This window comes from Mytilus trossulus, chromosome 11, assembly GCF_036588685.1.
Source record: "Mytilus trossulus isolate FHL-02 chromosome 11, PNRI_Mtr1.1.1.hap1, whole genome shotgun sequence".
In the NCBI taxonomy this organism is placed as follows: domain Eukaryota; kingdom Metazoa; phylum Mollusca; class Bivalvia; order Mytilida; family Mytilidae; genus Mytilus; species Mytilus trossulus.
In genome coordinates this window covers 51,945,679-52,089,857 of record NC_086383.1, presented here as the reverse complement: position 1 = coordinate 52,089,857, position 144,179 = coordinate 51,945,679, and the positions used below count along the sequence as shown (strand labels likewise).

The 144,179-nt window shown below is 33.8% G+C and overlaps 2 protein-coding genes across 2 annotated transcripts; both read right to left on the bottom strand.

Annotated features, from left to right (window-relative positions):
* Positions 1 to 53,100: 53,100 nt before the first annotated feature.
* LOC134691298 (uncharacterized) lies at positions 53,101 to 102,020 on the bottom strand. Its single transcript, XM_063551752.1, has 11 exons — positions 101,953 to 102,020; positions 97,610 to 97,631; positions 89,741 to 89,959; positions 78,101 to 78,640; positions 77,437 to 77,543; positions 63,522 to 63,975; positions 61,691 to 62,466; positions 60,519 to 60,555; positions 59,438 to 59,705; positions 58,259 to 58,286; positions 53,101 to 56,348 (listed from the first exon to the last, which is right to left on the bottom strand). Exons 1-9 carry the CDS (start codon positions 101,986 to 101,988, stop codon positions 59,485 to 59,487), a joined length of 2,412 nt encoding a protein of 803 aa, XP_063407822.1. The 5' UTR covers positions 101,989 to 102,020; the 3' UTR covers positions 53,101 to 56,348; positions 58,259 to 58,286; positions 59,438 to 59,484.
* Positions 102,021 to 112,328: 10,308 nt separating this feature from the next.
* On the bottom strand, positions 112,329 to 124,620 carry LOC134690151 (putative ankyrin repeat protein RF_0922). The gene is made up of 8 exons (XM_063550127.1): positions 124,605 to 124,620; positions 123,995 to 124,017; positions 122,158 to 122,238; positions 115,564 to 115,662; positions 115,128 to 115,226; positions 114,685 to 114,783; positions 113,725 to 113,832; positions 112,329 to 112,391 (listed from the first exon to the last, which is right to left on the bottom strand). The coding sequence occupies exons 1-8, from the start codon at positions 124,618 to 124,620 to the stop codon at positions 112,329 to 112,331; spliced, it is 588 nt and encodes a 195-aa protein (XP_063406197.1).
* Between the last annotated feature and the right edge of the window lie 19,559 nt (positions 124,621 to 144,179).

The following is a 144,179-nucleotide window of genomic DNA, read 5'->3' as shown; positions in this document are numbered from 1 at the left end:
GATACAGAATTTACTCAAAATTGTCCAAAATCTGCTCTTCGGGTCTAGGCAGAAACGAACTTCTCTATTACTTTGTCAATATTCACACTGAAATCCCGATGAATATGCAGTAATGCAAGCGATGATAACCTGTCGTTGTTCATTGTTGATCGAACATTCATTTTTGATTTCAACAGACGTAGTACACTGATAGATTTCAACGGTAACACTCGCGAGATGTTATAAACCAGCGTTCGTGTTCGCCAACGAGAGACCTCCCAATGGAATTCGCCAAAATTACATACCAATTCAGTTTCGTATGTCTCAGACAATGTTGAGATTTGTTCGTTTGTTATATTTTCTACAACACGAAGAAGCAGATACGGCACAAAGAATTAAGCGATTTTCTGATAATACCAGACGCGACTTCACTCTCCAGTTCCATTATCATATGGTCTATAAACGCAAAATATAATGAGACTTTCCAATACTGTTTTGGCGTGTTTGCGGGGTGATTGGCTCTGGTAGTCTGTCGAACACATCGCCGTGGCATATTTTCAACGATATCGAAGGGTTCTGATAAATCTAATGCCGATTGGTACATCTCATTCCAAACAGATAAACCGTACTCTGTAAAATGTGCTCCGAAACTACATGTCTTAAGCTGGGGTCACACATTCACGATTTTTACTACCGTCCTCGACAGGACCATTCCCGATTTAGATTTATCAAAAGTCTGATCAAGATCCTGTGAATCGTGGATGGAAATTCAAACTTAAATCAAAATTTGTAAAAAAAAAAATTGATCACGACAACAATCAGGTAGTGTTCAGGAAGCAACGATACTCAACCGTTTCTAAGCGAATTAGTCCCGATTATCCCGTTCTGAATCCGCTTCTAACCCGATTTGTATTTTTTCGCCAGGTAAAATTCGACCGAGTATGTCACGACCTCGTCCCGACTCTACCGAACGTAATCCGACAGAGATCAGACAGTGACCAGACAGTGAACCGACGATGACGGAAGATATCCGTTAGAAAACTTTCGGCATATTCGGGATGATCAGGTACTGTCGGAACGTAATCCTATCACGGCCCGCTCTATCGCATTGCAAACGGCTTTGTCTGGTCTCAGTCGTATTGTATTCTGGAATTGTCGGTAACTCTGACGTGGGTATCATTGATTTATTTCGTATTAATAACGGGACGGTTTCGGAACGGTTTCGGCAAAAAACGGTTCGCAATCGACAAGATCTGGATGCAATCTGGACTCAATCGGCAGAAAAACAATTATGAAAAATTACTCCAGATCATAGCCGTTCCACAAGACATCGTCCAGAATACACAAGACATTGTTCGGAATTCGATCCGATACTATAAGTTATATGGTTCGCTACTGACCCCCTACGGATCCATAGAGGGTTAGTAAAATCCATAGGGGGTGAGGCCGGAGGCCGAGTCCCCTATGAATTGTATTCACCCTCTATGGATCCGTAGGGGTCAGTAGTTAACCGTATAACGAATTTATCGGACGCTGGACTTTTCTGCGGCGTTTTGTTGAAAAATAAACAACGAAACGCAACACCATTAATAGATGACGTCGCCATTAACGCGTCATAAACCCCCTATGAAACCTACTAACCCCCTACGGTCTCATAGGGGGTCACCACGTGACGGCGTTTAACCAATCACAACGTGATAATTCATCTATGGTCCGATAAAGCAGAATCTGTCACGACATAGCCACGATTGTAATCCGACTACACAAAATCGGCTGACTTGTCCCTAATGTTACGGGACGCACCTAACTGTCGGGGTGCTTTGCCGAAATATTCGGACGCTTCCCGACCCGTAAGAATCTGTTACGAACTAAAACGACTGCGTTCAGTCAATGATAGGACATTCCAGATAATTGAGGATACTAATCCGACTTTTACACTTTTCGTGTCGTATTGCTGTCTGATCTCAAACGGGAGCAATAATCGGCAATGTGTGAACCCCGCATTAGACTGAGTATAACAAATTCAAATCTTGTAAAAGATACAAGTTACTGTCCGATTTTGTCATGATCTCTTTTCTTCTATTTTGAAACCAAATGCCGTTATTTAATAACATTTCATCAATTAAAAAAGTGACAACATATGTGTTTCCTTAAACATTTAATTTATAAATTTTTATTTTGCAATTTTTTTTTGCATGCCGAATCGATGTGCACGCAACTGCGTGTTAGCGTATAGGGAGCTACGCGCAATTTACGTGTACACAGGGTAATCGTGTCTATTTCTATTTTATAAATAGGTTCGTTACCAGTTTGATATCTGTAGTAGACTGTATTTTATAGGTTTTACAGTAATTGTGTATATTTTTATATTTAGTTTATTGTGTTATATTTTGTATATTATATGACTTATATTGGGTATAGTATACTAATTACAGATTGTAATTAGTTGATTAGTCTATATATATGCTTTGTTCATTTTATTTACGTATTTGACAGTTGGACTTATTGACATACGACATTTTCTACTGGTTTGGGTAACTTTTGTTTGACTGTAGTTTACTTCAAAGGTTTTCTTTTTATGCTTCGGTGGACCGCACACTTTCTTTATTTCTATTGGTCATTATATTTTGGCGCTTTATTTCTTTTGTTCTTTTATGCTGGTCATCACTTTTCTATATACTGGTGGACATATTGAGACGTGCTTGAAGAAATTCTAAGTTTTGAACCTATATTCATTTTTAGTTTTCTCTATATTCTATATTCAGGTCAGTTATATTTCTCTACTACTAATTACACGTTAATAGTCCAGATATTTATTATTTTACCTAGAATGACTTTTTAGAATGAAAAGGCCGATATGTTAATGTTGAATGCGAGATGAATGCTTTAAAACGATATAAAATAGATAAAATACAGTAAAGTAGTATTTGTTTTCTTAAATTGTTTAAGAGACGTTATTTTCATATTTTCATAAATAAAGTACTTTTAACTTATTTGGTAAATTATTAATCTAATACACATTGTATGAGAATTCGAGTGTTCCGGAATGAATGTGTTAAATACTTTTAAAGGTAAAGATAGAAACATAATAATAGTTACGTGTATTGATTGATTATTTTATCTAAGAGTACAAATCGTAAACAGGTGGTTTATTACAGTAAAACATGGATTACAATTTGTTTATTTGTTATACAGGTATATTTTATGTAATCCTGGGATGATGTAAATCAATTTCAATAGATATAAATCAGGAGGCCTTTGCACCTCATGCGAGGTAAGCTAAGTGTTATTTTTGTAATGTTCGTATTTTTGTTTGTTGCTATTTTATGCTCACGGCATTCATACAGCATGCAGCTATTGCTTTTAGTTTTCTTAATTTGCTTTGGTAAAGTTTGTGTTTATAACCGCTTTAGTTATTTTTCGTATATTTGACTTGTTTATTTAATACGAGTCGTTAAGTGCATTTGTACTAGACTTTGTCAGTTACATTCAACAATATAATCATATTGTTGTAAATACATGCAGAACAGTTTTATTTATATTTCTGATAGTAAAACATTTGTTTATCATATTACATGGATAGAAACCTATGTACTAGATTATTATTTGATGAACGGTCAGAGTCTTACTATTGTATTTATTTTTTAGGGTACTTTTTATATATATCTGTTATTATCCTGAAAACTAGTCCAGAAATAAAAGGAACCATCTTAAAGAAAGTATTGTGTTTATTAAGCCCTAGAAAGTGCTACTACATAATTTGGCGCCCACAAAGAGTTATTTCTGTGACAACGTTGATATATCTACGATTGGAATTCTTGGATTGAAGATACCGTACGGAGGAAATTGTTCGAACGCACCCGACCTAGTTATTGGCCACGTCCGGTTCATATGAACGAAGAAAAGGTAAACAGAAATCGACATATGATTGGAATTCTGAAACAACTTTTCTTGATTTATACTGATATTGTAAGTTGAATTATGTTGATATGAATTTAATTTGTGTATATAATATTACATTACATAACCGCAAGAATAATTTGCGATAATGGTGTACTGAAACGAGAATTTGAGAGCAAATTGGTGTTGTGAAAAAAAATATTGTGGTATATATTTATGCATTGAAAGTTGTATAGTACATAGACAGAAAACTTATGCATTGAATGTTTAGTGGTTGGTGCTTACAGTGAGACATATTTTGTGAACTTAGGTTGATTGAACATAGGATATTTTTTTCTTAGATAGACTTTATAGATTTTCTTTCTTTCTTTCTCTTTGATACTTGACCTACCCCCCCCCCCCCCCCCCCTAAAAAAGTAAACAAGGTCAAGGTCAACCGGAAGTACATGTAGTGACATTGTATATTGATTGTTTACATTGATTGAAAATATTTGGACACTTTTATTGTGTTTTGTGAAACATTGTCATTTAAAACCGGACTTTATTAATTGACACTTACACGCATACACTTTGATTTTGGATAATTGATCCTGATTTTTTTTTCTCTGTTAGGTAGATACACATAGGACTTAGTGATTTTTTTTTCAATTTTTTTTTCTCTCTCATATTCACACACTGATGATAGGTACATGCGTTTACTTTATGGTTTATTGCATACATGTGTGAAATGTTATGTGACTTATAGTACTTAGTTTAGTTATATACATGTAGTATCATATATTGTGTTTATCATTTGTGTTTATTGGTGTTATATGTGATTTGTACTCTAAAAAAAAATAATATTTAAACTTATTTAATTAGGAACATTTAAATTTACGTAAACATTTACAGAGTAGTAGTGTTATACCGTATGTAAGGTGCATTTGCATGAAATCCTATATATAACAGTTACCTGCTAATACACACATTCCAACCTTTCCTTATTGCATGTAAACCTACCCGTGACATACTTACTTTGAATTTTCAGGCTACTTTGATCTTTCAGTGTTGCTATACTTTGAGTTAGTTCTTTGATAGTTTGGGTATTTAGTTAGGTACTTGAGTTGACACTAGTAGACATTGACTTAGTGACTTTACACGATTGATACTGAGTTGAGATATTATTGTCCCTGATTTAGAGATGTGAGCATAAAAGTTTCACATTTCTGGCCAACCCTTGTACAGGAAGTGTACATTGCTGATTATTTACATTGTAATTTGGTGAGTGTACATTGTATTGCATTTGATTTGTACTTTGATCTTTTTTTTTGTGTACTGCATATTTTGATTTTACATTCATTACTACTACACACATTACTGTAATCAGGTAAGTTGTATACACACATACTTACATCATGGCTGAAGGAGAAGAAAAGGTTATTATTCATCAACCGAAGAGTCCGTCGTTTGAGGTAGATCCTGATATTAAGAAGATGATGGATGCATTTGCAAAGATGGGAGTTCAACCCAAGGCAGATACTCCAGAGGAACTTACCGATTGGATGATGGGATTTTTGAAGATGAAAGGAAAGATAAAAGATGAACCAGAGGCCAAGATTGAGTTACAACTACCACCTATACCATCAAAACCAGAAGATAAAGTCACCAAGACAATTATTAACCATCCACCAAAGATAGCATGGTTTTCCGAAACTGAAACCAAAGCTGGAGACGTAACGTTTGAGGTATGGAGACATGAGGTGAGAGTCCTTATGAGACAGAACTACGACAAAGACGCTGTACTCAACACTGTAAGACGATCTTTACGTGGAGAAGCTGGAATGGTCGCCATGAGACTTGATTTAGATGCTTCAGTTCAAGAGATACTACAGAAACTAGACAGTGTGTATGGCAGTGTGGAAAAGAAGGAAGAATTATTGGCGGAATTTTACAGCGCACGTCAAGGAACGGATGAGAGCGTTACTACCTGGAGTTGTCGACTAGAGAGTATACTTTGGAAATCAAAGGAAAGAGGATTAGTACAAACCAAGGACATTGATGAGATGCTACGATCTATGCTTTGGACTGGACTTAGGACATCTTTAAAAGACATATCCGGCCACAAGTATGATACCATCAAGACGTTTGATGCACTTAGGGTAGCCATACGCCAGATAGAGGGAGATCATTTAATGAGGGAGTCATCACATTCATCCAAACCACACACCAGCAAGGCAGCAACTGATGTTAAAGAGGCACCATCAGAAATTGAAGAACTCAAAGGAATGATACATCAACTGGTAAATAGGATGGACACTTATGAGACAAACAAACAGACACCTCCATGGCAACAACAACAACAAAGGCAACAACAAGAATGGCAACAACAACAACCACCTTGGCAGCAACAACAACAAACATGGAATGGTCAACAACAACAACAGAAAGGTAGAGGACAACAGAACAACAACAACAACACAAGACAACAATCACAAAGGAACACCAGAGATAATTTTGAGTGCTGGAGATGTGGACAATTTGGACACAGGAAGGCAAACTGCAACGTGAGATTGGACCACAGTAAAAAGGATTTAAACTGGCAGCAACCTATGAAAGGGGGACGTCCATAGGTATAGTAAGACAACAAGTTCCCAGAAGCAACAGAGTTAAGACACCACCAGGACTTTTTGGAACACCAACCGAAACACAGATTTTTATTAATGGAAAGGAAACTTCAACACTTTTGGACACTGGATCAACCGTTTCAACAATAAGCAACAGTTTCTTTCGGGAACACATAGCAACACCTTTGAAGAACTTAGAGACATTACTGGACATTGAATGCGCTGATGGTCAGCAGCTACCATACCTTGGATATACAGAAGTTGAATTGGGAATACCTGGACATAAGGAAACACACTCTTGCATACTATTGGTAGTACCAGACAGCAGATACAACCAAGGAGTACCACTTTTGCTTGGAACCAACGCACTTACAGCCATCATGGATAAATTTGAACAAGAACTTGGACAAAGATTTTTACAGAACAGTTGTCTCACTACATCATGGTACCTTACATTCCGTTGTATTTTACTGCGTGAACAAGAACTTTTGAGAAACAACAACAGATTAGGAATTATAAAGAGCGCAGAAGTCAAGAACATTACTGTAGCACCTAACTCATGCGTCTCATTGACAGGATTTTTGGATAAGGAGATACCATACTATCGTACAACAGCTATGACGCACTCTACTGCATTGGTAAAAGACTTCAAGGATTTCGATATTGAGCCAGGACTTGTCAATTATCAACACAAACAGAATGGACCAATGACCATCAAGATATACAATGTAACAACAAGAACCATCAACATTCCACCAAGAGCTATCATCTGTGAACTTCAACCTGTATCACTTGAGTATCAACATGATCAACCATCAGAGAAAGAGGTAGTTAACATCAAGGATCAGATAGAGTTTACCAAGAGCAACCTAACAGATGAGCAGTATGACCAAGGATATCAACTGGTAACTTCATATTTGGACTTATTTTCCAAGAAAGATGATGATGTTGGCCATACAGATATTGTTCAGCACCGCATAGATCTGATTGACGACAAACCCTTTAAACAGAGATATAGGAGTATACCACCTTCAGCCTATGACGAAGTTAGAGCTCACCTTCGACAGTTACTTGATGCTGGGATCATTAGACCTTCACGCAGTCCGTTTGCATCCAACGTAGTCTTGGTGAGGAAGAAGGACAACAACCTGAGACTGTGCGTTGATTATCGTCAACTGAACAACATCAGCAAAAAAGATAGCTACAGTCTTCCAAGAATAGAGGAGCTTCTTGATTGTCTTGGTGGGAGTACGTTTTTTAGTACCATGGACATGAAGTCTGGATATTATCAGGTAGGTATATACGAACCACACAAGGAACGCACAGCATTCACCGTTGGACCATTAGGCTTCTACGAGTATAACAGGATGCCGTTTGGACTTACCAACAGTCCAGCCACCTATCAAAGACTGATGGAGAACTGTTTAGCAGAGTATCACCTTAGGATCTGCTGTGTATTCATAGATGACATCATTGTATTTGGCAAGACATATGAGGAACATCTACACAACCTAGAGCTAGTATTGGAGCGGATACGTCAAGCACATCTGAAGTTGGCACCGAAGAAGTGTTCATTCTTCAAGAGGAAGGTAAAGTTTGTCGGCCACATCGATCTGAATCTGGAGTAGAGATCGATCCAGCAAAGACCGACAAAGTCACCACATGGCCAACTCCTACTACACCAGAGGATGTAAGACGATTTCTGGGATTTGTTGGGTATTATCGCCGCTTTATACGGAACTTTAGCCAGATCAGCAGACCTTTAACAGATCTCATGCCCACACCTACTGGGAAAAAGAAAGGCAAAGGTAAACCAAAACCACAGAAAGATTGGCATTGGGGAGATGATGAAGATAGAGCATTTACCATCTTGAAACAACATCTAACTCCTATTCTAGGATATGCAGACAGCACCCTTCCGTATGAGCTACATACTGATGCTTCAGGAACCGGTTTAGGGGCAGTCCTTTACCAGGAACAGCATGGACAGAAAAGGGTTATCAGCTATGCCAGCAGGGGACTCACCAAGTCAGAGAAGAGCTACCCGCCACACAAGCTAGAATTTCTTGCCTTGAAGTGGGCCGTAGTGGACAAGTTCAGGGACTACTTGTATGGAACCAGATTTTCCGTCCTTACTGACAACAACCCGATGACGTACGTACTAACTACAGCCAAGCTAGATGCCACGGGACATCGATGGTTAGCTGGTTTAGCAGCATTTAATTTCACCATACAGTATCGTCCAGGAAAGAACAACGGAGACGCTGATGCCTTGAGTCGATTACCCATCACCATGGAGTCTGTGAAGACTATATGCCAGTCAGCAAGCTTAGCACCGTATGTTGAATGTCTGGCAATGACATCTGATGTTATTGCAGGGGAGGACATATCAACTGGAACAGCAACATCTGATATCATTGATTGGAAGCAAGTACAGAGTCAGGATGTTATGGTGAAAAACTGGATAGATATGGTGAAGAAAGAACAAAAACCAGCAAAAGGGGATAGCATACTGAAGCGACAGTACCACCATCTCAAGATCATCGAGGGAATACTATATCGTCAAGTGGAGACCGATGATGGTATTAAACAACAACTGGTTTTGCCGGCACCACATATCAGTACCGTACTACAGGCCTTACACACAGACATGGGTCACCCAGGAAAGGACAGGACTTTGTCACTACTGAGAGACCGGTTTTACTGGCCTGGTATGGCCAAGGATGTGGAAGATTTTATTGTACACTGTGGACGATGCACCAGAAGGAAGGTATTACCCAACCATAGAGCACCACTAGTTAGCATCGAGACTACTTCACCTCTGCAACTTGTATGTATGGATTACCTGACACTGGAGCCATCTAAAGGAGGACTGCAACACATCCTTGTGATCACTGATCATTTCACCAGATTCGCTCAAGCTATTCCAACCAGAAACCAGACGGCAAGAACAACAGCCGAGGCATTCTTGAACCACTACATTGTTCATTACGGGATATCTGAGAGGATACACACAGATCAGGGAGCGAATTTCGAGTCAAAAGTCATAAAGGAACTCTGTAACTTGACAGGAATGAAGAAGACTCGCACCACTAGCTACCATCCGCAGGGTAATGGTATGTGCGAGAGGTTTAACCGCACACTACTTGGAATGCTAGGAACATTAGAACCACAGCAAAAGAGGAACTGGAAAGCCTACGTTGGACCACTCGTCCATGCGTACAACTGCATCAGGCATGATTCCACCGGCTATTCGCCATACTATTTGATGTTCGGCCGCAACCCAAGACTACCAGTGGACATTGCATTTGGTTTGAGGAAAGATGCAACAGGATCCAACTACATCAAGGACCTGAAACAGAGACTAGACCACGCCTACACAGTTGCTTCGGAAGCCTCCAAGAACTCTCAACTTAGACAGAAGGAAGGTTATGACACCAAAGTCCGTGGAGCTACAATACAGAAAGGCGACCGTGTTCTAGTCAAGATAGTTGCATTTGGAGAAGGAAAACATAAGCTAGCAGACAAGTGGGAGCATGACCCTTACATCGTACTTGCTCAGCCTAATGCGGATATACCAGTGTTTACTGTACAGAAGGAAAATGGTGAGGGGAGGAAAAGAAACCTACATAGGAATCTCTTACTACCCATCGGATATCTGACAGACACTGAACCACCAGTACAGAGAGAAAAACCCGTACCGAAACCAAGATTGAAGAAGAAACAAACCACACCTGTCACATCTACTAGACCGGAGAGCCAAGGGGTACATTCGGATGAATCATCTGATGAGGAGCCACTTGAGCTTGTGATAGTGGAGCATGATGCTAGCAGTGACACTGCCATCACTGAGGAACAGCACGATGGCTCTACTGTAACCGAAACAACAGAGGATTCTGATTCTGACGGGGACGCCCATTCCCAGGAAGCTACAGATACGGAAGCAGAAGGGACAGAAACAGAGTCTGTTATTAGAAGCGCTTCGACAGTCAGTAGTGAAGAAAGTCAGCAGGAGGATAGTCCTGATGAAGCTTCTACAGCATCTTCACCTGAACCAGTTAGGCGGTCTACTAGAGAGAGACATCAACCAGCCTGGATGAGATCTGGAAAATTCGACTTATCCAAGTCAGTTGGTACACCAGTTAGTGACAGCGAGTGGTGCAAGAAGGTCCAGTTTATTACATCGTTGGCTGGAACACATCTTTTCCGGGATTTGCAGTCGGAAGCAGCCAAGACCATACTCGACATTGTCAAGACACCGTCAGCCGAGAAATGACGAGACGTCATTTGACAGCTGGGGGGAGTATGTGGTAGACTGTATTTTATAGGTTTTATAGTTATTGTGTATATTTTTATATTTAGTTTATTGTGTTATATTTTGTATATTATATGACTTATATTGGGTATAGTATACTAATTACAGATTGTAATTAGTTGATTAGTCTATATATATGCTTTGTTCATTTTATTTACGTATTTGACAGTTGGACTTATTGACATACGACATTTTCTACTGGTTTGGGTAACTTTGGTTTGACTGTAGTTTACTTCAAAGGTTTTCTTTTTATGCTTCGGTGGACCGCACACTTTCTTTATTTCTATTGGTCATTATATTTTGGCGCTTCATTTCTTTTGTTCTTTTATGCTGGTCATCACTTTTCTATATACTGGTGGACATATTGATACGTGCTTGAAGAAATTCTAAGTTTTGAACCTATATTCATTTTTAGTTTTCTCTATATTCTATATTCAGGTCAGTTATATTTCTCTACTACTAATTACACGTTAATAGTCCAGATATTTATTATTTTACCTAGAATGACTGTTTAGAATGAAAAGGCCGATGTGTAAATGTTGAATGCGAGATGAATGCTTTAAAACGATATAAAATAGATAAAGTACAGTAAAGTAGTATTTGTTTTCTTAAAGGAGCACTAGCTACGATATATAAAAAAAAATAAAGTATGATTTTTTTTAGATTAATCATTAATCAAATTGGAATAATCAAATAATAATTTGCTTTTAGTAATCAATTTTATTTAATTTTGTTGAAATATGCGATTAAACATAATTTTTGACTGTTTCGCTTGCAAGTGAAAACGTCATCATCATTCTAACCGGTATTCATGTGAACTTCAATTTAACCCCCTAGCTAGAGACTGACAACGCATGCATTGTACGTGAACTGGTTATTTAAAGAAATAAATGTCAACAATGAAAGTGAAACTACGGTAAATTATTTGATTACTTATTCGATCCACATAAATCATTCTTATGCGGTTAAAAACAATGAGAAACATGTATTTTTAATTTATAAATTCAAATCAAACAAACCTATAAAAATCCAATTGCACGTGCTGGTTTAACCTATTCATATCTTTATTTGTGTTTACATCGCTTATATGGTCATCTGAGGTCAAATCGATAGTTAATTAGATGGCATCTGGATTTAAATACACACGAAACGAACATACATATCACCTACCCCATGCTCTGTAAACTGTTTATTTCAAACTTTTGATAGATTGGATAAATGTTTTATATTGTTATAAATAAAATATTAGAATTTGAGTCAAATTGGTGACCATGAATTTGACAGCTAGTGCCCCTTTAAATTGTTTAAGAGACGTTATTTTCATATTTTCATAAATAAAGTACTTTTAACTTATTTGGTAAATTATTAATCTAATACACATTGTATGAGAATTCGAGTGTTCCGGAATGAATGTGTTAAATACTTTTAAAGGTAAAGATAGAAACATAATAATAGTTACGTGTATTGATTGATTATTTTATCTAAGAGTACAAATCGTAAACAGGTGGTTTATTACAGTAAAACATGGATTACAATTTGTTTATTTGTTATACAGGTATATTTTATGTAATCCTGGGATGATGTAAATCAATTTCCATAGATATAAATCAGGAGGCCTTTGCACCTCATGCGAGGTAAGCTAAGTGTTATTTTTGTAATGTTCGTATTTTTGTTTGTTGCTATTTTATGCTTACGGCATTCATACAGCATGCAGCTATTGCTTTTAGTTTTCTTAATTTGCTTTGGTAAAGTTTGTGTTAACCGCTTTAGTTATTTTTCGTATATTTGACTTGTTTATTTAATACGAGTCGTTAAGTTCATTTGTACTAGACTTTGTCAGTTACGCTCAACAATATAAGCATATTGTTGTAAATACATGCAGAACAGTTTTATTTATATTTCTGATAGTAAAACATTTGTTTATCATATTACATGGATAGAAACCTATGTACTAGATTATTATTTGATGAACGGTCAGAGTCTTACTATTGTATTTATTTTTTATGGTACTTTTTATATATATCTGTTATTATCCTGAAAACTAGTCCAGAAATAAAAGGAACCATCTTAAAGAAAGTATTGTGTTTATTAAGCCCTAGAAAGTGCTACTACATATCGGGTCCAAAATGTTCTATTTAAAAGTATGTGTCGAATAATTCATCAAATAAGTTATACCCATCAAATTATGTCAATGAACTAAAATATATACAACTGCTCTTGCTTTAACAGTTCTAGTATACATTAATCATAGTTTATACAAATGATACAAATTTGTACAAATACCAATGTGTTCTTGGTCAAACTTGTCATAATGGTACAATTTAGAACCCTACAAGCTACGACTTGTTCTTTATAACACTTGAAGTAATAATATCTTATATAAGAGACAACGATCTCAAATATCCTATCTCTAATAATCACCTACGTATCATGGCCATCGTCACCGTAGACATCAGAAGAACGACAAAGAGCAGGAAATCGTCACCTGCTTATTATATACCCCAATGGTAGCCGTACCATTCTTGAAGGAGATGTGTGGAAAAACGTCAATCAGACAACAATCCAATAACACAAATACCCAATAGACATCTAGTGGATAACACACAACGTACGAGTAAAAGGAGATGTGAGATAAACGTCAATGAGACAACAATCCAACCACACAAATCACCAATTGATATCTAGCGGACAGCATACAACGTACGAGTAAAAGGAGGCGTGGGATATACGTCAATAAGACAACAATTCAACGATACAAATAACCAATAGACATCTAGTGGACAACACACAACGCACTAGTAATAGTAGGTGTGGGATATACGTCAGTGAGACAACAATCCAACAATACAAATAACTAATAGACATGTGGTGGACAACACACCACGTACGAATTAAAGGAGATGTGGGATAAACGTCAATGAGACAACAATCCAACAATACAAATAACTAATAGACATGTAGGGGAAAAGACACAACGTACGAGTTAAAGGGATACACGTCAGTGATACAACAATCTTACAACACAAATAACCGATAGATGCCTATAGTGGAAATCACACAACTTAAGAGTAAAAGGAGATGTGGGATAAACGTCAATGAGACAACATCCAACAACACAAATAACCAAAAGACATCTTGTGGACAACACACTACGTACGAGTAAAAGGAGGCGTGGGATAAACGTCAATGAAACAACAATCAAACAACACAAATAACAAATAGACATCTAGTGGACAACATACAACGTACGAGTAAAAGGAGATGTGGGATAAATGTCAAAGGGACAGCAATCCAACAACACAAATAACCAATAGACGTCCAGTGGACAACACACAACGTACGAGTAAAAGGAGGTGTGGGATAAACGTCAATGAGACAACAATCCAACAACACAAATAACCAATAGACATCTAGTGGACAACACGCAAAGTACAAATAAAAGGAGATATGGGATTTACGTCAATGAGACAACAACCGAACAACACAAGTAACCAAGGAACGTCTAGTGGACAACACACAACGTACGAGTAAAAGGAGGTGTGGGATAAACGTCAATGAGACAACAATCCAACAACACAAATAACCAATTGACATCTAGTTGACAACACGCAACGTACAAATAAAAGGAGATATGGGATTTACGTCAATGAGACAACAACCGAACAACACAAGTAACCAAGGAACGTCTAGTGGACAACACACAACGTACGAGTAAAAGAGGTGTGGGATATACGTCAATGAGACAACAACCGAACAACACAAGTAACCAAGGAACGTCTAGTGGACAACACACAACGTACGAGTAAAAGGAAGTGTGGGATATACGTCAATGAGACAACAATCCAACAACACAAATAACCAATAGACATCTAGTGGACAACACATAACGTACAAGTAAAAGGAGGTGTGGGATATACGTCAATGAGACAACAATCCACAACACAAATAACCAATAGACATCTAGTGGACAACTCACAACGCACTAGTAATAGTAGGTGTGGGATATACGTCAGTGAGACAACAACCGAACAACACAAGTAACCAAGGAACGTCTAGTGGACAACACACAACGTACGAGTAAAAGGAGGTGTGGGATATACGTCAATGAGACAACAACCGAACAACACAAGTAACCAAGGAACGTCTAGTGGACAACACACAACGTACGGGTAAAAGGAGGTGTGGGATATACGTCAATGAGACAACAACCGAACAACACAAGTAACCAATGGATGTCATGGACAACACTAAACGTACGAATAAAAGGAGGTGTGAGATATACGTCAATGAGAAAACAGCCGAACAACACAAATAACCAATGGACGTCTAGTGGACAATACTAAACGTACGAATAAAAGGAGGTGTGGAATATACGTCAGTGACACAACAATCCAACAACACAAACAAGCAATAGACATCTAGTGGACAACACACAATGTACGGGTAAAAGGAGGTGGGATATATGTCAATTAGACAACAACCGAACAACACAAGTAACTAATAGAAATCTAGTGGACAACACCCAACGTACGAGTAAAATGAGATGTGGGATAAACGTCACTGAGACAACAATCCAACAACACAAATAACCAATAGACACCTAGTGGGCAACATACAGTGTCTAGCAATCCTCCTGTTAGTGGGCCACATACAGTATCTAGCAATCCTCCTGTTAGTGGGCAACCTACGGTGTCTAGCAATCCGTATGTTAGTGGGCGACATACGGTTTCTAGCAATTATCCTGTTAGTGGGCAACATACAGTGTCTAGCAATCCTCCTGTTAGTGGGCAACATATATTGTCTAGCAATCCTCCTGTTAGTGGGCATAGTACAATGTTTATCAATCCTCCGGTTAGTTTGCAATGAACAGTGTTAAGCATTTCTCCTGTTAGTTGGCAACATACGATGTCTAGCAATCCTCCTGTTAGTGGGCATAGTACAGTGTTTAGCATTCCTCCTGTTAGTGGGCATAGCACAGTGTTTAACATTTATCCTGTTAGTGAGCAACATACAGTGTTTAGCATTCCTCCTTGAGTGGGCACCGTACAGTGTCTAGCATTTATCTTGTTAGCGAGCAACGTTTAGTGTTTAGCAATCATCCCTGGCCACAGACACAGTGTTTAGCCTTCATCCCTGGTCACAGACACAGTGTTCTCGTCTTAAATCTGCATGAAATGTTTGTCAATGGACGTTATAAGAAATCAATCAATCAATCAACAGAGGACGGGAAATTTAACAATATGTCAAGCTCTATGCCGTACATTCTCAAAATCGGATTCAATTAAATTATTTTAAAACTAACAGCTCTTTAGACGATATTTGTTAGTATCACGGGAATTAGAAGATTATGTCAATAGCTTATAAAAAAGAAGATTTGGTATGATTGCCAATGAGACAACTCTTCACAAGAGACCAAATGACACAGATATTAACAGCTTTAGGTCACCGTACCGCCTTCAACAATGAACAAAACTCATACCGCATAGTCAGCCATAAAAGGCCCCAAAATAACGAATGTAAAATAATTCAAACTAGAAAACTAACGGCCTAATTGATGTACAAAAAAAATGAACGAAAAACAAATATGTAAGACAGCAACAAACGACGACCACTGAATTACAGGCTCCTGACTTGGGACAGGCACATACATACAGAATGTGGCGGGGTTAAACATGTTAGCAGGATCCCAACCCTCCGCTTAACCTGGGACAGTGGTGTAACAGTACAACATAAGAACGAACTATAAAAATCAGTTGAAAAACTCATCAGATGCTTAGCCTTTTTTAAATGAGCGTCGTTGCAAAAATAACTTTATTTTTATAAGCGAAGAGAATACGCCAACGAGAAGCACCCAAACAACGTTCAATGAAAAGGCATTTAATCTGTCCAAGAAAGATATATGTCAAACAAAAACATAAGTCAACCAAAAACATCTGTCAAACAAAAATATCTGTCAAAAAATGACTTCTGTTCAAAAAAGACTTCTGCTTAATAAAGATATATGTTCAACAAGAATAGCTGTCCAACAAAATAATATAGTCTGTCCATGCAACAATAATATGTCCAACAAAGACACGTACACCAAAAAAATATAGTCTGTCCATGCAACAACGATATGTCCAACAAAGACACGTACACCAAAATAATATAGTCTGTCCATGCAACAACGATATGTCCAACAAAGACACGTACAACAAAATAATATAGTCTGTCCATGCAGCAATAATATGTCCAACAAAGACACGTACACCAAAATAATATAGTCTGTCCATGCAACAATAATATGTCCAACAAAGACACGTACAACAAAATAATATAGTCTGTCCATGCAGCAATAATATGTCCAACAAAGACACGTACACCAAAATAATATAGTCTGTCCATGCAACAAAGATATTTCCAACAAGGACATCTGACCAACAAAGACATCTGTCCAACAAAGACATCTTTTCACCAGTGACATCTGACCAACAAAAGAATCTTTCCAAAAAAGACATCTGTTCAGCAAAAACATCGGCCCAACAAAGATATCTGTCATACAAATACATCTGTCCAACAAATACATCTGACTAACAAAAACTGAGACATCTGTCTGATAAAGAAATATAGTCTGTCTAACAAAGATATGTCTAACAAGAGAATCTTTCTAACAAAGACATCTGACCAACAAAATAATTTTCCAACAAATACATCGGACTAACAAAGACGTCTGTCCACCAGAGACATCTGTCCAACAAAGACATCTGACCAACAAAAGAATCTTTCCAACAAATACATCTGACTAACAAAAACTGAGACATCTGTCCACCAAAGACATGTCCAACAAAGACATGTCCACCAAAACATTTTTACCAACACAGACAAATATCTAATATGACCAACAAAGACAGCTGTTCAATTGGGTAGGTCCATCAAAGACGACATCTGTTCAACAAAATTCTTTTTCTACCAAAGACGTCTGTCTGTCTTACAAAAATATCTAGTCTGTCCAACAATGACATCTCTTCAACAAAGATATCTGTCTTACAAAGGCAGCTGACCAACAACAACTTGTAAATCGTAGGAGGAGTTAGCCGGACAAACCATATACTCTATGTGGGACGGACGTACGGGGTTATTGATAAGATAGTTATTAAGGTCTTTCCTTTTACTAAAGGGAAAGACCTTACTGTATTTCTTCTGATTATTATTATTATTATTAGGTCTTTCCACTTTTCGTGGAAAGACCTATTGTTTTTCTTCTTTTTTTTTTTTTTCTTCTGCCGTCTGAGATGCTTTCTTGTTTTACAACATATCGAATGGATGTTTGGCCAATGATGTTGTTCAGTAATGGAGGTTTCAAAACTCACCCTGTGTGACCGAACACTAATTCTTATAGGAGTTATCTCCCTGCGTCCCCTTTTTCTTATTATCGCTATATCTCAAAAACCGTATAAGATTTTTACAAACTGTTTTCACCAAATTGTTCGTCTACTCTTCAGAATGATTTGTTTTACTTGACTGGGGTGATCAGAAAACATCTTATGGGAGTTATTTCCCTTTGAAAATTTAAAATAAACGATATGTTGGGTTAATTCATACAGTATAAGTTGTAGAGGCCTACAGTCTTTTGATATGTAGTCCTTGGTCCATATAAAGGAAATTGAGGTCAAGGTCAAAGGTCAAGGTCATGTTATAAATTTTGAATTATGCTTGTTATCGTTATTCAAAAGAAACTGTAACAGTTGATGATATGATATATGTTTGAAAAATAACTGTTTACAATAAGGCGCAACTTCAACTTATTCAGTCGAAGTGTTTTGATTAACCCTTATAGGAGTTTTCTCCCCTTATGTATTTGAAATCGTTATTTCTCAACAACCATACAAGTGATTGACCTCGGACCTTCTTATTTGAGTTCACTGACCCATGACCAATTGAGGCCAAGGTCAAAGGTCAAGGTCATGTTATAAATTTTGAATTTTGCTTGTTATCGTTATTCATAAGAAACTGTAACAGTTAATGATACGATGTGTTTGCCTAATTACTGTTTACAACAAGGGGCAACTTCAACCCATTTAAGTCGAATTGTTTTGGTCAAAACTTTTAGGAGTTTTCTCCCCTTTTGTTTTTGAAATCGATATTTCTCTACAACCATACAAGTGATTGACCTGGGGTCTTTTGATTTGAGATCACTGACTAAATAACCTTGAAATTGAGTTCAAGGTCAAAGGTCAACTTGACGTTCTAGATTTCGACCTTTGCTTTAAATTTGTTTTTGTTCATTATAAAACAATTAAATCTTCCGTATATACCTATTAATCTTATTTTTCTATATCAGTTGAGGTACCAAATTACATAAACAAGTTTTCGTATTTTCATTCTAATTATCGAGGTGGAAAGACCTTCAATTGTTCTCTGAAGAATTGGTTTTTAATTAGGTCTTTCCACTTTTCCGTGGAAAGACCTATTGGTTTTCTTCTGATTATTATTATTATTTTTTTTCTTCCGCCAACTTTTTGTTCCTTCGCAATTTTTTTGTTTCGCAAGATGTCGCTTAGATATATGGTATATGATATGGAGCAATTAATACGCTTTTGAAACTTACACCGTGTAACCAAAATCTTTTCAATGTAAGAGTTATCTCCCCGAACACTGTTTTTCTTGTGATCGCTTAATATTTGCAACCGTATAAGAAACCGACAAATTTATTTTACCAAATTGCTCGTTATATCCTCAGGATGATTTGATTTATTTTGACCGAAGCTTTCCGGAGACTCCATATGAGAGTTATTTCCCCTTTTATATTTGATATAAGTGATATGCATTTTTAACTGGAAAACCATAAGTGTTAGAGGCCTAGGGTCTTTTGTTTTGAGGTCCTTGGTCCAAAAAATTGAAAATGAGGTGAAGGTCAAAGGTCAAGGTCATGATAAAAATTTTGATTTTGGCTTGTTATCTCTTATTTTCAGAAATAATATAAGATATTGACAAAATATTTTCTTAAAATTGTTAGTTACGACATGTAGTAACACATACATTTTAGTCGAAAGGGTACGTAGACATTTGACGTGAGCTTTCCCCCTTTTTATATCTAATATCATATGTATGGTAATATAACTCATAAACAATATAAAGTAGAGGACTAAAGTCTTTTGATTTGAGGTCCTTGGTTGATGACCTTGAAATTGAGCTCAAGGTCATTGGCAAAATTAACGTTCTAGATTTTGACCTTTGCTTTTACCTCATATGTATACATGATAAAGACATGGGACTTTTTGCAATAGGTTGCAAGCAATGTGACTTTGTAAAAGCCAACCGGAAGTGACCTTTTGTTTACCGGAAGTAGCTATTTTTTGTTCTAAATAAATGTAAAAGTATATAGAACCATATATTTTTGGAATCAGTGTCAATTAAACAATCAAACTATACCGGAAATTACGTCGTTTGAACCGGAAGTTAACAATTATCTCCCTTATCTATATCTTTTTCCATAGAAACCATACATTTTTGGAATCAACGTTCAATAAGCTGTCATTTGACGGTTCAATTGACATTTAAAACCAATTTTTTAATATTTTCATATAAAAAAAGATCCTTACTGGTGGAAAGACCATCAATGGTTCTCTGAACAATTGGTTTTTAATTATTATTATTATTATTATTCCTTTTGTTCCCCCAAACTTTGACGAAGTTAGCCTCCGTAACCGTAAGACTTGTCGCTTTCATGTTCACACTTTGTATCGGTGTCATGAATACCTATCCGGAACTCACCCTGTGAGTCGAAATATTTTGTCGGTTCGGAGTAATCCCTCCGAAACCCAAAAACCTTGTTATCATTCAAACTCCATAACCATAATAGGTAGAAAAAAAACAAAGGGTGGAATTTGTTCAGGAACAGACCCCGGTTCTTCGTTACATTTGAATCGAAAAGATTCAACGACTCATTGATAGGGTTATGCCCCTATGAAAATTAACCGGTGTCGGTTGGCCACCAAAACTCAGAAACCGTAAGTCGTAGACACCTAGGATCTTCACCAATCATCATCAATTCATGTATCTTTGAAAAAAACCTCAAGGTCAAATTTGTATTTTGACCTTGACCTTTGACCTAACACCTTGTTATGGGATAATCTCAGAAACCATTATACTTACAGAAGTTTTAAATAGTGGAAAATGTTTGGGTCATTACGGCGCAACTTTGTTACATTTTGACCAAAGAGATTTGACCTTTTAATAAGGGGCATAACCCCTGTTTTAGGTTTCTGAAAAGACATAATAAGCTTTTACTATATAACCAAAGGTCCTAGACCCATAGGGTCTTCAGCAATGACATTGGGGACTAATGACCTTGAAAAAGGCCAAAAGGTCAAAGGTCAAGGTCATGTCCCAGATAGCGAATTTAGTGTTTTTAACCTCATATAATGGATTTTTAGTGTGTTTTCAAGCTTTGTACGGTTGACCTTGACCTTTTCAATACATTCTACGTCTATTAGAACATGTATTTTACATTATAAAAGGAAAGACCTCTCAATTGTTCAAGAACAATTGACAGTTTAATTTATATATATATTAGTTTCCTATTGATCTTACAAGTAAATATTCTAGTTCAATACATAAAAGATTTGAAACGAAGGTCAATACCCAGCCTATATAACATAGAAAATTTAATATTTTAAGAAATTACAAGTGTGGACACAGATGAGTGTGGATAGTATGTTTGGATGTTTGACAGTGTCTTATGACAAAATGAGTTCTATGTCTTTCCTATATGGTGTTATTAACTGTGTTGCACGATGACAACCAATCTGAGCATTAGGAGTTTTATTTATTATTTTTTTTTTATGTTCAAGACGGGCATGGTGGAGACAGTAATTACATTAATTACCAAATGATTATGATAGAATATGTTCTACATCTTTGATTTTGGATACATTTTGTAGCTAGGAGAGCAACACATAATAGGTTCATTTTTTCATGTGTTTTTTTCTAAATGGGAGATGATATCTAGTTTTGAGAACATGATATAAGGAATCTGTAATTCAGTGGTTGTCGTTTGTTTATGTGTTACATATTAGTTTTTTGTTTATTTTTTTAATAAAAATAAGGCCGTCAGTTTTCTCGTTTGAATTGTTTTACAATGTCATTTCGGGGCCTTTTATAGCTGATTATGCGGTATTGGCTTTGCTCATTGTTTATGGCCGTACGGTGACATGTAGTTGTTAATTTCTGTGTCGATTTGGTCTCTTGTGGAGAATTGTCTCATTGGCAATCATACCACCTCTTTTTTATATGTATTTGCTTACTATTGGTATGGTTCTATTTATATTACTTTGTGGTGGATCGTCAGTATCATTAGTTAAAATGTATTGTTTAAATGTCAAATTGTTCCTCAGATTAGAATACATTTATTGGTTTTTAGTAATGACAATGCCCGAGATGATGCTTGAGGATAGATTATCTAGGAAATAAACTTCTGTGCTGATTTATATCAATTCTTTGATTATATCTCCTCCAAAGCTGGTCGAAGCACAGAAAATGTTGACCAATATGAAAATGATTTCACCAAAAGAACTTTTGTGAGCATGCTTCAAAGACTCATAACTGCTCCAAAAGTAATCTGATAGAATTTCAAGCATGCTAAGCCAATATTTTCAACATCTACTAATTAGTCTTAATATGTCTAAATATCTAAAAAGTCATAGTATTCAAAAGGTAATGCAAAATTATTCCTTTTCATTATTTTGTTTGTTATATGGATACAAATATAAGTGATACATGTACCAATACAATATTTGTTGTGGTATGAAAGTGTAGTAATTAACATTAACTGTAACAATGTTAATTCACACAAATTAAGAAATAAACAAATGAATGGACCAGATGCTCCGCAGAGCGCAGCTTTATACGACTGCAGAGGTCGAACCCTGAACGGTTGGGGCTAGTATGGACACAACATTTAAGCTGGATACAGCTCTGAATTTGGATTGTGATTAAATAGATGACACAGCTTAGGTTTCTGACACAGAATGAATGTGGTCTAATGAACTTAAAATTTGATTTTGCTTTTTGTTTTGGAGCAATTCACTATGCTGTTGAATATTAATCCTTTCAAACAAAAAATATTTGTAGAAATTTTCTTTTTAATTTCTGAAATGAGAAAAATTGACACCCCCCCCCCCCCTATTTTTTTCACCTTCCCCTTTCCCTTATTCAAAAATGATCTCAATTCAAATTTCTAATGGACTTTGCAACAATAACTACTCATTTAAATACATCATAAAATATTAAAACATATAACGTCATACAGTCTTGGGGTCTTTTATAGCTGACTATGCGGTATGGGCTTTGATCATTGTTGAAGGCCGTACGTTGACCTATAGTTGTTAATGTCTGTGTCATTTTGATCTTTTGTGGATAGTTGTCTCATTGGCAATCATACCACATCTTCCTTTTTATATTGGTTAAAATTAATATTAATTAATAGTAACTTCTAAAGAAATAAATGGGGAATGTGTTCAAAAGGACAAAGATGATGCCCCGCTAGCATATATAACGTTATAAAGGGACATTAATCAAGAACTGTAAAAGTGAAGCTGCCAAAAATTAAACTTAAACTGAGTTTAGAGATAATAAGCATTATATACACATTTCATTAAATTTAGTGGTGACAAATTTAAGTTCAGAAATCAGAAACTATTTTTTTTTTCAATTTTTCCAATTGTAAAAGGGCATACCCCTAGAATGATAATCAAAGTGCTTGTAATCACTGAATGGTTATTAATGACTGCTTTAATTTATCAGTTGGTAGTGAAGTGAATATTGCATTGTATATAGTATATAGCATTGATTTAAGTTGATTCAACTACTATTCTGAACAAAGAAAGATAACTCCAATTTTCAAAGAAGATTTCATAAAGCATTGGTTTTAGGTAATTCAACAACCATTCTGGAAAAAGAAAGATAACTCCAATTTAGTGTCTTGAATCTATAAAATTGTTTGTTTTTGGCCCTTAATTCTTAGACTGTTTGCCCCATAACCCACAAAATATATCCCAACCTTCTTCTTATGGTATTAAACATTGTGGTACAATTTCAGAACAATTGAAATACTTATTCACAACTTTTTGTACTGACACTAGATTAAGGCTTGTTTTGGGCACCTGTGTACCCCTTATTCCTAAACCTTTGGGACCATAACCCCCAAAATCAATCCCAAGCTTCCTTTTGTGGTAATAAACATTGTGTTATAATTTTATTGGTTTCTATTTACTTATACTAAAGTTATTATCCGGAAACCATCCGTCTTTCGGACAGGATACCAATTTACGACCGCAAAAATTTTGTGGTTGTATAAAAATGTTGAACATGTACAATGAAATATAGTTTTAGAAATCGATTAGACTAGATAGGCCTTATAATTATTTTTTTACATATTAGAAGGACCATTTACACTCAGGGCCGAGTCATCAGCAGGCAGTACAGATGTATTAAAACAACCTAGCATCATATTGATAGTAGCGGGAGTAGCATTGTCGGGTGAATTTGTTCTCTCTTTTTCTTATAAAATATTTTGTTCAAATCAAAATAGAATGCTTTTATCTCCCTTATACTTACATTGTACATAGAGGTGATACAACTTTGACAAATCCTTGTCCTTGAGAGTTGTCTGTCAAATCTTAATTTCACAAAGAATGAATTGCATAACAATGAACTGAGCTCAAAGGAAAGTACTTTAATAATACACCAAGACAAAGAGCTAAATCCAGTGATATATTTTGTACTACAGGTCCTTCATGAACATCCATCCACCAAAACCATGTCTCAATAACGTGCCATACTACGTGGTTGGATTCAGAAGTCCTGAAAAAGACATGTTTTTTTTTTATTATCGTATTTTAAGTATATATGCACAGGTTAAAAATTTCATGTGGCATAATCATTCAGTATCTAGCAACTATCAATTTGCTTCATGCACATATTGATATAGGTTGAGTGCCCCTCTGTTGGAAATAAGAACAGACCTCCACCTTATTTTAGTCAACTGACGAAGAAAAATTCAAAACTATAAAATGTTATCTAAGACTTGTCAGTGTCTATTTACCACTGCCACTGAATAAGATTCCATATCTACAACCAGTGAAAATCAAATGTCCCTCTTATAGACTAGCATTGAAATCTCAGTTTTCTAAAATGGTAGCTAGGTGGAACCTAGAACTAAAAAAATCGAAACAATATATCTTAAATATTTCAAATGATCTCAAATGCATGTACATTTAATGATATTAATTCTCCAAAATTCTCACTATGTTTTTCCTTTTTTGGTTGTCTGTTGGAGACTGTATATTGACCTCTATGTAGCCTTTTCAACTTATAAAAGGGGGGATACATTTCCATAGAATAAAACTTCCATTTATTTTGAATAAATAATAAATATTGAAGTCTATCTCAGGCATCTAGGAACAGGCTCAACATTATTTCTATACATGTATCAATATATACCAAAATGTGGACGGTGTCTTCAACCTATACCAATATTTGATAAAAATATATCCAACCTATGCCTACAAACAAAATACAATAGGTGTTGTTATAACAATTATTAATTAATAAAAGGTGAAATACAGTCAGTATATTTAAGCATTAAATATTACTCTTTAAAAATGCAAGAAAATATACAAATATAACATACTTCAACAGAAACTTCTTTTTTTTTATCAAATTAATTTTGCAATATAAAATTTAAAATAAAATAAAAAAAAAAAGATTTTTTGATTGATTTAAATGCAGCAACTTTCCAGTTGGACAGTGCACTATTTATTTACTTTGTTTTACGGGTAGTTTAGAAAAGTCAAGTCTGTTTTTATTCATTATATATTGCGTTGTGAGCTTTTATTTGTCCAAGTTTGGTACAAATCCAGGATAGTATAAGAAAGTAATTAAAATTCTAAAAACTTTAACAATAGAGTGAATGTATTGTATCCTGGCAGAAAAACTAAGTCCTTTTATAAGTAAAATACGGAAAAAATGGATTTTTTGTTTTACAAAATTTACTTCTGGATACGTATCTAATGATCATAAACAAGCTTCTGTCCAAGTTTGGTATAAATCCAGGATAGTGGAAGAAAGTTATTCAATTTTTTAAAACTTTTACACAGAGCAAATGTAGTGTTTCCTGGCAGAAAAACTTAGTCCTTTTGTAAGCAAAATACGGAAAAAATTGATTTTTTGTTTTACAAAATTTACTTCTGGGGCCGTGTCAATGAAATTATCCTATTTTAGGAGACTTTCGTTAACCTGACTAAGGACTAAGACGTGCCCTAAGACCATCCTAAGACATGTCCTAGTCCTAGGACAGTTTCGTTGACACGGCCCCTGGATACTATCTTATGATCATAAACAAGCTTCTGTCCAAGTTTGGTAGAAATCCAGAATAGTTTAAGAAAGTTATTATTAAAATTTCAAAAACTTTAACCATCGCTATGTCTCGTTTTTTTACTAAAGGATAACAACATGACACTAGTTGCTTGTGCAGATGCAGCATCGGTTCATATCTTATAGTCTGACTTTTGAGGCAATCATATTAGTGAAATTTGTCTTATTCTCTGAATGTGTTGGAATTAATAGTGAACATTTAAAATAGATATTTTACATGAGTCAGTATCTATGAAATTCATGAGTTTCAATAGAGGTGTATGCCATTGTATTTGAAGGAATCTATTTTACATAAAATTGAATATGTTTATCATATATTTCTATATAATTCATGAAATGACACTCATAGATTTTCAATATGATTAGATGGTCATTTTCCTTAACCCCTTCCCATTCAGACATTTCAGACCTTTACTTATCGAAAAGACACTATCGAAGTTTAAATGAATACTGCATTCGCATCAATGGTCATACACATGTCATACACATGTCATGTTAGGCTCAAATGAAATATAATTAGTCAAATATTTCAGAAAATTAAGTTTGGAGATAATTCGTCATCACGTGGTTTATTTCCAAAAGTCACGTGACTGTTGGCGAAAAAGTGAAAAAATACGAAATCCTTGGGCAAAAAGTCATGCAGAGACATATTGGTGCGCTAATAGGGTCAGGTTTTGGTGGAAACACAATGCCTCGAGTCTGTTGAAGCCATAAACGTTATCATAGTGGAATAAATAGACGCATAATGTGCTATAGGCCTTGAAATATAGATGTCCGTAACATTCAAAATAACTGATTTTAGACACCATTATTGTCCGATTTCAAACTTGGACCCTAGTTATTGGTCTAATTCGTTTTCAATCAATCAGCAACTTAAACTCTGTTCTTACAAGTGAAAATTAATTGAATTACCAATGCTAGCTTGATCTGGGACACCCTTGACCGAGCTAGATGGAGCCAAGGGGGTAAAAAAGGGGGGGGGGCAATTTGGCACACACATTCTTTGAAAAAAAATTCTTAGGTTTTCTTTTTGAAATTGAAAGTAAAGTTAAGTTAAGTTACATTTAATATAGGAAATAGTTTTTCCAACTCCGGCAGTGAGATTCGAACCCTCACTCTTAGCGGCTTGGGATAGATCATCGTTCCCCTGCGCCACTGGCATTGTAATGAAATTATTGAAATTTAAGTACTTAAGTCTACTACTACGGAAGAAATTCAAAAAAAATAAATAATATAAAGATTCTCACCCAGTTTGTTTTCCTTTTGGAATTATGTGTTCAGATGAAAATTTTTGTTGCCAAATGCATGATTTTTACGCAAATCTAGGAGGAATCCACTCTTTACAATGTCATTTTTTCATTGAAATATACATGTTCCATTATTCAAACAAAAGTGTTTTCAACTTTATCATACCCCAACACTTACGAAACTATGTTTTGTTACATCTATTTCAACTTTGGAATTTTTTTTTTAGAATATTTAAGTGGTTTTTGTCTCTTTTCTCATAATATCTCTAAGAAATGACTTCGAATTTTTAGCGCATTTCATTTGTGAGTGCGCTTCTACTCTAAAAATAACATTTGCAACTAGTGTACAAGTTAGAACTATTAGTTTAATACTATTCTTCCAAAACTCACTGCACAGTTATTGAGAAAAGTCATAACTCCTCTTAAAAGAGCAGTTTTCTTTGCCCTTCTTTTTGAGAATTTTCCTCAAAATTCGAAGAAAAATAAATGGTTTTTACAGAAGAATTACACATCAGTAAGAGGCGACTTATTTATTAACTAATAACGATAGAGGTTTGCTGCACATTAAATCGCATTGCTGGTTATCTGATGATTAATTTGAGCCCTTAACCACATCTGTACGTCAACAAATGGCTATGGAACCAGTCTAAATGCCCCAAAAAAATATTGAAATTGGCTTCACCGGTAAGCTGTACCGGTGTGAATGGGAAGGGGTTAAATAAAAAATCATAAAATCCTTTTTTCCTCCAATTATTTCATTATACTAAATTTAAACATATTCCTTTATGAAATAGAGATCCTCAACACACACAATTACCTACATTTTCACTAGTACTTGTGAAAGAAATTGTATATTGAGTAAACATCAACGCTAGGTTTAAACTGGTTGTAGATTGATTAGCCCCTAATTCATTTATGTTTTTATAACACTTAATCTGTAACAAATTATTCAACCTATGCCAACATTTTTTCACACAATTTTATACCTAAATTTCAAAATGTTGGCATAGGTTGAATGAACCATGTGGACGGTTCAGTGGACAAACCTACATTATATATTCTACTTCAACGACTTTAATTAGTGGAGGATATCAAATTAAAAAGTCGCAATGGTTAAATACTCCAATGGAAGTCTTTCTTGCTAAAATATTATGTGTAGAATGTGATATACATTTGTACCATTTTTGGGTCTATATACTGTCCTTAATATTTAGGTCATTTTGACACAGCAAAATTAAAAAAAAAATGTAAAACTATGATCTGGAAATTGAGTTCTTTTTCGCACTAAACTGAACTTTAAATGCAAAAGACCCCTAAATGGCTAACAGATATTGCTATAGAGAATAGTCCATGAATATACATGTTATTAAAGAATTCATGAAATTTACACCGATTCAGTCAGTTGAATGGACTAGAATGAGATAAGTTATATAGACATAAATTTTAAGGTTTTTTCCAACAGCTGTGGTGTAAATTAAATCAGTTGTATTTTATGGTTGACATATTTATGTATAATACATATAATATACATTTGTACATGTATGTAGATCATTGGCTTTTCAACGCATTGATATTTTTCAATACCGATTATCTATTTCTTGTTCTATTGTTGGTATTTTTCAGCTTCCTAAAAACAGCTTCCACAACATGAACGCAAGCTTGTCCTCACACATTTTGACGTGGACATATGTGGCCTCTTCTCATCGGTTATTGTGCTATAAAGAATGCATTCTGGCGTCACAATTTCATTTGAAAAGGCATGCAAAGTACAAATTCAAATGACATACGAAAAGATATGATCTGACCATATACATGTACATGTACATGTATGAGGGTAGCAATGGGGTACCTTATTGAATTATTCTTGCCAAATGAAGATAACGGTAATTTTTAGACATGACGATAAAATGTACACTTTTTTCAGACGATAAAAAAATCAGCTGAATTTGACAAATCACGCTATTTGTTTTCCAAAAATAACAGTAATGATAATTATTTGAAACATCTGTCAAATCACCTTTAGGATATTTTGACTAATCACAGTGAGTTAAATTTAAACTAATTTGAAGTTAACGGTAGCCGAGAATGACTGTTTGACGCCTAACACTAAAGGGCATTACCACCCTCATGTATGTACATGTTATCAGCTTTTCTTCATATAAGCCAGTGAGCCTCAATGAATTTAATGGCGAGTGAGTGTAGCTAATGAGCTAATGTGAATCAAATTGTGTCCTCAGTGGGGGATATATTAAGGGATCTATAAGAAGAAAACCTGATTATCTGTTAATCATTCTATCTCACACACATGTATAGGTTATCAGCTTACCTACACATGAATATCATAAAATATTTGCGAGTGAACTGCAATGAACATTTTTAGCAAGTGAGCACAGCTAATGAGCTAAAATGAATCAAACTGTGTGCTCAGTCAGAGTTGGTGATATTTTAAGGTATCTTTACCAAGAAAACCTGCAAATCTCAGTGGCGGATCCAGAACTTTTCATAAAGGGGTGGGGGTTCTGACTGACCAGATGGTTGCCCACTCCCGTCATTGTTCAATGATTTCCTACGTGTATATAATCAACTTTATATCCCCCACCCCCTTGGTCTGTCTATGCATCTGTTTATCGTCCTGCGAAATAGTACTAATACTGTTTTTTTCCCTAGCTCCCTTACTTGGCCCTAGACAGTTGCTTATCTGTTATCTTTCTATCACTGGCATTTTTAGACTAGAGATTTCATGCGTTCAAACCTGACATAAAAACACATGTTCTATTGACCCTTTCGGAGTCCGGGGTGTGTCTTTTTTTGAATTTCTCAATCTGGATGTCGGGATTTGATATTTTTTAAATTTGGGAATTCAGGATTTTATGTTTTTTAAGTCAGGATTTCGTGATCAGGACAACTCCGATCCCACTCTTAATAATGACTTATTTAGAATTACCTTCTAATTCTATATAAAAATTCGCAACTCAGAACAGGAAAATTGACACTATGTCTGATTTACTTCGACTACTGAATAGCTGATGTGCAAAGCTAAAAACGGACATATACATAACATAAAATAGTGATTGAAAGATTGATTGCACTTTAAATGTATAATTCAGACACGTGTTACATGAAGAGCCGGTTTGTTTACAAATAATTAGGTCACGTGAAGGCGCACTGACGTCACAATTTGCACTGATCTTGCAATACACTACAGTTCACTCATACAGAACCCATTATCATGCAAACATGTAACGTGAATGTGATTGGTTATCAAATAATACAGAATTAATGCATGTACAGTTTTAGAAGAAATTAGTTCATCAAATAGATTTTGACACGAATAGGTCGGGTTGACATTTCTGTCATCGGGGATAATATTGAGATAAATGGGATTAAACTGACCGTCAAAAATTTCTAGAGAAGCACATCTCGAGAACCTTATAATTAATAAGCCATACTTACCAAAATTACTCTATATTAATAAACCCTATGCAAGTGAAATTTCACAATTAAAACGATAAATAATTTTGATGATGGCGATGAAGCTGGTTAAAATGGCGCTAAAAATATTCTTACTACTACTGCTTTACGTAATAAAATTTGTTTAAAACTAAATTTGACTAAAGTTCAGCATAAATAAAAGTGAATATGCAGAAGCATGACAATATATTACTGATTAAGTGTGTATATATTTTTGTAAACGAAGTTGCCTGTATACTTCACTATATATATATGTTGCGTACAAGATGTAATTTTGTACAAATTATAATTTGTACAGGGGTTTTGTACAAGTTATAAGTTTTTTGACACATACCTTTTTGCACCAGATGATTAAAGTGTTATCTTCTAAAATGTGTCCGCTTAGTGTCTTAAATTCCAATTTATATACTTCAACCTAACATTAAGTGTTATTCTCCTTATCCTTTGACTGGAAATAAGGACACCTAAATGGTTTAAATTCTAATTTTAGTTTTTTCCTTATACCAAAATCAAATTCATTAAATCTAATAATGTTTTTGTGTCAATGCTCAGTATTAGACTGTATCATGTAGTTGTGAAAATATGACAGAAACATGTAAAACAAACGACTGTCTGCTTGTATCATCCATTTGTGTTAATACGTTCGTTAAACACTGATAACTTGTACAAAAATTCTGTACAAATTATAATTTGTACAAACTTACATCTTGTACACAACATATACATAATGATTACATTTGAGCGCAAGGAGATCTCTATTTGCGGATCGGTTTATTAACCCCTTTGAACCCAGGGTCAAAGTTCAAGATGTTAACATATTACTTGAAACGGAAAATTTAAGCGTTGCTTTTACCATTGAGGCCATCTATTTTTATTGCGGGGTTTAACATATATTTTAAATCGGAATAAAAGAAAAAATTGGAATGTAAGCAGCATCAAAACAGAAAATAAATGAACAATTGATTATTTTCAGCAATACGTACATACATTGGATTGAGGGTCTATGTATACACATTATTTGCAAAACTCTCCTTTTTCCTGTGAAGCGTGTGCTTTACATCGAGGCTTGATATGCTTTACATCGACGCCACAGTACTTCAACCAATAAGGGAATGTTTATTTGGGGCATTCGACCTATTTTTACTCAGATTTTGGCACATTTTAATCGAAATTATAGAAAAATGGAATATATAAAATAGAAAAATATGAATACTTGTAGCTAAGGTTGATTTGGATGGGGGTTCTGTGTATTCACATTATTTGTACAACTCTCCTTACTGATGCAATATTTTGGAATTTCCGTGAACTAAATGGTTCGCGAAAATTAATATTTTATATATAGTATAGTAAATACTCATGATACAATTCACTTATTTTGCTTATTTGCTTCATTGGTTTGCTGTGCCAATGACGGGCGAACTTGATCTATATAACGTGCATGCCCAATTGAAGAAAGAGCGGGCACATCAACGTTACTTCAACCGTTCAACGTCATGGTAAAACGTTGAATCAACATTGAATTATAGGTTGAAAATAAGGATCATTTCAACGTTGAAAATGAAAGGTCATTTCAACGTTGAAAATACAACGTTGCATCAACGGTTAGATATATCAACGTTCATTCAACGTTGAACATTCAAAGTTGATACGACGCTGAGAATGTTGAAAATTAATTTCTCTAATTTTTGTGCTATTTTTACATTTCTTGATTGGCGTGAGAAAAGTATTTCTTCTCACTAGTGAAATGCAAATGATTGGTCGAAATTTAATTATGACCGCAAAATTTTTTGGTTTCTTCTAAATTTTCCTAGTGTGACGGCATGAAAAAAGGCGACCATGCCTAATGACGTCACATAAAGAACACAACTCTCTGAAAATCTTTAAAAAGAAATGATAAAATCATTTGAGAAACCGATTCGGACACTTTAACTCGTGTTATACAATATTTTTCCACTCTCAACAGTTAAATTCTAATTATTTAAAGTTCGAGTCAATTGGGTAGACTAACAAGCAGTACACTGTAACGCTTCTGGCGTAAGTTAGTCAGCTCTTTCATGTGAAAATAATACACTTTTTTTCTGGATGCTCCTCACACTTATTAAGAAAAAAAGAAGATTGAAAGACATTTTCTAAAATATTGATTTTGAACATCATGATTAGGATGAATGGATAGTTGGTTGTTTAACATCAAGTGGCAAGTCAAATGCATATTCAGGACAAACTTGATGAGGGCAGACATGCTGAGCAGGAATTTTAATGTACTAGCTCACAATAACAGTTCACACATGTCACCCAGACAGATTATTCTGACTCGAGGCTAACCAGTCTTTGCTCTTACTTCTAAATGCTGCATGTTTGGCGGAGAAGCTGCAAATACCAAATCTAAAGTCTTTGGTTTGACCTTACCTGCCATACAATTATTAAGTCAATATGAGTCATTAAAAAACAAGATAAAGAGAGTTTACTTATTTTGAGCACCTTCAATCTGTGAAATGTCCTCATCCTGCCTCTTTCTTTTTTCTTTCCTCCCACCCCTACTTGCCTTTCAGGGACATATTTCAGGTACCTAGACATGTCACTCTTCATCACAGTTTCTGTTGCTTCAGCTGACTCAGGATGGGACTCTGACACACAATCTGTTTGTAATAAAAACATAGCAACAGTTAAGACACTCTTCATCACAGTTTATGTTGCGTCAGCTGACTCAGGATAGGACTCTGACACACAATCTGTTTGTAATAAAAACATAGCAACAGTTAAAACACTCTTCATCACAGTTTCTGTTGCGTCAACTGACTCAGGATGGCACTCTGACACACAATCTATTTGTAAAAAAAATATAGCAACAGTTAAAACACTCTTCATCACAGTTTCTGTTGCTTCAGCTGACTCAGGATGGGACTCTGAAACACAATCTATTTGTAAAAAAACATAGCAACAGCTAAAACACTCTTCATCACAGTTTCTGTTGCTTCAGCTGACTCAGGATGGGACTCTGAAACACAATCTATTTGTAAAAAAACATAGCAACAGCTAAAACACTCTTCATCACAGTTTCTGTTGCTTCAGCTGACTCAGGATGGGACTCTGAAACACAATCTATTTGTAAAAAAACAAAGCAACAGCTAAAACACTCTTCATCACAGTTTCTGTTGCTTCAGCTGACTCAGGATGGCACTCTGAAACACAATCTATTTGTAAAAAAACATAGCAACAGCTAAAACACTCTTCATCACAGTTTCTGTTGCTTCAGCTGACTCAGGATGGGACTCTGAAACACAATCTATTTGTAAAAAAACCATAGCAACAGCTAAAACACTCTTCATCACAGTTTCTGTTGCGTCAGCTGACTCAGGATGGGACTCTGCCACACAATCTGTTTGTAATAAAAACATAGCAATAGTTAAAACACTCTTCATCACAGTTTCTGTTGCGTCAGCTGACTCAGGATGGGACTCTGACACACAATCTGTTTGTAATAAAAACAAAGCAACAGCTAAAACACTCTTCATCACAGTTTCTGTTGCTTCAGCTGACTCAGGATGGGACTCTGAAACACAATCTATTTGTAAAAAAACATAGCAACAGCTAAAACACTCTTCATCCCAGTTTCTGTTGCTTCAGCTGACTCAGGATGGGACTCTGAAACACAATCTATTTGTAAAAAAACCATAGCAACAGCTAAAACACTCTTCATCACAGTTTCTGTTGCTTCAGCTGACTCAGGATAGGACTCTGACACACAATCTGTTTGTAATAACAAAATAGCAACAGTTAAAACACTCTTCATCACAGTTTCTGTTGCTTCAGCTGACTCAGGATGGCACTCTGACACACAATCTGTTTGTAATAAGAATATAGCAACAGTTAAAAACTCTTCATCACAGTTTCTGTTGCTTCAGCTGACTCAGGATGGCACTCTGACACACAATCTGTTTGTAATAAAAACATAGCAACAGTTTAAACACTCTTCATCACAGTTTCTGTTGCGTCAGCTGACTCAGGATGGCACTCTGACACACAATCTGTTTGTAATAAAAACATAGCAACAGTTTAAACACTCTTCATCACAGTTTCTATTGCTTCAGCTGACTCAGGATGGGACTCTGACACACAATATGTTTGTAATAAAAACAAAGCAACAGTTAAAACACTCTTCATCACAGTATCTGTTGCTTCACCTGACTCAGGATGGGACTCTGACACACAATCAGCTGTTTGTAATAAAACATAGCAACAGTTAAGACACTCTTCATCACAGTTTCTGTTGCTTCAGCTGACTCAGGATAGGACTCTGACACACAATCTGTTTGTAATAAAAACATAGCAACAGTTTAAACACTCTTCATCACAGTTTCTGTTGCTTCAGCTGACTCAGGGTGGGACTCTGACACACAATCTATTTGTAATAAAACATAGCAACAGTTTAAACACTCTTCATCACAGTTTCTGTTGCTTCAGCTGACTCAGGGTGGGACTCTGACACACAATCTATTTGTAATAAAAACATAGCAACAGTCAAAACACTCTTCATCACAGTTTCTGTTGCTTCAGCTGACTCAGGGTGGGACTCTGACACACAATCTGTTTGTAATAAAAACATAGCAACAGTTTAAACACTCTTCATCACAGTTTCTATTGCTTCAGCTGACTCAGGATGGGACTCTGACACACAATATGTTTGTAATAAAAACAAAGCAACAGTTAAAACACTCTTCATCACAGTATCTGTTGCTTCACCTGACTCAGGATGGGACTCTGACACACAATCAGCTGTTTGTAATAAAACATAGCAACAGTTAAGACACTCTTCATCACAGTTTCTGTTGCTTCAGCTGACTCCGGATAGGACTCTGACACACAATCTGTTTGTAATAAAACATAGCAACAGTTAAAACACTCTTCATCACAGTTTCTGTTGCGTCAGCTGACTCAGGATGGGACTCTGACACACAATCTGTTTGTAATAAAAACATAGCAACAGTTTAAACACTCTTCATCACAGTTTCTATTGCTTCAGCTGACTCAGGATGGGACTCTGACACACAATATGTTTGTAATAAAAACAAAGCAACAGTTAAAACACTCTTCATCACAGTATCTGTTGCTTCACCTGACTCAGGATGGGACTCTGACACACAATCAGCTGTTTGTAATAAAACATAGCAACAGTTAAGACACTCTTCATCACAGTTTCTGTTGCTTCAGCTGACTCCGGATAGGACTCTGACACACAATCTGTTTGTAATAAAACATAGCAACAGTTAAAACACTCTTCATCACAGTTTCTGTTGCTTCAGCTGACTCAGGGTGGGACTCTGACACACAATCTATTTGTAATAAAAACATAGCAACAGTCAAAACACTCTTCATCACAGTTTCTGTTGCTTCAGCTGACTCAGGGTGGGACTCTGACACACAATCTGTTTGTAATAAAAACATAGCAACAGTTTAAACACTCTTCATCACAGTTTCTATTGCTTCAGCTGACTCAGGATGGGACTCTGACACACAATATGTTTGTAATAAAAACAAAGCAACAGTTAAAACACTCTTCATCACAGTATCTGTTGCTTCACCTGACTCAGGATGGGACTCTGACACACAATCAGCTGTTTGTAATAAAACATAGCAACAGTTAAGACACTCTTCATCACAGTTTCTGTTGCTTCAGCTGACTCCGGATAGGACTCTGACACACAATCTGTTTGTAATAAAACATAGCAACAGTTAAAACACTCTTCATCACAGTTTCTGTTGCGTCAGCTGACTCAGGATGGGACTCTGACACACAATCTGTTTGTAATAAAACCATAGCAACAGTTTAAACACTCTTCATCACAGTTTCTATTGCTTCAGCTGACTCAGGATGGGACTCTGACACACAATATGTTTGTAATAAAAACAAAGCAACAGTTAAAACACTCTTCATCACAGTATCTGTTGCTTCACCTGACTCAGGATGGGACTCTGACACACAATCAGCTGTTTGTAATAAAACATAGCAACAGTTAAGACACTCTTCATCACAGTTTCTGTTGCTTCAGCTGACTCCGGATAGGACTCTGACACACAATCTGTTTGTAATAAAACATAGCAACAGTTAAAACACTCTTCATCACAGTTTTTGTTGCGTCAGCTGACTCAGGATGGGACTCTGACACACAATCTGTTTGTAATAAAAACATACCAATAGTTAAAACACTCTGCATCACAGTTTCTGTTGCGTCAACTGACTCAGGATGGGACTCTGACACACAATCTGTTTGTAATAAAAACATAGCAACAGTTTAAACACTCTTCATCACAGTTTTTGTTGCGTCAGCTGACTCAGGATGGGACTCTGACACACAATCTGTTTGTAATAAAAACATAGCAACAGTTAAAACACTCTTCATCACAGTTTCTGTTGCTTCAGCTGACTCAGGGTGGGACTCTGACACACAATCTGTTTGTAATAAAAACATAGCAACAGTCAAAACACTCTTCATCACAGTATCTGTTGCTTCAGCTGACTCAGGATGGGAATCTGACACACAATCTGTTTGTAATAAAAACATAGCAACAGTTAAAACACTCTTCATCACAGTTTCTGTTGCGTCAGCTGACTCAGGATGGGACTCTGACACACAATCTGTTTGTAATAAAAACATACCAATAGTTAAAACACTCTTCATCACAGTTTATGTTGCGTCAACTGACTCAGGATGGCAGCTCTGACACACAATCTGTTTTAATAAAAACATAGCAACAGTTAAGACACTCTTCATCACAGTTTTTGTTGCGTCAGCTGACTCAGGATGGCACTCTGACACACAATCTGTTTTAATAAAAACATAGCGACAGTTAAAACACTCTTCATCACAGTTTTTGTTGCGTCAGCTGACTCAGGATGGGACTCTGACACACAATCTGTTTGTAATAACAAAATAGCAACAGTTAAAACACTCTTCATCACAGTTTCTGTTGCGTCAGCTGACTCAGGATGGGACTCTGACACACAATCTGTTTGTAATAAAAACATAGCAATAGTTAAAACACTCTTCATCACAGTTTCTGTTGCGTCAGCTGACTCAGGATGGGACTCTGACACACAATCTGTTTGTAATAAAAACAAAGCAACAGTTAAAACACTCTTCATCACAGTTTTTGTTGCGTCAGCTGACTCAGGATGGCACTCTGACACACAATCTGTTTTAATAAAAACATAGCAACAGTTAAAACACTCTTCATCACAGTTTTTGTTGCGTCAGCTGACTCAGGATGGGACTCTGACACACAATCTGTTTGTAATAACAAAATAGCAACAGTTAAAACACTCTTCATCACAGTTTCTGTTGCGTCAGCTGACTCAGGATGGGACTCTGACACACAATCTGTTTGTAATAAAAACATAGCAATAGTTAAAACACTCTTCATCACAGTTTCTGTTGCGTCAGCTGACTCAGGATGGGACTCTGACACACAATCTGTTTGTAATAAAAACAAAGCAACAGTTAAAACACTCTTCATCACAGTTTCTGTTGCTTCAGCTGACTCAGGATGGGACTCTGACACACAATCTGTTTGTAATAACAACATAGCAACAGTTAAAACACTCTTCATCACAGTTTCTGTTGCGTCAGCTGACTCAGGATGGGACTCTGACACACAATCTGTTTGTAATAAAAACAAAGCAACAGTTAAAACACTCTTCATCACAGTTTTTGTTGCGTCAGCTGACTCAGGATGGCACTCTGACACACAATCTGTTTTAATAAAAACATAGCAACAGTTAAAACACTCTTCATCACAGTTTTTGTTGCGTCAGCTGACTCAGGATGGGACTCTGACACACAATCTGTTTGTAATAACAAAATAGCAACAGTTAAAACACTCTTCATCACAGTTTCTGTTGCGTCAGCTGACTCAGGATGGGACTCTGACACACAATCTGTTTGTAATAAAAACATAGCAATAGTTAAAACACTCTTCATCACAGTTTCTGTTGCGTCAGCTGACTCAGGATGGGACTCTGACACACAATCTGTTTGTAATAAAAACAAAGCAACAGTTAAAACACTCTTCATCACAGTTTCTGTTGCTTCAGCTGACTCAGGATGGGACTCTGACACACAATCTGTTTGTAATAACAACATAGCAACAGTTAAAACACTCTTCATCACAGTTTCTGTTGCTTCAGCTGACTCAGGGTGGGACTCTGACACACAATCTGTTTGTAATAACAACATAGCAACAGTTAAAACACTCTTCATCACAGTTTCTGTTGCTTCAGCTGACTCAGGATGGGACTCTTGACACACAATCTGTTTGTAATAAAAACATAGCAACAGTTAAAACACTCTTCATCACAGTTTCTGTTGCGTCAGCTGACTCAGGATGGGACTCTGACACACAATATGTTTGTAATAAAAACATAGCAACAGTTAAAACACTCTTCATCACAGTTTTTGTTGCGTCAGCTGACTCAGGATGGGACTCTGACACACAATCTATTTGTAATAAAAACATAGCAACAGTTAAAACATTCTTCATCACAGTTTCTGTTGCTTCAGCTGACTCAGGATGGCACTCTGACACACAATCTGTTTTAATAAAAACATAGCAATAGTTAAAACACTCTTCATCACAGTTTCTGTTGCTTCAGCTGACCCAGGATGGCACTCTGACACACAATCTGTTTTAATAAAAACATAGCAATAGTTAAAACACTCTTCATCACAGTTTCTGTTGCTTCAGCTGACTCAGGGTGGGACTCTGACACACAATCTGTTTTAATAAAAACATAGCAATAGTTTAAACACTCTTCATCACAGCTTCTGTTGCGTCAGCTGACTCACGATGAGACTCTGACACACAATCTGTTTGTAATAAAAACATAGCAACAGTTAAAACACTCTTCATCACAGTTTCTGTTGCGTCAGCTGACTCAGGATGGGACTCTGACACACAATCTGTTTGTGATAAAAACATAGCAACAGTTTAAACACTCTTCATTACAGTTTCTGTTGCTTCAGCTGACTCAGGATGGGACTCTGACACACAATCTGTTTGTAATAAAAACATAGCAACAGTTTAAACACTCTTCATCACAGTTTCTGTTGCTTCAGCTGACTCAGGATGGGACTCTGACACACAATCTGTTTGTAATAAAAACATAGCAACAGTTAAAACACTCTTCATCACAGTTTCTGTTGCTTCAGCTGACTCAGGATGGGACTCTGAAACACAATCTATTTGTAATAAAAACATAACAACAGTTTAAACACTCTTCATCACAGTTTCTGTTGCTTCAGCTGACTCAGGATGGGACTCTGACACACAATCTGTTTTAATAAAAACATAGCAATAGTTAAAACACTCTTCATCACAGTTGCTGTTGCGTCAGCTGACTCATGATGAGACTCTGACACCCAATCTGTTTGTAATAAAAACATAGCAACAGTTTAAACACTCTTCATCACAGTTTCTGTTGCTTCAGCTGACTCAGGATGGGACTCTGACACACAATCTGTTTGTAATAAAAACATAGCAACAGTTAAAACACTCTTCATCACAGTTTCTGTTGCTTCAGCTGACTCAGGGTGGGACTCTGACACACAATCTGTTTGTAATAAAAACATAGCAATAGTTAAAACACTCTTCATCACAGTTTATGTTGCGTCAACTGACTGAGGGTGGCACTCTGACACACAATCTGTTTGTAATAAAAACATAGCAACAGTTAAAACACTCTTCATCACAGTTTCTGTTGCTTCAGCTGACTCAGGGTGGGACTCTGACACACAATCTGTTTGTAATAAAAAGGATAGCAACAGTTAAAACACTCTTCATCACAGTTTCTGTTGCGTCAGCTGACTCAGGATGGGACTCTGACACACAATCTGTTTGTAATAAAAACATAGCAACAGTTTAAACACTCTTCATCACAGTTTTTGTTGCGTCAGCTGACTCAGGATGGCACTCTGACACACAATCTGTTTGTAATAAAAACATAGCAATAGTTAAAACACTCTTCATCACAGTTTCTGTTGCGTCAGCTGACTCAGGATGGCACTCTGACACACAATCTGTTTGTAATAAAAACATAGCAACAGTTTAAACACTCTTCATCACAGTTTCTGTTGCTTCAGCTGACTCAGGATGGGACTCTGAGACACAATCTATTTGTAATAAAAACATAGCAACAGTTTAAACACTCTTCATCACAGTTTCTGTTGCTTCAGCTGACTCAGGATGGGACTCTGACACACAATCTGTTTGTAATAAAAACATAGCAACAGTTTAAACACTCTTCATCACAGTTTCTGTTGCTTCAGCTGACTCAGGATGGGACTCTGACACATAATCTGTTTGTAATAAAAACATAGCAATAGTTAAAACACTCTTCATCACAGTTTATGTTGCGTCAACTGACTGAGGGTGGCACTCTGACACACAATCTGTTTGTAATAAAAACATAGCAACAGTTAAAAACTCTTCATCACAGTTTCTGTTGCGTCAGCTGACTCAGGATGAGACTCTGACACACAATATGTTTGTAATAAAAACATACCAATAGTTAAAACACTCTTCATCACAGTTTCTGTTGCTTCAGCTGACTCAGGATGAGACTCTGACACACAATCTGTTTGTAATAAAAACATAGCAACAGTTGAAACACAGAAAGCCAAAAAAAAATCATTTCTTATAAAAGGTTCATACAGCTACTCTGAGGATAATGAATAAGTCAAAAGTAGTCTTGGAGCTGATTAGGATGGACAGGGTTTCAAATTTGTTTTCCAGTGACTTGTGCAAGTTACTTGCTAATGTAGAATTTAAAATATTGCAACTTTCCAAGAATTATTTTGGACCCTGAAAAAAAATATATGCATCTAAATAGACATGTTACGAAAAGGTATATACTCGACGCTGAGGTTGACAAATCAGACTTTAAATGTTGGGTGTCGTATCAAAATACAAAAGTGATTTAAAAATTTAAATCACCTGTGTGTCAATCATATCTCGTGTTTTAACTGCACATGTCCGAGTATATTTATTTCTTATAACAAACGTCCTTTCGAAAACTTATCTTAGATAGTCTCTTTATAAATACTCCTTATGGAACAAGAATTTAATAATGTTTATTCCGTGAAGAATGAAGAATCATTAAGAGAACGACCATTAAACTTCAAATGAAAGTGGGGGTATATTTTTGCAAATAAAAAAAATCGAGAAAAAATTTGATTAAAAACGTCGAAAAACTCAAAAAAAGTGTTTCGGTCTTGGGGATCCTCCCTCTTTTGTTTTCATCAGTTAATTTGAGTGTTGGATGCCTAACCAATGGAAAATATTTCATGCATATTCAGGACGACCCCCCCCCCCCTTTTGAATTTAAATGAAGTGAATTGGTTGCTCCCTACTATTTCTACGTTTTCATATTTTGAAAATCTGACATATGAGAGAATATAGGAGAATGGATATAAAATCCCAGAAAAAAAGGAGTGATGGATGGGAAAAAAAAAATCCAGCGCATTTCTTCGAAATTAAAGAAATTTACTATTTTTCAATTGTTTCGAACTCAGTAGTGACGGACATTTAATTAAAGGTGTGTTTACCCATGGTCAGAACTTTTGGACGGGTGGTATTCAATGCAGAACCAACTCAAACAATATTACGAAATTCAACTGGCGAAAGGCTGGGCGTGCAAGCGAACAGGAGAAGAGGGTATCCGCTCGCCCCACTCGCCCCACTCGCCCTTGTAATTGTTGGAAATTATTTAATAAATAATAATCTGTTAAATACTTATAGGGACTCTATGTCAAATGTAACCCGCTTTTTGCATGTTGCACATCCTCGACAAATACACGAAGGAGTGACATAAAATACCAGAAGCGTAAGCGGTAATTGACAGCAATTGTCGTGCCGTAAGGCTCCGTGTCTTGTCTGTAAACGCCGTTTATAGACAAGACACGGAGCCTCGGGCACAAATTTGCCCAAAATACCGGCATTGCATATGTATGCAGTATTTTGTGGACATTAAGAATCGTATCAGTTTCCTAGCACAGCATGATGATGCTCAACATATTAATTTACTGATGTTTTTTTAATCGGCAAGGTTTGACATTAGATTACCCCAGGATTTTTCCATTTTATGTCAAATAAATATACCGCGCTTCGTTCCCCGTCCAGTATTCTTCTTTTATGCCATAAACTTGGAGCTAAGTGTATTTACAGTGAGGGAAATAAGAAAGTCGGCCAGTAGAGCTCTCTCCGCACTTTATACAAAGTTCATTTCATGTGGCGGAATGGACTATGACACATTTACAAAACTATATGAAAGCCTTGTACAGCCTGTTTTATTATATGGAGCGAGTATTTGGGGCATATCAGAACACAAACAATTAGAAACTGTTCAAAACAAAGCATGCCGATACTACCTAGGTGCTTTTAAGAACTCTTCAAACCTAGCTATACGTTGAGACATGGGATGGACTACGGTAAAAACTAAACAAAATATAGAAGTTTTGAGGCTGTATTTTAAAGTTACAAATTTAGATGGAAATAGGCTAGTAAAAAAGATACATGAATCGAGTAAATCAAACAGCGCTCGTGGAATTCCCGTGTACTGAAATTTATTGAAAAAAGTGACTTAAGTTCTTTGATAAACGCTCAAAATATGACAATCCGACAAAAAGTTAATATTGTAAAGGACAAGTTAAACACTATGGATGCTGAGAATTGGCTACGCGATGTGCATAACGATCGAAACTGTGAAAATGGAAATAAACTTAGGACGTTCAGACAGTATAAAAGTAATCTTCAGCCAAGTAGTTATGTGAAATCCGTCAAGTTTAGAGACTATCGTAGAACTTTATCAAACTTTCGTTGTGGTTTATTACCACTCGCTATTGAAACAGGACGTTACACCAAGCCAGTTACACCTTTAAATGAAAGAATTTGTCAGTTTTGTGATGGAAATACGATTGAAACTGAACAACATTTTTTAATGAACTGTAATTTTTATTCGGACTTGAGAGAGGAACTTTTAACTTTTAAATTCACCCTTTTTATCAAACTATGTTTTTATAATCTTGAGTGTAGAAGAGAAATTTAATTATATTATGAGCTGTGATGAAATTCAATTTTTGTTAGCTAAAACATTGCATTTGATGTTTAAGAGGAGAAAGATGAATTTATAACTTTTAAAGAACTTAAATTTTTAATTATTATTTATTTGCATATTATTAAAGATTTTTAAATCAATTCTACCCTTTTTGTACTTTTTAGTTAACAATTGTTGATCTACGAAGTAATAATTGTTTTGTATTTTTAAATTTTACTTTTGAAAAATGTATTAAATTGTGTATGCATTTAATGTGCATGAGGTAAAAGAGTCTCATATGTCTTTTAAGGCAGGAATATAATATATTTTTATGCTGTTTTTATCTGATGTATAATATATTATGTATAATGTTAGATTGTGACACTGTAATAAACTAATTACTTACTTACTTACTTACTGTATAGAACAAGAGAAGAAAAATATAATGTAAGCAATAATCTTGCAATTTCCGTTCGTGGTTTACACAGGATCTCCTTTGTTGTCCCTTCATTGATAAATTTGACTAAAGGTATTTGAACAAGTCCATGGGATGAGCCAGTGGTGCAATTCAAACCCACTTGTATGAGGATCTGTTTGGATTTACAGAATAAAGAATAATGAGCAAAAAGGACAGAATACATGGCAAATGAAATTAAAAAAAAAAGACAAAAATAGACAAAAATGATAAAGAATAGAGAATAATAGGCAAATGGGTTGTTTCTTACATGATTCCGTGACAGCTCCACATGCATTAGGAACACGTGTGTTGTTGATCTCGTCCAGACACTTTTATCTGCGTTAGGAACACATTGTGTTACCGCATGAGTTGTTTGTCTCATCGATGACAGCGCCATCTGTTTTAAGAACTTAGCATTTTAGCCTTTTAAACAACAGTCAATGACTGATTGAAAGTTAATCTCGAAAATGCAAGAATCAAGGATTTGAGAATCAAATGTATGATGCTGACCGTTACATATTATACATACAAGTAAGAGTTTGGCGAAAGTTAGTAAGACAGTAACCACGCACCAAGCAAACTCAGACATCTAGAGGTCATTAACGTACGATCTTCATCACTGCTCCTGAAACTAACGAACATAGGATCTGCCGAATATCAAATCGATTTATCACTTCTATTATTACATTGTATGTTCATTCAGTTTGCCATGATTTATTACTGATGTTTATTAACCCTAAGCTTATGTTACAAAGGATCAGTTTAATTTTCAAGTTGTAGAACGCTACTAAACTTAGTTTACAAGGAATTTTCCAATATTCAAGAAGACATCCTCCCCGAAATCTAGTTCGACCTTGGGTTTATAGAATAGCGAATCATAGGCAAAAAGAACAGAATACATGGCAAATAAAATTAAAAAAAAAAAGACAAAAATAGAGAATAATAGGCAACTAGGTTGTTTCTCACATGATTCGGTGACAGCTCCACATTTATTAGGAGCACATGTGTTGTTGATCATGTCCATGACACTATTATCTGCTTTAGGAACACACCGTGTTACCGCATGATTTGTTTGTCTCATCGATGACAGCGCCATCTGTTTTAAGAACACAATGGAGCTGTCATGGATGAGAGAAATAACCCATGCAATAACACGATGTGTTCTTTTTGCAGATAGCTATGTCATAGACAGAACGGGGTCCATTTGTAATGTTTTGTATTAATAAGACAACATCGTGTTACTGCATGAGCTGTTTGTCTCATCCATGACAGATCCATTGTGTTCTCATCATTTAACTGCATAGTTGTCTGTTTCAGGAACCAATGACGCTACTTCTGTATCAGGAACACCATTGAGCTATCATGGATGAGACAAACAACTCGAGTAGTAACACGATGAGTTCTTAATGCAGATGGCGATGTCATGAATCCGAACGCAGTTTTAAGTTTTTTCCCGTACAGTAACACGATGTGTTCCTAATGCAGAGGGCGTTGTCATGGATACGAACGAAATGCAGTTGTTATGTTTTTCCCATGCAGTAATACAATGTGTTCCGAAAACAGAGTTATCAATCATGGACGAGACAAACAACCCGTGCAGTAACACGATGTGTTCCGTTCCTAATGCAGATGACTCTGTCGTGGATTCCTGAGATAAACAACCGATAAAGTTTAAACTAAGAAATGTTAACTTGAAAGTGAGCAATGAAAACTTCTAACTGACAATGTCCAGGTGAAAGTAAGAAATATCACAACGTAAAAGAGAAATGTAAAAACAGATTGTTCTAACATGTATTTCGTAAAATTTAAAAAAGAAATCTTGTGCATACATATACATGTGTGTACTTCGAATCTAGAAAGAAACACATTTTCGCATTTTACCCTTTTAAACAACAGTCAATGACTGATTGAAAGTTAATCTTGCTAAATGTAAGAATCAATGATTTTAGAATTAAAATACGATGTTGACCGTTACATATAATACATACAAGTAAGAGTTTGGTGAAAGTTAATAATTTAAGACAGCAACCACGCGACCAAACAAACTCAGACATCTAGAGGTCAACGTACGATCTTCATCACTGCTCCTGAAACTAACGAACATCTGCCAAATATGAAATATGTTTATCACTTCTATTATAATGTTTATATAGTTTGCCATGATTTATTACTGATGTTTATTAACCCTAAGCTTAGGTTACAAAGGATCAGTTCAATTTTCAAGTTGTAAACTGCTACTAAACTTAGTTTACAAGGAATTTTCCAATATTGAAGAAGACATCCTCCCCGAGATCTAGTTTGTCCTTGGAGAAGAAAAATATCTAAACTTCCAAACCTAAATAACATAGCTCTATCCAATGTTTACAATTTCTTTTTCCACATATGGTTGACCTAAAATCCCAGATGATCGCTATTTCAATTACTTGTTTCGTGTGTCATCGGCCTTATATTCAAAATGTTTACTTTTCTTGAACATAATTTTTACATACTAGATGTACCAATACTTAAGACGCTTATAACTTTGGAACATAGATATTTTAGCTAGTTTAATTTTGCATAGAATTTTCTCAAAATCCAAGATGGTTAACCATCTGCAACCCATATGATGAAGACTTAATCTGTCGATCCGTTTTATTGACGTATGGAGATGGCATGTCAGTAACTGCAATTAGTCTTTTGTTAATTCATGTTGATCATTGTAATTTTGCTTAGTTTCTTCAGTTACCTTTTTTAACATCGGACTCGGACTTCTTTAAAACTGAATTTTACTGTGCGTATTGCTGTGCATTTGTTTTATTCCACATTGGATAAAAGTAAAGAGAAGGGTTAAGATCTCACAAAACATGTTTAAAACCGCCACATTTTTGTGCCTGTCCCAAGTCAGGAACCTGTAGACTTTGTTAGTCTTGTGTTTTTTGTTTTTTTTTGTTTATTTGTATGTTTCGGAGTTTAGTGTAGCGTCCATTTTGCTGAACTAGTATACATTATTATTTAAGGGTCAGCTGAAGCCCGCCTCTGGGTGAAAGATTTTTTCGCTGTGTTAAAGAACCATTGTTCGCCTTGGGCTATTTTTTGCTCTTTGGTCTGGTTGTTCTCTTTTTGACATAATTCCCGTTACAAATCTCAATTCTACACCTAGCTCACACATGACAATCTAGAGATCAAAATATGGACTTAAAACAAAAGACACAACTATATAGAAATTAGACCAATCTAGAAATCAAAATACGGACTTTAAACATTAGACACAACTATATAGAAATTAAATCAATCTAGAGATCAAAATACAGACTTAAAACATAAGACACAACTTTATAGAAATAAGTTTAATCTTAAGAGGTCAAAATATGAATTTAAAACATTAGACACAAATACACAGAAATTAGACCAATCTTGATTTCAAAATACGGAATTAATACAAAAGACACAACTACAAAGAAATTAGACCAATCTTGAGATCAAAATGCGGACTTAAAACATTAGCCACAACTATATAGAAATTAAACCAATCTAACGAGATCAAAATACGGACTTACAACATTAACCACAACTATATAGAAAATAAACCAATCTAACGAGATCAAAATACGGACTTAAAACATTAACAACAACTATATAGAAATTAAACCAATCTAGAAATCAAAATACGGACTTAAAACATTAGACACAACTATATAGAAATTAAACCAATCTAGAGATCAAAATATGGACTTAAAACATTAGACCAACTACATAGAAATTAGACCAATCTAGAGATCAAAATACAGATTAAAACATTAGACACAACTACACAGAAATTTAACCAATATAGAATTCAAAATATGGACTTAAAACATTAGACACAACTATATAGAAATTAAACCAATCTAGACATCAGAATACGGACTTAAAACATTAGACACAACTACAAAAACTTTAGACATATCTAGTGATCAAAAATTTAATATGGACTTAAAACATTTGACATAGCTACAAAGAATTTAGACCATTCTAGAAATCAAAATATGGACCTGAAACATTAGACACTTCTACACAGAAATTAGTTTAATCTAAAGAGATCAAAATATGAACTTAAAACATTAGACACAACTACACAGAAATTAGACCAATCTTCAGATCAGAATACGGACCTTAAACATTAGACTCAACTATAAAGAAATTAGACCAATCTTGAGATCAAATAACCGAGTTGAAATATTAGACACAACTACACAGAAATTAAACCAATCTAGAGATAAAAATATGGACTTAAAACATTAGACACAACTACACAGAAATTAGACCAATCTAGAGATAAAAATACGGACTTAAAACATTAGACACAACTACACAGAAATTAGTTTAATCTAAAGAGATCAAAATGTGGACCTTAAACATCAGACACAACTACACACAAACCAAACCAATCTAGAATACGGACTGAAAAACTAAACACTACTACACAGAAATTAGACCAATCTATAGAGATCAAAATATGAAATTAAATCATTAGACATAACTACACAGAAATTAGACCAATTTTGATATCAAAATATGGACTTGAAACATTTAAAACAACTACACAGAAATGAGACCAATCATGAGATCAAAATATAGCATGAAACATTAGACACAACTACACAGAAAATAAACTAATGTAGAAATCAGATACGGACTAAAACGTTAGACACTACTACACAGAAATTATACCAATCTATAGAGATCATAATAAGGACTAAAACGCTAGACACTAGACATAAACCAAACTAATCTAAAAAATTAAAAAAACCGGACGTTAAACATTTGGCAGAGTTCTCTTCAATATGTGGAGTATTTCATTGCCTCGAGTCTTGAATTAATTATATATCATTTGATTATGCTTCAAAAAGAGGAGTTTCAATAGTAATAACAGTTTATAGTGGTACATCATCATGTGTGTACTTTCAGGTCCCACATAACATATACGTTTCTAGTTGACATACTGATAATACGAGGTATTAAGGATTGATGAAGTTGACCTTCATTCGGTAAGCTGATATCAACAAAACGTTCCATGAAATAAGTACGTTGTTATATATGTATAAAACATTTGACTGAAAAGTAGATCTAGGGTATATGTCACTGATCGGAAGATTGATTTGTGTTTGCTTAATGTCCAGTGGCAAATAGTTCATCCAGGATGAAGGGCAAGACATACTAATACTATAGGTAGGTGCTGCAAGGTACATGTAGATCGACTAAGATAAAGAGCGGGAAATTTAGACTGCCACTGAAAAATGACGGGAATGTTTGAAACAGACAAAATGTTTCATTGTAACAGGTCGTAATAGACCCGTCAGACAGTTTATTATACCTGAATGAGACAGCAACTCAACAAAACAGAGAATTAACAGACAGATATTCTGTTTTAGAAAAACGGTGTTGATCTTTGGCGTATATCTGTATTAAGGTAAGTTACTATTTAAAAAAAAACTAAACTGAATATTAAATTATGAAGTCAATTATCATATAAAGAGGCAACTGATGATTTGTTCCATGTGATTTTTTGTAGATTTTTCCTGCTTATTTTTGTTTTTTTACACTTTTATCTACATCTACAATAGTTTTCCTAAAAATGGTAAATGATCATCAGTTATGTGCAATCATTGACTTCCGTGAGGAGATGCCGGACTATTTCAACCTTGTTGACATATAAATAGGTCTTTACTTTCTTTTTATAGTCATCATCATACCGACCATACTGACAGTGCGAGGGCTGAAAAGCCAGTCAAGGTCGTTAAACACTTCCATATATATTTATAGTCATCTGCAAACAAAATCCCAAAACTACTGGAAAAAAATATCATTCAAGGCATAAAGTCCAAACCTATGAGCTGAATGAATATTAAAGCTACGTTGACTTATTTGTACATCTAGTCTTGCCGATTATTTTAACTTTTTTTTCAGATTCTAGCCAAAATAAAATCATCCTTTAAAAGCAATCTCTCTTATAATGATGACTGAAGTTTCGCGTTAACCAACGAATAGATCTTCTCCTGCTGATAATATTTTTACACTTTTGCTCTATCTGATAGTTACCACAAAAATACGAAAAATAGATAAAAATTGTCATTCAGGGGCAAAATGAAGTCGACAACCGATTTTAGTCTTTTGACTTTTTGATAGATGTTGTCCTGTTGCTCATTCTTGTTTCTTGCACTTGTTCTAATACAGTTTTCAAAAGTACACGTGTGCATGCAAATCTGTCAAAAATGGTAAAAAGGTATTAAAGGAAAATAAGTGGTCTGACAGCTTTTGTCTCCTAGACTGCAGTACATCCAGGTAGATCTGAGATTTTCTTACCATCTCTGCAGCAGTTAGATTTTTATCTATAACTGTTTGCTAGGTAATAGACAACAATCCTGTTAACACATAAAGAGACGGGTTAAGGGGGAGCAGGCTCCCTTATAGAGCTACATATATGGCTAACGCATAGACGTTTTGCATGTCCCATCAATACGTTGGCCCCTTTCAAAATCGTGCATCAGCATCTGAATGTAATCCTGATCCCCTGGTGCCATGAACTCCTTTAAACAAGTGGTGGAACTGGCTGCTCCACAAGTGACATGAACTTTTTTTACCTGTGGAGGAAATACTGATCCAAAAGTGACACGAACTCGATAAATCCAGTATAGGAACGAGCTGCTCTACAAGGAACATGGACGCCATTAAACTAAACTTGTAGAGAAACTAACTGCTTCGCTTGAAACACGAACTCCCTTAAACCCGTAGAAGGACATGCTGCTTCAATTGGGATATGCACTCTCTTAAACCTGTGTAGGAACTAGCTGTTCCAAAAGTGACATGAACTCCCTGAAATCAGAGGATGAACTAGCCATTCCACTAATGACATGAACTCTGAAAGGAGGAACTAGCTGTCCCACAAGTGACATGAACTCCTTAAATCCATTGGACGAACTAACTGTTCCACTACTGACATGTTTTCTCTAAAATCATTATTAATAAAATGCTTCGCTGAGCGCAGCCTGATACGAGAGGAGAGACAATGAAGTTAGGGCAAATTTGGACACAAAATGCAAGCTTTAGAGGCCAGCTGCAGGACGCCTCCGGCTGCGGCAGTTTATGGCTACATTGAAGACCCATTGGTGGCCGTCGGCTTTTGTTTGCTCTATGGTCGGATTGTTGTCGCTTTGATACATTCCCCATTTCCTTTCTCAATTTTATTGATACTGTCTGAATTTGGATTGTGATCAAATTTTTGACATAATATCGGTTTCTGAAACAAAATAAATGTGGCCAAGGATCTTACAAATCTATTGCGCAATACTGTGCAATTGAAGGTTTCTTTTTTCTTTTTGAAACTTTTTAAACATTGGAAATTTGAAAAATAAAAAAATTTGAACCCCTTAAAAAATTGGAACCCTCCAAACTTTTTGTATCCCTCCTTGGCGCAATTACCCCCAAACTCAATCCCAGTCTTTCTTGTATAGTATGGAACCTTGTAGTACAATTTCAGAGAGATCATTCACTTAAACACAAGTTATCTACTGGAAACTAGAAAATGCTTGTTTTTGGCCCTTTTTGGCTCCTTATTCCTGCATGTTTTGGGCAATTACCCCAAACTCAATCCCAGACTTCCCTTAGTGATATGGAACCTTATGGTACAATGCCAAAGAGATCCATACACTCAAACACAAGCAAGTGTCCGGAAACTACAAAAATGCTTGTATTTGGCCCCCTTTTTGGCCCTTAATTCCTAAACTGTTGGCACATAACCCCCCAAAAAAAATCCCAACCTCCTACTTGTGGTTTTAAACCTTGTGGAACAATTTTAGAGCGATCAAAATACTTATACACAAGTTATTATCCTGAAACTAGAAAAATGTTTGTTTTGGACCTCTTTTAGGCTCTGGAAACCAAATGTGTCTTCGGACGACGACGCAGACGACGACATCATACCGTTTTACGATAAAAAAAAAAAAAAATTGCGGTCGTATACAAAGCAATCTCTTTGTTAATGACAGTTGAAGTTTCATATTAAATAAGCTAGTAGATCTTCTCCTGCTGATAATGTTTTTTACAATTTTATTCCATCTCTTATGCTACATCTATGGTTAAAACATAAATTTTTTATACTTCCCACTTCAAATATTGCCTAGTTTGGGGACCCAGACCCTTTGAAAATCCTCGATCCGCATCTTGAAGTAAACTTTTCTGTAATATCAACTCAGACAAAGTATAACAAGCGGGTTTCGACTATTTAAATGATAGTTACTTATTTTTTTTCATTTCATAAAAAAGTATCCTTTATAGTTACTTAATTCATAAAACGAAAAGTTTAGGCTGAATTTTTTTTTTTTTTTTAAATACTAATTTTTTGAAGCGTAATTTATTACCTTTTATGCATTTAAAAAAAAATCTCATGGCAAACTTATTTTGTATTTTACCAACAGTCATAACCATTCTTTTCATTGGGTTCGTGTTGCTAAATCTTCAATTTTCTGTGTTGTATTTGAAGATTGTGGTTTTCATTTTGTTTGTTTTACTTTTGTATTGTTTTTGTTGACTCGAATTTTTCAGCTGGACTAAGTACTATGTAAACCAACAACAGAAGAACATGTTTTTATTTTAATGACACAATTAGTCAGAAATGAGATGATTATAAATATGTGAGCAATCTACAACAATGATGGAATTAACAAATAAAATGAAATCAGAGGAGAAACAAGAGATTGGAAACATGCTGCTCCATCATTACTTGAACACCCTGAAATAAGAGGGGGAATTAGCTGCTCCACCGGGACATGAACTCCCTAAATCAGAGGAGTAACTAGCTGCTCCACAAGTGATACTATTTCTCTAAATTCAGAGGAGAAATTAGCTGCTTTACCAGGATATGATCTCTAAAAAATCAGACATGTAATTATATTCTCATCAATTAATATCAACTCACTTAAATCAGAGGAGTAACTAACTGCTCCACAAGTGCTATGATCTTCCTAAAATCAGAGCAGGAATTAGCTTCTCCACAAGTGACATGATCTCCCTTAAATCAGAGGAGTAACTAGCTGCTCCACAAGTGATATGATCTTCCTAAAATCAGAGCAGGAACTAGCTTCTCCACAAGTAAAATGAACTCCCTAAAATCAGAAAGTAACTTACTACTCCACAAGTGATATGAACTCCCTAAAATCAGAAGAGTAACTAGATGCTCGACAAGAGACATGGATTCCCAAATAATCAGAGGAGTAAATAGCTGCTCCACCAGCACCTGAACTCCCTAAAATCAGAGGAGTAACTAGCTGCTCCACAAGTGATATGATCTTTCTAAAATCAGAGGAGTAACTAGCTGTTCCACAAGTGATATTATCTCTCTAAATTCAGAGGAGAAACTAGATGCTCTACCAGGATATGATCTCCTTAAAATGAGATATGTAATTATATTCTCCGCAATTGATATCAACTCCCTTAAATCAGAGGAGTAACTAGCTGCTCAACATGTGATATGATCTTCCTAAAATCAGAGCAGGAACTAGCTTCTCCACAAGTGACATGATTTCCCTTAAACCAGAGGTGGAACTAGCTGCTCCAAAAGTAAAATGAACTCCCTAAAATCAGAGAAGTAGATTGCTGCTCCACAAGTGATATGAACTCCCTAAAATTAGAATAGTAAATAGTTGCTTGACAAGTGACATGGATTCCCAAAAAATCAGAGGAGTAACTAGCTGCTCCACAAGTGATATGATCTCCTTAAAATCAGAGGAGTATTTAGTTATTCCACAAGTGACATGGATTCTCTAAGATCAGAGAAGTAACTAGCTGCTCCACAAGTGACATGGACTCCCAAAAATCAGAGGAGTAACTAGCTGCTCCACAAGTGAGGTCATGTCACTGAAATCAGAGGAGTAACTAGCTGCTCTACAAGTGATATGAACTCCCTAAATTACGAGAAATAACTAGCTCTTCCACAAGTGACATGGACTCCGTAAGTGCATAGGAGATACCAGCTGCCTCACTCTTAACATGTACTCCCTCAAGACAGCAGATGAACAAGCTGTCCCACTTTTGACATAAACACTACTAAACTTGTGGAGAAACTAGCTGCTTCTCTATGGACAAGAACTTTTTAAATCAAAAGAGAAACTTGCTCCTCCTCTAGTGACATAAACTCCCTAAAACAAGTTGAGGAACTAGCTGCACCACTAGCAGTATGCACTCCCTTAAACCTGTGGATGAACTAGCCAATCACATATTGACATGTACTCCCTTAACCCAGTTGAAGAACTAGCTGCTCCACAAGTGACATGACCTCCATTAAATCAAAGGAGTAACTAGCTGCTCAACTTGTGACAGAAAATCTGTTAACCCTGTGGAGGAACAAGCTGCTGCACTAAGGACATGCACAGTTTTAAATCAAGAGGAAGTAGCTGCTGCAATTCTCTTTAACCAGTGGACGAACTATCTGCTCTACTTGTGACAGGAAATCCGTTAAACATGTGGAGGAACTAGCTGCTTCACTAGTGACATAAACTACCCAAAACCTTTGGAGGAATTATCTGCTTCACTAGTGCATGAACTTCCTAAAACCATTTGCGGAACCAGCTGCTCCATAAGTGACGTGAACTGAATACTAAAATTGGACCGAAAAAGTTCATACGCATTATGATCTTTTTCAAATTCAGAGGTTGACAGGTATGGAACTCTCTAAAACCAGTAGAGAAACTAGATGCTCCATTAGGAACAGGAACTTCATTAAACCTGTGAAGGAACCAGCTGCTCCACTAGTGATATGAACTCCCTAAATCTGTGGAGGAACTATCGGCTTAGTTTTGACATAAAATCCATTAAACCTGCAGAGAAACTAACTGCTTCACTTGTGACATAAACTCCCTAAGATCCGAGGAGAAACTAGATATTCCACTAATGAAATGAATTCCCTAAAATTAGAAGATAAACTAGCTTTTTAACTTCTCAACATGTGACATGAACTCCAAAAAACTAATGGACGAACTAGCAGTTCCATAAGTTATATGAACTCCCTTTTTCCTGTGTCAGAAGTAACTGTTCCACAAGTAATATGAACTCCATTAAGCCTGTGGATGAACAGCTCTATAGGTGACATGAACTCATATAAACCTGTGGAGAAACTTGGGCTCACCTGGATTTACATGCTACACTATTGTTATATGAATTCTCTATGTACAGTCTTGTTAACAATGTTATGTTTCTTTTATTATTTTTGATATTTGTATGAACTAGGGGAGCTAATGAGCCTGCGTCGCTATCCTGAATTTATAATGCTACACTACTGTTATGTAAATTTGCTATGTACTTTCTTAACATGCTTAATAACCATGTTTTGTTTCTTGATTTCGTGCTGATGAATGTTAACATTATTTACATTAAGACCCCATCAAAAACGATAACAATTGTTCCCTGAAACAACACACAAACATGCAACGGTATGACATACATCAATATTAAATCATATTGACTGAATAGTTTAAGTACTATTTCTTCTTCTGAAAAGGATTCATTTTTTTCATTAATGTCTTTAACTTTCCTTGTTTCTCCTCTTCAACCTTTTCTTGTGGAATATATTTCTTCACTCCTTTACTTTTGATGATCTCCTCCAAACACTTAGTACCTCTCCCAACATTTACCAAAGCATTAACGAGAACACCTATGGTTGGCCTGACTCCCTGCTCTCTCCATTCATATAAAATGTCTTTACATTGTGCCACTAAATTCCGATCATTATTATACTGTATAATATCTAATGATGTTATTGGTAATTCTAATTCTATACCCAGTTGGAAGGATACAACTCCTATTACTTGTGCCAGTTCATCTAGTATTTCATCAGTTGGAATCAAATCCATGTATTCCTCGCTGATATCTGTAAATAAATAACAATAAAAAGACATAAATCTTTAGTTATTATGACATCTGAGTCTTCAAAATCATCTAGAAAAAAAACCATCATATCAACAAAAAATGAAATAGAAATTTATAATTGACTCTCAACGGTGAACCGAGCAATTAAATTCAGTTTTTAAAAGGAACATGACAATATTAGATAGGTCATCAAAATGATTAAATGGATACATTATAATATTTTTAACTATACAGCTCAGTTTGTAAAGGGTTCTGCGGAACTCCTTGTGTCGCCTTCGAATAACCCCTGCTTTAAGTGTAAATGTTTCAATTTATCAACAAAATACAGAATTTAAAAAAAAAACTAAATTTCTGTTAACGTTTTTTCTTAAACTTTAAGATTATCTTTTGTCCAAGTTTTGTAACAATGCATAAAGGTGTACAAACATATTGTATATATTATGTCGAAAAAATAATCAAATCATTGAAATGTTAACCCCAAAAAACTAAATCATCTTTCTTTAAAAGATAAAAGAAATATAGTTTCAAAATTCGCTGTATATATCATCTCTTAAATTAAAAGTGACTTCACCGAAAATCAAACTTTGCCTGTATTTTATGGTAATAAATACTGTATACAAGTTTCATTACTTTTTTTAAGGCAAACTTAGTAAAGGAACAGGGGAAAAAGATTAGCAATGTTTCCATTTTTATAAGATTATAACTCTATAATGTGAAGTTAAAGAGTGAAAACTAATTTCTGTACGAATAAAAGTCCCTTTCCAAATAGGTGGTGAACATACCAAATTTGTTTAGTATGTTGCTCTGGATAATATCTGGTAATTTACATTATGTTCTAAATGTATACCGAACATTTGCGATATAAGAAAATATCAAATACAAATAATTTACAGGGTTACCATGAGTATGTATACCTGATTATGTAAGGTTCGTGTTGCTCATCCTAATGTGTTCTGTGTTGTGGTTTGTGTTTAGTGTGTCTGTTCATAATTTTTTCGTTTTTGCCATGGTTTTCGACTTTTTTAATATCTCATCAGTGGCTGTCAACTCTCGTTTTAGGACTAAAATGTTTTGATTACAATATACAGAAAACCAAGTGATCCATCTAATATCACTACGCCAACCAATCCAAACAATTTGTTTTTGTACAAAACTAGGAATTTTAGTAACCAGGTATATAACAAGCCGACCTCACTACTTGTTTCTTGTCACGAAATTGTTGTTTATGTGTATGTATGTACTTTTATGCCTCATGTGAAACATTTATTGAAATGCAAGGTCTTAAAGCACCTGACCCATGCTAGACTATATCTAACAGCCCGAATGTTGACTAGTTACAGATAGAGACATTTGATATCTTGGAGCACTATCATTTGTTATTAATCAATCAATGAATATATGTAGTAACCAAGGTAACATAGGGAGGTATTGTATAGCACGACAAAAAATCATTATAAAAAATTAAGAATGGAATGGCTCTTCAAAGTCGTGACAAACTCCCACACCTAGCTTGCGCCGTACCCTTAAAACAAGGTCAAATCCACCCCACACATAACTCAGAAAAACATTAATGAACAAAGACTAAAAAAGCACACATGAATAACACAGACTGGAGGTTCCTGACTGGCGAATGCATGCTAAGGGGTTAAATATGTTCTGTTAGATCCCAACCCCTGCCTGACCTCTGTTCAATATGGGAAAAAAAGACACATGCAAAAAACAAATAGCATATATAGTGATTTCATTTCTGATATATACGATACAGTTTAAGACATCACTGCAAGTACACAACGGTTAGGGCATATGTATTATCCTAAATAAGACATCTATTTTCATTTTCAATGTAGTAGTATATAAATTGCCGTCACAGACAATTATGAACAAATAAACAGATATTAAAGTACTACATACCGTACTCTCCTTTTTTTATTCTTTTAACCTACAAAATTTTATAAAAATCGAATTACATTTTTTTAAAATAATTCCCCTTCAATTTGTCACATTTGAATGTGTTTAATTTTGAGCAACTGATCTTAAAAATATTCCAAACAAAGGGAAGTAATTCTACACTGGTCGTTCAAATTACATATCTCATATCTTTGAAAGAAATGACAATGATTATGTTTGATACCCATATGTGATTCAATCAAAAGCATGTTGCTGTCACATTAAAGCAACTGTCAAAGAGAGACAACATGAGAGGTGTAAAACATGCGTGTGACCTTTACATGTTAATGTCTGTGTCATTTTGGTCTCTTGTGGAGAGAAGTCTAATTGACAATTACACCACATCTTTTTTTTTATATGTAATGTTTTAAAAGAGACGGAGATTGAGTTAAGATGAAACTGAGGGCTCTAAAGATCCTGCATCGTTCACCTGCAATTTCAACAATGTGCATGTTTTAGTTAAATTCATCATTACCGTTAAAATTAAATAATAGAAAGAAAATGTTTGCACTATCAAGGTTCAGCTTTCACAATGCTATAACAGATATACTTCTTGCACTATCAAGGTTCAGCTTTCACAATGCTATAACAGATATACTTCTTGCACTATCAAGGTTCAGCTTTCACAATGCTATAACAGATATACTACTTGCACTATCAAGGTTCAGCTTTCACAAAGCTATAACAGATATACTTTTTGCACTCTTTACGAACATAATCCATGTCTATGATTTGTTAAAGAATTGTGTGGTCCATAAATTTCTTTTAAATATAATATACAACTGAGGTCTTCAAAAAAAATAAAACGGTCAACATATTGTTTGATTTTAGAACAGTCAGTCAGAACGAAGTTCTTTATCGTAAAATGTTAATTTGTTATGCTAGACAGCAACTATTTCATTTTCGGGGGAGGGTCTTTTGGTTGTTTTCTATTTAGATATTTGACAGTATCAATCAAAATATGTTTTTCAAAATTTAACAGTATAAGGTATAATAGAATCTTAATTACAAATAATTTTCATCTGCTTGACCAGAAGATGTTTCGACAAATTGGGTATCAGGATATTTTTTTAGAAAAGAAAAACGTATCCCCCAGGGCTGACATTTAACTGATTGTTCCCTAAGTGCATCAGAATAGTTTACCTGACAAAGGTAATGAGTCGATACATCCATATCTGTTAAAGCTTTTGCTAGGTTGCGGAATCTTCCTGAGTTTTTTCCCGCCAGTTGACTAGTATTCTATACTTAACAATATCAATCCAACGATAATCAGTCACGAGTTTCTCCCATTCCTTCAAAGTCATACCAAGATGTATGGCCAACTTTTGTATTGTGGATTCGTCACAACCTGATGAGAATCGTTGAAGCTCAACATCACTTGGAATTTGATTCAAAGCATCATCTCCTAAACCTATAATTATACAAACTTTCATAGTATAGTGAATTGTGTCCTTTAAAGTATATGTGTTTGGATCAACAGATGAAAATGCATTTACTACATATATTGTTGAGTTTGGTAAAAAAAACTAAAAGGGAGGCATTCGAAATCAATAGGACATTTAATTTGCATTATAAGTGGAAGAGAAACTGCCATAAAAATGGCAAAACTTAGGAGAATACAAAGACACACAACACCCTTCAAAACAGTATGCATAACAAAAAGAGAACGTGTTCATGGAACACAGATGATGCCCCAGATGCATATACAATTATAAAGCAGCATAACCTGAGAACGGTAAAAGTGATGCCAACTAAAGTAGAACTTGGTCTGTGATGAATGGAAATACACATAGTGTATCAGTTTTATAACATTCAGATGAGGCAACCAAATTAGAGACGGAAAACAAACCAATTGTGGACATATATCATGTATATACAGGGGGACAAGGGTTATTGGAACATAACTGTGTTGAACAGTGACAAAGATATTCAACAAATACCAATCCAACTATTTAGAAACTGACACAGATGTTTATATTGGATGAAACTTTTAAATAGATTGCCATTATAATTGCAAATACATATATTGAAAAAGTATGTACAGAAATACAACATATGACAAAGGATTAAAATAGCTAACATGGTCTTAAAACTTTATTACACAGTTACCTTTACACAATGCCTTTGTCAAACGATTAACACATTATCGCCTTTGGATTTTGATTGACAAACACACCATGCTAATTATCTACCTGTTACAGATTTTACCAAATAAAAATATTACCTTGACAGTTCTGTTCACACTGTTCTTGTTCTTTTTCCTGTGAAAAGAATTATATACAAATGAATAACAAGAGGCTGTCACAACGACAGCAAACCGGATTTATTTACATTTATTTGTGTCCTGGCAATATCACAAGAACCATAACTGATGAACGGTGAAAGTGAAAATCGTCAATATAAAATTTGACCTCCCTTTTGTCATCAGTATCAACATATTAAAATTTGAAAGAGCTTAGGTTGAATGGTTCATGAGTAAATGCAACAACATGAATGGAAACGCCATTTTTCAATCTTTCAAGAACCATAACTCCTGAACGGTAAAAGTCAAAATCGTCATTCTTGAACTTGACCTCCATTTTGTCATCAGTAACAACATATTAAAATTTGAAAAGCTTTGGTTGAACAGTTCACGAGTAAATACACAGACACAACTGGAAACGCCATTTTTCAATAACCAAGAACCATAACTCCTGAAGGGTCATGGTCAACATCGTCATTCTTGAACTTGACCTCCATTTTGTCATCAGTAACAACATATTAAAATTTGGGAAGCTTTGGTTGAACAGTTCATGCGTAAATGCACGGACACGACTGGAAACACCATTTTTCAATCTTTCAAGAACCATAACTCCTTAACGGTAAAATTCAAAATCGTCATTCTTCAACTTGACCTTCATTTTGTTGTCAGTAACAACATATTAAAATTTTAAAAGCTTTGGATGAACGGTTCATGAGTAAATGCACGGACAACATTTGGTTGCCGCCCGCCCGCCCGCCGTACATCCCCAAATCAATAACCGACATTTTTGTCACAAAAATCCGGTTAATAAAAATCAAACAGGACCAAAACAGAATAGCCAATAACCATATATTATGAACGCATGTGTTTCTATATTACACAGACATTTGATGATGCACCGATTTTTTGTTTCTCATTCATGTAATAATTATAACATAAACTTGATTGTTGACTACTCGGTGATTTGACGGGAAATTTAGATTTAAAAATAACACTACTCTTTTTTTTTTTTTTTTTTGTAATAATTCTGCTAACTTCATAAGAAACTGATTTAAAAACTCATTTCTCAATTTTCTATCTTGCTGTTATTTTCCTTAGAAAGTATTAACTAGTAATAATACCATATAATACACCTAATACCAATGAATGTATACCTTATCTTGATTCCAAACAGCGAAGTGTCCTGCTCTGTGTGTTTGTTTATGTTCGTCACAAACCCATTCGTTGGTCTGCAAAGCTTCTTTTTCACTGATGAGGCATTTCAGATTTGAACATGAATATTCAATATGGAAAGGTGATTGTTGGCTGTGTTTGACATTGATTGTGGACTGATAGAAATCTGATATTCTCTCCATTGTTGTAACCAAACATTCCTTAACTCCAGTAGCTATATCTGGTACTATCAATCCAGCGGCGGTTTTATGGACTATGTAAAGAAGAATTTTGTTGCCTTCAACACATACTAAAATATCATGTGCCTTGTCAAAGGAGACTACAATAAATCCGGAAAAGAGGAGTTTCCTCCCTTCATACTGCTTCAAAGTCCACATGCTCAAACATGCACTAATTAGACGATTGGGCAAAGCTGGTGGTATGACAGTTCCTTTAAAAACAAAGGCTAGACATATTGCTTTCTCTGGTGTACATTCTCTGTTCATGAAGCTGGTGGTATTTCTTTGTGTGACCATACAGGGAACAAAGAAGTTCTCTACTGGTAACCGACTGCCAGTTGCTGTGTCATATCTCCGTTGCTCTGCCAAAATATCCAAATGAATGAGGATATTGAATATAAACTCTTTGTATCGTAAAATTGGACGGAAGTCCTTTTGTTCCCAAATCTGATAAAGGTCTTCTCGGCATATGATACCACTTTCTGACATTCTACTGAAAATTACTTGCATTCTTATTTTCTTTGGCCAAAACCCTATGTCTGAAAATAAACATACAGAGATAGATCACCCACTAAGGACGAAAACTATTGGTTGATTGACCATGTATTGTATTCATTTGTTTTACACTTTTCAATCCAATACTCATCCTTGTTTTATTGTGCTTTTTGGTGTATGTTTTTAGATTTCAAATTGAGAATGGAAATGGGGAATGTGTCAAAGAGACAACAACCCGACCAAATAAAAAACAACAGCAGAAGGTCACCAACAGGTCTTCAATGTAGCGAGAAATTCCCGCTCCCGGAGGCGTCCTTCAGCTGGCCCCTAAACAAATATATACTTGTTCAGTGATAATGAACGCCATACTAATTTCCAAATTGTACACAAGAAAAACAAATACTTCTTCAATTTGATACCAATTATATCTCTTTGGTCATTTTATTTATAAATTGGGGCATGAGCTATATTGATATTTAACACTAAGGTAATAAATATTGACACGAGAAATTAATTTGGAATTGTATCTTAAAAAAGCGTTAAAAAAAAAACCAGATCCCCATTGCAAATTAACCAAAACATGTTGATGTTTAACCAGATAACTAGTAGGATGACTACAACTTTTGATATGAATTTTCTACAAAATGATAAAAAACATCTAGATGAAAAGATTATTCCAATTTAACAAGACCCATTAATAATCTTCAAAACACCAAGCTTTCAGTTGAAAAAAAACCAGTAAAATTAAACTGTAAAATTGACAAAACATTGTTTGATTGGCTATTTGTGTTTGTTCATAAACATGCGAGTTTCAATTCTCTGTTGTCAAGTAAAGTGTATTAAACATCTGAATTACAAACAAACAAACTTACAATGAAATTCATATAGAAAAGTCAGAGGAAAAATCAGTACGAAAACACATGAAAAAGTTAAAAATACATTTTGATTTGTCAGTGTTCTTTTGACCAAAGCATTGTCTATTTTAATATTAATTATTATTGTTCACATCTTCTCTCTTTGTATATTGTATGATGTCACAGATGACACCAATAACATTTACACAAAAATCGACTGTTACATAATTTAAAATTATAACTACCTGTTACAAATGATCTCATAACCTCCACCATGAGAAGTGGGTTAATTATAACATAATCCCGGAGCTGAAGAGTATCAATGTAGATTAGCTTCCCAAGAGAATGTTGGAAGTGTAGGAAGTCATGAAGTTGTTCTAAATCAAGGACGGACACCTTGCTGATTGAATTTAATTCTTCAAGTTCTACCAATGACAATATTTGCTTTCCTGCAGCTACCATTTCAGCAATCTCCAGTTCAAGGGGGACACAAGCATTCGGCATGTCCTCCCCCCAACATGGATGATCGAAAGTAAGCTCAGTGATGGCTTTCTTCAGGGATTCAATTTCTTGATCATCTTTATCAGTTGCATTGACAAATATTTGTTTGTCTAGGACAAGATGATTTCTTCCTTCGTGGTCCTTAAATAATTCCTCTACTTCGCTGTACAATAGTGCACGTCTGGTTTCCACATTCTCCTGGCAAAAAATAACCATCATTAAAACAGATTTGGAGGCTGAATATGAAGTTGTAAAACAAAATGGTTGACGTCATACTTAATTTCTTTTTTTTCTAGTCAAAAGAATGCGATAGTGCTTATAACAGACTGTTGATACATTGTATAATCAAATTATACAGACAGTACCAACAACACTAGTAACTTTTTTTTAACAACTTTGCTTCTACATGCATGTACATGCAATACTTTAAAACTATTATAGTTATGTTGCATTACTTGTTCTTATAGTCTCTCCCCTTGGTACCTTTGAACACATGATAATTGTGACAGTTTCGTTCACCCGAAAATGGGGATGAATTTTTCATTTTGAAATGATTCAAAAATAAATGGGGATGTGTTCATGGGACATATATGACTGCTTACATAATATATACAATTTTAAAAGGATGTAACTGAAGAATAATAAAGGTGACGACACCCAAATTAATTTTTAATCTGATATTTGTGGTATTGTTTATACCCAAGTCAAACTGAACTGCTATTATTAGCTGTTTTTTAGCTGTGTTTTACCAGTTCTTCATATTTTTAGCAGTCCTTTAGCTGTTCTAAGCATTCAATCTAATAGCAGTTTGATAAACTGCCACATTTCACCATTTCTTAGCATTCGGCTTAGCATTCATCTTAGCATTCGTCTTAGCATTCATCTTAGCATTCGTCTTAGCATTCATCTTAGCATTCGTCTTAGCATTCATCTTAGCATTCGTCTTAGCATTCATCTTAGCATTCGTCTTAGCATTCATCTTAGCATTCCTCTTAGCAGTCGGGACAACAGTTATGACAGCAGTTCGATAGCAGTTGACCTATTAATCTTTGTTATAAAAATGCTTGGATCTGGCTATGTTTTCAGCTTGAAGTTAAACATTTATTTGAAGATAATTTGATCATTTTCAAATGTGCATTTTGGCTCCATGTTGTGTGGAAATACTTGCTAGTGAAAAACTGTATTTTTGTCAATTATAAGCTTAACTTTGGATGAATTGAATACTTTTACACACCTGCAGTACAGTAAGTTGAAAGTTACAGTTAGTGCTTGTGTATATTCTGACATAACTTTGTAGGGGGAAACAGAAATCATACAGAAAGCCCCCAAAAAGGGGGGATAGTTGTTTATTTAAATAGAATATCTGATGTTGACAGGATTGTAATAGAATTCTAGCATATATATACTTACAGTTCAAGATGTTATTTGAAAAAAAATTAGATTATTTTAATCTATTATTTTGTTTAATAACAATCCTAATCATATTCGAGAGTTGAAAAAAGGGGATGGGAATTCATAGGTACACCTAGACTGCGAATAACCAGAGGCGGATTTAGGGGGGAGGGGGGGGGGGCCGGGCCCCCCCTTTTTGGGAAAAAATTTAGTTGCTTATATAGGGAATCACTGAAGCGTGACTGAAGTGGGCCCCCTCTTAGGTCAGTCAGTGGGCCCCCACTTATGAAAATTCCTGGATCCGCCACTGATAACTGATTGGTTAAAATTTTCCAAACAATCTGTTTAATGAAATTAAGTTATTATATATAATTTTACTTAAGTTTGTATCAGAAAAAAGAAACATAATATAGATTACATGTATCAAGAATTTATTTGTTTAAATCCAAAAGAGAAAGAGGATATAACTGTTGTCTTTTGGTCCACATTTAATATAATAAAAACAGTATATTTGGCATGTTTGGTAATACAATAATGATAACAATGAAATAACTTCTTATTTGAAAATCACATAGTCAAGGTAGTAATTAGCCTCTTAGCAGTAATAGCTCTTTTAAAATAAGTTGCTTTTTTAAAAGTCTTGATCATTAAAGTGCATTTTTAATTGTTAATATATCATTACAGCCACTTACATAAATAATAAAGGGTCGAAGACCAGCTAAAGTAAGTGCTACTCACAATTTGTTTTACATTCCCTTAATATTAAGTCTGTTATTAGATTGTATAGTTTCTGCTCTAATTACAAAAAGTACAACTTTTTAGAATTCTAATAATTTTTACTTTCATAAATGTACACTGTATATTGATTATTCATGTGTCACCTTTGTATTGCAACTTTTGGCAGATCTGATAGCATTACACAATGGTTATTAGCAGTTTATAAAACCATATTAGGATGTAAAACTTAGCAGTTGGCATGAATATTTATTATTGACAGCTGTTATTATAGCAGTTCTCATGAATATTCATTATTTGATAGCTGTTATTATAGCAGTTCTCATGAATATTCAGATCTCATTTATATAAATTTTTCGTTAAAAATAACTACCAAAGAACTGTGAAGGCTAAATAAACTGCTAAGAAACAGCTATGGAATGCTATTGGAATGCCTTTATGCAAATTATTCATTGCCTTATATTTGGTAACTGTGAATGCTAAAAAACTGCCAAATAACTGCTGTCAAGTGGGAACTGTGAATGCTAATGAACTGCTAAAGAACTGCAGTTCACTTTGACTTGGGTTATATGTTTCATTATATTTGTTAGAGGCAAATCAGCAAGTTTTTCATTTTCAAAGAGGCATAACACTAGATCAATAAAAGTGATACCCCCATAATTCAAAATGGATCTGTTGTTTGTGGTAAGAAGCATTGTGTATAAGTGTCATAGCATTTGGTTAAACCAAACTAAAATAAGAGAACAGAAACGAACAATTCAGCATGTTTTTCATTTGTAAAGGGTCATACATTGTAACTCTAGAACAGCTAAAGTGCCACTACCCAAATTCAAACTTGATTGTGCTTTATAGTGATAAGCATTGTGTATAAGTGTCATACCATTTGCTTGAGGAAAAATTAAGTTAGAGAACGGAGATCGACTTTAAGACAGACGTAGGAACGGACGTTTGAACAGACAAGGGTAAAACTTAATGCCCCCTCCCCTTCGGTGGGGGCATACCAATCATAAGACACTGTATGAAATGTTTATGTCATCAAATTTATATACATTTTTTATGACCATAACACGCATACATTATGCTTGGTTCTAAATTTGAGGGAACTTTAATTTGTTGCTCCTTTAAACATATTTTAAAAAAAATCATGATTTGATGGTAACAGATTAAAACTAGTATACTCCCCTCTCGAATATGAGTTATAAAACAATTTCAACTACAGCCCTTGGATGGTGTAAACTTTCCAAAAAAACGTGTATGGTGTAAAGGTGTAAGCTGTATGGTGCAATGGTGTAAGGTGCATGGTGGTATGGTGTATGGTGTAAGGGGAATGGTGTAATGGTGTATGAGGAATCGTGTGATTGTGTAACGTGCAATCTGGAATGGTGTGAATGAATGGTGTACGACATTTCATTGGTTGAAAACGAAGTTCTTTTTATCTTAATTTTCGGATTGTAAACATAAACAATAATAATAATCTTCATTAATATTTTTCCAGAGAAGCAAATTACGTTACTCGGTAGACTATATATATTATAGATGAGAATACGAAAAAAAATAAAAAATTTAATGTGTATATTAAAGTAATTATTTTAATTTTCTCATATTCTCATATAAAACAATGGCTATAAATAAGATTGGACACTTGTTATCACTTGCAGCTATCATACAAGAAATGATTTTGTTTTAACTAGAAGCTGTAAAAAGAGGTTATCCACGAATAGGAACATTAATGTTATATCATGGGTTATAAACATCATTTTTAACGTTGCTTCGTTCCCAATTTTTGACTGGTTCTTCATAAATATTCCTTCGTAATTCGTGTTTGTTTGCCTTGGATTTACGATTCTGTTTTCCAGAAAATGTTCAAAAGAAAATTGTACACTTTACAGTGTTACATGTATTGCACATAAGGTGTTGTATTGTGACGGAATAGAAGTTCTTTCATAATATAAGTTCCAAATGGAAAAAATATTACAGTAGATGTTCCTAACGGAATAAATAGTATAGAATATTTGTTCCATCAGGTACTAATATTATGACATTGTTTATAATAAAGTTTCCACTGGAAAATCTATGAGGTGGAACAAAGATACATTGACAGTATAATTATGAACAATCTCGTCAATTGTGTAAGATTTGTCTTTATGGATTATAAATGATATTGTGAACGTTTGAAAAAATAGTTATGCGAACAGGTATAAAATATTTGTCCCTTGAAATTTAGCTACCAACAAAATCAACCAACCGACATAATATACTACGTGTAACAGTATACTTTTCCAAGAAGAGAACTTCTCATACTTTTCATTATTAAGTACAAAGGAAATCTCTCATGTCAGTCACAGTGTTGGGTGATGTACTACTGGCTTTGTTTCATAAACCTGATCGCTATTTGTCTGCCATTACTAAATATCACACAGGTTCCTGTAAAATTTTGACGTCAAAAAACTAAATATCTGACGCCACAATGGAAAAGTGATTGTTATATGCATCAAAAGTTCAAGCAGCCGGCTTAGCCAGGATTAGCGATAAGGTGTATCATACAAAACATCCTGAACCACTGGGTTTAAATCAGCACACCTCAGCAAGCACAACTTATTTATGCGCAGACCCACCTATCACACAATAGCCGAAATGAATCAGTGACATACCCATCCATATTCAGAAGTGGGAAATACAGATACAGATACTGACTTCAGTGACAGTTCTATATTACTTAAACAGAAAAGAAACAAAACATTGCTGATTTGCTATGCTGCTTTATAGATTTACATAACAGACAGGATTACGTGCATATATGGTCAGTTTTGGTTGGCATGTTTAAATAATTTATTATATGAGTCATCACTGAAATTTTGTTGAGAGACAATATTTTGAATAAAAAGAGGACATGCTAACAATCTACAAAATTTATATAATGCAATCCATCAAAATATTGCTGATTTGCTATGCTGCTATATAGATTTACATAATAAAGTGCAAATATGGTCAGGTTTGGTTGACGCGTTAAAATAATTTTATTATATGAGTCAGCTTGAGGTTTATAATATATCACATCACTGAAATTTTGTTGACAAGTTAAATTTTTTTTATTATATGAGTCAGCTTGAGGTATCAAATCACTGAAATTTTGTTGCGAGATACTATTTTGAATAAAAAGAGGATATGCTGGCAATCTTAATTGATTGGAATAAATTTTTGTTGTCATTGTGTTGTAATGTTGCTGTCATTTGTCAAAATGTTTGTATATAATGCAATGCATTCAGATATCAAAATATTGCTGATTTACTATGCAGCTATATATATTGATTTACATAATAAAGTGTTTAGGTTGATGCGTTGATATAATTTTATTATACAACATGTACAAGTCAGCTTGAGGTATCAAATCACTGAAATTGTGTTGAGAGACACTTTTTTGAATAAAATCTAGATTGATTGGAATAAACCTGTTCAATGAAAGCTGAGTGCAAAAGTAAAACATTTTAATTTCCATATGCATGCAAACGTAGTGCATCCATTAAAAGGAGATGTGGTACTATAGTATATGATTGCCAATGAGACCACTCTCCACAAGAGACCAAAGTAAGTCAGCTATGAAAGGCTCAGAGATGAGCATATTATCCTGTCTAAAAAAAGGATTCATTACTTTTATTAATTTTTAAGTCATGATACGAGATCCTAAGTATTTATTACGTACTTCTGGAATATTTGCTGCTGCACAATAAGGGAGGCAATATATTATGTGCAATGGGAATTTCAAACTTATAAGCTGAAAACATACCGACAATGCCAGGCAAAATAAAACGAAAAACACCTGAGTTCTTTGATTTAATATTAAAATTGCCTTATTTTGAGCAGGAACATTCTATACTAAGTCCATGTTTTGAGGAATGTTGTGTAACGCTAAGTAGAAGTAGTAGTACCAGCAAATTAAATAGCTGGTGGTATAATTTGGATGTCGATTTCATGTTTGTAGTAAACAAATATATAGATTAAGCGTTATAATGGCCATGTTAAAATATAATAGACTGGGAGTTTTGTACTGTATCATTTATGGTTTTCCCCATTTCTTCTTACGATTGTGTTAAAGAGATGTGATTCGTACTATAATATTCAGGACTAATAAGAACACTATAAACATCGATCACATTTTAGGCGAAGAAAATATTCACGAATATAGGAGCGAGAAATACAAACTCCCATGCTTTCAACGCATTTCAACACAGATTATATGTAATGAGGATATCTGAATGGGGGATTTTCTACATTTCATAACTTAAGAAAATAGCAATACATATGTGTGTATATAGTTGTCCATTTGTCTATCACAAGTCCTTTCCCATTTTTTTTCACATGTAGGCTAAACGCAATAAAGATAAAAGTTTGAAAAATTGTTTCATATAATTTCACTCATTCAAGAAATGTTTTACTGCATGCATGAATGAATTAAAATTAGATATATTTAATCATTTTGGCTTTAACAGAGTATAAACCATAACATATTTATCTCAGTACATATGTATCTCAGTCCCTGATGGTCAAATGAGCATGATGGTAGTCAATCAAAAATATACAATATACAAGGTTTTCGGGTAAATGTGGATTGGGGATTAAGAAGTTGGATATCAAACTTGAAAAAACAAACTGAGGCGAATTCCACATGGATATGTATTTTCTCATCAACAATATTCTAATTCTATTTATTTTCTGGCATTTACAATAACTAGAGGCTCTAAAGAGCCTGTGTCGCTCACCTTGGTCTATGTGAATATTAGGTATATGTGAATATTTAACAAAGGACACAGATGGATTCATAACAAAATTGTGTTTTGGTGATGGTGATGTGTTTGTAGATCTTACTTTACTAAACAGTATTGCTGCTTACAATTATCTCAATCTATAATGAACTTGAACCAGTAGTTTCAGTTGAAATTGTTAGTGAAAATCTACAAATTTTATGAAAATTGTTAAAAATTGTCTATGAAGGGAAATAACTCCTTAGGGGGTCAATTGACCATTTTTGTCATTGTTGACTAATTTTTAGGTCTTACTTTGCTGTACATTATTCCTGTTTAAAGTTTATCTCTATCTAAAATAATATTCAAGATAATAACAAAAAACAGCAAAATTTCCTTAAAATTACCAATTCAGGGGCAGCAACCTTACAATCGGTTATACGATTCATCTGAAAATTCCAGGGCAGATAGATTTTGACCTGATCAACAATTTCACCTCATGTCAAATTTGCTCTAAATACTTTGGTTTTTGAGTTATAATCCAAAAACTGCATTTTATCCCTATGTTCTATTTTTAGCCATGGCGGCCATCTTGGTTGCTTGGCCGGGTCACCAGACACATTTTTTCAAACTAGATACCCGAATGATGATTGTGGCCAAGTTTGGTTAAATTTGGCCTAGTAGTTTCTGAGGAGAAGATTTTTGTAAAAGTTAACAACGACGGACGAGGGACGCCAAGTGATGAGAAAAGCTCACTTAGACCTTCGGGCCAGGTGAGCTAAAAATGAACGTACCATAAAATTGAGAATGGAAACAGGGATTGTGTCAAAGAGACAACAAAACAAACAAAGAGCAAACAACAGCCAATTGATTGGTCTTAATCCAATTGGGAAGACGACGAACAGCAAACAATGGAACCAGTATTTGATAATATCAACTATACCACAAGACCACAAGATACCCTTTGCATCTATTTACATACTTAATCTATTCTATGGAATTTATTTCTGCACAAAAACGAATTTAGAAAGTTTATTTAATTGTTGAATTCATTTGATCAATTTATTGTTGATTGCCTAATGTCCAGTGGCAAACATTTCATGCATATTTAGGACGAAATGTCATTTAAAAAAAGTTTATGGATTAATAATTATGACAAATTTAAATTTTTCGTATCATTTGGTAACATATCTTAAAGTCAGCTTTGCCTATGTACATGTAGATAGAATGAAACCGTAAAAACAATAATTCAGCTGAAATGTGCTCCTTATTAGTATTTAATGCAAGAAAACTTTCATGAACTGTTTAAGACAGACTGGACTCCTTAGCAGCCGAGTGTTTAGGTGCACCCCCCGGGGAAAAATCGACGTGCGTTATATCTTGTTCCTTTGCAAGACTTGTCATTCATATTCTTCAGTAGGGCATATTATTTCTACGCTAAACAGTCAACAAGTCTACTTTATATCAGACACGCAATAGTAATTTCAAATTTCTTTCATATAATAAAAAAGTTAAAAGTTAAATAAAAACCACCTTTATTAATTTGATACTCAATATGTTTCCTTGAATATAAACATATTCTCATTCGGTCAATAAAATATGAAATTGATATACAGAACATTCAGAAATGTGAATGTTATAAAAATGTTGTTATATCAGAGACAGGTTTTGAACACCATTATAAACTAGAGGCTCTCAAGAGCCTGTATCGCTCACCTGATTCTACTTGGGTTTTTGAAATCATTTAAAAAAAAAAAAAATTGGCTAAAAGTAACAACACTTGGCCAGCACCTCATAAGGAAAGGAACATTCATGCTATGTTTGATTTCATTCAATTCAGTGGTTCACTAAAAGAAGACATTTGTATGTTTTTCCCATAGGGTCCTATGTTAAACTAAGTCCTCCGCTGGCGGCCATCTTGGATGACGGATCAGCTACAAACTAACAACACTTGGTACGCACTTCATAAGGAACATTCATGACATGTTTGGTTTCATTCCATTCAGTACTAGTGGTTCTCTAAAAGAAGACATTTGTATAAATATTTCCCATAGGGTCCTATGTTTAACTAAGTCCCCCGCTGGCAGCCATCTTGGATGATGGATCGGCTACAAAGTAACAACACTTGGTCAGCACCTCATAAGGAACATTCATGCCATGTTTGGTTTCATTCCATTCAGTGGTTCTCTAAAAGAAGACATTTTTATATATTTCCCATAGGGTCCTATGTTAAACTAAGTCCCCCGCTGGCGGCCATCTTGGATAATGGATCGGCTACACAGTAACAACACTTGGTCAACACCTCATAAGGAACATTCATGCCATGTTTGGTTTCATTCCATTCAGTGGTTCTCTAAAAGAAGTCATTTGTATGCATTTCCCATAGGGTCCTATGTTAAACTAAGTCCCCCGCTGGCGGCCATCTTGGATGATGGATCGGCTACGAAGTAACAACCCTTGGTCAGCACCTCATAAGAAACATTCATGCTATGTTTGGTTTCATTCCATTCAGTGGTTCCATAAAAGAAGTCATTTGTATGCATTTCCCTTAAGGTCCTATGTTAAACTAAGTCCCTCGCTGGCGGCCACCTTGGATGATAGATCGGCTACAAAGTAACATCACTTGGTCAACACCTCATAAGGAACATTCATGCCATGTTTGGTTTCATTCCATTCAGTGGTTCTCTAGAAGAAGTTCAAAATGTAAAATGTTAACGAGGACGACGTCACGACGGATGCCAAGTGATGAGAAAAGCTCACTTGGCCCTTCGGGCCAGGTGAGCTAAAAATGAGCCGGTACTATACATGTTAATTTGTAAAACCCAGAAATGTCAAGGTATATCACTACCTATATAGCCATACAGAATGCATCATACAAGTCAAAGACATTCGTAAAGCATGACCATTCATGATTTAAGTGGGGTCCTTAATATGTGAAACAGTATTTAGTGGATCAGTATTTTTTAATTGATTTAATACGTAGTAAAAACACAATCATTTTGATAGCCAATATTTCCATCAAATATTACATATCTGACCTTTTTTTTTGGTGGGTGGGTGGGTTGGGGAGGGAGGGGGTGTCAGCTAGAGCGTCGTTTATATATTTCTATATCTTTTGCTTTTATTTGTTTTAATATAATTTTACTTTATATTTTTTTTTAATGCCAATTGATCATTATTGTATACGTCTTAAACATGCATCAAATATTTGCCACTGGACATTAAACAACCAACAACCAATCAATATGTTTTCTAAATCATTTCATCATCGCTATATTCTTTCATCTATATTTTTTTTGGCCTTGCTTCCTGACTTACTTTTTTGCACATTATTCTAATATCTGTAAAACACCTTCATATTCTTTAAAAAAGGTGACCTATTCATATAAGTAAATGGTAATTGAAACAAGAATATTAAACAAATATTAATCACGGTATGCTTGGGCTTTTGAAGAAATGTATAAGTCCAAGATTATGTTACAAAGTAATTCTAATGAAAATAAAATAGCAATTTATTAATGATTACTAATATTAGAAAATGTCAATTCAATTTTCTTGGACCGGGAGAATAAAAACTAGAGGCTCTCAAGAGCCTGTATCGCTCACCTGATTCTACTTGGGTTTTTGAAATCATATAAAAAATATAAAATTTGGCTAAAAGTAACAACACTTGGCCAGCACCTCATAAGGAAAGGAACATTCATGCTATGTTTGATTTCATTCAATTCAGTGGTTCTCTAGAAGAAGACTTTTGTATGCATTTCCCATAGGGTCCTATGTTAAACTAAGTCCCCCGCTGGTGGCCATCTTGGATAATGGATCGGCTACAAAGTAACAACACTTTGTCAGCACCTCATAAGGAACATTCATGCCATGTTTGGTTTCATTCCATTCAGTGGTTCTCTAAAAGAAGTCATTTGTATGCATTTCCCATAGGGTCCTATGTTAAACTAAGTCCCCCGCTGGCGGCCATCTTGGATGATGGATCGGCTACAAAGTAACAACACTTGGTCAGCACCTCATAAGGAACATTCATGTCATGTTTGGTTTGAAAGTAAGAGGGGAATGACATTCTGTTTAAAAACAAAATCTTGTATGGTATTAAAAAATGAATAGTTTAATGTGTTGCTGAATAAATTCACAAAAATACAGTTTTGAAGGAAAAACAACATACATGTGGAAAATGTTAGTAAAAATTTACAAATTTTATGAACTTGTTAAAAATTTACTATAAAGGAGAACAACTCCTTAGGGGGTCAATTGACTATTTTGGTCATGTTTGACTTAATTTTAGGTCTTACTTTGCTGTAAATTATTGCTGTTTACAGTTTATCTTTATCTATAAAAATATTCAAGATAATAACAAAAAACGGCAAAATTTCCTTAAAATTACCAATTCAGTGGCAGCAACCCAACAACGGGTTGTGCGATTCATCTTACAATTTTCAGGACAGATAGATCTTGACCTGATAAACAATTTTACCCCGTTAGATTTGCTCTAAATGCTTTAGTTTTTTGAGTTATAAGCCAAAAACTGCATTTTACCCCTATGTTCTATTTTTAGCCATGGCAGCCATCTTGGTTGGTTGGCCAGATCACCGGACACAATTTTGAAACTAGATACTCCAATGATGATTGTGGCCAAGTTTGGATTAATTTGGCCCAGTAGTTTTTGAGGAGAAGATTTTTGTAAAAGCTAAAAAACGGGAATGCTTGACAACTGATGAACCCGATATTCACGTTTTCCCAGTGGACCAGTCTATTACGTTTTTGACACGTGTGTTGAAACTTATTTGTCGTACGACGTTTTGGCATTTTTTTCTTTATCACTTTTCGTGCTTGAGGGTCAATATTCACAAAATTTCCAGAAATTGATTAAGAGCTACACAGATCTGGGTTTTTTTCTTGTTTGAGAAATGACAATTTAATTTTGCATGTTTCCGTGGACACCCCCCCCCCCCCCCCCTTTTCACGAACTCAAATTATTAGACAATGTCATGCGATGTTTATGACAGCTGAGCAAGAATATTTTATCAACTAAAATTTAAGAAATGATGACAAAATAGCATACCAAACATAATGTTAGAGAGGTGAAATACATTTTTTTTGGCATATTTTTCTGTCTTGAAAGATATTTTTTTCTTTTTTTTTTCGACCGACCGACCCGACTTTTTCATGGGGAAAATCCATAAACCAACAAATTAAAAAATCATGGCATTATGATATTTCATGTATTTTTTAACCCAGGAAGGATTAACCCCGGCAACTATTGGAAAAAAAAAATTCTTCTATGAGACTTCGGACCTAATGTTTTGAATGGTAGTTCCACTGCCATACTTGATGTTTATTCTGAGTCAAGTGTCTGTGCAGAAACTCCCAAGTTAACAACATGCATGTGTATAAGGCCATAGCAGGATTTTCGTATAAAATAACGAGTGTTGCCTGTCCGGTACATGAAAAGATCGGTAAGAAAGCAAGTTTTTAATTTTTAAGTTAGATTGGAAAGCTTAATTTGAGGGTTGAAAATTGTAAGCGCCAAAAAAGGAGATTGGAGTGGTCCACTGGCAATATTTTTATTTCATAAACGGTACATTTGAAAGGTTTATATATTCTTTTATGTAATCTTTTTAATAACAAATGGATGCCGTAGGAGGTCCAACAGAGTTGTGATCAAGGATAACTTGACATGACCAAAAATATGTTGGTCCGAGAAACGTTTACACTCAAACCTGACCAAACTTGAATTTCCAATGTCCTAACTGAGTGAAAGATACATACATTTTATTAACATAAAATGAAAACTTTGAATGTATAAGGATTATTACTTAAAAAAAAATTGAGATTTTTTTCAATATTTTAGAGAAAAAAAATTCGAGTTTCATTTTAAAATAATACATCATATAGTACTCAAAAGGGAAAAAATCGTTTTCAATCTTGACATTTTAAGGGAGGAAAAATAATTACGCTGGCCATAAGCATGACTATTTATTGCATTACGGGATCCTGAACTCGCAAAACCGAGTATACTTGATTTTCAGAGTTCGCCCTGACCTGTTTACTGTACACCAATATCGCTTTCAATTATCATGATTATATTATATATTATATGATCTAAGTACTATTCGTTTTTTTTGCATTATTTGTCGATTTTATCTGAAAACCAAGTTTTTTTTAAATTTACGCTACATTAATAAAACCGATCAGAACTTAATAATAAAAGCAGTGAATCCTATATCGTTGTTTATTAACGGAGGCCAATTCGGCTACGCGTGTACGCACAGACACTGCCTCTACAGAAAGGCAGATCACGGCTTAATTTATATTACAAGCAAAGTTTTATGCATACTTTATTTACAAATACATGTATATGTATTTGATCTGTATTGTTTATATGACCATGAATTTATATATTAATTTGCAATATTGTGATCAAAATTCGTTTTTTAAAACAAATAAATAATTTTGTAGTCGCACGCTTTCTTTGAAATTTAATTGAATTATGGGTAATTTCGGTGTCATCTAGATCACCAAAATAAGGTCTTGTCTTGGTATCTTGTCCTTATAGATAACAATAAACAAGATCAAAGGAATGCCTGTATAAAAGACCTATTTATATCTCTTTCACTTACTACTGTTACCTTGTCCTTATGGTAGACCAACAAAAAGTATTTCCTATATAAAAGATCTTTTGACATCTTTTTCACTTACCACTGGTGGCTTATTACTATGGGTAACATCAAACAAGATCATAGGGATGTCTTTAAGTAAGACCTAATCTATCTTTACTACTTACCACTGGTACCTTGTCCTTATGGGTAGCAACAAACAATATCTTAGGAATACCAGCATACACCACCTTACAATAGGTCAGGATTGAGTTCACCCAGTGCAATAAAAAGACTGAAAGAAGAATAAAACTAATATAACATGTGTGTTTTAATTAACAGGTGTATGAGAATATTCGTTTTAAAAACTTTACCCTTGGCAAGTAAAATTAAATTCTTCTTGTCGAGAACAAAAATTACTTTCCCTGAATTTCTCGATAATTATTGAAGTATTTTACTGTAAAGATGTATGATTGTTAAAACTGTTTAGTGTAATATTTTCTCATGGTTGTGGCCTGTTATAAATTTCTTGCTAGAATATACATTTTTCGTATCACACTGTAAGGAGTGTGAAACAAAAACGTGAATAAAAAATCCGCGTTAATTCGATTGGCTTATCAAGCTTCCTGTGACAATATAACGGCATTTCTATTTAGTATTTTTTAGGTCAATGTGAATGATGACTTTCAAAGTTTGAGACGACGCACAAATAAGTTAGACGTTTGATCAAGATGAGGATGGTTCTCTGGACTATTGGTTTTTAATTGTTATATGCATGCTATGTTCTTTGTTGAATGAAGTATGTTCAGTATTATATAGGTGTTACAATATATAGTAATTGATATAAATTACCTGCTGGGGTTGGTGTCATGTGCTGCCCTGGAAAACACAGTACATCAGGTATTTCTTCATTCAATTCTTTACTTCCATCAAAAACTACTAGAAACAACGCTCTGAAAGTCATGAATGTCTGGTGTGTTGTATAATAGACATACTGTCCACCAAAGTCCCAGAAGATGAGTCTACCAACTTTCATTTCATATTTCCCAGTTTTGAGGACCTTTTCCATTTTCTTTCTCATTTGTTTTTTGGTCATTTTAGTGGTCATTTTCTTTTTCGTTTGCTGTTTATAAGACTCACTAGAAGATATATGTGGTGACAAAGATTGAGCTGCTTGTGGCTGTGTAGAGGCTTCATCCGATAGGTTCACAACGAAAGCTGTTGACTTGATAGCTTCTGACTTCTGAGAACGAATATCGTCTTTATTTGGAATTTCAACAAGTTTTGCACCCGATTTATGTTTTCCTGATGTTTGTGTTTGTTGTCTTTCATCTTTTTCAACAGAGGCCATTAAAACCTTATTGTATACTACATCTAAGGCATTATATGTTCCTGTATATAAAAAAAAATAACTGTTGCAATATTATTCGTGATATTTTTGTTAGAATGATTTCGCTAAAACCTACACACAACAAATTTAAACGTTTAACACATTGCAAGTGTTCTATTGCCTTGAAACAGGATTTTAGCAAAACCACTCAATCAATTATCCCTACCCACGAACATTGATATTAACCAAAATAAAATAATCTACAATACATACAAACTAGATAAACTTTGATATATCTACAGTACTTGCAACCTTAGGCGTTACTGTTTGACGTGAACTTGACTGATCGGTGAATGATCGGTGACGGATGTTTGACTGATTGATGACTGATCGGTGACCCAAAGGATCCGTCAGATAAGTCAAATAACCTATGTGAGAGTTACCGTGACAACGGTCATCGATCGATCAGTAAATTAAATTTATGCACGGATCGGACGGATACGTATATATTTCAAAATCTTATGTAAACCGAACTCAACATTGTTTACGATCCATGAACGCGGACCTCGACAAAGACACCATAATTTACACGTTAATTTGGTTGCAATAAAAAAAGTAAAAATAGTATAACAGTTAATTATATTAGATTCTTAATTAAAGCGTTTAATTTTTTGTGTTGATTAATAGTATTATATTAATCAAAGCGCGAAAGCGCTGTAAAGGCAGTTAATTACAGGTTGTGTGTATTTCTAGTCCAGTTATATCATTATCTTCCATAGAACAGAGGTGGTTTGTAGAATTTAAGATTTAGAGTTCTTTTGTACCTAGTTCACCTATATCTAGTCTACTGTTTACAGTATATTTTCTGTGCCTCCCATGAAATGCATTTTTAGTCATGGCCTTGTCAGTTTGCTTTAAATTTATGAGTTTGACTGTCCCTTTGGTGTCTTTCGTCCCTCTTCTTTAGACATATAAGAACTTTTCCTTTTCAATATAAATAGACTATTTTTAATTATTGATTGTATACACATATTTTATGACTCCCATAAAAAATAGTTCACAAAGATTGACTAGTCTCTGTACTGTGTGTATAGCAAGGACATCAAGTAACATAATGGTAAATGTACATAGTAACATGTCAACTTTTTTGATGACCATACCTGTCAACTGTCAGTATTTGCAGAGTATTTCCCCCATCGAGCTCAAGGCTCCCAAATGGAAATTTTGTGAGAGCAATTTTGTCAACTATTTTAAGGAAAACAATTAATTCAACAATGGCTATGAGCTTGTTAATGCACGAAGAAGCCAAAAACCACATTGGAATATATTTGAAGGGAATCCATGACAAATCGCCCCACTTTTTCACTAACTCGCCTCACTTTAAAAACAAGAGTGCACACACTGAAATGTCTCGCCTTCTTTACTAATCATTGATATTCTGTTGATAGTCCTAATAAAAAAGCGTTATTACAACTGTCACATAATCTTAACATAAACCAAGAAAACTAAACATTGACCTTTGAACCATGAAAATGAGGTCAAGGTCAGATAAACCATGCCAGGTAGGCATGTACAGCTTACAATTCTTCCATACAACAAATAATATTGACTAATTGCTTATAGTTTAAGAAAAACAGACCAAAACACAAAAGCTTAACACTGAGCAATGAACCGTAAAAAATGAGATCAAGGTCAAATAAAACCTGTGCGACTGACATGTAAATCATGAAATATTTCCATACACCAAATATAGTTGACCTATTGCATAAAGTATTAGAAAAAAAGGCCAAAACTCAAGAACTTAACTTAAACCACTGAACCATGAAAATGAAGTCAAGGTCATATGACACCTACCAGGTAGACCTGTACACCTTACAACCATGCCATACACAAAATATAGGAGACCTATTGCAAACAGTATAAGTAAAACAGACCAAAACACAAAACTTAACTATAACCACTAAACCATGAAAATGAGGTCAAGGTCAGATGACACCTGCCAGTTGGACATGTACACCTTACAGTGCTTCCATACACCGAATATACTAGACCTATTGCTTATAGTATCTCAGATATGGACTTGACCACCAAAACTTAACCTTGTTCGCTGATCCATGAAATGAGGTCGAGGTCAAGTGAAAACTTGCAAGGTACGCACATACCAAATATAGTTATCCAATTACTTACATGTATAATAAGAGAGAATTTAACATTACAAAAAATTTTAACTTTTTTTTCAAGTAGTCACTGAACCATGAAAATGAGGTCAATGACATTGGACATGTGACTGACGGAATCTTCGTAACATGAGGCAACCATATACAAAGTATGAAGCATCCAGGTCTCCCACCTTCTAAAATATAAAGCTTTTAAGAACTGAGCTAACATCGCCGCAGCCGTATCACTATCCCTGTCGAGCTTTCTGCGACAAAAGTCGCAGACTCGACAAAAAAACTGCCCCAACCTGGATTACCAAATCACCCCACTTGTGAACTGTGTTAAATCCCTTTAATATTACTCCTGCCAACTGGTCCAATCTAATGGAAATGGGTGAAATCTAGATAAATATATTATTAACCAGGATGAATTAAGTAATGCCAACTCGCCCCACTTATGGAAAAAGATGTTATTCCATTGAATATAAGTTAAATTCCTTATATTGCATTTTGATACATTTAACTGGTTACTTTTCAATTGTTATGCAAATAACTAAGCTTCAAAACTTAGTTATTCTTCAACAATCAGTTTTTTTTTTTAATTATAATCTCAGTATATATCAATAATAGTAATTAAATTAATTTTCGGTTTGTTTGTATTCTGTGTAGATTAGTTTTCATTAAAGTGGTGCGAGTTTTTATTTTTAATTGTATATATTAATCTAAATATTACTGTTTTTTTATAAGTAGGGCGAGTTGGCAGGAGTAATATTAAACATGATTTGACCAATTTCACATGTGGGGCGATTTGATAAATCAGTTTGTGGCGGTTTTTTAAAAAGTGGGGCGATTAGCCAGTGGGGCAACTTGTCCTGCTTCCATTTGAAGGCTCCCTTGAAGGTTTTGTATGACTATATGGACCATCTTTCACGTAAAACCCCCATGTGCATTTTGAAAATTTGGCAGATATGTTTCTAACTCCAGGCAAAATCTACCGGTATGAATGAAAAAGAAAATTTCAATTAAGGCTATGTGGCCATAACAGCTGTCTCATTAGCATTTTAACCACTTCCCATATTTGCAATTAAAACAATAGAAGAAAATTATTTAACGCAAAAACAAAACTTGCTTGTAAATATGAAATTCTCTTTTATACGGTATGAGTTTTTCTCATTGTTTGAGATTGTACAGTAGTACCTGTAACTGCTTATACCTATTTCTTATTCACTTTTGCTTGATAAACTCACTAAATATCAAATACATTGTACCACATCTCCTTATTTTTATAAGCATTCCAATAACATGAACAATTGTAATTCAATTCTATATACCAAAGCAAAATGAACTGCATCACTTTCATTCACTAGTATGCATCTTTTGGTAAAATACAAGTTCTTAAATGACACAATATATATTTATTGATAAAAGAATAAAATTTAGTATTCAACTCTTTAACAAGTATAAAAAAAGCACAGCTGTGTCATAACTTGTGAAATCTGTGCTGAAAACATAGACATTGGTTTTTGAGTAATTCCATATGTGAAGCTCAACATTAGCTCGTCAGTCGGTGGTGGACAGTTAAATATATAGTTCCTTTCTGTAGGCTAGGATGAATGACTTTTCAGGAAAACCAATTTCACAAATCAAAACTTTCCTCTAGATTTCTCCTACAATATTCATCCAGTTTAGTTCTCAAGTTTGTTTTAATTGGACACCGTCCTGATTTTTAATTTTGCAAACCATTCAGTCTCTGGCTTGCAAATGGTGCATGAAAATAGGATGGGTATGGCAGTAGACAAGTCTCTTTAAAGTGGGTTTGTGTCCTGAAAAAAAAGTTTTATAACCAGGGGTGTGGAAATGCTATGCCCGACTCGTAAATTTGAACAACCGGACAAGTAATTATTTTTGTCTTGGTTGCCCGTGGACAAGTAAAAAAATACACAAGACAAAGTTCAAATCCAACAAAAACATAAAATTAATTTCGAAACGTATAGAGATGTTTAATTTATGTAAGAGAAACAAATGTTCAGCAAGTAAAAACATCAATGTTCATGACGATAAATATTACATGATACCGGAAATAGATCGATTACCAAAATAAATAAAATAAGTATGCGAACCCGAGTCGCGTAACATTGCATTGGCTTTGTCCATTGACCCGGGTTGTTGATTAGGTTTTATCCGTCATTTGCCGGAAGTGTCATTTTGGCGGGAAATCATGTACACATATACACGTAGATTGGCTGGTACCTGATCCTAATGTTACACATCACATATATCAAATAGCTAATACCCGGAACGTAGTACCGGGAACCAGGATAAAACGTGGACAACATACATAACTAGAACCGAAATTGAAAACGCTTTACGGTTTCTCGTTCATAAACCGAATTCCGCTTTGAATTATAGAAGATGCAATATTAATCATGTTCAGTCGACTTTTCATTGTTATATCAACGTCTGAACTAATTAAAGAATCTTTAGATGTCAGATAACACTCGAAATTGAGCCGACCTCTTTCCACACGGAATACACATAATGATAGTTTGTAGTCAGGTTGACTGCTTATAATGCAAAATACACACTAATAACAAGTTCTAAAAAACGAACAATACACACTGATCGTTTTTTTAGTCCCCAATGTAAATGAAAGAAACAAAAACCACATTATACCATAAAAAGAAGAGGAGAAATTCGAACATTTCCGGATCTATTTCTGGCCAAAAGACCCCCAGCAAAGATTGCGTATGAAAAGATGAACCTCATGACTTAAAAGTCAGGCCTTAAAGCACTGCCTTTAAAAACTGTAAACATTAGAAACATATATAATACATAATAGTATTATATGTCTCAGTTAACATGAACTTCTACCTACGAAAATGCCCATAATCCGCCATTGGAGTTTTGAACTTTTTATAGTTTAGAAAAGGTTGTTTTTCATAAAATTAAAAGAATTAAAAGTAAGGCATATTTAAATTTTATGCACATTGTTCAAAATTACCAAAAAAATCTCTTTTATTTAAAAAAAGACACTGTTTTCTTTGAAATCAGTTATTTCAAACAACTGGAGATAAATAATTTCATTACAATTGAGATAATAAGAATTAAAATACTTAAACTTTTTTTTTTGTGGAATAAGAATGCAGTGATTGATTTATTTTGATACACATTATTAACCGTCATATCATTTCAGTACTTTTTGTACATCAAGATTGGCTGTTCTTCATTAAATATGCCTAATTTAAGGATAAAGATATTAAATTTTTGTACGCGTTGCCTAAATCGCAAATATTTCTTATTTATTCTAAAAATTATTGACCGCCATTTGATTTTTGTACTTTTTAAAGTTTAAAATTTGTTTTTTTTATGAAATTAAAGGAGTGTCATAGAAATTATATTTAAATTTTATTTCCATTGTTTAAATTAACTAAAATTAGTATTCTTTTTATTAAAAATGGTGCTTTTTTATTTAAAATTAGTTATTTTTACAATTTTGAGACAAGTCTTCTTATTAGAAATTACACTTTAATTTTTGTTGAATAAGAATGTAGTTGTTGATTTATTTTGATACAAATTATTAACCGTCATATGATGTCAGTACTGTTTGTAGAACAAGATTGGCTGTTCTTCATAAAATATGCCTACTTTAATGAAAAAGATATTAAATTTTTGTACGCGTTGCCTAAAATGCAAATATTTCTTCATTTTACTAAAAATTATTGACCGCCATTGGATTTTTGTACTTTTAATAGATTAGAATAGGTTTTTTTTCATGAAATCAAAAGAGTGTCAGAGAAATCATACTAAAATTTTATTCGCGTTGTTTAAAATAACCAAAATTATTCTTCTTTTTATTAAAAATGAAGCTATTTTATTTGAAATTAGTAATTTTTACCATCTTGAGACAAGTCATCTAATCAGAATTGAGATATACTGAGAATTTAAATACTTAAACCTTTACTTTGTTGAATAAGAATGCAGTTGTTGATTTATTTTGATACAAATTATTAACCATCATATGATTTCAGTACTTTTTGTACAACAAGATTGGCTGTTCTTCATAAAATATGCTTACTTCAAGTAAAAAGATATTTAATTTTTGTACGCGTTGCCTAAAATGCAAATATTTCTTCATTTTACTAAAAATGACCGCCATTGGATTTTTGTACTTTTTAAAGTTTAGAATAGGTTTTTTTTTCATGAAATTAAGAGTGTCAGATAAATCTTACTTAAATTTTATTCGTGTTGTTTAAAATTTTATAGGCTTCGATTGTGACAGGAATATAAAAAGTCCTTGATTATGATTAGGTTTTTTTAAAGGATTTTATCATGATAAGGATACAAAAATTCTGAATATAGACTACATCTTTCAGTAACTGATACTTTCATTTTGCTTTTCCCGAGTATGTTTGGAAAATAATAAAATCAAAATCGCGATGTAGACACCGTTTTAAAACCCGCCGGGTTTGAAAATATATTACCTAAATAAAACAAAAAGACCATTCTTTAATAATAATATATTTATGTTAGGTTTTATCTGTACATTTCTTTTCAATAAAACTTTGCTAAATTATTATCATTAAAGCAAAATGTATCATCATGATCATTGAACGTTCGATTTTCACTAGTCGCCATTTTAATTAAACAAAACGAAACTAAGATTCCGTAATTTGTATTATTTTATCATGTGACGTATTACAGGTCAATCCGTCATCAAGGTCGATCGTTTCTATCCGTCCGATCAGTCCGATCAGTCAATTACTTTTACTATAAGTCTGACGGATTGCTGACATGAGTTTGACGCGAACTTGACTGATCGGTGACTGATCGATGACCGCTGATTGATCGCTGAAATAGTAACGCCTAAGGTTGCAAGTACTGTATACTATATAGTCAAATAGTCCCTCAGTAGAGAATTTAGGTTTTTGACATACGTAATACGTAACATACCTAAACATTTAAAAAAATGTTCATTGTTATCTCCCGTTGGCCATTTAACTTGTAATTAAACAAAAATCATATACTTTGACGTACGTAATGCACCTTAACTTGGTCGTTGTAAAATTGTGTTTGTCTCCCTTTTTCCATTTAGTTCAAATCTATTTAAAATAGCGTATTTTACGACCGAACGTTTACACTAGTAATATATCCGAACCAGGGGTTAAAAAATCCACTAGCCCGACGCCCGGGACTAGACATTTACGTCTCGGGCAACCAAAACTTATAATCCAGTATGCCCGACGGACTAGTAACAAAAAAATCTTGGCGTGTCTAAAATAGAAAGTGGAAAATCCCTTCATCACTTTTCTGTCTTAGCCAATCAGATTCAATTACGTCATCCGGGATTCCAAGAATTTGAACTGGTTTGTACAGGTTCTCACCTCATGCACAGTAACATGTTTTAAAAATAGAACAAATAACTCCGGGTGGCCCGGTATCATGTATTGATCGCAGTTATTGTACTTTCAATATCGATTTCTCGTTATATGTTATAACGGGGATATTTTTCATTGGTTCTGTCGAGTTTTTCAATTAACGGTACCGGGGGGGTATAATGTATTGATAGGTATTGATCCGTCTAGACTCTTGTCGGACAACTGTTAAAGCAGGGAGCACGAAACTATGTCAATGCAACAAAATATATCAACATATTTTACTACGGCAAGCGCAGAAACTTCATCAACTTCAAGTTCAACACGAAAATCGGCAAATGAAGGGGATTCTTATGAGGCTGATACAGATACATCTAAAAAAAAATTAGAAAGTACGATCGGGACAAGCGAAAAAGAACGTTCATAGCGACATGGAATGAAAGATTCCCATGGGCAAGGTCGTTGTTGAGGATGAAAAGCCTAAGACTATTTATTTTATTTTATTAAATTATAGTGTACAAATGCCTTCAAAACATGACACACATTCCCAGCGTCTTAAGCAGCACACCCTGAGTGATTTGTAAGTGATACTTAGTGGCTAGCAGGTTGGTTTTGATGGGCTAGCAGTTCTTGAAACAGGGCTAGTATAATCCTCCTGCCAAAAAGTCCTGGGCTAGTTAGCTGTAACAAAAATGTTTAACCCCTGTGTATATCAGTTGAATCTGTTCAAATCTCACTCACCTACACGAGTTGGTATAAAAACTAGAGGCTCTAAAGAGCCTGTGTCGCTCACTGCGGTCTCTGTGAATATTAAACAAAGGAAGCAGATGGATTCATTACAAATTGTGTTTTGGTGATTGTGATGTGTTTGTACATCTTACTTTACTGAACATTCTTGCTGCTTACATTTATTCCTAACTATAATGAAATTGGCCCAGTAGTTTCAGTGGAAAATTGATAACAATTGACTATAAAGGACAATAATTTCTTAGGGGATCAATTGACCATTTCAGTCATGTTGACTTATTTGTAAATCTTACTTTGCTGATTATTATTGCTGTTTACAGTTTATCGCTATCTATAATAATATTCAAGATAGTAACCAAAAACAGCAAAATTTCCTTAAAATTACCAATTCAGGGGCAGCAACCCAACAAGTTGTCCGGTTCAGTTGTAAATTAAAGTGCAGATAGGTCTTGACCTGATAAACAATTTTACTCCATGTCAGATTTGCTCTAAATGCTTTGGTTTTTGAGTTTTAAGCCAAAAACTGCATTTTACCACTATGTTCTTTTTTTAGCCATGGCGGCCATCTTGATTGGTTAACCAAGTCGCACCACACATTATTTAAACAACATACCCCAATGATGATTGTGGCCAAGTTTGGTTTAATTTGGCCTAGTAGTTTCAGAGGAGAAGATTTAATTAAAAGTAAACGACGACAGACGATGACGACGGACGCAAAATGATGGGAAAAGATAACTTGGCCCTTCGGGCCAGGTGAGCTAAAAATAAAGAGGAATCGTACTTTCTTATTTTACCGCAAGGACTGTAATTTTAATAATTGACTGAAAAGGTTCTTTAATATTGACAATTTTATTTTATAAGAACGAAATAAAAACAAATATTTCATGGCCTCATTCTGCAACCTTAGGAGCAGCTTGTTCTTCACTAAGATTATTTATAAATTCTGCCACTCTTTGCAAGTCCAACACATCATTAACAATACACGAGAATTAACCTTTACACTTGTCAACCTGTCGACCTATGCATTTACCGATTTTCAACATGTCGACCTGTCAATCTATTAAAATTGAGCCATCACACTTGTCAACCTGTTGACCTGTCAACCGTTTAACCTTTACACTTCTCAACCGGTCAACCTAACATGCATTTTTCGACTTTTCAACCTTTTAACCTTTACACTTGTCAACTGGTCAACCTATCATGCATTTATCGTCTTTACAACAGGTCGACCTGTCAACCTGTCGACCTTAACACCTGTCAACCTTTTAGAACTTTCTTGGGTCAACTTGTCAACCTTTCTAGTGTAAACATGTCGACCTTTTACTCTGTCAACTTATGTATCAACATGACTACACCTATTTACTTCTTTAATAAAACCGATGGAACTACAGTACCGTTTATCTGAATTGTCTCGACCTTCAATGATGAGGTATGGTCAAATAGTTGAACTCCTTTCCATCAGTTCGATAGAATGCCTTCCATGCAGACTTATTTGTATTCTGGTATAGTGAGGTCGATAATTTGCTCAATCTTGAGAAGAAGGAAGACGGACAAAAAGAAAATATTGACATTCAAATACCAAAAATGTTTGTGGTAAATTATTTTTCTGTAAATGTGTTATTTTTTATCTTTTGTACACCTTTTACTTTCGTCCATAGTTTTTCATAAGGATGCAACCCCTTTATTTTTAGGTGAGGGGTGCATAGATAAACTGTTAAAACAAAATTTTTATTGAGCCTGTTTTGTCCAAGCTCGTCGACTTATGATTTTTTTTCTATATTCCAATCATCTTGTTTTGCGGCCATTTTTTGGTTCTGCCCTTTGATTTTGTAAATACTTTTCCAAACTTGGTGTCATCATAAATCCGAGGGTCCTGCCTATTTATTTCAAATTTGATCTAGCCCCCTACCAAATAGATATTATTGTTTGAAAAGAACCTTTTTTTGAACGCATAAATATAGAATAATCATACATTGTCTCGAAATATCAATGCTTAGAAACAGCCTCGCTTTCTTCCTGTTTCTAAGCCTATACAAATAACATTGATATTTTAAGACAATGTATGGTTATTCTGTATTTAATTTGTAATTAAGTCATCGATCATTTAGATACATCCATTAGATTTACAAAAATTATGGTGGAGGGGGAGACTCTGTCTGACGTGGAAATTTTGTTTTGAATATTATCTAATGGGCAGAAATATCTTGATTTTAAATTCCCAGCAACCCCGATCCCATCCCCCTACGGCCCCACCCCAAAAAAATCGAAGGGTCCGTGCCTGTAACATGAATGTTATTTTAGAATTAAAACAAAACTATACCTATCCTGAAATACAGAACCGGCGAAGGGAGACAACAAAATTTATATTATGTCTTATAAGTCCGTATAATTGTTAGCCTAAGTTTCTTGCGTTAACGTACGTAAGTTTCGTTTTAAACGTCAAATTCTCTACTGTAACTTAAAAACTGACTTTAGCAGAAAACCTTTTTTTCATCATTTCTATTCTTTTTCAAAACTTATGTATTATAAATGCATATTAGACAACTACTCAGTAAAGTGAAGTTGACCAGATTTAAAAAAAAGATGTTGACCAGATATCTAAAACCAGAAACAGACACATAGGCAACGAACAAGCTTATAAGATAAAAAATTAATGAAAAACAGATGTAACAGAAAGCAACCAACACCAACTCTGAATTGCAGAATTAGGACAGGCACACACAGAACGTTTGGGATAAGGATTGAATGTTATACGACAAAACATTTTGATTTCGACCATTTCATTACAAAATAGAACATGCGTACATCTACCTGCAAAACAATACTTTATGTATATCATTAATAAATGTAGTGTTAAAACCATATGTATGTAAATGTGTATTCTTACCTGGATCAATCATGATCCATTTTCTTGTCTCTATATCAAGTCCACAACGACCTTCAACGAGGGAAATGCCATCAGTGGCATGTCGCCCTTCTGGAACATTATCCCCAACTAAAAGCTTGACTAGACTTGATTTCCCAACAGCGAACTGGCCCGTTACCATGCAGCGCATGTCAAACGATTGGTAGCTTCCGCTGCCAAGCAGTTTGTTCAACATAGAATCTATTAATAGAAATTTCCTAAATGGTTAATTATTGACGTATTGCTGAAGTCTCACAAATATGTGGTTACTCTTTAGGAATAGTGACTATGTGGTATTATAATATTCTTCAGTAATAAGGAATATCTGTTTTTGTTTCTTCTACTATTTGATATATTGCCTAAAGTATTCATAAGACTTAACCATATCAAGACGATGAAAAAAGATATGCCTCACATGTTTTGAAATATAGGTGGTAAATTTCAAATGTTGAAATAAAAATGCCAATATTTTAAAATGTCAACTATGCGAATCTTTCAAAGTTAATTAAAAGATAACCCCCATCGAATTAACATGAGCCAATACTCATACAATTGCATACTTAATATCATTGACTACTTTTAAAAATTTGGACAAGCTGAGCAGATTTGACAAAAACCAACAGCAGTTGGACAAGTCAGGACTTGGAATGCACTGTCATGGGTTAAGAGAAAGACTTACCATCAAGTTGTTACTGCAAACAAACTCGCAGATAATGAGTGACAATTCAAGGTTCTCGCTAAGGATTTTTAAAGGCGAGTCAAGGGACTCGTCATTTTTAGCCATGATGAGTCCTACAGCAAGAAGAAAATTTTTATTGCAATATTTAAGTCTCCATTTCTTAACAGAGCAATGTAATGACATTAAATTTAGATCACTTTTAAACTTTTGCTATAAAATGATGATATTTGTGTTTAACTGTGTTCAGTTTATACAAAATATTTCAATCTTGATGCATATGAGGACTCACCAGTTTTGAAAATTGTGACAGATTTTGATTAGTCAAGGACTCATGGACTCGCCTTAGTGAGAACCCTGCAATTATTAATGTATTCCCATGGGTAATAACTGTGCACCAGTTATTGTGTACCTATTTGTGTTCTGCTATGAGTTACAATTTATAATTTAAATCAGCAAAGACCCATCGCAACAACAACTGATACAAAAATATTATAATACCTTTAGATATTTGGATGATAAATTAGCTCTCAATAATGGCTACGTCAATATTTATACAATTCGAATTGTAACATGGAATATGTTTTATTCTTTGGCATATCTTATTGTAATTTATCTGAATGTTATAGTCAATTGTTTAGGTACAACCAAACTATTACATTAAAGCATTTCATTATACATGATGTTTAAGGAAGTCCACTTCTCAGTTTCAAAATAAAAAAGCTTTTCATGACACTAGTACATGTATGTATTGATTGATGAACAAAAAAAAGCAAAAACAATACATTGATCAATGTGATTTTATTTGAGATATTAACCATTGACATTTTTGCAGGAAAATATTCTCTCTTGATGTGGCATAGCTTTATCATAAGTAGTAAAAAACTATTAAAAAATGAGAAAATAAATGGGGTTCAATGGGCAACAAATGCATTCAAATGGATAATACTAGAAGATTCCGAAAATCTGACAATAATTCCAAAGCATGACCAGCAAACATTCTTAATTAAATAAGTTGACATCAACTTGAATTACAAATCTCTAAGCAAAGGCTCTAGTTTTAGGTCTGTTGAGGACTATCTGAAGCATTAACGTCCACAATGTAACATAAATGTTTGTTTATTTTGAAATTTAATCAGGTAATAACAAATCAGATTGTTGACTAATATCCAGATATTTGTTTTACCTGTTATATAATACCATTCATGAAAAAAATGTGTAAGGCTATCGCGGAAGCGGGTGTCAGGCCTACTTTTGTTGTTGTCTATGTTTTCTTAGTGCGTTAGAAATTCAAATAATTGTTTTTTTTTTTAACTTCAATCATAGAGTGAATGTAATGTTAACTAGCAAAAATAAAGTGTATTTATAAGTGAAATATGGATAAACAAGATTTCTTTATCAAAATCTAAGTACATGTATGGACACTGTCTTATTATCTATCATAAACACACTTTTGTCCAAGTTTGGTAGAAATCCATGATAGTTTAAGAAAAATATTTACATTTCAACAATTCTTATCACAGAGTGAACATGTGTGAACGCTGCCGTCGCCGATGAAGGAATGTAGGATCGCTATGTCTCGCAGGATCGACGCAAACCACAGTTATTTCCGACAAGTTGTCAAACCTCTTAACACTCGTTATATATTCAATTCTTATCCACAGTGTTGTACATATTTATCCATCCAAGACAACCAAGAGCTTCGCTATACACTATACGTGCATGATATGCCTGTTGCCCTTTGCCGGCTTGTATATATGCTTTAGATTATTTTTTTTCAACGAATAAATTTCTTTGGCCGTTTCCGACATTTTTTTCAAGAAGGACTGTACAATATCAAATCAGAAATAATTTTTAAAAAACCAACAAGTTCAATAAATATAAACAAGTCACCATAGTTTCATCATAAACTGCCAAATGCATTTTTGCTTTATTATCCGAAAAACTGGAAAACAGCCTCGTTTTTTAAGAATAAGACTGCATGTAAAATCTGAAACTTACACAAATTGAAAGAGATCTTACATCAATAGACATAAACAATTCACCAAAGTTTCATGAAAGTTTGTGAAAGTGTTTTTGAGTTATTGTCCAAAAACTTGGAAAATCCCCCTTTTTTAAGTATAACAATTCTTAACTGAAAAACAGAAAATCTAAAATTTATATAAATTGAAAAGTAGTTTGAGTCAACAGATATAAACAATTCATCAAAATTCATAAAATTTTGTGAAAGTGTTTATGGATGATTGTCCAAAAACTGGAAAATCACCCTTTTTAAGCATGAAAATTCATAACACGGAAACGTAAAATCTAAAATTAAAAAAAATCGAAAGGGAGCATACGTCAATAGTATAAACAATTTACCAAAAGTTCATTAAAGTTGATGGAAGTGTTGTTGAGTTATTGTCCGAAAAAAGGAAAATCCCACTTTTTCAAGGATAAAACTTTATAACATAGAAACGAAAAATCTGAAAATTTACAAAAATCGAAAGGGAGTTGACATCAATAGATATATAAATATAAACAATTCAACAAAGTTTCATAAAATCTGATGGAAGCGTTTTTTAGTAATTATCTGAAGTGTGGACAACAAACGGACGGACAACGGTATACCATTATATGTCCCGTCTTAGACAGGTGTATAACAACTGCAACAAATCTTCCTTGAGACATAAATTCAGATTCAGCAAATTTTAAATTTCTAAAAAGATATCAACTCGAAAACGGTGATCCAAAATTGGAATTTGTTCTGTGTTTTTTGGTAACAAATATTGTGTAAAAAGTTCTTATTATTTTGTCCAGGACCACTTTATTTTAGAAAACACAAGAATTTCGGGATATAGGGACACATGTAGATAATAAGGGTAAACGTTCATCCCCGAAATGATAGGAACTGATTTTGATTCATTGTTGATATAAAGGAATTTCATACATAAATTATAAGAATTGCACACATGAGAGTGCACGTGCTAACATAGTAATTTATTTAAAATCCGTATTTCCGAGGGGTGTTACTTTTAACTGAATGTGTCAAAGCGACACGAATGCATTGCCAGTCCCAAAATGTTGAAAAATCTGCAATTTCAGTATAAACACATGTGGACACAAACATGATGGTAGTCTCACATATAAAAAATCAGCTCAAAATCTGGAGGGGAGTAAAGAAAAAATCTTTATTATAACTGTGATTTTCAATAGTTTATCAAAGTCCAAAGCCTGTAATTTTAGCAAAAATTAGTGGAGCGGAACGAAACTTAAATTCGATCTGTAACTTATCATAGTTAACTCACATACTAAAAATCAGCCCAATATCTGAAGGCGTTAAGAAAAAAAGTTCGTATAACTGTGATTTTCAACAATTTCTTAAAGTCCAAAGCCTGTAATTTCGGCAAAAATTAGTGGAGCGGAACGAAACTTAAACTTGATCTGTAACTCATCATGGTTAACTCACATACCAAAAAATCAGCCCAATATCTGACGGGGTTTCAAAAAAACTTCGTCTAAAGGTTTGTTGCGGAATGACAGAAAGACTGAATTTCGGAATTTCGGAAAAGGGTCAAACTATATGGCACCGACAACTTCGTTTTGGGGGGGGGGGGTTGAATAAAAAGAGTTTATATGCACCGATTTTCCATTGCAAAAACACAGATACAATCTACAAAACCAAAAATGTGGAAATAATTGTACACATTGAAATGCTTACATAAATACAAAATCAATAACCCAATTGGACTAATTTTTCTAAACATATTCCAGTCTCTTTATAATAACTATATGACAATGTCCTCTGACATGGTGACATTAAATTGAATAGGGATCTACCTTACATTTACACGTTATGTTATTATTACTATTATTATTATTTACAATATTTATATAGCGCATTATCTAATTAAAATTACTCTAAGCACTTAACACAAAACAATAAGAGCAGTTAAAAAAAGGTGTTAAACATTAAAACAATCACCGCAATAAGAATATGACATAAAATTCTGAAACACATATAAACAACAAAAGGAACAGAATAGTTAAACTAGAGGCTCTAAAGAGCCTGTGTCGCTCACCTTGGTCTATGTGAATATTCAACAAAGGACACAGATGGATGCATGACAAAATTGTGTTTTTGGTGATGGTAATTAGATCTTACTTTACTGAACATTCTTGCTGTGTACAATTATCCCTATCTATAATGATAAGTTTCAGTGGAAAATGTTAGTAAAAATTTACAAATTTTGTGAAAATTGTTAAAAATTGACTGTAAAGGAAGTACACCACTAATTCATGGTCCCATTGCTTTCTATGTTAAATTCCTCCATTTCAAAAAGGCACACCTCTTTTATTTTAAGTTCAAATAAAGTGGCAATCATTGCATTTCAAAGCAACACTTTATGGTGTCTTGTACTGAAAAAATCAACATATCTTGCATGGCATATAAGAAAGAACTGGTTCCCGGAAGTTCAGATGTACCAAAACAGGTACTTCAGATCTGACAAACAGACAACATGTACCCTCTTTTTAAAATTTGGTGCAGTTCTTTTAATATTCAAAACTAAAAGTCCAAAAGTGTTCTACAATGATCACCAGTTCTTCAGCTTTCATTTGATACCAAAAATACCTAAATATTCTACATATTTTGAAAGTTACACTCATGCGTAGGAACTATTTTGTGTTAAATATGTACTACTTTCTGGTATGTGCTTTCTGGCCGGGCCTGAATTAGTGGTGTTACACCTATAACAGAACCAAAGTTGCTATATTGACTTGAGCATTACTTTTTTTCATTCTATGATCTATTTCAAGCAATAAAAAACATATAAAGCTTTAGTCCAAAGACTATTTTATTACTTCAAAGCTCAAATTGGACTGGTAGTAACATATGGGTTTTTCAAAGAAAACTGCATATGTTTATTACCAGTGACCAATATACTTTTTTTATTCTCAATATCATTGTTTTATTTATTAATTTCTATTAGGAAAGCTATGCGCTTACTAATAGTCATATTTTTTATCAGAAGTTCTTCATTAAATAAAAATATATTAGTCCAAACTTAGGCATAAATGAGAAATTATCCCCCCTTTTTTCTTGAAATTCAAAAAAGGCTTTTTTTTGTATGAACCATAAATTCTGTGGGAAAACATAGATAAATAAGAGCAATTCATATATCCCTCAGCTATATAACTTGCTAAACTGGTTCAAAATTGCATGCACAGTGAGATTTTAGAATTCTTATATGAGTATATACCATTTGCCTAGATTGTAAAAGTTTACCATAAGAAAAAAAAATAATCTTGAAAATCAGAAAATTATTTTGACCAAGAGCTTTTCTGTTCCTTATACAAGTCATAAAATACATGTTTTATGGATTTCAATCAGAAAAAATGCAAAAATAAGAGCTTGGAGTCAATTCCTGACTGCATGCATGTTGTATGACCATAAAAGGCTAACATACTTGAGTATGCCAATTTAAGAGCTTAAATTTCCCATAAACAGGTTGGTTGACCAAAATAAGATGATTAAACATGATTACTAACATCATATTTGACTTATTTTCATTGGAATAGGTACAACTTCTAAAAATTGGATTTCTGGTGATTCTCTGTAATAGGAAGTACACCACTAATTCATGGTCCCATTGCTTTCTATGTTAAATTCCTCCGTTTCAAAAAGGCACACCTCTTTTATCTTAAGTTCAAATAAAGTGGCAATCATTGCATTTCAAAGCAACACTTTATGGTGTCTTGTACTGAAAAAATCAACATATCTTGCATGGCATATAAGAAAGAACTGGTTCCCGGAAGTTCAGATGTACCAAAACAGGTACTTCAGATCTGACAAACAGACAACATGTACCCTCTTTTTAAAATTTGGTGCAGTTCTTTTAATATTCAAAACTAAAAGTCCAAAAGTGTTCTACAATGATCACCAGTTCTTCAGCTTTCATTTGATACCAAAAATACCTAAATATTCTACATATTTTGAAAGTTACACTCATGCGTAGGAACTATTTTGTGTTAAATATGTACTACTTTCTGGTATGTGCTTTCTGGCCGGGCCTGAATTAGTGGTGTTACACCTAAAGGGCAATAACTCCTTAGGGGGTAAATCAACAATTTTGGTCATGTTGACTTATTTTTAGGTCTTACTTTGCTGTAAATTATTGCTGTTTAGAGTTTATCTCTATCTATAATAATATTCAAGATAATAACAAAAAACAGCAAAATTTCCTTAAAATTACCAATTCAGGGGCAGCAACCTAACAACCAGTTGTCCACTTCATCTGAAAACTTTAGAGCAGATAGATCTTGACCTGATAAACAATATCAACCCCTATCAGATTTGCTCTAAATGCTTTGGTTTATGAGTTATAAGCCAAAAACTGCATTTTACACCTATGTTCTATTTTTAGCCATAGCGGCCATCTTGGTCAGTTGGCCGGGTCACCGGACACAATTTTTAATCTAAATACCCCAATGAGGATTGTGGTCAAGTTTGGTTTAATTTGGCCCAGTAGTTTTAGAGGAGAAGATTTTTGTAAAAGATAACTAAGATTTACGAAAAATGGTTTAAAATTGACTATAAAGGGCAATAACTCCTAAAGGGGTCAACTGACCATTTTGGTCCTGTTGACTTATTTGTAAATCTTACTTTGCTGAACATTTTTGCCGTTTACAGTTTATCTCTATCTATAATAATATTCAAGGTAATAACCAAAAACAGCAAAATTTCCTTAAAATTACCAATTCAGGGGCAGCAACCTAACAACCAGTTGTCCAATTCATCTGAAAATTTCAGGGCAGATAGAACTTGAACTGATTAACAATTTAACCCCATGTCAGATTTGCTCTAAATGCTATGGTTTTTTAGTTATAAGCCAAAAACTGCGTTTTACCCCTATGTTCAATTTTAGCCATGGCGGCCATCTTGGTTGGGCACAATTTTTAGACTAGATACCCCAATGATGATTGTGGCCAAGTTTGATTTTATTTGGCCCAGTAGTTTCAGAGGAGAAGATTTTTGTAAAAGTTAACGACAACGGACGACGGATGCCAAGTGATGAGAAAAGCTCACTTGGCCCTTCGGGCCAGGTGAGCTAAAAAAGAAATAATCATAATTAAAAGGCATAAGTAACACTAAATACATAATGTGTCACATCTAATAATGAAAAAAAATAAAATACCTTTCGTCCTTAGAACTGCAGTCTGAAATAAACAGTAAAATGTATTGAGTGTATATTTGGAAACTTGTAGAAATGTTAAAGTTTAATAAATAAACATCAACAACCAAACGTAGTCTGTAATGGAAAACAAATTGATTGTGATTGATTCATTTTTGCATCTCGCTGACCTATTTCTTGCATGTCATGTTTCTTCGTAAATTTTACGCACGCCATCACGAGTTGGTTGATAGTTATGGAATAACCGTTTCACAAATTATATTTGATATGTTCTTTACGTCGTAACTACAATACAATCCCCTTCCCTTTCATGAATGTGACCTACTGAATTAGATTATTTACAAGATTTGTTATCTCATAAGCAACACGGTGGGTGCCACATGTGGAGCAGGATCTGCTTACCCTTCCGAAACACCTGAGATCACCCCTAGTTTTGGTGGGGTTTGTGTTGTTTATTCTTTAGTTTTCTATGTTGTGTCATGTGTATTATTGTTTGTCTGTTTGTCCTTTCATTTTTAGCCTTGGCGTTGTCAGTTTATTTTCGATTTATGAGTTTGACTGTCCCTCTGGTATCTTTCGCCCTCTTTTCATAATTGAAAGAAGCTGGAGGACCTAAGAAAATCAACCATGTATATCCATACTAATAAGATAAAAATGGAAATTGTAGGCAGACTGACTGTGGTATGATTACCCTTAACTTAACCACTTAAACTATCCCAGCAAAACATGTATGAACTCAATATTATATAATATACAGAACGGTGACGGATCATCAACAGAGAGAGAAAAGGTAGAATTTGTGTGTATTTATTTGTTATTATCATGATATTTGAGCAAAGCTATCAATAGTCGGTGGTACATTTTCTACAAGCATTCCAGATTAATTAAGAAATAGGTAAGAAAAGGCACACATGAATGGTGAATTGATGAACATTGCCTCGAACTTGTTTAATTTCTCTTTTAAATTGTACGCATTGTACAGAAAGAAAGTTACAGAAAAAAAGATTTAATAGGTATATCGCAAGAGTTGTTACAATGGGCACAATATTTCTATTTCTGTGCATGGAACGAAAGAATTGAGTCTCGTCAAAATTGAAGGACATTTATAGTTCAAATGACACAATAAAATAGATATTAACATTACACAAACTCTGTCACTTTTTTAAGTAGTCACTGAACAATGAACATGAGGTTAAGGACAATGAACATATGACCGACGGAAACTTCATAACATTAGACACATTTAAAGTATGAAGTATCCAGGTCTTCGACCTTCTAAAGTATAAAGCTTTTGAGTAGTGAGCTAACGGTGTCAAGACAGATTGCTATGCCTATGTCGAGGTTTCGGTGACTTAAGTCCCAGTTTCAACAAAAACTAAGTTTATTTATCAGAAAATACAAATAAATATAAGTAAATGTTTGCTATCATTTCGCAAAATAAATTTTGCAGGCTTAACAAAAGTCAGGTCAAGGACAATTTACATATGACATCCTACCACCTTGTTTCAAAGGCATCTGCAACCCAGTTATAAAACATCCAGTTATTCTTCCTTTTGAAATTCAAAAGCTTTATACAAATAGTTTGTGCTGCTGCGGTATGAGGTATATATAAATAAATATATGTCTGCAAGACACAAAAGAAGCCATGCTTATCATCAGTATTAAGCATGTTATAATATATCTATTTACTGCAGTGTTATGCCCACTGTTTTTATAAACATGATAAAAAAAACAAGAGGCTCTCAAGAGCCTGAATCGCTCACCTTAATTCTTTTGGTTAAATCTCTCATCAATGATTATTTTGGCTTATCAATTTATTTAAATGTTTTTTGGATCGTCCTATTTTCTTCAAAAGCCAAAAAAAATAATAATTTTCTCCTATGTTCTATTTTAGCCATAGTAGCTATGTTTCTTGACATACAAGGAAATAAAATATAAAATTTATACTAGATACTCTGAAACTCATTTAGCCTAAGTTTGGCTGAAATTGATACAGCAGTTTCAAAGGAGAAGATTTTTTAAAGTAAGTCAACATGATGAACAAATTGTGAAAAAAAGTCTTTAAAGGGCTATTACTCCTTAAGGGGTCAATTGACAATTTTGGTCAAATTGACTTAATTGAAGATCTTACTTTGCTGAACATTATTGCTGTTTACAGTTTATTTCTATCTATAATTATATTCAAGATAATAACCAAAAACAGCAAAATTTCCTTAAAATTATCAATTCAGGGGCAGCAACCCAACAACAGGTTGTCTGATTCATCTGAAAATTTCAGGGCAGATAAATCTTGACCTGATAAACAATATAACCCAATGTCAGATTTGCTCTTATTGCTTTGGTTTTTGAGTTATAAGTCAAAAACTGCATTTGACCCCTATGTTCTATTTTTAGCAATGGCGACCATGTTTGTAGATAGATCATAACTTCGGATACAATTTACAAACTAGATACCCTAAGGAACATTCAGTTAAAGTTTGGAAGTATTTGGCCCAGTAGTTTCATAGGAGAAGAATTTTGTAAAAGATTTCTAAGATTTACGAAAAATGGTTAAAAATTGACTATAAAGAGCAATAACTCCTAAAGGGGTCAACTGACCATTTCCGTCATGTTGACTTATATGTAAATCTTACTTTGCTGAACATTATTGCTGTTTACAGTTTATCTCTATCTATAATAATATTCAAGATAATAACCAAAAACAGCAAAATTTCCTTAAAATTATCAATTCAGGGGCAGCAACCCAACAACAGGTTGTCTGATTCATCTGAAAATTTCAGGGCAGATAGATCTTGACCTGATAAACAATATAACCCCAGGTCAGATTTGCTCTAAATGCTTTGAATTTTGAGTTATAAGCTAAAAACTGCATTTGACCCCTATGTTCTATTTTTAGCAATGGCGACCATGTTTGTTGATAGATCATAACTTCGGATACAATTTACAAACTAGATACCCTAAGGAACATTCAGTTAAAGTTTGGAAGTATTTTGCCCAGTAGTTTCAGAGGAGAAGATTTTTGTAAAAGATTACTAAGATTTACGAAAAATGGTTAAAAATTGACTATAAAGGGCAATAACTCCTAAAGGGGTCAACTGACCATTTCCGTCATGTTGACTTATTTGTAAATCTTACTTTGCTGAACATTATTCCTGTTTACAGTTTATCTCTATCTATAATAATATTCAAGATAATAACCAAAAACAGCAAAATTTCCTTAAAATTACCAATTCAGGGGCAGCAACCCAACAACAGGTTGTCTGATGCATCTGAAAATTTCAGGGCAGATAGATCTTGACCCGATGAACAATATTACCCCATGTCAGATTTGCTCTAAATGCTTTGGTTTTTGAGTTATAAGCCAAAAACTGCATTTTACCCCTATGTTCTATTTTTAGCAATGGCGACCATGTTTGTTGATAGATCAAAACTTCGGAAACAATTTATAAATTAGATACCCTAAGGAACATTCAGTTAAAGTTTGAAAGTATTTGGCCCAGTAGTTTCAGAGGAGAAGATTCTTGAAATAGTTTACGACGACAGACGACAGACGATAGACGACAGACGACGACGGACGCCAAGTGATGGCATAAGCTCACTTGTCCCTTCGGGACAGGTGAGCTAAAAACTAGAACCAGAGCATATCTCGAACCTGGTAGCAAATTTTAGGACACTGTCATGATTTTACGTGGATAGTTAATGATAACTGTAGTGTATTTTAAGGTTGACCTTCTACAAATATAGGTTTCACACCTACATACTGAATATTCCTTGAGATGGGAGCTATGTTAGAACAATGTCATGATAGTCATGATAGTAGAGGAAGTGATATAAAGTTTTATGCAGGACAAGTTAACATTCAATTCATGTATCTCCATTCTTATGGAATCTACAGTAGAATTGACAAAGCAGTAAAATTAAAAGATATTGTCAGTGTAAGAATCTCATATATACAAATTCGTAAACCTTGTTCTTTATCATACTCGCTTGAAAAAAATGGCAGACGTCTACTTATTTTGTTTACTTTTTAAAAAATCATGTATCAATAAATTAATGAATTAAAAATGCCAGATTACATTAGTGGAAGGACGACAAAGCTTATAATGTGGCGCCTCAAACAAATTTGGTTGTCTTATCAAACTAGTAATAAAAAAATAGATTGCATTATATTTCAAGATATTATTTCAAGCCTTACAAAATGTTTAAAGCTTGAAATCTACTATCTTGGAGTATCCTGGTTTTGTGTCATTTGATTTACTTGGTTTTATATCACTTTACATTTTGTAATTGGATGTGTACCTGCTATATTCTTGATATAAGCATATGTAATTTAAAAGCATGTGTACCTGTAAGTATTCCATCACTTCTTTATACTGTCCCATTTTTTCTGCTGCCGCTAGATCATACGGAGTCTTACCCTGAAACACAAAAAACTGTTGTATTGCTTTTCTCTGTTAATTACAAATAAGGCTTGTATATCTCATATCTCATTATGAGTAACTAAGACCATAATAGTTGAGTGGTGCTTTAATGTTATTTTACATGTGCTCGACTTATAATGTCTAGTTTATAACGCATAACTAATGCAACATCATTCCAATCCTTTTGATAGACACTCTGTCTGCTAAAGTAACGTCGTAATTTTACAATCTGCCGTCATACAATATTTAGTTTGTATTGCCACTTGTTATCGCAATTGCAAATAGAATTACTGAGTTGAAATAGAAATAAATTAGATGAAAAAATAAATGAATATTTAAAGAATTTTTACATGGTATTATATTTATTGATATACAATAAATGAAATTTGCGTCCTGTCATTCAAAACGTCAATTTTTTGACGACGTTACACTTTTCAATTATTTTATCAGAACAGACATTATTTTTTAAAGCTGGCACGCCATCTATAAACAACGGATATTTATAGCAGAAGACTCATTGTGATGGAAAAATTTCAGAGATTGTACTGTCTGATGCTCCTATGGTTCGGTAGGTAAATAAATTAGCCCTGTACGTTTAAGATGTTAAATGTTATATTTCTCGCGAAAAATACGTAAATAAATTGGAGCTTTTCAGAGAACATACTTGAGAACTTCGTTGAAATGATCCCAACATTTAGTTTGATCTGGCTTTCTAATGCACAGCGCGAACCAGGCAAACTATAGATGTTGATACTTTTTACAGAATTAGTCCACAATGTTGTGAAATACTTTGTAACGTTTCCTCATTTGACAATTTGTGTAAATCCGTGAAAATGAAAGGCATTTGTGTTGCCCAAAAATTGTAAACAATCATCGCAAAAAGTATGGCAGCCCGGCACCAAAGAAGCTGTCAAATTAAAACACCATACTCTATGTAATATCTGATTGAAACGTAGACCCGAGTTGTTTGTCAGACTGTCTATTTATATCACGAGAAACTATAGTCTGTTTCTTTTTAACTTTCACTAGACTCAGGGATGTGTGTTATTTTTACGAGAATTTGAGGCAGTGATTGCTGGACCTCACACTACAACACACTGCATTAAAATACTTTCAATTCTTTGCTATATAATGCAGATAGAACTACCAGCAAAAAAGATAAAAAAAAAATTCATTTCATTTTTTTTTACTGTATTTTTTTGTTTTGCTTCAAGAAAACAGTATCATTAGACTCATCAGATTTAACACAGCTGTATTTGTTTATTAAATTTGTTTTCATGAAGTGCTCTCCTTTTTGATAATATAAACAAGTATTTGTTTGTCCTTATATTAGATGAATTGCTGAGATTAAACAAAATATATTTTAAAAACATGTGCACTTTTAAAAAGAGACAACAAAAAAAAACTAAATTAAGAAATAATGACCAAATAATCAAAGATACTGCTACAGACAAAAACTACTTCATTTAATGTGTAATGAAACACTAATGATTTATCAATAAGCCAGTAGATAATGGAAGTATGATTATTAGACATGAACAGCAATCAAACAAATATATAGCTCTCAGCAAGTGAAAAAAAGGCAAAGTTTTAATATGCTTTACAAGAAAATGTGGGCTTTTAGATTTTAAAATTCTTATTACATTATATGCTATAAACATGATATATCTTGAGATAAAATTATTATAATTTCTGTTTAGATTTAATACATGTAATACCAGCCGCTGTACACAACTCACAAGAATTAAAAACAAATGATGATGCTATTTGATTTTTCAATTATTTGTAAGTAATACTATGCTTTTATTTAAATATTTTTGTCAATACATGTATCAAATATTAAAAAAAAGTCCCTGAATGCAAAAAAAACAAAATTTAAAAGTGTCCAATTTTTAATTATTCTGTCACACGTGTGATTTATGTCAATGGATAATTGGTGACGTGTTTAGTGCCACTTTCAGCATTATGTACTATTTCGTAGAAGTAGTCGGTTGAGTGAGAAAATAATGATTGCAGAGAACCAAGATCCAAGATAGTTAAACTGACAAGCTAAGTGTGTGCTTCGAAATTCACAACCTTTGTATTGACAGGATAGTGATAGAGAAGTTATTTACTTAAGACCAATCAGCCAATGAAACCAATTTCAATGAAACAGTAACACAACAATGTGGCATAGAAAAACATACAGTCTTTATCTATAGCAAAAGTTAAATAAAAAATTGCTGAGTTTCTGTTTTTCTTACTTTAGTTTGCCTCAAACATTAAATGTTATAAAACGAATAGGTACACAATGCTTATTACCACAAAACACAGATCATGTTTAACATTGGGTGGCGTCACTTTTACCGTTCATGACTTATGTTCCTTTATAAATGAAGCAATTACTTAATCTGTTGGTTTAATTCTCTTCCTCTTGTTTGCTTCAACAAAATTTTATGAAATTTATACACAATGCTTATAATTACAAATAGGGCTTTAATGAAATTAATCCTGCATCTGTATGCGGAAGTTGACTGGTGCATATTGTTACAGGCAGGGTATATGCGGCCCCAAAACACATTCTCAATTAAATTAAACCATGTTCATTTACAAGAATAGCCTAGTATAGAAAAACCTCCTGTTTGAAAAATGCCTCCAATATATTTTATCAAATCAACTTTGAATGAATTTGAACAATTAACTAAATTGAAGAAAGCGGGGGTGTTATGTTTTCTTTACAAATACAATGTATACTGATCCCAAATTTGAAACAAGTGAAACTGCGAGCTACTGCTCACTGATGATACCCCCGCCGCAAGTGGATAATATTAATAGTGTAAAAATATGCAAGTGTTCGATAAACAGGAAGTTGTTGAGTGATGAATCTGAAAACGCATCACACGGTATAGCTGATTTATATTAATCCTGAAACCAAATTTCAGAAATCCTTGTATTGTAGTTCCTGAGAAAAATGTGACGAAAATTTTCAACTTGGCTATCCTGTGTAAAATCATACAAGTGTTCGGTAAACAGGAAGTTGTCAAGTGATCAATCTGAAAACGCATCACACGATATAGCTGACTTAGATAAACCCTGAAACCAAATTTCAGAAATCCTTGTATTGTAGTTCCTGAGAAAAATGCGACGAAAATATTCATGGGACGGACGGACAGACTGACTGAAAGACAGACAGAGGTAAAACAGTATACAGATATAGGAAGATGTGGTGTGAGTGCCAATGAGACAACTCTCCATCCAAATAACAATTTAAAAATTAAACCATTATAGGTTAAAGTACGACCTTCAACACGGAGCCTTGGCTCACACCAAACAACAAGCTATAAAGGGCCCCAAAATTACTAGTGTAAAACCATTCAAAGGGGAAAACCAACGGTCTAATCTATATAAACAAAACGAGAAACGAGAAACACGTATATATTACATAAACAAACGACAACTACTGTACATCAGATTCCTGACTTAGGACAGGTGCAAACATTTGCAGCGGGATTAAACGTTTTAATGGGCCCAAACCTTCTCCCTTTTTCTGAAACAATAGCATAACATCACAACATATAAAAACATACGATAAAATATCAATTAGCAGACTTAACTCAATCAAAAACCGTATGATTACACAAAGAACGAATAAATTTGATCTGCGATATCTGAATACAAATGCACAGTTAATTAAATATTAGAGACAAACAGTCATGACCAAAAGGCTATCAAATAAATTCAAACACACTGAGAAATATTTAACCAATCAATGTTCACTTTAGAAAAAAACCGTTTTTTTATAATCTTGAAGTTTATACAAATGTTGTAAGAATAAGTGAAAAATTGAAGATATTACAAATAATCAAAGCTGGTATACAGCCAAGATCCATATAAATAAAAAATGACAAAAAAGCATTATAAACAGTATCAACAGGTCGAATTAACAAGAAAATACGATTTGAGAGTACTCGCAGTTACTGACAGCTAGTTAAAAGCCAAAACCAATTAATAGTAAAAAATCATGCATCAGAGACTAAAATCGACTAAAACACATCACAGGGATTTAGTATTTTAACGTCATTAATAGTCAAAGAAGACATGACTTGTGCAATGCCAAAAATAAATGTATCGACAGGTAGTAGTATAGTGAAGAGCGACTTCTATAGAAATAAAAGTTAACGCGGGGTATAAAAAAACTATTCTCAATGCTCAGATTTTGCCTTTTTTTTTCATTTCCATTACAATAACATGAATAAGGGAGTGTTATAAATAAAAAAAAAAGAATCTGATTTATCGTGTCAAAAACTAAATAAATTTGTTTGTGCTTTGCACCTACAATATTTTTGACAAACAAAAAAACCCAAGAATTTATATGCCCCACTTACGGTAGTAGAGGGGTATCATGTTTCTGGTCTGTTTGTCCGTTTGTAAGATTGTCCATCTGTCCCTTTTCAGTTAGTTTTTGATGAAATTGAAGTCCAATCAATTTGAAATATAGTTCACATGTTCCCTATGATACGATCTTTCTAATTTTAACGCCAAATAAGATGTTTGACCCCAATTTCACGGTCCACTGAACATACGTGTAGAACATAATAGTGTGAGTGAGGCATCCATGTACCATGGACACACATGGACACCTTCTTCTTAGATTTTTATTGTTTAGTTGCTTCATTACTGATTTATTATAATATCATTTAACCCATCATTGATCATTTTTTTAACATTTTTATATGGTTATTGCCTGTCCTTTTTTAGACCTGTAAATGAGAACACACACAATCATGCACATAAAAAAACCTCATATACATTTTTGAAGGTCATTTGATACCTATGTATTATTTCAATTAAGTATTTTATTTATTTTTGAAGTAGAATTATCCTTGACTAGTTGACTAGGCTCTACTGATATGATAGATATGCGGATGTCTTATTTTGGGATCTTGACAACGTTGGAAAATGTATCAGGTAGGTGGTTAATCGTACATATCATGAAACAACTATGTTATAGAGAAACCATTGAAATAAGTCATATATTGTTGAGACAGCAACCAAACAACATGATCATATAATCAAAATTAAAAACAATTTGATAGTAATATTTAAATAAATAACTTTAAATGGCATTAACAATTACTAAGTAGATGTATTCATGTATGTTGTTGAATTATGCTGAAAGTATTCACTAGTTCATATGACTGGAAAAAACTGATCAATATTTCAGATTTTACAAAACAGACTAGACAAATTGCAAGATAGCAATTATGGAAGAGTCACAGTTGAAAAAAACATAAAATCTATGAAAACAGCTAACAGCTAACAGCTACTCAACATTTTTTGTTAATCCATTTAATATTTGTTGTCTTGATTTTAAACTACCAGTAAGCTTTAGATATTTAAATATAGAAATAACCGAACGGCACACAGTAATTTCAACAATTTTATTTTTGGTATTTGTGTTTTATTCAGATGTAGTAGTGGAAGAAACAACAGTGAACAAAGAATGAGAGTCATCTTTTTAAGGTGGTACCTAACACTACAGGGAGATTACTCTGTAAAGTCAGCTTAACGTTTTAATTACGTTGTGTTGTAAAAGGAATATTAGCTTCTCAATGATCACAATTGGTGTTTGTCAAATTGCTATATGGAATAGGATCCCAGTTAGGGGAACCAGTCCGGTATCCACGAATGTAGTTCTTAAAAACTTCAGGCCTCTACAATAAAGTTTTTTTCAACTTGTCCAGTAGGACAAGTACATACCAAAACTTACTTGTCCGAATGAAATTGTTACTTGTCCAATTTTTTTTACTAAAAATAACCATTTTACATCTTAAGTTGATTAAAGGAACAAAACGAATTTAAACAATAGAACAGAATTTGATGTTTTTCTTTTGAAATACATTTTAAAAATATGAGTCAAGTACAACTGAATCTAGTCATGTCACAGGACTTAGGTTCTAGTTTTCATCAATGCTAGTCTCATCAGACTCTGCACATGAAGCACCATCTGATAGGCCTGTACACTCATTTGACATTTGTATCCTATATTTTTTTAAGTTGAAAAAAGTGTATTCAAATACAATCAATGAAAGAAGATAAGGTCTGATTGCCAATGAGACAACTCTCAGCAAGAGACCAAAATGACACAGAAATTTACAACTACCGGTATATGTCACTATATTGCAAGTATTGTTTTTTTCTACTTATGATCAAATATGATTTTGTGAATTTTATGGTAAATAAAGAAAAATATTTTTGTGAAAAAATTACTGGTATGATATGTATTATAAGGAACAGAATAAGGTACTGATTTGTTTTGGTCCCGAAATGTCTCCTGCTTTGCCAAACTGTCTATCAATCATGTCTACTAAATATGTCTCCTACGGTGCCAAACTGTCTATTAAACTTGGAGCTAAACCTGTCGAGGTGACGAACTGTCCTGTAAAGTTACCTTATCTACGAAGCGCATCACTGATTCAGATAAGTTAGACTGGTTTCCGAGAATAGTATACCTTTTACCTTTTAAAATGTACCTGACAAAGAACCAGTTAAAAATTATCGATTTCAAATAGAAAAAGAAGAAAAAAAGGTTTTGCATTTGAATAAACAGAATACAGACACATGTCAAATTAATATTTGTTTTCTTGTTTTTTGTTTATAATTACTTTGTTCATCAAAGTTGGATTATTAAAATTTATTTTTTGCAAAATAATTGAACTTGTCCCGACGGACAAGCTTGATACAGCTTTTACTTGTTCGACCTTTTTTCCCTCTGGTACCAGACAATCGGACAAGCGTTATTGTCGCGGCCTGATTTTTTGTTTTAAATTGTGTAGTGTTATTATTTCACTAGTTCTGTAACTGAATGTAGATTTATTTGAAAGGGTAGGCTTTCTAGTTTGAATTTCTGTAAAAATTTTGATTGATTTAAATGTAATCTGGTGTCAGTACATAGAGTAAATTGCCTAAATTCTAGCCTTTATTCTTCCCCGGAAGTAGACAGACTGACCCAGCTGTTGTCAATAAAAACAAAATTTTGCAACGGAATGCCGGTCATGAGGCACTGAGATTGTACTTAGACACTTCAAAATGAATGCCTAACATGAACCAAAAGTCCCAAGGTGGCTATCAAAATTTTTTATTGAACAGGACCCTATGTATTTACTATGATTTTCAATGCGTTCCAATAGGGCAAATAATTGGGTCCCCATTCCTGTCAGAGAGCATGTTTTGAACACTTCAACCTGTAATTGTAAGCTCATTTTTTAAGTTTCATGGATGATATTTGGCTACAGGCTTCAAAATTAAATAAGGCAAACAATGGTGTAATTATTTTTAAAATTTGAATTAAACTTTTTAAATTAAATTGAAATTTAAATTTTGAAATTTAAAAAAGTTTGTTTTTCAATTTAAAGTTTTAAAGGGGGGTCACAGAAAGGTCATTTTGTCTGTAATATGTATTCCTACACTTGTAAGTTAAAATGGAGGGATTTTTGAACAAACATCAGCAAACAGTATCAGAAAGAGCCATAGCTAGGGCAAGAAATAATAAATGTGTTATATAGGATCAGGGAAGAGTGAAAGATGGAAAATATGGGCTTATTTCTTTCTAATATATTATTTCTGGGACCTGGAAAAAGAAAAGAAACCCATACTAGTTTCAGTTTTAGGTTTTTTAACAAGTTTTTGATAAATTGTGACTATTAAATAAATCATTTAAGTGCCACAGTTCAGTTATGAAAGTTGTGTGCGAATCCAGCTCACATTTATTTAGAGCCGCATCACACAAATAACCACATATTATTGTGTAAAATCAGAAACACTTGCCAGGGGCTCTATAATTTTACATTTTCGGAAGATATTTAAGGGGTGGGGCTATAATGTAGCTTATAAAAGCAATTTAAACTGAATGTAAAACAATTTTAGACTCCCTTTTAAAGATTTTGATGGTCCTTAAAAGGACCGTTAATTTTGTCTGTATCTATTTCAGCATGCGCAGTAGATGAGTGGAGCTATATCTTCCTTGGTTTTGGAACTGTTGAAGATCAGCTTCTGCTTAAGGAAACACTTAGTGCTCTTTTAACAGTTTCACTGTTTGAATTTCATTTTCATTAATGCTTCTTTCCTAAGTTTCATTTTCAAAAGTTCCTGCATTATTAACTTATCTTTGTTATCTATATTCAGGTTGGTGAACTTGGACTAAAGTACATGGATCTCAGCCACCAACAGTTTCAGTGTCCATGAGATCAAACTTATGAACTAGTGGGAAATTTAAAGATATCAAAAGTACAACAACGCACAGTACTTAGCATCAAGCGGTCAGGAAGATCAAGGATTTCCCTCCACATCTGTTAAACTATAGGAGGTGCCGCCTTGACTGGTTTTAGCTACAAGTGAGAACTTTTATGCATCTAGCCTCTTATATTGTATTTTAAATGAACTAAGCAGACTATTTGAAGACTTTGTCTCATATTTTATACCCTTGTTATGGGTATGCTTGATTTGCATATGTAATTCTTTAAAACAGAAGATTTTTTTTTTTTTAATTGAAAAAAATTATATTTTTAATTTATTTTTTAACAAGTTTTGGTTTCAACTAAATTTCCATACAAAGAATGAATTTATGTACCTTATGCAATTTACAGAATGTAAATATCTCTTGAATTAAAAAAAGTTTTGCTGATTTTTAGCATATTTTCTTCATGATTTTAAGATTTTCTCCGATCAATTTTCTGGTATTTGAGATGTTATAGATAAGGATCAATAATTCTGTAATTGTTTGATCAAATTTTTGAAACTTTGCACAATGACTACTGAGATGTATATCTTTATTTTAAAAGTGCAGTTTTAATTCTTGGGGAAAAAAAAGTCCGACAGGAATATGATCCCAGTTAGGGCAACCAGTCCGGTACCCACGAATGTAGTTCTTAAAAAAAATATATAACTTTTTTTATAAATTGTGTAGTGTTATTATTTCACTAGTTCTGTAACTGAATGTAGATTTATTTGAAAGGGTAGGCTTTCTAGTTTGAATTTCTGTAAAAATTTTGATTGATTTAAATGTAATCTGGCGTCAGTACATAGAGTAAATTGCCTAAATTCTAGCCTTTATTCTTCCCCGGAAGTAGACAGACTGACCCTGTTGTCAATAAAAACAAAATTTTGCAACGGAATGCCGGTCATGAGGCACCGAGATTGTACTTAGACACTTCAAAATGAATGCCTAACATGAACCAGAAGTCCCAAGGTGGCTATCAAAATTTTTTATTGAACAGGACCCTATGTATTGACTATGATTTTCAATGCGTTCCAATGGGGCAAATAATTGGGTCCCCGTTCCATATAACCAGTGTAATTTTTCTGACAAAACGGTTGGTTCAAAATTTTTTAAATTTTTATGTTTTTGAGTGTCAAAGTAAATACTTTGACAAAATTTTATGAAAATTAAACGAGCCAAATTTATTTTAGTGGAAGTGTTGGGTACCACCTTAATAAACATTTAACTTGAAATTGAAATAAATCTATTTTTCCTTTATTATGCATTTCAAATATGAGCATTGGGATAAACTCTAATGAGACAGCAATCCAGCAGCACAACCACAATAGCTATTTGGAGGTCTACTTAATAGTTATCAAAGGTACCAGGATTATAATTTAGTACGCCAGATGCGCGTTTCGTCTACATTAGACTCATCAGTGACGCTCATATCAAAATATTTATAAAGCCAAACAAGTACAAAGTTGAAGAGCATTGAGGATCCAAAAAGCTGTGTCAAATACGGCTAAGGTTATCTATGCCTGGGATAAGGAAATCCTTAGTTTTTAGAACAATTCAAAGTTAAGTAAAATTAAACTTCATACAAAAATGAAATTTGTGGTTTTTCAATATAAATTAAATTGAAAGTTAGCAACTCTTTGATGCGTTGGTGCAACTTGCACGGTTTCAGATTTTTTAGCTTCAGAACTTGTTTATGAATGATTTATTTATTCCACATTTAAGATGGATATGTCAATATACATGTGGAATAATTGCCAATATGACAACTGGTTTTATATGTTTTGAAATATCTTCTACTCTTGTCTCATTATGTCTTTCATCCCACTTTATATTGACTTCACTCTGTGTAATTATATTGGTTTCGATGGTTACTGAGTGATATTACATTATGTAAGTCATTTTTCTTTAATTTCTTGTATGTTTTTATTAAATATTATTCTTTTAAAGAGTCATTAAAATTGAGAATGGAAATGGGGAATGCATTTAAAATGATATGCATTGCTCAGAAATTTCCTTGGTAGGAAAAATTGTTATTTTCTTAACTTCAGTTTTTGCTGATACATGATGTTGGGCTACTGCCACAACCTTGTTCATGCTCTGTACTGTCCTAAAATAATCTAATAATTATTCAAAAGTGATTCATTATATGTATTAGAAATTACTTAGGTATATCAAAATGGCAATATGCCAATTATTTAGCTTATTGCCATATGACCGAAAAGAGTAGATTCTTCCAGAGAAGAAAATGCGCCAAAGGGGGAGATAATGTCCTTTAAAAAAATCTGCCGTACCGATGACAAGAAATAATGTAATTTGTTTACCAGGCAATAAGAATGTTTCAAATTGGTGTACACAAATAATCATCTTCTGTTAGATAAGCGAAAGCTGCAGAGTCACTACTTTTGAACTTTTGCTGTGGTCTTTAAAACAGCTTTAAGTGTTTCTAAGGAGTAGGTCTGGTAAGGGCCGATTTTGGCCTCAAATTTCAGGTTCATCTGACGAAAGATTTTGACCACTTTTTAAACCCTTAAGTGTCTATTTTATTTGAATCAATTAGTTTATGTGAAAGATTTTAACTGATTTAGTCATAAAAAACGCACCGATTCAAGCTAAAATATGAAAAATCTACCAAATATGTTGAAAAATGTCACTTTTCAGATGTTTTTTTGTCAAAAATGAAAGTGGCCGCATCCGTGTTCATCCTCAACCTTTATATATGTTATGTATTATCATAAAATACAACTTACATTTCAATATTAAGGATGAACACGAATGCGGCCAATTTCGTTTTTCACGAAAACCGTCTACAATTTAACTAAAATGTTAGAATTGTGAAGATTTCAGTAATTTAGCATGACTTAATGGTGCTAGTACCCAATATATGTGCATTGTATAGTCAAAAACAGCCCATATTTATGTAGCAGAAGCATTTTACTGTCCAATAAATAACTAAAAGTTTACATTTTAACAATTTTGTAAAACAGCTATATTTTGGGGCCAAAAAGGGGTCTTACTGGACCTACTCCGTTGCATCAATTATCATGTTTTTAACCAAATTACTTTAACGTAATGACCATAGCTGTTTTCACTAAAACTGAGATATTCATATAGTTTGGCAACATATTTTTGAATGATGCGAAAGTTACCTATAGTACAACTAATCCAATGTGTGCAAATTGTCTATACAGAATCATTTTTGAAGATTTTGAAGAAAAAAAATGGATTTTTTTATAAGATCATCTATGTTCATGAGTTTTTTTACTAAAAACTAAGCCATACAAGTCTATAAAACACTCCATATTTTTAGTTTAATTTAAAGGATCATATGACTAACTATAACCTTGAGAAAAAAAATCCATTTGACCAAAAATATCTTAAACATCATTTTAGTGATGCATTATTTACTAGTTGAATACTGAGCATTTACTATATAATATTACCTCATGTGTTTTAACCAAGGGACTGATGCCTCCTTGTTCTACCAGACATATTGTGGTCTGTAGATGTCCACACTTAGCAGCCAGATGTAAAGCTGTTTCTCCATCTATCTATAATAATGCCAAATAACATGTAACTATTATGTACAATACTTTGTTATCAATATAAATAATATACAACATATCCTACAACTGACATTAAAACTTGTCTGATAAACTGGATAATGTTGTGTAATAAATAAAAACAAAATGTATATCACATGAATCAGTGGTCAAAACTGAATAAAATGACCAGTCACACTTGTATTTGTATTGTACATAAACAACATGTGTTTTTGTGGGATGTTAGCACTTCCATCAGAAATGTCATGTTAACAAAAACAATTTTTTTTCAAGAAATGTATAAAATATTTATATCAATTGATTCAGTGAAATGCACAGAGATAAATGAGATCTCACTTTATATAATTCTGGCGAGTATTTGTTGATATAATAATAAAATCTGTCTGATTAAAATGGTTCAGAATAATGATCAATTTAAAAAAAAAAACTTTTTCAAAGAAATATGAAAAATAGTTACATTTCCTGATTAAGTACGAGGAGACAAGAAAAATAAGACCCCACTTTATGTAATTATTACAAACAATAGTTGTCCATTAACAACTTTATGTTGGTTAACAGTAATGTGATCAGATTAAGTAGATAACATACATTAAAACTGTCTAATTAACAACAGGATTTAGTGTAGATCCAGTAGTAGAATCATAAATTTTAAGAAAATAATTTTTTTAAAGAAAAATGAAAAAAAGTTGTATTTTCTGATTCAGAACGATACTATGAGTAAAATGAGACCCCACTTTATATAATTATTACTAACAATATTTGTTCATTAAACCTGTCTAATTAACAACATGATTTTGTGTTGATTAAAAGTAATGTGATCAGATTTAGTAGATAACATACTGATGTGATATCTTTATTACATCTGTTCTCCAGGAGAAGTCGACACACTTCCACATGTCCTCTACTGGCAGCCAACATTAATGCTGTCCATCCAGTACCCTGGAATAATACAACTGACATCAAAACTTGTCTGATAAACTGGTCAATGTTGTGTTATAAATATAAACAGAAATAAATAATCACATTAATTAAAACTGTCTGATTATAATTAACAACAGGATTAAGTGTAGATTCAGTTTAATCATTAATTTTATAAAAGTAAATTTTTTTAAAGAAAAATGAAAAAAAGTTGCATTTTCTGATTCAAAACAATACTATGAGTAAAATGAGACCCCACTTTATATAATTATTACAAACATTAGTTGTCCTTTAAACCTGTCTAATTAACAACATGATTTTGTGTTGATTAAAAGTAATGTGATCAGATTTAGTAGATAACGTACTGATGTGATATCTTTGTTACATCTGTTCTCCAGGAGAAGTCGACACACTTCCACATATCCTTTCCAGGCAGCCAACATTAATGCTGTCCATCCATCCTCCTGGAATAATACAACTAACATCAAAACTTGTCTGATAAACTGGACAATGTTGTGTAATAAATATAAACAAAAATAAACAGTCATATTAATTAAAACTGTCTGATTAACAACAGGATTTAGTGTAGATTCAGTATAATCATTAATTTTAAGAAAAAATCTTTTTTAAAGAAAAATGAAAAAAAGTTGTATTTTCTGATTCAGAACAATACTATGAGTAAAATGAGACCCCACTTTATATGATTCTGACAAATATTTGTTGTCCATTAAACCTGTCTAATTAACAACATGATTTTGAGTTGATTAAAAGTAATGTGATCAGATTTAGTAGATAACATACATCTGTGATATCTTTGTCACATTTGTTCTCCAGGAGAAGTCGACACACTTCCACATGTCCTATAATGGCAGACAACATTAATGCTGTCCATCCATTAACCTGGAATAATACAACTGACATCAAAACTTGTCTGATAAACTGGACAATGTTGTGGAATAAATATAAACAGAAATAAGTAGTTACATCAATTAAAACTGTCTGATTAACAACAGGATTTATTGTAGATTCAGTATAATCATAAATTTAAAAAAAATATTTTTTAAAGAAAAATGAAAAAAAGTTTTATTTTCTGATTCAGAACAATACTATGAGTAAAATGAGACCCCACTTTATATGATTATTACAAATATTTGTTGTCCATTAAACCTGTCCAATTAACAACATAAATTTGTGTGTTAAAAGGATTTAGTGTAGATTCTATTTAATCATTAATTTTAATAAAATAAATCATTCAAAAAAGCATGAAAAAAGTTTTATTTCCTGATTTAGTATAACATAATGAAAACAAGACCCTTTAAATAAAGATTATTATTATTATTATTATTATTATTATTCATGCAAGTATTTGTTGTCCATTAAACATGTCTAACTAACAACAGGATTTAGTGCAGATTCAGTATAATCATTAATTTGCAAAAAAATCGAAGAAAAGTGAAAAAGAGTAGTACATGTAGTAGTATTTCCAGATTCAGAACAATTATATGAGTTAAATGGAATTACATTTTATATGAATCTAACGACTATTTGTCCTTTTTACAAGATGTTTCTACATTAGATTTTTATACATATCACTATCTGACCAAAGTTGTTAACACAACATCAAGTGAAACCCTAGTGTAAAAAATTGTTTCTTGCCAAGAAGCAAAATAAGAACTTCACCATCCATAACTCAAACAAAAAGACAAATATTTTAAAATCAAACCCTGCATCCATATTTTTCCATGAAAACTGTCTAATTAAATTCAAAATTTTGATTTAATGTTGACTCAGTATAATGACTAAGTATCAGTTTCCATACAGACCAATGGTATTTGAACAGTGCAGGTTTTATTATTGTGTGCTTTATTTTTAATACCAATGCTCTAGATAGGCCAAGGGGGAATTGTACTAAAGCAAATATGGTTTAATCTCTCCAAATTTTGTGCCTGTACCAAATCAGACGACCTGGACCATGTGTTGTGTGTTGTTATATTTGTCTATTTACTCTGAGTAGTCAGGTCCAGACCATGTGTTGTGTGTTGTTATATTTGTTTGTCTATATACTCACAGTAGTCAGGTCCAGCACATGTGTTGTGTGTTGTTATATTTGTTTGTCTATTTACTCTGAGAAGTCAGGTCAGGTACAGACCATGTGTTGTGTGTTGTTATATTTGTTTGTCTATTTACTCTGAGTAGTCAGGTCCAGACCATGTATTGTGTGTTGTTATATGTGTTTGTCTATATACTCACAGTAGTCAGGTCCAGACCATGTGTTGTGTGTTGTTATATTTGTTTGTCTATTTACTCTGAGAAGTCAGGTCAGGTACAGACCATGTGTTGTGTGTTGTTATATTTGTTTGTCTATTTACTCTGAGTAGTCAGGTCCAGACCATGTATTGTGTGTTGTTATATGTGTTTGTCTATATACTCACAGTAGTCAGGTCCAGACCATGTGTTGTGTGTTGTTATATTTGTATGTCTATTTATTCTGAGAAGTCAGGTCAGGTCCAGACTATGTGTTGTGTGTTGTTATATTTGTTTTTTTATTTACTCTCAGTAGTCAGGTCAGGTCCAGGCCATGTGTTGTTAGTTGTTATATTTGTATGTCTATTTACTCTTGAGTAGTTAGGTCAGGTCCAGACCATGTGTTGTGTGTTGTTATATTTGTTTGTCTACTTACTCTCAGTAGTCAGGTCAGGTCCAGACAATGTGTTGTGTGTTGTTATATTTGTTTATCTATTTACTCTCAGTAGTCAGGTCAGGTCCAGACAATGTGTTGTTTGTTGTTATATTTGTTTGTCTATTTACTCTGAGTAGTCAGGTCAGGTCCAGGCCATGTGTTGTTAGTTGTTATATTTGTATGTCTATTTACTATGAGTAGTTAGGTCAGGTCCAGACCATGTGTTGTGTGTTGTTATATTTGTTTGTCTATTTACTCTTTGTAGTCAGGTCAGGTCCAGACAATGTGTTGTGTGTTGTTATATTTGTTTGTCTATTTACTCTGAGTAGTCAGGTCCAGACAATGTGTTGTGTGTTGTTATATTTGTTTGTCTACTTACTCTCAGTAGTCAGGTCAGGTCCAGACAATGTGTTGTGTGTTGTTATATTTGTTTATCTATTTACTCTCAGTAGTCAGGTCAGGTCCAGACAATGTGTTGTTTGTTGTTATATTTGTTTGTCTATTTACTCTGAGTAGTCAGGTCAGGTCCAGGCCATGTGTTTTTAGTTGTTATATCTGTTTTTCTATTTACTATGAGTAGTTAGGTCAGGTCCAGACCATGTGTTGTGTGTTGTTATATTTGTTTGTCTATTTACTCTTTGTAGTCAGGTCAGGTCCAGACAATGTGTTGTGTGTTGTTATATTTGTTTGTCTATTTACTCTGAGTAGTCAGGTCCAGACAATGTGTTGTTTGGTGTTATATTTGTTTGTCTATTTACTCTGAGTAGTCAGGTCAGGTCCAGGCCATGTGTTGTTAGTTGTTATATTTATTTGTCTATTTACTCTCAGTAGTCAGGTCAGGTCCAGACAATGTATTGTTTGTTGTTATATTTGGTTGTCTATTTACTCTTGAGTAGTCAGGTCCAGACCATGTGTTGTTTGTTATATTTGTTTGTCTATTTACTCTGAGTAGTCAGGTCCAGACAATGTGTTGTTAGTTGTTATATTTGGTTGTCTATTTACTCTTGAGTAGTCAGGTCCAGACCATGTGTTGTTTGTTATATTTGTTTGTCTACTTACTATTAGTATTCAGGTCCAGACCATGTGTTGTTTGTTGTTATTTTTGTTCGTCTATTTACTCTGAGTAGTCAGGTCAGGTCCAGACCATGTGTTGTGTGTTGTTATATTTGGTTGTCTATTTACTATCTATAGTCAGGTCCAGACCATGTGTTGTGTGTTGTTATATTTGTCTATTTACTCTGAGTAGTCAGGGTCAGACCATGTGTTGTGTGTTGTTATATTTGTCTATTCACTCTTAGTAGTCAGGGTCAGACCATGTGTTTGGTTGTTATATTTGTTTGTTTATTTACTCTGAGTAGTCAGGTCTGGTCCAGACCATGTGTCGTGTGTTGTTATATTTGTTTGTGTATTACTCTGAGTAGCCAGGTCCAGACCTTGGTTGTGTGTTGTTATAATTGTTTATTTACTCTCAGTAGTCAGGTCCAGCCCATGTGTTGTGTGTTGTTATATTTGTCTATTTACTCTGAGTAGCTAGTCTCAGACCATGTGTTTGGTTGTTATATTTGTTTGTCTATTTACTCTGAGTAGTCAGGTCCAGACCATGTGTTTGGTTGTTATATTTGTTTGTCTATTTACTCTGAGTAGTCAGGTTCAGACCATGTGTTGTTTGTTGTTATTTTTGTTTGTCTATTTATTCTGAGTAGTCAGGTCAGGTCCAGACCATGTGTTGTGTGTTGTTATATTTGGTTGTCTATTTACTCTGAGTAGTCAGGTCCAGACCATGTGTTGTTTGTTATATTTGTTTGTCTATTTACTCTGAGTAGTCAGGTCCAGACCATATGTTGTTAGTTGTTGTATTTTGTTTGTCTATTTACTATCTATAGTAAGGTCCAGACCATGTGTTGTGTGTTGTTATATTTGTCTATTTACTCTGAGTAATAAGGGTCAGACCATGTGTTGTGTTGTTTTATTTGTCTATTTACTCTTAGTAGTCAGGGTCAGACCATGTGTTTGGTTGTTATATTTATATTTGTTTGTCTATTTACTCTGAGTAGTCAGGTCCAGACCATGTGTTGTGTGTTGTTATATTTGTTTGTCTATTTACTCTGAGTAGTCAGGTCCAGACCATGTGTTGTTTGTTGTTATATTTGTTTGTTTATTTACTCTGAGTAGTCAGGTCAGGTCCAGACCATGTGTTGTGTGTTGTTATATTTGTTTGTCTATTTACTCTGAGTAGTCAGGTCCAGACCTTGGTTGTGTGTTGTTATATTTGTCTATTTACTCTGAGTAGCTAGTCTCAGACCATGTGTTTGGTTGTTATATTTGTTTGTCTATTTACTCTGAGTAGTAAGGTCCAGTCCATGTATTGTGTGTTGTTATATTTGTTGTCTATTTACTCTGAGTTGTCAGGTGCAGAACATATGTTAGTATTAATTTGTCATTCTATGCCATAAACTTGATGCTCCGCAGGGCGCAGCTTTATACGACCGTGGAGGTCGAACCCTGAACAGTGGGGGCAAGTATTGACACAACATTTAAGCTTTACCAGCTCTGAATTTGGATTGTGATTAAATAGATGACACAACATAGGTTTCTGACACAGAATGAATGTGGTCTAAGAACTTTAACTTAAAAAGTTATAAAAATTATAATTAGACATTTTCATATTATGTCCAATATTCAAAATGGTTAAATTCAGCATATCATAGAACCCCAAGAATTCAATTTTGGTGAAATAAAATAATTTTCAATTTTAGACCCTTAAGACCTCAATGTGGACAAATTTGATAACCAGGCCCAAATATTAAAAATCTAAATACATTAGGGTTAGAATCAGCATATTGAAGAACCCCATATATTGAATTTTTGGACCCTGATTTGGACCAACTTGAAAACTGGGCCCATAATCAAAATCATGTTTAGATTCAGCATATCAAGAACCCCAAGAATTCAATGTTTGTTAAAATTAAACTAAGTTTAATTTTCGACCCTTTGGACCTTAATGTAGACCAATTTGAGAACAGGACCAAAAATTAAGAATCTATATACACGGTTATATTTGGCATATCAAAGAACCCCAATAATTCATTTTTTGATGAAATCTAACAAAGTTTAATTTTGGACCCTTTTGGCCCCTCATTCCAGAACTGTTAGGACCAAAACTCCCAAAATCAATCCCAACCTTCCTTTTGTGATCATAAACTGTGATAAAATTTCATAGATTTCTATTTACTTATACTAAAGTTATTGTGCAAAAAACAAGAAAAATGCTTATTTGGGACCTTGTGTGGCCCCTAATACCTAAACGGTTGGGACCAAAACTCCTTAAATGAATCCCAACCATCCTTTGATGGTCATAAACCTTGTATTTAAATTTCATAGATTTCTTTTTACTTATACTAAAGTTATAGTGCGAAAACCAAATGTATTCGGATGACGACGACGACGACGCCAACGTCATACCAATATACGACAAATTTTTTTTAAATTTTGGCAGTCATATAAAAATGGTATGTTTCACATTTAGTGCAGTACTCTGATTACATGTATGTTTCAGTGGTGTGTCATGATCTGTCTCATTTTCTGTGTGGAACATCAGTGGTGTGTCATGATGTGTCGCATGTTTTGTGATGAACATCAGTGTTGTGTCATGATGTGTCATGTTCTGTGTTGAACATCAGTGTTGTGTCCTTATATGTGTCATGTTCTGTGTTGAACATGAGTGTTGTGTCATGTGTCTCATGTTCTGTGTTGAACATCAATGTTGTGTCATGATGTGTCTCGTGTTCTGTGTTGAACATCAGTGTTGTGTCATGATGTGTCTCATGTTCTGTGATGAACACCAGTGTTTTGCCATGATGTGTATCGTGTTCTGTGTTGAACATCAGTGTTGTGTCATGATGTGTCATGTTCTGTGTTGAACATCAGTGTTGTGTCCTAATATGTGTCATGTTCTGTGTTGAACATCAGTGTCCTGTCATGTTGTCTCATGATGTGTCTTGTGTTCTGTGTTGAAAATCAGTGTTGTGTCATGTGTATTGTGTTCTGTGTTGAACATCAGTGTTGTGTCATGATGTGTTTCATGTTCTGTGTTGAACATCAGTGTTGTGTCATGATGCCTCATGTATTGTGTTAAACACCATGGTTGTGTCATGATGTGTCTCATGTTCTGTGTTGAACATCAATGTTGTGTCATGATGTGGCTCATTTATTGTTATGAACAACAGTTATGTTATGATGTAGCTCGTGTTCTATGTTGATCTTCGATGTTCTGTATTTTATGTGGCTCTTGTTGTGTTGAACATCAGTGTTGTGTCATGATGTCATATTTTGTGGTGAACACCAGTGTTGTGTCAAGATGTGGCTCATGTATTGTGTTGAACATCATTGTTGTGTCATGATGTGACTCACGTTTTGTGTTGAACATAACTGTAGTGTCCTGTTATCTTACATGTTCTGTGTTTTACACCAGTGTTGTGTCATGATGTGTCTCATGTTCTGTGTTGAAAATCAGTGTTAAGTCATAATGTATCATGTTTTGTGTTGAACACCATTGTTGTGTCATGATAAGTTTACCTACTATGTTACAAATTTACCTACTTGATATTCAATGTTACAAGTTTACCTATTTGATATTCAATGTTACAAGTTTACCTATTTCATATTCAATGTTACAAGTTTACCTATTTGATATTCAATGTTACAAGTTTACCTACTTTAAAATCAATGTTTGCTCCATTTGCTAGGCAGAGCTTCAATTCTTCTACTCTTCCATTTTTAGCAGCTTCAATGAGTTTCTGTAAGTAAGAAACAGAGTTTATATTTAACAGAATGTAAAGAGTGTAGTAACTGAAATGTTTTTCTAGCTAATGCCAGAAAATAACTATACTTTAGAATGACTGATTTTGATTGCTTAATACAAGGGAGACATTGTAGTCTTTGGTATACAATAATGTGACAAATAATAGTTGGGGGGAGGGGGGGAATTGAAAGTGGCGAAAAATATAGTTTTGTCAAAAGAGGTAGTGAAAAAGAAAATAGACCCAGGGGAAACCCTGCTTATGATTACATTGTATACTGTTCCTAAGTTTTGAAGAAGAAAAATTATTTTTTAAAAACATTTCATTCTCACATAAAAAAGTTAATCTGAGTGAAAATTGTGTTTCAATATTTTCAATAAAAAAGTCAACAAATATAATGCTGGCAGTGTTCCAGCTAGGTTTTCAAAAGGGCAGGGTGCCAATCCTGAAAAAGGGCATTTAACGCGCGATATGATAATATCAAAAGGGCATATTTTAATAAAAGATGTTAATCAAACATTTGTGTTTATTCGTTGAATCACAGGTTATACAAGAACAACATCTTTAGCCCATATAGAACTCTATCTTTCTACTTTTAAGGCTGAAAAACTGGTCAAGCAGCTTGTCACACAAGTTTTTGATTATTGCTTGGCACAGTTGAACTTTATATGCAGTGTGTTTTGAAAGGAGATCTGTTTCATACTGTTTCTATGGTCTACCACATTTTACCAGTTTCACCTTTCTACCCCTGCTGTGCTTGATGGCAATACAGCACAAAACAGCTGTACTCAGTAAATTCACAATTTTAGGATATAAAGCAACAGTGAAAAATAGTATCAAAAATAAAGAATACAGAAAAAGATGACCAAGGCACCCTACCAACACTGCTACTAAGACCCTCTTTAACTTTTCCCATAACTCAAAATAAATACCTAAACATATATATTCTTAAGCAAGAAGTATGGAGACACATTTTAGAATATGTAAATGGGTTACTCAATGCTAGGAAAAAAATCAGATTGAGTTATCTTTCTTTATTCGGGTGTGCTCCTTCTTTGGAGGATTATAAACAGTACGTAAATATGATGTAAATATGATCACAATATGGCGGCCGATTTTGTTATTTTCGTATCAAAAATGAAGGCAGTCAATGACAAATACGTCTGAATTTTCTGTTTATTTTACAGAAAACAAGTAAAACAATGCCTTCAACGAGTTTATAATGGTTTTCCAACTTTCTGTCATTACGTTTCTTCCATGAAACTACGGTAATCATCGCAAATTGTGCCCAAGTTGTTGTATGCACATTTCTTCAAAGATAATAAGTCATAAACTTTTCCCTAGGTAAAATTTCGTAATAAGCGTATCATATCAAAACGCAAATTAATATGCAATCGATCTTCAAAAAAGGCAGGGCGCCCTGGAAACTGTAAAAAGGGCACAGGGCGCCACTCGGAAAAGGGCGGGCGCCGTACCCTCTGAAAACGGCCTAGCTGGAACACTGGCTGTATTGCACGAGTTATAATGGTTACAGTATTGTGTCATAAAAAAGCTTCTGTCCAAGTTTCTTAAAATTCCATGAAGGTTTGACAAAAAAAATTGATGTCTAAAAAAAAATTTAACAACAGAATTAACCTTAATGTTGACACCGTCAAGGAAATCTAGGATCACATTGTGTCGCTTTCACGACATAAATGTTGCAGGCTAAAAAAAATCACTCGACTGTTTGACATTAAAGAAGAAAACATCTTACCTCATTCCAATCTTCCATAGTTCCTAAAATAGAAAAATTAATATATAAATCTGTTGAGTAATAATTGCCAGGCGAATTGTTTCTGCTAATTGAAAATTATCACTAACCACAACTCTGAAATGGTAAATACTGAAATGAGTGATACTGAGCCTCACCTTTGTTTAGTGCTCATTGACTTAATACTGTTGGCAATATTGTGGGAATTATGATGTGTTTTACCTATTTTATATAGGCTTGATGTCAGTGTGGGATGTAGCCTTAGCACTCAATTTAGATGAAGGAACGTTTAACAGTATGACTGTGTTCTGCTTTCTATATTACGTTTATAGCTGATTTAGCTCCAGCAGATACCTCACATGTATTGTTATCCTTTACCCCAAGTTTACACGTAAGTTATACCAATCTTTTTTTGAAGGAAAATAATTTTGCAATGATGTCATAATGTTCTCTGATGTGTGTGTCTTGTTAACTATAAAGTATTGGTCTTGGGTATTTTGTTGATTATCTGCCCTTTAAGAGTTTGAATATTTTACAGTTGAAACTAATTTCAGAAACCAATTTCAGTAGTAATTAAATGATCCTATATAGTTCACATATGATTTACACTTACCTATAATAACAGCCATGACTTGACAGAGATCAAATGCACTGGACACTTACCTATAACACCACCTTGACAGGAAAGGGAACAACTTGACTGGACAGGGATCAAATAAATACTGATGACAGATGCTTTAAATGAGAATATAAATGTTGCTATTTCAGGTTTAAATAAGAATATGTTATAAAGATGCTTGTTTATTGGTTGATTCTATTTTGACCTCTTTTATTGATTGGTTGCTGTCTCATTGATATAGACCCCTAAACCTTCACTATTCAGAGCTCTAGATAAGCTGCATATTTGCACGATTAAGAAATGAAAACAATTGAAACCCCAATTCAACTGACAATTGCATGGTTCAAAAACCCAATTCATGCAAAGGAAAACCCAATTATATGTCAAAACTATGTGTTCTCAACCCTATGTGTTGCTATTGTGAGTGTTATTTACCATTATCTATAAATTGTTGTGCGTAAATCTATTTTTGTAATGTAATATTCATGATATTAGTCGTGCTTCTTTCGTTCTAGAAATAGACTCCTGAGTATGTTTACATCAAATGTCTGATCTAGGTCTTTGTTAGAAGAAATTATCAGTTACCCAAAGCTGTATCCCTGATAAACATAAGGAACCAGTTTATAAAATTTTCTTTAGCAGACCATGAGTCTGAGGGGCAGGGAAAAATCATTGCCAAGTAACAAAGTCGTATATTTTGTTGATCTACAGTCAGAGCTCAGACATAAACAAGTCGATTTTTGTTTTTGACTTAAAGAAGTCAAAACATGTATTTATTATAAAAATGTGTTTTCAATTTTAGACTTATCTAAGTCAGAAAATGACAGACTTGTTTAGTTCTATTTATCTTGTTGAAAAAACTAAATTTTACTTGGTGGCCAAAGTACACCACCTATGACAGCAAACACCTGTTTGAGAGTTCACAAGGACTTGAGCCATCTATATATATTTAATTATCTAATTGAACATCCTTACTAAACACAGATGTTTTACCTCATTAAGTGTGGTTCCAGGTGGTTGCATTGTAAAGTTAATTAACATTATCTCCGATTTTTTAGACTCTCATTTATATTTTTCCTTAGAAGACAAAGCATTGTCTTTCAATGTTGTCATTATTTGATTTAGATGTATGACCTTTTTATAAATATGCGTGGGTCTTGAAGTGAACCAATTTTGATAACTTATCGACTTGTAGGAGTTGATATTTGCAACTTTTGGATTCTGGTCAATTATTTCTTGCTTAACAATATTTGACTTATTAAAGTCGTATTTTGTCTTGCATTTAAGGGAGAAAAATCCTAAAACTTACAAATTTAGACCTCTATGAGTTAAAGCAGATTCAGACTTATTTATGTCTGAGCTCTGAATGATCTATTTGACAACAGACCGCTGTGCAGAAGCAAGAAAGTAAGCAAGTCACATTATTAATTCTTTTATGAAGAAAAAAACTATATATGTCACATTTTAGACGAAACCATCGACGGTGTCCTTTCTTTCTTTGATGAAAGTAGTACTAAATTTAAACAAAGACAGTCAGTGTCAGATAAGACATTCATTATATATAAGAAGATGTGGTATGAGTGCCAATGAGACAACTCTCCATCCAAGTCACAATTTGTAAAAGTAAACCATTATAGGTCAAAGAGCGGCCTTCAACATGGAGCCCACTTAGCTCACACCGAACAGCAAGGTATAAAGGGCCCAAAAAGTGACAAGTGTAAAACTATTCAAACAGGAAAACCAACAGTCTAATCTATATAAAACACAAGAAACGAGAAACATTTATGAACCACATCAACAAACAACACATCCTGAACATCAGGACAGGTACAAACAAATGCAGCCGGTTTAAACGATTTAATAGGCGCCAACCTTCAGCCTCACTTGAAACAATAGTGTATAAACATCCAAACATATAAAGACAAACTATAAAATATCAATTGAAATAGCTTAACTCAATCAATTGCCTGGAAAGGAAAGAACCCTGGTCCCATAGCTAAATAAAATCTATTAAAGGCGTGTCTCACATATATATTGTTCTGAATGTAGGTCTACCGCAAGTCGCTGAGAAAACAAAATAACATGTGTTTGGGGCTAAAAAGGGACCCCAAATATTCAGCTGTCAGCAGTGACAAGACAAAATGAGAGTTATATCAGGTTGAAATAATGATAACATGCTATGAAGATGCTTGTGTATTTATTGTTTGATACCATTTTGACCTCTTTCATTGATTGGTTGCTGTCTCGCTGATATATACCCCTAAACCTTCAATCATACAGGATGCATTCTTTGTTTTTAGTGTTTTCTTTACTATACAAAAACACAGGTGTTGTGATATTTTAAATGTGAAATATATCTGTTAATTAATATCTCCCCTTGTTAGAGTTAAAATTCTACATTTGCCTCTCTTTTGAAATAAAATTTCAGTAGTAAATGATCCTATATAGTTCACATATAATGTACACTTACCTATAATAGCAACTCAACTGGACAAGGATTAAAAATTGACTGCACAAGGATCGCATTGACTGGACAATGATCACAAGGACTGGACAATTCTCAAATAAATATTGATTTTAGACATAATAGATGTTCAAACTGAAAATATAAATGAAATAAAAACATGTTATAGATACACTTGTCTATTGTTAAATACCATGTTGACTTCTTTTGTTAATTGTTTGCTGTCTCATTGACATAGACTTCCCATCTTACATTCTTACAGCACAATTTTATTTCTTAGTGAACAACTCTATTTGTAATGTTTGCAATGTTTAATTAGTTTCGACATCCAAATGCAAATAATTTCGGAAGTATGTCATTTTATTTTTTGTCTCCCCTTATACAAAAGCTGCTGAATAAAACTTTTGTTTATCTTGTTCCAACAACATTAAAAACACTGGTGTAATGCTACTTAGAATGAATTCGCTAGCTCTGGATTATCTCCCATTTAAAAAAATTTACATTTAAAATTTCAATATATTTCATGTATTTCCGAGTTTCTATTGATAAAATAAATCATTAAATGTCCAATATATAAATATAATGTTCACTCACCTATAGAATGTATAGTAATTAATTATATGGACCTTGAATCAAATAAATATCAATAGCAGATCTTCAAACTGAAAATATAAAATACATGTAACTTAATTATCATGATTATATATAGCATTGCTAAAATTTCCTGAAATTGTATTTACTTGTCATGAGGCTTAAATTAAAATATTGTTTGTTTGCCCTTTACTGACCGACCATATAAATTCGTTCCGCCTGAAAATCTTTTATTTGTATTTACCAGCAAGATTTTACTTTATTTAATTTTTCGTTCCTACCAAAAATCTTATATTTGTATTTCCCGCTCAAAACTTTTTTAGCCGAATTCTCAGGTTTTATCTTTCCCGTATATGGTCTAGTCCGTTTGGTATCACGTGAGCGTTTGACATGAACACTTGCATTTAGAGTTTCAAAGCATTTGTTTGAAATTTATGTGGAAGGCTTGTAATCATGATATGATCGTTTCTGTGTCTTTATACTTGAAGAGCAGGTTGGTTTTTTTTTTAAAGTTCGTCCAATACAATCAATATCAATTTGTGTACAATCTATTTTGTAAACGGACGTTGTATCCTATGTAGGAATGGCCTTTGGTGATCAATAGATCAGGATGATTATGTTAACGATGCCTTCGAACAGCATTGAAATATTATTTATATCTGACATGAACCAAAGGTGTGTAAAGTGGAGAATATTTGGCAGTAAAATCGCCAAGTTTTTCCATACAGATCATTTATACATGCAATGTAAAATACGTGACAATTGAGTTTCAAGTCCTGGGGCATTTTTATTAAAAACACAGGCAAACACGAAAATTTAAACACTATAGGAAGTGATTGTGTGATTGAAGAGTGAAGACGTGAATCTGACTTGGAGCGAATATTTGAAAGTTTTTTGTGTTTACCTTTAGTTACATTGTGTTACATTGTGATATTTTTGTACATACAAAGTCATTATATCCTAGCATTAATATTTATTTAAAAAGCCCACAATTAAATAGTGTTTTAGTGAAAATCAACTGACGATACTTGTCAGAAAATCTTGAAGCCATTTTTTTTCACAGAGGCGCGAAATTCAAACAGTCTTAAACATAAAAAGATTTTATTAAACTTTTTCAGTTATATTATATACGTAATTGCAAATAAACTCTTGTAATATACCGATATATATTAAATTTCTAAATTGTATTTAAGGCTGACCCCATTTCACAGAGATTGCCCAAAATTAATATAAGAATTACTGCTTCCAGTGCTTATATACAATATTTAGCTTGCATATAGAGTAGTATATATAGTGCCATAATTATATCAATATAGTGCTTGACATATATATATATATATATTATATCTAACATTGAACAAATCCAGAATCACTAACTTCTGCCTAACATATGTCACTCAATAAACTTCACAAACAGCTTAGCAAGCCAGAAATATCCCCATCAAATACAAGAGCTTATACTCCAGTGGTTTTATCAGATAGTAAAGGAATTAAATTAAAAAATAAAGTATTTTTGGACCATCCTGTTACTCAACATATTCAATGGTGGTGCAAAGGTGGTGAAACTTTTCAAAATCATTACGACTGGCTGAAAGCAAACTTAAGCAGCAAGCTAACAACAACAGGCAATATTTAGTTATATGTTTGGTTAGGTACTTGTAACCTCACACAAAAAGACGGCCGTTATATATCCATAAGATTCACTGACAACCCTCCTGTAGACAAATGCGTAGAAAAAATGTCAAAAATTGACATTAAAGAGCAATAACTCTTTAAGGGGTCAATAAACAATTTTGGTCCTACTGACTAATTTGTAGATCTTACCTAGCTGAATAATTTTGCTGTCACAGTTTATCTTTATCTATTATAAAACTCGAGATAATAACCAAAAACTTCAAAATTTCTCTAAACTCACCAATTCATGGGCAGCAAATTTCAGGGCAGATAGATCTTGACCTGATGAACATGTATACCCCTTTTCAGATTTGCTCTAAATGCTTTAGTTTCAGAGATATTAGCCAAAACTGCATTTTACCGCCATGTTCTAGTTTTAGCCATGGCGGCCATCTTGGTTGATGGGCGGGTTCATCGGATACATTTTTTAAACTACATACTCTAAAGAAGATTTAGGCCAAGTTTGTATAAATTTGGACTAGTAGTTTCAGAGAAGAAGATTTTTGTAAAAGTTAACGGATGACGATGGACGACGGACACCAAGTGATGAGTAAAGCTCACTTGGCCCTTTGGGCCAGGTGAGCTAAAATCACAGGTGTTGTGGTATTTGAATGTAAAATATATCTGTCAATTAATATCTACCTTTGTTAGCGTTAAAATTCTACATTTGCCACTCTTTTGAAACAAATTTCAGTAGAAAATGATCCTATATGAAAATATAGTTCACATACAAATATACACTTACCTATAACAACAGTTTGACTGGACTGGGATCCAATAAACTGGTCAATGATCAACTTGACTGGACAGGTATCAACTTGGCTAGAGAGGTATCAACTTGACAGGACAGGGATCAACTTGACTGGACAGGGATCAAATAAATACTGATAATAGATGTATAAAATGAGAATATAAATGTTTCTATTTCAGGAAATAATAATCAGATGTTATACAGATACTTGTGTATTTTTTGTTACCATTTTGACCTCTTTCATTGATTGGTTGCTGTCTCATTGATATAGGCCTCTAAATCTTTACTTTTACAAGATGCATTCTTTGTTTTTTGTGTCTTGTTTACTACATAAAAACACAGGTGTTGTGATATTTTGAATGTGAAATGTATCTGTTAATTATCTCCCCCTATTAGAGTTTTAATTATATATTCACCTCTCTTTTGAAACTAGATACCATTGAGATGGACGGACGGACGGAATGATCACTATAGGGCAACCAGCCTAAAGGCGGGGCCCTTATTAATTTCAGCAGTAAATGGTCATATATAGTTCACTTACCTACAACAGTAACTCAACTGGACAAGGATCACATCGACTGGACAAGGATCACATTGACTGGACAAGGATCACAAGGACTGGACAATGATCCCAAGGACTGGACAATGATCACAGGGACTGGACAATGATCACAGGGACTAGACAATGATCAAATAAATATCAATAATAGACATTATAGATGTTGAAACTGAAAATATAAATGAAACAAAAACAACACGTTATAGAGACACTTGTCTATTGCATTGTTAAATACCATTTTGACCTGTTTTGTTGATTGGTTGCTGTCTCATTGACATAGACCTCCCATCTTACAGCACAATTTAATTTCTTAGTCAGCAACTCTATTTGTAATGTTTGCAATGTTTAATTAGTTTTGACATCCAAATGCAATTAATTTTCGGAATTATGTTATTTTATTTTTTGTCTCCCCTTATACAAACGCTGCTGAATACAACTTTTGTTAATCTTGTTCCAACAACATTAAAAACACTGGTGTAATGCTACTTAGAATGAATTCGCTAGCTCTGGATTATCTCCCATTTAAAAAAATTTACATTTAAAATTTCAATATATTTCCCAGCTTCAATTGATAAAATAAATCATTAAATGTCCAATATATAAATATAATGTTCACTCACCTATAGAATGTACAGTAATTAATTATATGGACCTTGAATCAAATAAATATCAATTGCAGATCTTCAAACTGAAAATATAAAATACATGTGACTTAATTATCATAATTATATAGCATTGCTAAAATTTCCTGAAATTGTATTTACTTGTCATGAATGAAAAAAGAACAGTATAACCTTCCATAGTACCATACAAATTGGAAGAGTTTGAGGACAAATTCATCATAATTATCATGACAGCCTGTTGTTAGCCAGGTTGTCTTAAATGGGAGATATTGTGTCATGCCGAAAGCAGAATGCTTTGATGTAAGCTCTCGAATAACAAGTACAGTCAGGGGTACTACTTGTACTTGTAAGTTATTTTTAATTTCTTGAAGAAGTAATATTAATATACTTATATAAGTAAATTCGAAGGATTCTTATACAAGTGAATTTTATTTACTTGTATAGGTAAAAAAAATATTGGCCGAGTTATGTCCCGTAGACATTCAGATGTTTTTACTTGTAGAAGTAAAAAAGTGATCCTATATTCTTTTATTGAATTCTTATGATTTCTTTGCTCTAATAGAATTTTAAATGATCTGCCCTCTGCAGATGTCTTTACTTATCATTTAAGTGTAATTTCATGGACAATGAAAATCCCATGTGTCTGTTATCTTCAGAATACTATTCATTTACAAGCCCCAAAGGGTCATTTTTGGAGGCCTTACGCAAATACTTAATATCTTTGCGCAATCAATTTCTTTGTTGAATTAATGAGATGAAACATTGAACTCTAATAAAAAAAATTGAGCGAACCTTGGAAAAATTATTAAAGGCATGAATTTACATCTCAAAACTTGAGGACTTTTGTTGGATTGTAAGAAAAATTTACTTTTTTTGAGAAAATTAAGGGGAGATTATTCAAATATTATTTATTTACTAATATGTGTTTTTTTTTTTTTTTACTTCTTCAAGTAAATAAAAATAACTTGTACAAGTAGAACCCCTGACTGAAGTACAGGAAGTGAAAGAAAATGTTTCATAAAGTTTTGTGTTTGAAATAACAAACTACCAATCAGTAAAGTCAATGCTTTCACCTCTTTTTAAAAGAAATAAATTGTTTATGGCTTTGAATTTCTTGGGTACAATAATATCCCAATATCTCCACGTAAACCCAATTAAAACCCTGAGAACTATAAATGTAATTGATATTACTGAAAACTCTAATTTATATGCTTTGATACAACTAATACTGATATGACTATATGTTTAATCTTAAAATATGCATCATTTTTACTATACATTTGTATATCTGATTTATTATGTTTATTATTAAATTTCATCAACCAAACTGTGAGCACACTAGTTATATAATCTAACCATGTGTTTATTATCTTTCAGTCACAAAAACACCATTACAAATAGTGCTAGTTAGACCCAGATGATTTTGCGACAAGTTAAAGGCAGTGCTTTTTTTTGTTCACAGGACAACGGACATATCACGATAGACGGACACTTTTAACATAAGGAATCTGTATATATTTCATTTTTTTGTACTAGGTATGAAGCATCCAGGTCTTCTATGCTTTGAAGTATAAAACTTTATAAAAAAAGTTTCTGCTGCCACCACCAGATAGTCATCCCTAATACTTTATTTCTAGCATGTTTCTTGAAAAGGACAAATAAAAATACATGTGTGGTTCTGTTTTCCTGGCAGACCATATTTAAAATCCCACTTTATTCCCTTTCAGCTTTCTGATAAAAATAAACAAGAGGCTCTCAAGAGCCCGACTCACTCATCTGGTAAAACTATGCCATTTTGATGCTTATTTTTTCCTTTATCGCAATCAGTTTAAACATGTTAAAGGCAATAAGTCATATTACTAGTATGACAATTTGGCCATGTTGACTTACTTCAATGTACTTGCAGATCTTATTTTGCTGATCTTGTTTAAAGTTCCTTGCTAACTCCAATAATTTTTGACAAAATTGCAAAATATTGTATATAGATACAAATCATCAGTAAGGGGAAATAACTTCTATAGTTTATTAGAAGTATGTTGACAGTTTTGGGGATGAGACTGATTTGTAGCTCTTATTCTGCTGAATGTTGACTTATTTGTAGATCTTATTGTGCTAAACATTTTTGCATTTTCATAACTTGATTCTATCTTCTATGGATTCATTATTATTCGTTGGATACCAATTTTCGTGGTTTTCTTGGGGACAGGTGAACCATGAATTCATATTTTCAATGAATTACAAATTTTCTATAGGCTATGTACACAGAAATCGGCAAACCACGTATTCAAATATCAACGAAAATGTAAGTTTTCCTCAATCCATGAAAAATTGATACCCACGAAAATAAATGAATCCACAGTATAATGATTTCTATAAGAAATTGACAAATATGGATAATAAACAGCTGCGCCATGAGCACATGATACGCCCGACGTCTTGTGTGGAAGTTTTATGCAATAATCATAAATAGTTTCTGAGAAAGTTTTAAGCAATAACCATATATTGTTTTTGAGACACGGCGGGACATGTGAAACCCCCAACCCTGTTTTTTTTTTACAAAAAACTAAATATCACTAAAATAAAATTTTGAATCAAAACCAAAAAGTATACAGATCTTTAGATTAATATAACAAAGAAGTGTGTAAAGTTTTAAGCAATAATCATAAATTATTTTTGAGATACGGCGTGACATGTAAAAAAAACCTCCCCTGTTTAACAAAATACTCAATAACTCCAAAATAAAGTTTTAAATCATCACCAAAAAGTATACAGATCTTTAGATTAATATAACAAAGAAGTGTGTAAAGTTTTAAGCAATAATCATAAATTGTTTTTGAGAAACGGCACAACATATAAAAAAAACCTCCCCCTTTTTTACAAAATACTCAATAACTCAAAAATAAATTTTTAAACATTACCAAAAAGTATACAGATATTAAGATTAATATAACTAAGAAGTGTTTAAAGTTTAAAGCCATAATCAAGAATTGTTTTTGAGATGTGAAAAAAACACACCCCTGTTTTAGTTACAAAGTGCCGTAACTCAAAAAGTTTTAATCTTATTTTCACCAAAAAGTATACAGATCATTTGACCATCATAAGAAACAACTATGTTAAGTTTCATGAAATTTGGATATGTCATTCTCAAGTTACGGTGCGACATGTTTACACCGGACAGACGGACGGACGGACACCGGACATTTGTATACCATAATACGTCCCGTCAAAATTTTGACGGGCGTATAAAAACTATCTTGCAAGGACAATAACTCCTAATTATCAGGTTGCCTGCATATTGATATTGAAAAATATCAGCTATGAGTCACAATATTAAGATTTATCATATATTTAGTAGTAAAATTTATACAGTAGTTTTGAATATTTGATAAATAGCCTGCTGTTTAATCCGTATCGCACAACTTTGATGCGCACTCTTAAGTACAATTTCAGAGAGATCCATACACATTATAAACACAAGTGATTGTCTGGAAACTACAACAATGCTGTTTTTTTTCCCTTTTGGGCCCCTAATTCCTGGGCGTTTGGGGCAAATACCCCCAAACTCAATCCCAGCCTTCCCTTTGTGGTTTGGTACCTTGAAGTACAATTTAAGAGTGATCCATGCACTTTAATACAAGTTATTGTCTGGAAAATACAAAAATGCTGTTTTTTTCCCCTTTTTTGCCCCTAATTCATGAACATTTGGGGCAAATACCCCCAAACTCAATCCCAGCCTTCCCTTTGTGATATGGAACCTTGCGGTATAATTTCAGAGAGATCCATATACTTACATGTACACAGAAGTAATTGTCCGGAAACTACAAAAATGCTAGTTTTTGGCCCCTAATTCCTAAACAGTTAGTACCATAACCCCCAAAATCAATTCCAACCTTCCTTTAGTGGTATTGAACCTTCTGAAAAAATTTCATAGTTATCAATTCATTTAAACTTAAGTTATTGTCCGGAAACCAAATGTGTCTTCGGATGATGCCGACGACATCATACCATTATACGAACACAAATTTTTTTAAGACTGCATTTTACCCCCATGTTCTATCTTAAGCCATGGTGGCCATCTTGATTGATGGGTGGAGTCATCAGATACATATTTTAATCTAGATACCCAAGGATAATTAAAGCCAAGTTTGGTTTTATTTGGCCCAGTGGTTTCAGAGGAGAAGATTTTTGTAAAAGTTAAACGACCACAACGATGGATGCCAAGTGATGAGAAAAAGCGATAAGGTCTATCGAAACCTATATAAATTTATTTAAAATAATTAATAGACTAAATAGTTCGTTTTCTTTAAATTTGTTTTCTTGTCGTCTTCTTGTCACATATTAATGATATTAATATACTAAGAACCCAGATTGTGATTTTTTTTTAAATAGTTGTGTAAGTTACGGGAAAAAAACTCATTAAGTCTCTTCTGTTCTCTACATTTGAGATTCAAAGATTAAGTAAACAAAACAAGCTTCTTTATTATACTACCATCGCTAATAGGTCGTTATATACTGGTATAAATTATGATGATTTTACATGTAAATTTCCCTCTTCTTTACAATAGGCAGCTTCAATTTATTTCTACCATGATATTGTATAGTGGCAGATTTTCTGGAGACAGGTGGAAATGGTATGAAAGTACAGGGAATCCTATTAAACATGTTTCAAAGCAACTGTTCTCTTTTAATGATGGTTTCCTGTATTTTTCAAACCATTTTTATCTCCATTAAACTATTTACATGTAAAATCATCATAATTTATACCAGTATATAACGACCTATTAGCGATGGTAGTATAATAAAGAAGCTTGTTTTGTTTACTTAATCTCTGAATCTCAAATTGTAGAGAACAGAAGAGACTTAATGAGTTTTTTTCCCGTAACTTACACAACTATTTAAAAAAAAATCAAAATCTGGGTTCTTACTATATTAATATCATAAATATGTGACAAGAATGTATGCGTATGGAAGCACCAATGTACCTAGTTCAAAAGTTTAAACTGAAATCAGATAATAATCCTTACTCCTTAAGAGGTGTCACTCAAGGTAATCTGATAGTTCCTAAGCCAAAAGCTGAACTATTTAAGAAATCCTTTGCTTATTCTGGATCAGTATTATGGAATGGACTACCACACAAAATGCGTAAGGCTCAAAACACTTTTACTTTTAAGCAAAGTATCAAGAAGTACCTAACACAATCCTGATAAGAAATATTTGCTACAATCATGACAATGCATTTGTAATGTATATTTTTTATTTTCATTTGATTTTTTTGACTACATGTATACTTCTTAAACAGCATTATATCTTATGTTAATAACAATACATTGAACTACATGACTGTAAATTAACTATGTGTAAATATCTGTTTTGATTGTATTGTAATTTGTATGTGAGGGCCTCAGGGAAGATTAGTTTATTGTAACTAACTGAGTTTACCCTCTTTAAATAAAGAATTTATTATTATTATTATTATTATTATGAAAATCTGCTCCCTATTCAATGTAATGGCTGCACTTACCGCGAGGGCCACTTCACGGTTATTTCAGCCATATTGAATAAGGGCAGATTTTCTGGATAGAATCATAGAGATGGAAATGGTATGGAAGCAGAGACTATTATACTAACAGGACTGGAAGCCATTACACCAATCAGTGTAATTATACTCAACATCACAGTGACGGGTCGTTATAACGAATGTAGGACAGAAAGTCACAGGACAAAAAGTCACAGACAAAAAGTTACGGACAAAAAGTCACAGGACAAAATGTCACAGTTAATTTTTTATGATTATTTTCTTTGAATAAGAAAACAATTATTTTTACACCAACATTTTAGTAATTTTCTTAAACTATTGTATATAAACAAACTTGGTCAGCAAACATGACAAAATTTATCAAAAAAATATCAAAGTTCATCAAATAAATGTTAAAAAAACAAAATGTCAAAGTGGCTAGGCACTTAAATGGCTTCATGGTGCCAAGAAATATATGTTTTCCATGATCAAAATGAAATAAATAATCATTTTTCAAGTATAATGACACATTTCCTAAACATGCTAAACTTTAATATGAATATATGTATTAAAAAGTAAACATTTCAATACATTTCTCTATATATTCAAATGATTGTCAACAAATTATTTGTGACTTTTTGTCCTGTGACTTTTTGTCCTATCAAATTTGTGACTTTATGACCTGTGACTTTCTGTCCGTTTACTGTTAGAACAAGACATCATTACCTGTGCGAGATTGTTGATCTGCCATATTGTTTTGACAGTGACAGCGTGCCTTGATTGTATAAATTAATTTCTGTAATTTGTTTTTATAGTTTTTTTAAAAGATAATCCTTTCTGTAAACACGGTTGCTATTATGATATTATGATAAAAGATATCTCGATTTTTGACAGTTGTTATTAATCACCAAAATCCCGCTTTGTGTTAAAAATGACATCTAAAGGTTGAAATTTTTTCAGGATAATAAAAGTGGGGAGACGCTGTAAAAAAAAGTATGATTCATAAAACTTCTAAAAACTTTTAATTGAAATGCCCATCAAAATCCAAAAAAGAACTAGGGGGGGGGAGGGGGGCGGGGGTGCCAGGCCCCCCTTTTCGTGGGAAAAATTTTGTTGATTATATAGGGAATCACTGAATCATGACTGGAACGCCCCCCCCCCCCCCTTAGGTCAGTCGGCGCCCCCCCCCCCCCTTTATGAAAAGTTCTGGATCCACCACTGGAATATCTAGTGGATGCTAGGGCCAAATAAAAAAATGTGTGTGTTTCCTATTTCCCTACCTACCCTTTATTTAAGCTTACCTTAAACATGTTTTTTGGGTTATTTTTCAATAACCACTGTTAAAGTCAGAATTTCTCTCCCATAGACTCAAATGCAAAAAAATGTGTAACATAAAAAAATTTCCCTACCTACCTACAATGTAAAATTGAGAATGGAAATGGGGAATGTGTCAAAGAGACAACAACCCGACCATAGAAAAAAACAACAGCAGAAGGTCACCAACAGGTCTGCAATGTAGCGAGAAATTCTCGCACCAGGGGGCGTCCTTCAGCTGGCCCCTAAACAAATTTATACTAGTTCAGTGATAACGAACGCCATACTAATTTCCCATTTGCACCCTATTTTTTTCAAAGATGCAACAGGAAACACACATATTATTTTACTTGGCCTAGGCCTTACAACTTTTCCAACTGGACAGGTTAGTCTGCACTCAAGAGTATTTTTCAAGGTGTAAATACAGCTATTTTTGTCCATTTGTTATGATGAACCATAATAGTTCAGATGCCCAAGTCTGACAGCCTGAGATGGAAGTACAGAAAATCCTATGCATGTTTCCAACCAACTGTTCAGTTTAAATGATGTTTTCCTTTTTTTTCCAAATCATTTTTTTCTCTATTTATCTTATGAAAATCTACCCCTTATTCAACATGGCTGCACTATTTAAACCGTAAAGGGGCCTATCCACACTTGTGTGGGACAACCCCTGGGAGTAAGATCTTAGTATACAAATCCTTGCTCAGAGGCTGATTTAGGGGGGGGGGCAGGGGGCCCGCCCCCCCCCCCTTTTTGGGAAAAAATTTGGTTGCTTATATAGGGAATCACTGATGCGTGACTGGAGCGGGCCCCCTCTTAGGTCAGTCAGTGGGCCCCCACTTATGAAAATTCCTGGATACGCCACTGTTGCTGGGACAATTTTCAAAATACACGTCTTATTTAAACATACTTCTTAGAGTTGTCGCAATATCTTAGTTATGTCTTTGAGTATATTTGACCAAACCGTCTGTTGTTGTCCTTTCTTTCGTGTTTTGTAACAGGAAACATATTTGTGACAGGGGCGCGAAAACTAATGCGCCTAATATACAGCTCGTTTCGGGACTTGTTTCCGGAAATTCTTACGATATGACAGTCTTCTTCTTTCAGTTTCTAGCGATCCTTTAATTATTGAAGATTAATCGCCGGGTGTCGACTATACAAATTTATATAATTACAAGGTAACAAGAAAAAAATCAAACAAAACCAAAAATCAAAATATATATATAATCAGGGCCGTAAATTACATAGAGGCATGTAGGCAGTTGCCTCCCATTGTGGGCTGACAAAAAAAAAAGAAAAAAAATGGAGAAAAAAAACACTGAAAAGAAAAAAATGGTTAAAATCATGCATTATTTTTATAGCACTGGTTGTAAGTTAAAACAACAAGGTGGTTAATCATAATGGCATGCAGGTGTGTTCAATATTTGGATCTGAACGGTCGGTACCCAACTCAAATCCTTTGCATACATAAATTTTCCCACCAAATACTATTGCATCTGCATGAATAGAAGCAGAGACGTATAATACAATTATATGTCTCTGATAGAAGTGACAATGTTGGCAATATTGAATGCATAGAAGTGCTAAAAAGATGGGATTCGTCCAGTCAGAAAAAATCACCTTAGCATTTGACAAAGCCAGAATAAAACTTTTTGGTGTATACAAACATTGTTACGTTTTAATAATTTGAACTTGATAGATAAAATTATGAGTTATTGAGTATGCATTCAGGGCCGTAACTAGCCTCTTGTAATAGTGAGGAAAACTATATTTACGAAAAAAATTTGGCGAGCGCTCAAGGCCCCCAGAAGCTCCGAGAAAAATAACACAAAATCGTGCATTCTGAGCGTTTCCCGGACTCTTTCTTACATAGAAACGCAAATAATTTTTAGCTATTTTTTCGACAATATTCTGGTCTAAAACTTGAAAACATAGCTTCATTGTTATATAAGACTTTAAGGTTTCCAGGAAAACCAGGATGACACCAAGGTTTCAATAGTAGGGAAAACATTAAAAGACCGATATGTAGGATAAAGCAAAAATCGTAATTCTCATAATCATTAATACCGGATCTGTCTATCTGTTCTGGTCTTGTATTGTACTGACTTGTGATTTTTTTATGACTAGATTTAGATATAGTGACAGTGCAGTCTGAGTAATATACATGTACTTTAAGTACTAGTACTGCTTAAGTCTACACTATAGGGACCATATTGACTTTGTTTTACGGTATTTATGATTCTTTCATTATTGATGACCCTCCAGCAACTATCAAGATGAAGAACAGGAATAAAAACTTTGACCATTGATCATTTTTTTCTCTCAATACATTGACATAGTGTGCGATTAGCTCCCGTGCACGTGTACTGCATATTCCTTTATTTCTGTTAAAGGGTCTGAACCCGACTTAATGCAAATTTAACCCTTGATGTAAAAGGTTATATGGCAATACATTGATGTTTTTTTCCAAAAATAATTTGAAACCGGGAAATTGGTGGACTTACTTTAATTTAAACCATGTCACATATCTAGTTTTATCCACAGGCGCTTAGGTATATGATACAGATAATTTTTTTTAATTTTTTTTTCAATTTTCTATATTTATAATACATATCTATCACTTCTGTGCATATCTCACCTAGTTTCGAGTGATTTAAACGACTCAGAGAAAATACCCAATTTTACAATCCTTACCAAGAAAAATTGGGTATTTTCTCCGAGTCGTTTTAATCACTCGGAACTACAATGTAGGTGAGACATGCACAGAAGTGATAGATATGTATTTTGAATATAGAAAATTGAATATTTTAATCAACAACAAAAAATTAAAAAAAATTATCTGTATCATATACCCAAGCGCCTGTGGTTTCATATACAAAAAAGGCAGTTTTGTATTCTTTGATATCAAGTTCAATTGATTCTCCATGTAGAAACGACCATTTTTTTCTGTGTCCAGTAGCATCGTATATTCTGAAAATATGTTCTCGCATAATGCCTGGACATCGGTGATCATGCAACATTACACAGTGTGACACGTTTACAAATGAAAATCAACACTAGTCATTAAGTAGGACAATAAATGAACAAAAGACAAATCCGGGACACAGAAGTAAAAACAAAAGACCATCAACTCTCAAAACCAAAAGTAAAATGAAACATGGATTATGTAAAACATGCAGGGGCGACACCAGAGAGTGACGAGAACTTGCTTCTTGCAAGACACTTTCCGTGGAAACAATTTGATATGAAGACAATCTTTTGTTTTTTTTTTGGTTTTTTTTTAATCTAAAACATGAGGCATTTGCCTCATTAGCCTCAATGTAGTTACGGCCCTGGCATTTTCATTTTAAGGTTTAAAAATTGTGTCTTTGAAACGAAGTCAAAATTAGTTCGATTTGGACAGCCAAATAAGCCGGATAAACCACAAAAAATGCCTAACTTCAGAGGGCTTTCATTTTAAGTCTTTGCAAAATTTTCCCTAAACTTAAGTAAAGCTTGTAGTCATAAAGCAGGATAAAACGAAAACAAATCTTACTCTACCGGGACACGTAATCTAACTCTGGTTTACAACTATTTTTAATATATTCCAGGCACATATTTATTGAAATGTAACAAAAAATTAACAAGTCGTGTTTTCTTGTGACCCACGGTACATTGCATACAAGGAAAAGGCCTGAAAAAATATTCTTTTCTGCATGAAATGGGTCCAAATTTTTTTTGCCTCGTTCCACTCAGCAATAATAAACTGCCTCCCCTTACAGGGCAGGCAATTTACGGCCCTAATAATGTATGTACAAATAATGAAATATTTGAAAAATAACATTTACTGTCCAAGAATGTGTCCCTCCCCTGCCGCGCATGCGTTACATTTAATTAGTATCAGTCAATAAGGAAAATGAAAAATTCATATAGATTATTAAGGATATATTTCTTTTAATGGTTGTAGCATGATTCCAGTACACTTTTCATCAGTTTCCCTGTGATAGTGAACAAAACAATTCTATTGTCTTTCAAAAAATGTTTTCAAATTTAAAATAAAGTTGATGTACCCGTATTTTTTTATTTGAAAATAAGTAATGCAGTCATGAAAAAAATGACTGTCCATATAGAGACATTGTTGGATTATTTGTATATGGCACTTTTTAAAAAATAAATTAATATAACTTGCATTAGGAATGTAAAGTTTTCCCTTAGATCATGAAAAACGGGGGGAAATGAGGAATATTATGGTACTTTTTATTTCAAAATATCCTAATGATAACCCCCGTAATTTTGTTATTTAAAAATGGGTATTTTTGCACACTATCGCATCAGAGGTACAATTTATTTGTTGATATAATTTCAGCAAGACAGTAAGTAGTCTAGCTAGCTGTGTGTATAATATGTTATAGATCATGTTTCACAGAATAATGGATGGATAGTGTTTTGTCTTTTAATTACTTACAACATATAACTTACAGAAAATGAAAATAATGATGGATGTGCTTTAATTATAAGGCATAATATTATTATTATGTTTGTTTATACATTCCTTCATTGAATTGAGTTTATATGTTAATCAGATGAAAACTTATTTAAGAAATCGTTATTAAGTCACTTGACATCTACGTAAATCATGTACACGTGAATTATGACATGATAGTGTGTTACCTGAAGTGTCCCCAGCAGGCGCTGGTCACCTGGAATATTCTTAATTTTACCAAACCAATGAAATGAAGGTAATTAAATAAATTGCTGCACACGAATATTTGAACTATTGCAGACTCGATAATAAAAGCTATCTTTATAAAAAAAAAACTGACATCTGCACATAATCTTTGTCGCCGTGATGAATGATCTTGACTGGAAACGTCTATGCTTTGGTGAACCTTTGCCAGCCTCGTAGTGACAAGAATGAAGTAGTCAACAGACAAATCATTGATGGTTCGTTCCAGATAGAAAAACTTATAGCAAAGAAACAGAACCCCAGAAAGGTATTTATCTTGTATTTTATAATACTACGTTATTTTTTTTTATTCCACTTTTTCATTATTTTTCAATTCTGTGGTCGTTTTTTTTCTTTCTTCAAAACTACAAGTGACTTACGACCCGAAATAAAAGTGAGTAAAATGTCGCTAAAGTTATTCCCCACAAATACAAGTCTATTAGAAATGAAAATAAAAGGAAAAGAGAGAAAATATCCGCAATATTTGAACACTACATGCTGACTGAAAAAACAGACATTCTTTAATAAACACGAATTTTAGACTATGGTTATAGAAGAACAGAACGAGAAAATAGGTTTGATGGAGTTTCAAGAATTTTCACACGAAATAACATTTCATCCTTAAGAAACTATTAGAAAACCAAATGCAGTAAGTTGGTAAACTAATTTTTCAGGCAGAGTCAGTCTTTTATTAGTTCAATGAGGAGTAATTAGTAAAAACGTATAGTACTATTTATTTAGTGATCTGCGTGATAACAAAATTCAAGACCATTTTATGGTGGCTACACTGTCTGATTTTTGTACATTTGACTGTCCCGAATCATGAAATCTCTGCATGTAGAGTTTTAAAAAAATATCACCCGTCCTAAATTTGCAAGTATTAAAAGCTGTAGTTTGAATAATTCATTAAAGTACCATCATTTCGAGTCCAATGAAAAGAAGTTTTATTCGAAATCAGTATAACCACAAGGAGGTTATATCTAATATCTAATATAACCTCCTCGGTATAACCCAGTCTTCCGAACACGACATTCCATTAAAAACAAAGAAGATAAAATATGTTCAATACCTATTATATAAATTTATGGCATTCATAAAACTTTGATGATGGTAACTGATTTGTGTATCTTTTTCTAACTGTTACTTTAAAGTTAAACGTTCGTCGTATTACCCGTCCACTAATCGAGATCAAAAAAGGGGGAGTCAGGAACCACGTCTGTCTTAATTTATATATATATATATATTATTTGTTTTCTGTTTTGATTTATGATACTAAATAAACGTTAATGGCAAATTATTGATTGTTTCCTATTAATTTATTCACAACTTTTATAGACTCGATACGATTAAAAAAAAACTGACATTTTGAAATT

What these genes read in the sequence shown, in the direction of transcription:
- LOC134691298 (XM_063551752.1), bottom strand. Translation starts at nt 101,988, where the DNA reads ATGGGACAGTATAAAGAAGTGATGGAATACTTACAG. An exon ending in CATGACACCAACCCCAGCAG is followed by an intron (nt 77,544 to 78,100) that starts GTAATTTATATC and finishes TTCTTCTTTCAG; the next exon opens with TCTTTTTATTGCACTGGGTG. An exon ending in CTGTTTGGAATCAAGATAAG is followed by an intron (nt 60,556 to 61,690) that starts GTATACATTCAT and finishes TTCTTTTCACAG; the next exon opens with GAAAAAGAACAAGAACAGTG.
- LOC134690151 (XM_063550127.1), bottom strand. An exon ending in CTATGGAAGATTGGAATGAG is followed by an intron (nt 122,239 to 123,994) that starts GTAAGATGTTTT and finishes TCTTACTTACAG; the next exon opens with AAACTCATTGAAGCTGCTAA. An exon ending in GTAATAAAGATATCACATCA is followed by an intron (nt 113,833 to 114,684) that starts GTATGTTATCTA and finishes GCATTATTATAG; the next exon opens with ATAGATGGAGAAACAGCTTT.